A 144,179-nucleotide genomic window follows, 5' to 3' on the forward strand; every position below is an offset into this window, starting at 1 on the left:
AACCCAGATTATACGGCCAGATTACTCCCTCAAATAGGATCCACATTTCCAAGATCCTAATGCGTAATGACCGACTCAAATGACCCATGACTGAGCCGAGAGGAAACAAGCCTCCGGGGCCGACAAGGATCTACCGAGGAGGCCTTATAGCGCCAGGCATTCAATTATTTTCCACTTAGTATAGTGATGGGAAAGTGGAGGCAAAGTTTAAAGTGAGTCTTGCAACTTGGTGCAAAGTTGGCCATTATTGCGTTGGGCTTAAAGATAGCGAGGTGTTTGCGGAGGCGGGAGATGGTGCGATTGGGGCGGCGGCGGACGGGGGGAGAGGGAGGCGGCGCCGCATACAAACGGCGCGTGGGTCCCGGCCAGGTGTGACGGGGGAGCGTCGCAGCAGCTGGAGACGAGGGGGCCTGACTCCTCCCACCCCCCGGGAGCCCGCGGCTGATTGAAATGGAAATTCAGAGGGAGGAGGCGCTCTCGTTGCCCCTGTCAGTCACACTGCGTGTTCGTCCTGCGGCGCTTTATTACTGTCACTTCCTGCTCGCATTAGGCCGTAATCGTTCATGGCACATAATCACTTTCAGTATGTTCAGCCCCAAAACCCGTGTTTGAATCACAGGGCCGCACACCCCTATGATTTTTAAAATTTTTGCATAATCTCAAACTTTCATCAGTGCTTAAAGTGAGAAAACACAACAAACTGAGCCATAAGTTAATTATTGAACAATTTAGCTTAAGTTGAATAGGAATGGAGGTTGACAACCGCTCCACTCGTTCTTTATCCAGCCTCATAGAGCCCATAAATGTTTACAACACACTATTAAGCCATTTATTGAGGAACATAAACGCTGGGAAGTTAGACCTAACTCCTAATAAATAACCACTTAATGCCTCTATTCATCTATTAATTTAATTACATCTATACGTATTTATGGCTGTGTTATTTATTATAAGCAGCGCAGCAGCCAGTGTACCTCCCCATCCATCCCTGCTCCCCTCACATGCTCCGCTATTAAAAGGCAACGTATCAAAATCTTTAAATCGTTGATTTATTCAGCCCCAACACTTAAGAGAACAAAGCCGCCCTGTGCCGGCGAAAGGCTCGACGGCGCCGCCTCAATACAATATATTCAGCTTGTGTGTTTGAAAAGGTCATTAATGATGGGCACGGACCCCTCTGGTCAAAACGCCAATACCTCTTCATAGGCCAAACAGGCCTGAGCCGGTCCCCGCTGTGTTTTCCTGTCAAACCCTGGTGTGTGTCACTTTCCAAACAATGCCAAACCAAAAATCACGCATGTCATCTTTCATCCGCTGTGTTACACGGAACCAGAAGCCCCACGGCAGCGCAGCCCAGAAGAAAAGGGTAAATTATATGCAAAATGAATGGCGTAGAGGGCGGCGGATCCAGTACGCTGGAAAACCTTGTTTCCATAGTGAACAATACAGTTGAGAGTTTGAATGGAGGAAGTGGACAAAGGGAGCAGGTGAAGTGAGGAGAAGAGGCGGGAGTGGGCTGGAGGTGCAGGAGAGCGGCTCATTCTGCCACGGCAGCACCTCTGGGAGGACGAGGAGCGACACATCAGGATGCTCCACAAATGAAACACAATCATTATGTGGGGTCATGGATATCTCTGTTTTATATAATTGGTGATTATCTATTATTGTGCACGTCCAGTAGAGCTGCTGCATGCAGGCCCATGCAAAATGCTATAGAAATTCATTCTTCATTCACTTGTCTGAACTCTCTCATGAGCTGCGTTGTGCTTCTAGTTTTCTTCTAGTGAATATAGAGATATAGAGAGACTTGCTCTTTTTCTGTTTACTGAAGGAGCTGCTAGTTTGTTGTGAATCAACCAACTGAGCAGACAGCTGAGTAGGACAGCCTCATCTGGAAGCTTCATCTGGAAGCCATAGGTCGAGCGACCTGCTGGTGATGAACAGGTCATAGCATCAATACATTCAGTACATTCAAAGAGAAACGTGGGGGTAAAATTATTATTATTATAAATTATTTTGTCATGATATAATTCTTTCAAGCTTACTGTATATAGTGTTTATCAAACTTGTTCAAGTGCAAATTCCAAAACCTCTACAGTACTTGCTGAGTAAACACAGTAGAAGCAGTGGAAGAGAAAATAGCCACTGAAAAAATAAAGCAACACTGAAAAACAGAAAATCTTAAAAGAGCAAAGGTGAAATAATGGAAATTCCAGTGTGACGAGAGAAGAGTGTATTGGTTACAGCAGCTTTAAACACAACTCCACTGATCCTAATAGCGCTGCTGATAAGAACTTTCTCTCATGTGAGTGTTTCATGTTGGTTTAAAGTCCACGATGATGCTGCACTTACTGGATTAGGGCTTGAATCAATACTCTGTACTCCCCAGTGAATGAAAAGTGACCTTTCATTAGGAAGATGTCAACTGTTAACAACAGTCATCAGGTTCTTTCTGTTCCACTTAATGCTGCTGTAGAAGTGGCAGCTCTTTCTTATAGTTATTATTATTATTCATAATTAAGACCTTGAGAACTAGAACTAGAAATATTATTTAAACAATAGAAATATAATATAATAAGAGTATGTTGGAGTTTGAATATGATAGAGTGTGGTACACGATGTTTGCATTTTTCATGAATTTGTCCCTGATATTGATTAGCATAAACTAATAAACACTTCTAGAAGCTGCGAAGATCACTGAATGGAATGCGACAGCCCCAAAATAAATACTCACACAAGAGCGGTTTTCACAGGAGCTCGCAAAATGAAAGATGTGTTAGTGTATAACTGAATTAATTAGCAGCAAAGCAAAGCGGCAGGTGATATGTGAGCTCACCTAAAGTACAGAAGTGGAGGAGGTGGGTCAGGGCAGATATAGTGCTGAGAGGGGAATGAAACAATGCAGCGGCGAGGGCAGAGCTGAGGGATAGGAAAATCAGCATTTCAATTACATGAAAGCGATTGTTTTTTATCTTGAGTGCAAGTTAATGAAACTAATTAGTCTTTGCGGCATGAGCCCTCTGGCACGTCAGATAATCGCCAGGGGCTTAGATAGTGCCAGTCAATTTTTAGCTTAGTTGAGGAGAGGGAAAAAACAAACAAGGCCTTATCGCTCCAGCAGGCATTACACCTGGGGTTTACATCAACCTCAAGACATCTTTTCACCTTTACAGGTTACTTACTGGCAATTTACATGAGCTATCCACAACACAACACTGCTCTCAGATGCAGGCTGTATGGTCCTTACAACAGCCTAATTAGCATTTGATTGAAAACCGTGCCTAGATATTTGAATATCTATCTAAAATAGTATGTAATTTAAAGCCAAGGTCTCTATCTGCTACAAAGTGTATACATGAGAGTCATTGCTACAGCACGGAAGAGCTGCATATTGTTCACAAAAAGTACATTAGGGGTTTTACTGAAAGTCTGTGCTACCCAGAAGAAAAGACACTTGTAGTGGACTTGTTTTTGTGATAAACAGTGTCTCTGAAGACAGTGAATCACAATCAGGCAAGGCTGTAGTGCTGTAAATGGACACATGTTCCTGGACCGATTTACACATCATAGCAAAATGTTGTTGAGAGTTATATCTTAGAATGCTGACAAATATTTCACAAGGAAACTGCTGGTCGATTCATGTTGAAACAACCAAAGTGTAAGGTACTGTACAGTATTTTATACACAGAGAAGTGGTCATAATCAAACAGATGCAGCAAACGCACACAAGTGTTCAGGCTTATAGAAACGTGGTGATTAGAGATGCACAGAGAAGTGTTATTTCTTCTTCTTTTCTGACAGTATGAGCAGTAGCTACTGTGATGTTGAGCACAACAAAGTTCATATAGAGCTGTCCATGGTGCTGATAACCACACAGTTTATGTAGAGTTGTCCATGGTGCTGAATGCCACATGGTTTATGTAGCGCTGTCCATGGTGCTGGACTCCGTAAGGTTTATATAGAGCTGTCCATGGTGCAGACCTCAACTCAGTTTATCTAGAGCTGTCCATGGTACTGAATTCCATATGGTTTATGTAGAGCTGTCCATGGTGCTGAACTGTCATGCACAGAAGCCTTTATACTGGCAACTTCACAAGGCACATGAATTGATAACCCACTTCAGCAACATAGATCATGAACTTTACTTTATAGCATATTCATAAAACAGCCTTCAAACAGCTACATGAAAGATGTATGAATATTTAATCTCCATTGTCTTAACCTTAAGTTCATCGCGTTTGTTATCCATGCGTTTCAGTGTGAATGTTTAAGTAGGTTAAATATCCCCGTTGCAAATATTTTATGCATTCAGTTTTAATCTTGAAATTGATGCTTATAGAACTGGTTCAAAGCTCAAAACACAGACAAAAAAAGGCACCGAGCGATCTGAGGAGATTTAGAATTTAACTGAAAAGGTCAGAACGTTGGGTGAGCGATGGATTGCTCTCACATTGATCTGGCAAAGCATCACCTTGTGTTTCTTGTTTTAATACCAAGCATCGATTGACTGACCTTCATGTATATAAATGGACACTACCCTCAATGTGGGCAGCATGGATTATTTCCACTTATATCTGTTTGTCAAAGCTCTTAGAAACCCCGGCTTGTCAATCAATAGTGAGAACTGCATGGGGATTGTTCGATCCACATCAGAAAGTAATGAAAAACTGTACTAAGTGTGTATCAGACAGTCATATTGTGGATAGGATAAGGAACATAGCTCTGCGTTGCAGGACCATCGATCGAAAAAAACAACAACATTTTGATATGTAGGTGTTGTTTTTTATCAGGACAAGTATATCAATTTGACATTAAACACAACTATTAAGGAGATAATTTTTGATGAACTCCAGCATCTTAGAACGTAAAGTCTATGCAAGCCTTGCCATGAAACCGTTTAAAATGTCTTTCACCACAAGGAAATCTGAAACACAGCTTGTGAAAGCCTAGTCCTTGAAGAAAACTACATAAAAACTTGCGCAGTCAAGTTAGTGGAGCTATTGGGCTCTGCTACCCAGTTGCACGGGAACCCAGAATCTGGAGGGAGAACGAAGTGTGATAGCGAAGTACAGAAGCTCCAAGTAGGTCAGAACTATTCCTGGTCTCCCACCATATGCGAAAAAGGTGCTGCAGTAAACCAGCAGATCTGAGTGGAAGTGTATCAGTGGAGCTCCACATTCAATAGCGGATAAACAAACCTCTGGAGGTTTGCTGCTCGTGCAGTGTAGTCGGTGTCCAGCAGGTTGTCATCCACCCAGAAACGCATTCACGATAAACTAATAATCATCACAATCCTCCTCTCAAGCCAAATCTTCTCAAGCTCATCAGCTTAATGCACACATAGCTCTGCCCCACACAATAGAAGCACCGCCCTGATAAGACGCAGATGAGATGGAGCCTTTTCCATTGTGGGTTATCTGCCTGGGTCACCGGTGATGAAAGGTTACTGCCCTTTATTACCCCATAGCGCTCTTATTCCCGAGATATATACAGCAAAGCGCTTTAGAAGATAAGCACAACTAACCTCTGCTTCATCACTGGAATAACAATATTATCATTGTTAGGGATGTGTGTTTTGAAGACATTATCTATTTATTTTGTGTATAAATTACAAATCCTCTTTACATCTCTCTTCATAACTTTCTTTTTAACACTGCGGCCGCTGCATGTGTTTAAGCTGCAGTGATAACTCTTTCCAGCTTCTTGCCTCCGTACTCACACGGCTTCTCGTATACAGCCTGTGACAAACAATACACAACAGGCCGCATTTACATACGAGCAACAACCTGGAACACCATGAGGGACGCGACGCTGGCTTGTTATTCCTGCACACAGCTAGATGTGCGCCGTTCGCGTGATAGATGAACACGCCACCATCACAGGAGCTAAACACCCTCCGTCAGACCATTGTTTTTTCTCCGCTCTGTGTCTCCGAGATGCGTCCGGGATCTTCAACTGAGTCTGCGGTGTTGCGAGGGGATGTCCATATTACTCCTCTGACATTTCAGCTCCACTGATATGGAAACCAGAAGTGCACAAATGCCATTAAATGTGCGGGATGTGCGGCGGCAGAACACCGGGCGCCCACGGGACCCGTAGACGGCCGTTTCCTCGGCTTGTCAACCTCTCTGCGAGTAATGAAAACGGTTTGGCTGCAAATCGTAGATTAAAAAAAAAAAGAACAAATCATTGATTAATGTGACAACAAGGTTAAACAGTCTTGTTTTTTACTCCAGCATCTTTTATTACAATCATACAGTCTATGATTAGAGCGCGCACACAGCAGTTGCTTAATTAACTGGAGGTTTACTATTAAAAACCAACCTGTCCCATATTTACAGTCTTGTGTAAATTCATACAAGATTTGATTCAAAGCCGTTTGGCACCAGACTCTCACAAAGTGCAGCGCACCTGCCTGAACCCTCCATCATCGCCTTTTCCAGCTCAACTGCCTCATTAGAAAAGCGCTTTCCTCGCGGCTTTCATTAAAGAATAACGTCGGCTGATTTCGGCTCAATTTAGAAATCATTAGATCCTTGCTGGTAGGGTTTTAATATTTCCACCGGACAATCTTCCACAAGTACAGTTGTAAAATGCCTAAAATCCTATTGATTGGAAAAGGAAAAGTCTGATATATGGGGGTATAAAAAGCGATCCCACGTAGACCCGCTTAAGGTTTCTCAGAGGAGCCTGGTCTCTGTGTAAAGTGCCGACCAATAAATGAACCCTAACAGCAGCATCCTCAAACCAGAGAGCTGTCTCAGCCGAGCTGTCAGAGGAGCAGCCGGATCCTTTCTGAGCTCAGGCTCTTGAAGACAATGGAACAGTTTGTGTGCAACCTCACAGGAATGACGCTTGCAGGGGGACTTTCTGGTTATCTGCTTATGCCCTTGATATCGGCTTCAAAAAAACCGAAAGGGAAAAAGAGAAAGAATGGAGGAAAGATGGATAAATGTTCTTGTGCTGCAAAAGAAGTGAAGGCTAAAATATTCTTTTCGAACCCGTGAGTTGCAAAGCTACACTGAACCAAACAGCTCATGCTTCTTCTCAAAATGACGTCGAGGCCACGTCATCAGGTCATTATCAAGTGGAGAATGTCTTAATTTACATCAAGTAGAGAATGAAAGAAGGCTCCTTGAACGCTCATGATGCATCAGTCCGTGGATACAAACCTTTTTCATGCCTATCGCTCTTTCGTGTTCACAGACCACACGAAGGAGGTCAACAGAGGATGCCTCAAACTTTGGGAATCACACATCAGCCCTGTTTCTATATGAAAAAGCTGCGGTTAGGCTGAAAACTGTGCTGCCGCCTCAGCGTCCTAAATTTCACTCGGCCCTGACAGCTTGATGCCATATTTACTGTGTGAAATATAATGCAATGAGTGGTGGCTATTAGAACGGCTGTAGCTCTTTCTGATCACAGTCCTCCGCAGCGCAGAGCTGTCAGCGCCGCGCCGCGACTTCTTTATCGGCTCGGAGACGCACGGCACATCTGGGACCGCAGTGACAGATAGATGGATCCTGTGGGGTCCACGTGCGCGGCGGGCGCCGATGTTTATGCAGCGGCGCGTTGTTGAACAAGCCTTTACGGCGGCGGGCGGACTCTAAACTCCGTCGCCTCCTGTCAGGCGTTGGAGCTAACGGAGGCGGCGGCGGCGTTAGGCCAGCTAAAAAAAGGCCTCACGTCTGAGGCAGCGACGCAGATGCACAGCCAATCCAGTGCAGAAGCAGCTTTTCAAATTAGAGCTCAAGTACTGAGCGGCTGGTTTTTCAAAGCAAGTATCGTAGCAGTAAAAGAGTTTTTATCAGGCTCTACTTACGTGTAGAGTTCAGTAAAAGGCAAACGCAAATGAAAATGGCTGTCGGTCCTAAATGCTAATTCTTAGAGAACATGGCTTTTGGAACTAAAGCTTGGAATCTATTAGTCTCTTAGCTTCTTTCTTAGCTAGCTGTTAGCTGCTAATGTGGTCTTTGTATGTTATGTACTGTAAAAGCTGTAGATGTGTCTACCTCCAGAACATATAGAGACTCTTCAGGCTAAAGTGCAGCTATTTCTGGAGTTTGAGCTACTCTAATAATTTAAATGCTATCTAACAAGTCTAATTACTGTCTTTCCAAAATGACGGCTGTTAATAAAATCTCTGCACTCACCTAAATCACAAAGTGACAAAAAGGTCAAACAGCAGCAGATTAAATAAAAAGCAAACCAACGCGGGTGATTAAATGTCATAAAGAACCTTTTCAAAATAAGCATAGCGACGTACAACAGACGTTCGGTGTGTTTCTACGCTATGCTTTCTGCTCACAAAGCCATGCGACAACAGAGCAGCACCTTTTCTTGTGGGGACAGTAGCAGGAGAATGAGAAGCTGGGCCGGTTCCTGGGTCCGGATCCTGCTTCATTGTGCTGCTGACATTGACAGAAGCCCGGAGGCTTCCTATAAGAGGAGCTTCTAATATCTGGCGGCCTGCTGATGACTGTGCCCTTTCTTCCCCTTTTCCCCATTGTGTCCAATCCACAGATTCGATTTACAGGCCTTTTAAAAACGATTCAAACTTTTATTGCACTGCTCAGTGAACAGAACACAACTGAAATGAAATATGGGAGGAACACGGCAGACATATTTATTAGAAAGTTTTACTCACTTCTAATGTCACAGCTGGTTTTCGGCCCATGATCGCACTCAACTCAAAACTTTTTTTTTCCCGAACCCTTTTGTTTTGCACTCGGGCGGAAGCACGACGAGGCGACGGAGTTCGGAGCGAGGAGAGTCCTTTGATCATTCCTCCTCGTACCTGTCTCCTTTCTTCAGAATAATTAAATGAAAAAAAGCCGAGGCCGCAGCAGTCGGCTTCTCTCAGCGGGACATAAAATAAAGCTTCGTGCGCGTAGATTAATTTGAGACAAGACGTGCATCGCGGTGATGACTCATTCCGGTGAAAGCGAGGGGATCGGTTTTGAAAGTTGCCTTTGATGACACCACGCATTACGTATATGAAGATAATTATTTAGACCTTGTTATCCTAAGAGCGGCTGACACCATCCAGCCTCGCCCGGGGCACGGCTCTTCCGCAGGGCGGTTGAGTTAGCTAATGCATATATGTATAGGGAGCCGGAGGTGTGAGTTGCTTGGCAAAATGGCAGCGAGCAGCGACGGCGCTTTATCGGGTTGTGGCGAACGCCCCGATTCGTCGCTCGCACGCGGAGGCGGCGGATCACTCTTGGGAAATCATCTCTGACCCCAGATGTCACCAGTGGATTTGCGTGGGTGACAAGCGGCGTGGGGAGGGAACGCCGAGGCGGCGGGACGGCCTTGAGAGGATTGTGGGCGCGGATTTCCTGGATTAGCGTCGGCGGCTGGAGATGCGTTCGCGGCCACGGAAAGGTAATTAATTGAAAAGGCTTGTAATGCGCTGCTCCGTCTCATAATGGCTGCAGTGGGGGGGCGTTATCTGAGCGGAGCGTCACTACGAACTAATGTGGTTCGGCTGGAACAGTCAGGACGTCCGTACGGCACACGGCTCTTCCTCAACGCGCCGGCCTCCGTTTCTCAACAGCCTTCAACTTCCACCACTTACGATTCATCCCATTAAAGTCCAGGGCAGTCGATTTAGCAGCACGCTTTAATAGATGAGTCAGGAGGCAGGACGAAGCGGGAGATGGGAGCTGATTACACCCTTGTTCTGTTCATTTGCACAGACCCCAGTTAATTGACTCCTGAGCAGCGATCCATTAGACACACACTATCTGCCGCCAGTGTTTTCCTGACCTCACGCGCGGCGGGGGAACGGAAAGAGCAGCGCTTGTTTAAACAAACAGTTTTCGCGTGCAGCACGTGCGCCGGCGGTCGTCGCGAGCGCGTGAACCCGAAGCGGGCGGACGGGGAAGAGACGGAGGTATCGGTTCTGGGAATAATGAGCGGGAGGAGCGGGGGCTCCGAGGAGAATTTCACCATGGACCATGTAAAATGGTGCGATGGTGCTGGTTCTGGATATGATGAGTGGAACAAGCCTGGAGCGCAGGGCGTTTGAGTTCCATCACGGGAGAAACCTTCGCATTCCCACCTGTCAATCAAACGCATTCAACGCATCGACATGACATGTGCCCTGGACAGTCACTGTGCGTCTTCTTATTAGCTTTATTAGCTTTGAACCGAGGAGAGATCTGCTGTTCAGCGCCAGCGATTCCTCCACATGTTGTACTTTTCACCGAAGGGAAAACAAATCACGCAGCGCTGACAGCGGCGTGCGAGCTCCCGAGAGCCGCGGACGCCTCTCGCTCTCAATTCCGCCAGGGGTCAAAGGTGACGGATGAGCGTGTGACAGGTGAAGGAGGCGCTCGTCAGCTGCTGCGTCCCAAAAATAGACGTAGCCACGGCAACGCGGCGGGAAACATCTCTGCTGGCGGCGTCTGTGGACGCGGCGCCTTCCGCTCTGTCATCGCGTCGCGTCACGGCTAAACAACAGCACTGCTGCCGTCACCGTCCCGCGCAGCTAACATGAATCATACGTCTGGACCCAGCAGCAGTGCTTGGTTACTCACAATTTCAGAATCGGAGCATTGGATTTCACTCATAAATGTTTTAGAATCCAGTAATATTTATGATCATCCACTTTATGGCCAATCTATATTAGAACCATTAGGCCTGCATTAGTGAGTGAAGTACATTTGACCTAATCCTGGTGCTCACAGAGAAGTCAATAGCCTGCATTAAGCCTGCCTAAATAAAAACTATGGCCCCGCAATGTTTTTGCACAAGTCACTTGAGCACCACTTTGAAGACCCTCTTCCTCCACCTTCTGCTAATTGAGACATTCATAACTCGAACCTGATCCCTCTGTGACTATTTTAAACCAAGTTGCAGACAAAGAGAGGGAGAGAGGAAGACGAAGAGATGTAAAAGCACACGATCGCATTAGGGAACAGATGTATTCATCTAATTACCTCTCCTTCAAACGACCTGCATAGAGAAGACTTTATTTTTCATCTGGTCCTGGATTCTTAAAATGCTCTGAATGGGCTTATCAAATTTGTGTTTTGATAATTTCATCAAAGCGAGGAGCAAATGTATAAAAACTGGATTAGCGGCGCCGTGGCAGCTTCTGTGAACACAGCCTAATAGGCAATTTGGTGTCCGACTGAGTCCAACTTCAAAGATGCAGACCCAAAATGTGAATATAACTGTGTTCAAATCCCACAGTGTCCCTTTTTTCTGCTACTTACTTCTTAAATGCGGAACATAACAAAGGGTCCGGTCCAAGCGCTCACAAACAAAGGCCTGATTCTTCTCTACCAACTCGTGGTTTCCAGTCTGGAGAAGACAGAGGAGGCTGTCAGCGTGGCTCCAGCGTCTCCGCTTTGACAGCTGGCTGCTGCAAACTAAGCCTGCTGCAGAATGGTAGCTCTGGGCGTCTGTGCTGTGTTGGGGAGATAAATGGCAGCGCGTGGAGGACTCTTCACAACACTCCACCTTCTTTGTCATCTAGTCAAACTCTGGGGCTGCTCCTCGACCGTCCGGCCGAGGCGCGGGACACGGGGGGGCGGGACGGCGGTCGGGAAAAGTTCCCAGAAGCCCCTCAGCCGCCGCCTCTTATCGCGCCCTCGAGTGCGTTATGTCGTCCCGACTCCCATCGCGCCCGAGGATCTAGCGAGAAACGCAAGGAGAAACCTCCAGCTAAGCCCCTTCCCCAGTTCACCGCTTGCCCGTTCCCCAGTTACGGCAGCATTGGTGAAGGAGGCCAATGAGGGGAGGCGCGTTAAACTGCTCCAAATGCAAAAAGCGTTTGCATGTCCGCCACAGCCCTTTCCCCCCCCACTGCTTTTAAATAGCGTGAGCTTTTACATGTCTACAGTTTGCATCCAATTTATGGACATATCGACCCCATGAAAATCACATGCAAATGGAATCAGCCGCGGCCCGGTTAAGTGAGCGGGCCCCGGCAGCGGGGGAAGAACTTTTACGGCGCGCAAATAGCAAACGGATGGCTGGCCCAGACCGGGCCGGTCCCGCTTTCTCTCTGTCTCGCTCCTCTTCCTCAATGAGTCAGCCCCGGCATGAATATAAATGGAGCCCGGTGAGGAGCAGGGACCCGGTGCCGGTGAATGGCTTTCTGCTCGGCCTCCGACAGCAGCGCTCCCCTAATGGGTTCAGCCTGACTGGATTCAATCATGTCCCCTGATACCCTCTGAAGAGGATGCAAATTGTCAATCAGACTTCTCTCTCCACCCCCCTCCCCCTCCCATCTCTTGCCGCTGTCTCCGGCTTGTTCCCCGTGATCAGCCTGCCATCATTCACCTTGCTCTTACTGCCAATTTCCTCTTCCTACAGCCTTTTACATATTTGCCCCACCGCTGTCTCTCGATCGGCATCAGCGATATTGACATGAACTTCGTTTCGGCCGGGCAGAGGACATGCTGTACATTCATTAATTCAACACATGCATGAGATGAAATGATCAAAATAATTGGAAGGTAAGCACAATTTCCTTCTATTCGTCCCACTCAGGATCGAGGGGAAACACATCCACCTGCAGAATGAACCATGGTCTCCCTTGTAAAAATAAAAGACTATAATTATGCTTCTGTTCACTCCGAACCTTTTAGGTAAACAGCGGAAGCTACAAGGAAATGACATGTTTTGATTTGTAAAGGTTAATGTATTTATTGGATCACCTAATGCAATTAGCTTTATGTAAAAGCAATCAGTGTTGGGACAAATTCATCCACCTCATGGGTTGCAGGTGCACCCAGCATCCATCTGGATTCAAAGAACGTCTCCATTAGCATTACTGCTGTTTTCTGTGCTTCACAACACTCAACAATGAGCATGAATAAAATGGGTATTAAAATAAAATGCATTACAATCAATTCAGATCAATGAATCCAAGTGAGCAAAAACGTGCCTGTAATCAAATCAGCGCACGTTTCTTGCAGCTGAACAATGGCCACACTCCTCTGACCTGGAGCCACGGCGTAGCCTTAACTAGTCCTAAGTGATCAAACTGACCACATTGATTTGTCACCACGCTCAGCGCTGGCTCAGTGGGAGTGGGAGGCGAGCTGGAGTCAGCCCACGAAGACCCGGAGAGGAAATGCAGACTCTGCCGTGACCCTGGGGCCGGAACCCGACGTGCCCACCTCCACAGCAACACGCTGTTCTAAGTGAATAATAACTGTTAAAAAATCCACCGTCGAAGGCGTAAATAATGTAAAGACACCATTAACATCTACTAATGCTGCTAATTAGCAGACTTCCTCACAGCTAATGCATTTCACACTGTTCAGATGTAAATTTCTCCGCTCACATTCGCCCGGCGTCCAGGTCACGTGTTCCCTTTGCCATTAAAAAACAAAGGCGAGGGAGAGCAGCGCAGTGCTGACGTGACCCAGACGGGGGAGAGAGGGGGGGGTGACGCGGCGCAATTAGCCGTGATGAATAGTAAGACTCTTTGGATGCCCTGTAAATAATTGATTTGAAAAAAGAAACATCAGGTGTAGCCGTTCCAAAACTACACACATCAGTGTCAGCGGGTGATGTATGGAAACCCGGTTAAAAGCCCATTTCCCTCCCACTCCGCTGGGAGAGGCCGCAGTAAATAAGCAGTGCATCGCCAGAAGGGCGAACGGAGCGAGTGGAGAGGAGAAAGTCGCCGCGCTCGCGCTGACTCGCCTCCTCTCGGCGTCGCGCCCCGCGCTCCCGCGTGCATTCGCTTTCGCCGCGCACCTCAATCTCCTTCTTCTTGCCCTCTCAATCCCGCTTCCCACCTGGCAGACGATTGCAGAAAGGAAGGGGGGGAGGAGGGGGGGGGGGGGGGGGGTAGGGGGGGATTGGATGCCTCCCCTCCCACCGCTTCCCTTTGAGACTCGCAGGAGATTTTGTTTTCGCTGGCGTGACTCGCTCGCCGTCATCCGCCACATCAATTGTCCGTCACGTTCGGTTCCGGGCCCTTAAGAGCACAAGGTGTCCGGGACAACAAACAGGCGTCCGCGGCACCGCTCACAACGGGCCTCTGATGTAAACACGCGCCGACTCCACGGCGATACATACCGTTGAACTTTTTGGATGCATTTCATTTCCCGTTTTCGCTTGAGGGGATGAGAAAGCACGTTTCTGCTGGAGCCGTGCTCAGGTCCCGGATTGAAATGCAGTTGTTATTATCCAGATTTGGTGAGTCACTCTCACAGATGTGCCCTCTATAATGCTGCTTTCAAGTACGGCTGAGTCATCCCCCGGCTCTGCTCAGTAACGTCTCAGTCCGAATCCAGCGCGCGGCGTCCCGGCGATCCGCCGTGGGTGGAACTCTGGGTGTTTGACAATCAGCACCTGAGTTTTCCCTTCAGGGCTTTTGACAGATCATCACTTTCAGCAGAGGGGAAACGTTGAACACTCTGCTCGCGCCGTGGACTGCTTTGCATTTGCCTGCCCTGCCGAGCCACTCGTTGGAAGCGCCTCACCTCCGATGGCTGAAAGCCGCCCCCGCTTCCTCCCATGCACGGCGACACCGGGTTTAATCCCCTCCCACAGGTTGAAACCATCTCCCCTCTTATCCCCCTCTCCTTTCAGCTCCTCTTTGAATGATGGACAGGCTGCTGGAGCCATTATGGAAGACAGCCAGACAGGTCAAAGGTGGCCAAGCGGAATAATCCCTTTATGAAACCCTCCTTCCCCGCTGAAGTAAAGCTGGCGCAAGGAAGGTCAGCGTGTAGGCTCTGTCCCTTCTCAGCATCAGCCACAGATTGTACTGCTCTATTCACTCTCTTACCTTGAAAAGCACACAGCTGGCTTATCGCCCTGGAATTGGCTGTGCGGCATGAATGCAAGGGAAGAGAGAAGCCAGATGAATGTTTGAATGGGGCTCCGGTGTGAATGCCTGACGCGCTTCACCCAATCCGCCGCCAGTTTTCTCTCCTCTATCTCTTGTTTCCCTTTCTCTTACTTTTATCACGGACTTCGATGCGTTCGCCGGCCCTACGTGGCGGGAATCGAATGTGGCTCCTGTCAGTGTTTCTTTAAGATGATCTCAGCCTAGAGTGGGGCTTGATGAACGGGATCGTACCCTTTTGTTCGGGTCAGGGTGAGATTAAACCTGGTCTGAGGCAACATTTTGTCCAATCACGTCTGGCGGAAGACAGTAAACTACTTACCGAGAGCCTGTTCTCCTTTGTGACCATGCGTGGAGTTTAAAGAGCAGCTTGTAGCGACTAACCCCTGGAGAATCATTACACTTTCTTTGCTTTCTTTCTTTTTGCATTGTTTTGGTTCACTTGCTGTTCTCATCAGCACCGGTTTGCTGTTATCAGTGAACGTCTCTGATAAAAAAGCGAGGAACATTTGTTTGTGTTTGTTTACGCTGAGCATGAGCGTACGATCCAAAGATCAGCTTTTATTTGATGGTATTCACAGTCAGACATAAATATAGAAATAAAACCATAGATAAACAAACAGAAGACATCAGATGTCAGATTACCTTTTTATACATTGAGGCATGTGATGAAGGCATGTTTTCTATTACTCAAGGTTGTCTTATGTGATGAACTCTAAAGACTCCAGCAAATATTTTATGTCTTATGTGAGAAGACTTCATTTTGAGACTGAAAGAGATTTGAGGAAACTAATTGATGAATGGATGAGAAGCCTCAAACCTGACTGTGAGGATCTTAATCTCGCAGCAGGACAGGTTTGAGACAAGGTCACGAGCTTAATGCAGCCACCGCAAACAAAGGCTTAGTGGAGAAATATCAACTTTTAGTTAGTTTAGGGCTTTCAGCTCGTAGCGCTAGATATGTTTTTGGACCCATCAGAGTGACAGACAGGTGGTTTCAGCCGAAAAGCTACCATAAACCCGCCGCACGCCGTCTGCCCAATACCAAGCATCACACAGGCAAATTCAGCTCCTCGCCGGTGAACACAGAGCAGCGTTTAGCAGCTAAACAGCCGGATATTTCCTCCAGGAGTTGCTGCGGAATAAAGCGCGGCTGAAGCCTTCAAAGGAATGGTAATGCGGCGCCGTGTGCGCTGGATGTGGAAGCGGGCGAGTGTTTGCTCACGCATTCGCTATATCACATTCTGGAGGTTTCGGTATGTCAGCGTCTTGTTTACAGCGCCTTGTAATTTCCCCCAGGTGGCTAAAAAATCAATTAATGAGCTTTGGAAAATCAGCACTCGTTGGGTGTGAAAATGACGCGTTTGATAGCGAGGTAACGTCTCTTTTGGGTGTTAACAACGTGCAGACCTCACTAAGAACAAACAGTATATCTATCTATTTATATACACTGTATACTGTATACACATTATATATATATATATATACATACACACACATGACACCTAATGAGGATTTATTCACTACAGGGTCATAACAAGTACAACGGTGTAACTTTTCTGACATCACTGTCTATCTGAGCGATCCTCGAGCAATTACTCGTCAGCCATGTTTCCAATTTGTAAAGTCAAAAGCGACGGCGGCCTTGCTTTTTTCGTTGTTCTCATCAGTATCAATCTTTTTATCACGCTTTCTTTCACTTTGTCCCCCGTCTCATCAGTTTAATAGTGGCGCATGGAGCAAAGCATTTCCACAGGTCGTCTCCTCGGGCCAGAACCCTACCCCACCGTCCCCGGTCCAATTACAGCAAGAAGGAGAGGACATTTTTATTGGTCTATGAGGGGACATTTCCATGACTGCCATCGTCTCCAGCAGTAGAGTCGTCTCGCGCTCAATTACTCCGCCAACCTGAACCGGCGAGGGAAAGGAAATGTCCCCCGCCGAGACTTGGCGGGTCCCTGTGCATTACCAGCACAGATTTTCTGACCTACTTCAAACACAAAAACCCCACAACTTATTTCCACTGCTACCTACAGTATATGATTGAGTGTGTGGCCAGTCGTATTCCCTTGGAGCTGGGGCCGACGGGCGCCGGTCGGAGCGCAAAGATGCCACGAAGTTCATTTTCTCAAATGTGCCAACGCAAAATTCACAATAACAATGTGATTCACGCAGCATAAACAAGGAATGAACCAAACCCCGATGCCACGCAGACTATGTTGTGCTCCGCTTCTTTCTGAGAATATGGACTGAATTCAATTTCCATGTTGGTCAAAAAAAGAATGATTTTGCTTTACTTCTGCAAAACAGCCACAAGTTCTGGAGCATGTGTTGATTAAGATCCATTCATTATAATTCTGCAGATTTGTTTGCGTGATGAGGGCTATGATGATCTTCACGGTCATTAATCAAAAAATTTAATTTATAATGTTGGTTGTAGCTCACATTGTACAACAGTGGGCTGTAGTGGAGAAATAATGTAAAACAGTTTCAGGGCTTGATATGTGGACAAACAGAGAACCATCAGCGCCTCCAAGTAAAAATGGATCCAAATGACTGATTCCTGGCTTTGCGCTACTGGAACACAAGTTGAGACTCGAGCATTTGCTCCATTTCTTGGTAAGAACTGCAATTTCCGCGCGGTCGCCAACGTGAAGACGCGCGGTTGCGGAGGTAAACAAATTAAGCGCCACAGGTCTTAACGAGCGAAACGCAACGGCGACGTACGGGAGAGCGACAGCTGGGCGACTGCAGCGCGTGAGCCCCCCCCCCCCCCACCCCCGCCGTGGTGGGATGATGAGGCGCAGCTGCACGACTGGGGCAGGCGCCGGCCAGGGGTGGGGGGCGTCACGCAAGCGGTGCAATTTACTGCAGAGCCCCAACACCCCCCGCCCCCGTGAAGCGGCATCACGTCACGCTGCTCGCAACTCAGACTCTGAACATGAAAAAAAAAACAGGAAAATGGAAAACGCTCCGATTACAGGGCAGTAAATCGCGTCAGTGACTGAGCAGCTCCAATTTGCCTCTTGATGAGAATGAGAACGTAATTAGGGATGCGATGGCAAAATGTTTTTTTTTTTTTTTACGGAAACAATTTGTATTTGTGGGAGTGTGGAACGTCACAGGATCTGCCTGAGGGGGTTCCGGGTGAAGGCCTGCAGATCCAGTGGCCTCGACGAACACCTGGGAGCCCACGCCGGAAGAAGGGGGGGGCGCTCTGATAAATGTGAAATAAATTATTAGCGAAGATCAGCCACCTTGGTTTCCATTAATCGTCTTCCCCCCTTCACCATCCACCAGCGAGCAGTTGCTGCTGTGTACTTCATCCAAATGAATCTCCCCCGCTTGCCTTAATCTTTCCCTCTTTCTTGCTATCTTTTTTTGAAATCCTTTCCTTCTCTTTGTCGTTGCACCCTCCTCTCTGATATAATGTTTCATGGAGCGAGTGTCTGCAGAGAGTCGGTTTACTAACACAGACACTCTCCTCATCAGATGGAGAAACGCTTGGCTTGCTCCAGTGAGACATGAAAAGTATGCAGGAATAATAACGGACAAGTAGGAGCTGCCGCTGGGGTTGTGTGTGTGTGTGTGTGTGTGTGTGTGTGTGTGTGTGTGGGGGGGGGGGGGGGGGTCCTTAAGGTAGTATTCCGGTATTGCTTATGGGTGCAAATGGAAGCTTGCTGGCGACACAGGGAGGACAAATTTTATTTTCCAGCGGGAAATGCAAAAAAGAAAGGGAATGAAAGACGGAGCGAGCGAGCGAGGGAAGGATACTGGCAAACGCTGCTGTTCAACAAGGCTGCCCAGATCCAAACACAGACTTGGCCACCGATTGGTCGGTGGTGGTTGGGTCTTGGCTCGGGCTGCGGCGACAGCTGTTTGGAAGCGATGGAAGCCCCAGAGAAGGGAGACGGGGGAAGTGTGGGGCCGCGACAACAAGACCAGAATTACTGTGAAATTCTGTTGTCCCGGTCCGTCGTCCCCACGCGGGCTCCGACCGGCGCCGAATGAAAAAATAAGCAACCGCGACAAATCAACAACAGGGAGAAAGAAGAAAAATTAAGACACAACTGGGAGGCGCGTGCTGGTAGCACACATTGCTGAGAGGAACGCGGAGTAATTGGATGCCTTCAATCTTAAGTTCTCCTCCGAGGCTTGTTGTGGGCATGTTTCATTTCACGCCTTCATCTCAGTCCAGTGGGACAGACATTAAGCGCCGGAGACAAAATGACATTCAATCGCGCATGCTATTAACGCGTCCCACAAAAGCAACTGTAAACTAATGCGCGCAAATACAAATAAGCCGATTTATTGTTAATTGACTTATTTTGCACAAATACACTTTGACAGCGCGGAAACACTAACGAATGTGTTAATTACTGTGCAGGTCCTGCTCAACGCGAGCGGAGGCTTTGGCCGTCAGTCGCATCAGATCAGAGCGGCGCATGAGCGACGACTGCACCTCCAAGGAGGGAGCGCGTGAACAGGTACTCGGATCACACGTTGATTAATCCTACAGAGGGAATAATGCACTCATAATAAAACGCCTCGTCCTCCATTTTGGCCGTGGTACACTGTGTTTCTCCCCATTCCGTCCGTCCTCTCCCCTGCAGATTGGGACTCCGCGGTGCTGTCAAATCGCACTATGGCGTGTAAAGAACAAGCAGAGGTGATGGCGGCGGCAGAGATGGCCGAGGACGCCCCGGGGCACGGCGCGGTGACCGCCAATCTGAAGGGCTTGTTAACCATCTCGGAAACGCCTCCTACCAGGTAAGTGGACGGCAAACAGCCAATCAGGAGCCCGCCGCCGTCTCGGCGCTTCTGGGCAGCGGCGGCGGCCGCGCGCGGTCCCCGTCAGAAAATGTCGCACGGGCGAAGTTTATCTGGATTTTTTGTTAATCGTCAACGTTATCCGGCTGCACTCGCCCGCGGCACCGACAGCATCCGGCCCGTCTGCCAGCTTGTTTAGCTCCTCAGCGGCGCATTGTTGTGAGAAGCGTCGGGTTCACTTTCCGTGAAATGTCAGCCTGCGAGTGAGTGAGTCAGCCGTGGCAGGTGCGTGTGCCCGGCGCACACTGTAAATCTGGGCTTAGTTAAAGGGGAGCTGCTCCGGAACACGGGCCCGCGTGCGCCACACGTGTGCGAACGATCGCGCAAAAGCACCCGGATTCCAGATTGTTTCAGGAGTTTGGAAACGTCGGCGTGAGGCCGCCGTTCCAATAAATCCCCATTCATCGCCGGCGAAACAGGTGGAAGGAGCGGAGCCAGCTCGTAATGGATGATACGGTGATTGTAGAGCCGCGATGAGGCTCTCTGCCTTCTATTAATGGAGCGCATTTCACTCTTGGCCCTCAGAGGCTGAAGGGCGATGACTGAAAGAGGCGCGTTCAGTCATCCTCCCTTCACATCACGCGCCGGCACGTGCTCGCGGGTGGAGGAGGAGGAGGAGGGGGGGGGCGGTCAGACACATTCAAAGTGGGCTGAAGGCTACATCCTCGCGTGTGTCCCGATGCTGTGGCTGGGAGTTGGGGATGCAAAGTGGGGTGGGTTAATAAAGCGCGCTTGATTTGCTGATGAAGTCCTGATGCAGAAGTGGGCAGTCCTGCTTTAAGACATGTGATCCGACTCTCTCTCTCTCTCTCTCTCTCTCTCTCCAGCTGGGCTACATTGTAATGAACACACACTGGAACACGCGCGCACGCACACACACACACACACACACCTCTCTGACACAGACTCCCTACTTAGTGCGCTGGAGGGAGCACTGAGGCTCGCACTATCAGCGCAGCTTCTCAATGGGGGGACGCGGCCAAGAGCAGACAGAGCAGCCTTTCCACGGGAGCCTTCCGCCGCACGCGTGAGAAGGAGGCGACAAGTGGAGGAGGAGGAGGAGGAGGAGGGGGTAAATTAGCTCCCTGTCACCACAGCGGAGGACTTCCACTGACGGAGACGCGGCGAGGGCTGGAGGAAGCAGCGGGCAGAGAGGAGATCGGTGCGCGTGAATGTGGCTGACGCGGCCGCGATACGATCGGCTCCTGGTCTCGGCGCGCGAGCAGTCGGTGACACGGACCCCCGGGTGCGCTGCCTTCGCTGAGTGTCCGCGCCGCTGAGGATTTCCAAGGGAGGAGGGATTATTGGGGGAGAGGACCGAATCTGATCCCCTCCTTTGACGCGACTACGGGAATTTTGGACTTCAAAGTATGGATGGATTTAAAACAGAGAAGTGAGTCTTTGTGACTGGGCTCCTTTTACTACTGAACACACTGCTCAGGTAAGGGTGTGGGACTTTCAAGGACGGGGCGGGTGGGGAAGGGTGGGGTTTGTTTTACTGGCAAACGTGGAGGTGATAGTAAAAACGTGAGTTTGGTGGAATGTTGTGTGGAAGTAGAGCCATCTACAACTACCCTGCACATCACATGTTATTATGATATGTTATTTCTAACCATAGTTTATTTTAACGTGACATGTGACAACGTTAGAAGGCGTCAGTAAAGGCTGGTTGCGTTAACACGCACCGATCTTCTCGAGATGTTCCGCCTTGTTGCGTGACAACCGGACGCGGACGCGGCGCGCGAGGAGTCAGACGACTGCCGTTTTGTTAAGTGACTGCCGCGCGCAGGTGCACCCGCGCGTTCTGTTTGGCGCCTGCAGGTGCGTCTGCTCGTGTCTGCCCGTCTACTGCGCTCCGCTCGTGCTTGGCACGCTTACGCACACACACACGCACGCACGCACACACATTTACGCGACACCGCAAGAGCGGGAGCACAAAAACCAACACGGACACGTACGAGGAGCGTGTTTGCGCAAAGAGAACGAGGCTGCAACAGTAAGAACTCGACTCTGTTTTCTTTTAGCGCTCTTCTTCTTTGGTTTGTTCCCGCCGAAGTTGCCGCCACCACCGCGTCCGCGCTCGTTCGTCGCGTTGAACGTCTGCCACGCGGCTTTCGCCTCGGGTGAAACGCTGCCGGTTCAGACCCACGTACCGTTTTCGGCAGCGATGCCTTTCGGTAACCGGAGGCAGCTCGCAGTGCGCGGCGGTCGCGAGCGCCACGATTCAGCGTGGCGAACAAACACGCGGTTAAAAAAAGGCAGAGGGAAACATACCCACGGGAGCCGTTCACATTTCCACAAAACCGCGGATTATGTTGGATTTGGAGCAGGCGCGGGGATTTCCGGTGTGCTGGTGATAGAAGTATGCCTAATTTCTGCTCAGCGTGAAGCCGCCTCGGTGACACCGGGGCCACAGGAACCACGGGCAACTTTAAAAGCCAAACGACTCGAATCAGGTGCACATCAAAACACGAAGTGGCCTAGTTTGAGGGAAAAGCAGCCGGGATCTCATTGGCTCAGACTTGCTCTCACCGTAGGTTCCTCCAGACACCTGAAGCCTCGGTGCCTGTACACATTCTTTATTTAAAGGAGAATTCGAAGTTCATAGTGAACAGACTCTTAAGCACATAAGCCGCTTTGAGAATCAAACATTAAAGAAGCGTTAGATTCGTACTCAGAAATTCAGACTTTCGGTGAAAGCGATTAAAGCAAATCAAATGCAGCCACTGTGTCCCATCAAATCCTAAAAGCACTGGGTTGTATTAAAATTTCAAACAATCTCTGAAAAGTGTCTAAGACATTGGAGGCAGGGAGTCTGAACAAACCTCTGGTTTACGTGACGTTGGCTGACGCTTCTTTCCCACCGTGGGGCCTGAGAGTGGAGAGAAGCTCTGATGACACCTGGAAGAGCCTCATCCTGTCTATGAGCCGGCCCCCACGAGCTGTTGGACTGAACACATCTCCATAATGATCCTCATCAAACTGTCAGATGATGGAGGGGCTCAGATGGTCCACCATAAGAGCAGTCACACAAGATATTTGACTCATCCCTTTGTGATACGAGTTCCTTTAAACTGCGGAGGGTTTGGTAACGACCGTTTGTTTGGGTATTTTGTCTGCAGGGCTTTCACCTTGAAGCTTCCGTCTCTCTGTCTTTTTGCTTCTGGCGCTGTTAGAAAAACCCTTTAAATAAGTCTCACCAGCCGACGTGCTGGTGTAAATATTTCTATTGAATATTGCATTGTATTAAATGACATAAATAGACGTTTTCTTACTGTTGGGCCTAATATAAAGTATTTATACTGTAATAACATGCTGTAACCCATTCACCCCCCACTGTGTGCCGTCCCGCAGACCCGGCCCTGCCATGTCCTGGTTGTTGGCCTTGTGGATTAGCCTCGGCTTCCTGCTGCTGTGCCAGGCCACGCTCTACCAGACCATCCAGCAGCACCACGTGGCCCGGCCCGGGCGCACCGACATCCTCACGCTGGGTACGTGCACGTCCTCTGTCAGCCTTCAGCTCGCTGGGCGCGGCCCGCGGACCGCTGCAGTGTCAGGATGATTAGCTCCAGCGCGGCGACGCTGTGATTCACCCCGCTCACAGCCACGCAACACGCGCAGTGGGCGGAACCGCTAATTCGCCTCTAATTGCGCTTCAGCACAAAACGTTGGCCTATTTGTGGAAGATGCATATTTGCGTCGCTTCACGCATCCGTTCAAACGTGAAGCGCCGAGGCCTCGTTAGACACGATGTTTGAAGATCGTCTTCAAACGCTTGGGACCGAGCTGGTAGGAAGACGATGCTTCTGCGTGTGGCGAGGAATTCTCCGCTGCTGAAAGTAGAACTGTGGACTGTGAAGCCGTAGACTAAAATTCCCTTTTGCTGTGCTGGTGGCCAAGAGCGCGTTTGATCACCGGGGCTCGGATGGAAATGACAACTATGTGTGCGCTGGAATCGTTTGGCAATTAAGCGCAAGGCGTTCGGCACCGTAGCAGCGAAATGGGCCGAGCCAGGGCTGATTCTGAGCCTACGAGTGGCCTCCCAGTGCACACGGGCCAGTATGAAAGGGCCACAGGAGCAGGAACCCTAACGCAGAGCGGGCCTTTTTCTCGAAGCTGTTCAGTGTTGACGTTGTCGTACGCGCCGTCCCTTTTGTGCGCGTTGCGTTGCCAAGCAAAATGGCAGTAATTGAGGCGCTGTAGGAAGAGGAAAAAGAATCCGGTCCTGGCTTCTTCATGCTTGTGTTGCGACTTTAAGCGGCGTGTCAGGGAGAAGTGGCTTATACTTCTGCCGTGGAACAGCTGACACATGAAAATCCCCAGCTATGATAGATAGAAAGTTCTCAAAGTGTTCCAGTCTCGTTAATTGGAACGAGAGGGTAAGGGATGAGCGACGGAGAGCTCCCGATGAATTTTTAAAATCTGGCTTCTAGTTTTTTTGTGTTTTTTTTTTTTTTTTTTTTAAATTCCTTTTTTACTGGTTGGCAAGTGGAGCTTGCTGCCAAAGATGTACAAGGGAGTGCAAGGCTCAGTAAGTGTCTTTTGAATAATGCAGTGGTCCCAGAGGGGAACAGACCCCCCCCACCCCCCCAGATCTGCTGGTAGGCGTAGATCTGGAAGACTCATCTGGGGAAGTGATGGTTACGGCTGAGAGTCCTCTTGGACATTTCCCGTCAGACGGATCAACTCGCACGCTTCCCGCCTACGACGCTAAGGAGGCGGTGGACGTGTACCTGTCTGCGCTCGCACGCTACGTCTCCTCACCAGGACCATTACCGTGATGCCTTTTCACGGGTCCTCCGGGGAGACTGAGCTGCGTTTCAGGACACGCCGGGTCTGGCAGGATGCGTGCTTAAACATCTGGAGCTTGAAAGTGTCTGATTTCATGTTTTTGTACATGACACCAAGGGATAATGAAAACAGAGATGGGCCTTCAGCTCATCAGCGCCTGTGACCAGTGGTTTTTTTAAAACATGCACTTTCCAGGGAACTTTTAAACTCAAACGATCTAAGATGTGTGACAGCCACAAATGGTCCTGTCAATCATAATCTGAGGCTATGTTATGATGTGTCACTATGCTAATCTGCGGGCTTGCCAGGGATAATGGTCCATCACCACTGGGCGCTGGGAGTGAAAGCTTTTCTGTTTTGTGTTTTTTTTTTCCTCCGGATGCTCTGCAACTGTACAATTTACTGTATGTCGTGTATTTTTTAAGAGGATTAAGATGACATCAATCTTACTCAGCTGTGGAGTGGCGCTAACCGATCTAACCAGAACGGCTCTCTCCGAATTGAAATGCTATGATGAATATTTGAATTAGAATTGATTTTATAATTTGAGGAGCTCTCTGGTTTCATTGAGGCCAGAGCCCTCAGATATAAATAGATATGCCTACACTATGTAGGACGTGGCAAAGAGGAGATGTCTTCACGCTTTGCTCTTTTACTTCACGTATGTTCTAACTAGATTTTCTGGTGTGCAGTAAAACAAGTTGTTGAGTAATTTCATTAAAAAAGGAGGTGATGGGAATAAAGTAAAAGTGTTTTATTTGAAGCTTTCCATTTGCCAGGCTTGATCGATGACAGCTCTTTGAATCTTAACCTGCAGTGCTGTGTTGTCTAGACCAGGCTCAGGCTACAGTTTAAAGTAAAACAGCGAGTTGATATTTGTCTAAAACATGTCCTGAAATAAAACTTTGTGGATCCTGGCACGCAGCCCCACGAACGTCTGAGACAGCGAGACATCAAACGCTCCCAGACGAAAGGCGGTGGGGGGTGGGGGGTGTTAGGGGAACAGAGGGGAAGTGAAGGTCGCGTCGGGCGAGGCGCGTGCGGATGTAATCCTCCAGCCTGTTGAAGCATCTAACTGTGTGAGAAATCAGCCCACAGCGCGACGGCACTGGGACGTGACTGCGGACATAAAGTTTCAAGATTGCATTTATTTGTCATTTTCCACCGTTTTTTTTTTTTCTCGGACTAATCGGCGCCGAGGTGGAGATTGAGTAACGACTTGCTCGACTGCCTCGCCGCTTCGTCACCTGCTCGGAGAACGGGCCGCTCACTTTCCCATGAGCCTCTGCTTCAGCCCCACCACCGCTACCACACACCCCACCCCTCGCATCCTGCCCGCGCGGCTGAAGATTGATGGCGGCCTGATTCTGGGCAGCCAATTCCGGTCTCTCAAGAAATAATCCACTACATTGACAGATGAGCTGAATGTGACATGACACACACACACACACACACACACACACACACACACACACATACACGCGGGTTTGGCTCCGCGCTCTCCCCACCTGCCAGCGCAGCGAGCAGGAGCGCTCGCTGCCAAGAACGCTGCCGCACAAACCAGGCCACTCTTGACAACTAATCGCACCGGCCCCCCTCACAAATCAGCGAAAGTGTAACCAATTCGCATCGTCAGTGCGCGCCGTTGTTTTATTGTCGCGAATGAAAGTGTCCCCTCATGCGCCGCCTCCTCTTTATAATACAGTATCATCACTAAGTGGGCAGAGTATTTGTTTACCCCTGTTCCGCTGAAGTTATTACACAGTAGCCCTCTTCATAATGCATTAATACCCAGAGGGCCGGTGTGAATATAACGACGCTTCAGCCGCGGCTTTGTTTTACTGTGACACTGACAGGGCCGTTTAAGAGGGGCTCAGATCTAATAGAGCAGCATGAATCCTGAACCAGGAGCAGCTGTAAAACCGACTCCACCGGCCTGTTAGGCTTTGATAGCAGCGTCCTGCTGACATTAAATTCCAACTCCTGCCTTAGCCGCCGTTGATGAAACGCAGTAGAGCACCTACATGCAGCATTAAATCAGCGTGCGGCTCATCCGCGCACGTGAAATGTGATTAACCCGAGGTGATATAATATGAGCAATATTACACGTGCGCGATAAAAAAGGTTTGGGTGTTTTAATGGCAGCGCTGCGATGTTGTCACCCGTTGATTTATAATGGCTTGTGAAGTGTAATCAGAGTCGACTGGAAACGTTTTAATGAACATTTTAAAGCGTAATTACTTCATTAAGCCGAGATGCATCATGCGGTCAAACAGGACCAGCGGCAGCTACTGTAGAAGTTACAAATTACGCTGATCACCTTAAGCTGCTTCACAGTAGCTCGACTGCTTGTTGTTTAAACGGGGACAGTCAGAAAGTGCAAATCTACTACTGAGAGGATGTCGGCCTCAGACCAGTGACGCTGGAAGAAGACTGTTCTCAACTTCCAACCACCTCTCGGGCTTCTCATTACAGCAGCTCACAGTTCACAGAAGACGCCCAGATGTGAACGTGCTGCTTTCTTATTTTTTACAAAACACAAACATCTTCAAAGAGCCAATCTCGCCGCTTGCTCTTCTTCTGCGGAGGTGTTCGGGTTTTATCGGCGTGAACCTCAAATCTGTCCTCGGCAGCAGCTCTGCGTCTTTGTTGTGCTGTTAAATCGGCCTTATTTACATCCCCAATAAACCGTGGGGACTAATTAGTGTGAGAATTGGTGGTAAGAGGAAATTAAATCAAACTGCGGACACTTGAATGACACACCTCGTATTTTTGTCAGTAGATGAAAGGGAAACGTTGCATCTGCGTGGTCAGATTCACCCAATGCACAAAAATACAAGTATGTACACATTTATACTGATGCACCCGCATCCACATTAGACCAAGGTTGTGGAATAGCTTCTTAGGAGGCCGTGTTCTTGTCCATGATGGTTTGCTTGATTAAATGTTCAAAAGTGTGTGTGTGTGTATTTGTATGTGTTGGAAAAATACTGCATTTAATCATTGAAACATTGTTGGAATTTATTTTGCTGATCTGCCGTGACCTCGTTAGCTCTGCTGTGGCTTTGACATTTTCTCCCTTCTGCTCTGCAAGAAATAGGGAGTACTGGTCTGTAGCGTCTTTATCTGATGTGCCCAATGCTTGCTTTGTACAGAAAATATTTCCCACGTACTGTGTGACTATGCACCTCCCAGAATGCAATACATATTATGAGCTGAATTCCTGTCTTGTCTTCAGTGAGAGGAAGTTGGCTTTACTGTAAACTGCTCACTCCTTGCAAGTAAAATCCTGAAGAAGGTCTCTGATTGTGTCTGCTTTATTTAAGAATTACTGTGTGTGTGTGTGTGTGTGTGTGTGTGTGTGTGTGTGTGTGTGTGTGTGTGTGTGTGTGTGTGTGTGTGTGTGTGTGTGTGTGTGTGTGTGTGTGTGTGTGTGTGTGTGTGTGTGTGTGTGTGTGTGTGTGTGTGTGTGTGTGTGTGTGTGGTAAACCCAGGTCTTTTAATAAACCATAGTTGATATAAATCAGAGATCCTAGTCTGTAGTGACATATATTTAATTGGAAGCATTCATTTTGTGAGCATGACGTTTACAAATCCTGCCTTTTTGTTAACCTGGAACCTCAAATTCCATAATCTTCCTCCATATGGGATTATAATTGCTCTGAAAACCGTGGGCTTAGGTGGGGAGCTCCTGACACCCCCCGCCTCCCTCCATGTCACGCTCTGCGCCCTTCGAGGTAATGAAAGCAACCTTTTTTAAAAAATTAGGCAATAACTGTCCGATCACTCAGGTCCCGAGCAGCATTATTTCTGTGGTTTGGCCTCGATCCCCAGCCCTCCATCCTTCCACCCTCCCTCCACCACACACCTCCCTCGCTCCATCTCCTTGTCTCTATTGGCCCCACAGACGATTTGTCATGGATCAGATGAGACAATTTGTCATGGATTAGTGCACTTAAATGTCTGTGTGATAGTGGAAGCAGTCAGTGGAAAAGCTTAGGAATCCTATTACACTGCGTTTTATGGCCGGCGAGAGGGGAGGGAGGAGTGGAGGTTGAATTGGCAGTTTCTATAGCCTGTGTACCATTTCTTGACTTTCTCCCTTCACACATAATCAGATATTCACTTAGGGGTGAGCTCCATTGATGCGTCCGCACAGAAAGCAGAAGCCAAAGTTCTATATTCCCGCTCCATTCCACCCCTCGCCACGTACGTTGCCATTTAAGTGACCGCCAATTGATTGCACTAATCTCTGCCATTTTAGTGATCAGTGTAGCAGCCCGCTCTCTGCAGCCACATGCGCTAACGGTGACAAATGTGCCGTTTGAAATTCACCAGGACGCTGTTTAATGTCCGCCTGACACTCTTGGACTGTATACGCTGAAATATATCTGCTGCTGATTTAATGAGTTGGAGCCGGCAAAGGCTGATCCTGACACTGGAGTCAGTTTTACCAAAAAGATGCTTTTGCTTCCTGGTTACACAGAGACAACAGATGCCTTTTTCATCGTTGTCTAGTACCTTTACTACCACTTAATAGCAACAAGTCACTTTCCACAGTAAATGAGAGGTTTACTCTCTCTCGCAAATTGCTTCTGATTCACCTGTTGCCGCGTCGTCCCCATCGCAGGTCTTTAGGTACAGTAAGTATCTCCTCGAGCAGACGGCGACAGATTAGATCCTGTTCTCGCCTGATGTCGTAATTGTGCGAGAGGGACGCGGTCGGGTCATCCTCCCAGCTTTTCAATAAACGGAGGTGTATTTGAATAGACAAACCAGTCACACGGTGCAAAGTGTGTTCAAACAGCCCCGTCTGTCTAGCGCTTCCTTCAGGTACGTGTGTCACAGTCGGCCTATTTTAAGTAGTCGTCAGCGTGACAGATATTTCCCACTGCTTCGCGTCTATTTTACTAACCCTGAATAGAGCAGCAGAGGGCTACTATATGATATACCATTAGCAAAATCGCATCATACCTCATGCAGCTCCTCCATCACCTCCAAAGCCCCTTAAGCCCTTCTGCAGCGTCTCACTGAAGTAAAATAGCTTGCTTATGTTAATGGAGCGGCGAGACTCGCTGCCAGATAATTGTGATGCAGCAGAGCAACCTCGTGGCATCATTTAAAACCACTGCAGGGGACAGACGTTACTCATCAAGTCTTCGGTTTGCAGAGGACTCACTTTGCCACAGCAGCTCGTTTACCCAGTGGCAGTCAAATTGGCTTGTCCTCAGAGTCCTACTAATCTAATTTCTAAATTGTTCCATTGCCTCTTTCTCTCTCTCTCTCTTTTTAAATCACAAATTGCCGCACTTTATTTGTTTATATGAACCGTATTTTAAACTTAATAGTTATTACAAGCATTTTATTTGTTTGTAAAGCATAAATGAGGTTTCATCAACCTGCACGGTGGTTTTCTGTGGGGTAGCTGGTTCTCCTTGCAGGGAGCCGGGAGCAAATTAATATTTCACTCCTGCTCCCCACTCCTCCGTCCTCACTGCTGACGTGTCCAAATAGACACAGATAGAATCACGATCCTTAGTCTCACTGTTCGCCTCTGGTCTGAACTGATCAATTCCCTGTTCACTGGCATTTTAGCCTCTAAAATATTTATAGTTAAAAGTCTGGATTTCTACATTAAAGCGGCTATAATAAATATTTAAATATGCACAGTGGATCACATGTAGACGTGAAGAGGTTGCAGTCAAACGGGACCTGACTGGGTTTTCTCAGCAACTTCCTGCTCTCAAAACTGCTCATTTTGGTGCAGGACTGAAAAAGAAAACAGCCATCTAAATACGTTCACAAATCTCGTTCTTTTGTTCTGTCACAATAGATTTCACACATCTAATAATATGAAATTCCATGTGACACGCACAGATACACCCAAGGTGACTTGCGTTCTGAGTCCGGCCCAGTGAATCACTCATTCGAGCCCTGACAGGGGACGGGAATGGATTATGGGTTTTGAAATTATGGAAACAGAGATCTTTTCGCTTGAATATGTCCCACTTGTCAAACATATGATTGAAAGTCTGTCTAAATTTTCCACCCGGGGTGCTCTGTCAGCATTAGCTGAGATCTATTTGTCTTGTCTGATGTGTCTGAATGCATCCATGCTGCTGCCGTGCCGAGGCTCCGCCACATTGTCTTATCCCAGCTTTATGTGACAGCAGATGGTCTAATAATGAAAGTTAGGTTGAGATGTCACAGCTAACTGTTATCACCGCTCTACAGAATGTGACACGTTCGACGGGCACCGGCAGACGCTGGGGTAAATAGACGGAGCATCTTATTTTAATCTGCACCAGCCACGGCGTGGCGGAATCCGGTGCTGCCGCGCGCTTGGCCCGAAACGGGGCGGTCGCCGGTCCAGTGAGCGGCCGAAGCGCTGGGGGACAATTAGCACCCGCCGGTGCTGCCATGTGTCTTCATTTGCAGCAGGAGCTGCAGCACGTGTCGGGTTCACCGAACATGGCCCGGTGCCCTTATACCTCCCCGCTCGGTGTCCGTTGGCCGGGAAAGTGAGGGAATGACGGATGAGGTGACACCTGCATGTGTCTGTCTGTAGCCTAATGACCCAGAGGAGCCCCCCCTCACCCCCCCTCCCTCGCTCTCTGTGTTCGTCTGTATTAGCTGCACAGCTCATCTGCCTTTGGCCTAATCCCCGGCCCGTTTTCTGCTTCCTATCGCTTCCTCCGTGTCGGTGTCCTTTGCCGCGCTGCTAACCAACACTTTGTTTCTCCAGGGAAACGTCAGCATTGACTATATTTACAAGGAAATAATATTTTTAGATCTTCGGGCATCCACGCAGACTACGAAGGATTTCCTTTTCCTCATCTCACATCCTGGAGGTTTTAGCCGCGTGAGCTACCAGGTTTCCCCAACAAAGAGACCTTTTGACCTGCGCCTGTAAGTCTTCGCGGGTTTAGGATTATTGCCTGCTCTAAACAAAATTGTTCAACCCCTTTCCCAAAGGCGCCATCTCAAATACGGTGGCGGCGTGCGCAAAATAAGAACGCTTTTGGAGCCGAGCTGATGGAAAGGAATACCTTTCCACATGGCGGCTTTGATCACAACATCTTTTTCCCATCCTGGTGGATTTGAGTCATCTCTGAGGCATAAACTGCGAGGCGCACACGCATGCTAAAAAAAGGCTGCAGCAACTGTACCGGTGCATAACTGGATCCCTCACCTCATCTTTTATGGTATTTTTTCCGTCCTTGTGGGGCCAAATCTGCATCAAGGACTGTGAGCTTACGTTCTTTCATGAAGTACAAATAAAAGCATCCACTCTCATACCGTGGCAACTGAGCTCTCAGACACTCGCAGGTTAAGTCGGGCTGCAGATGGTTTCATGTCTCTCTCTACAAAGTGCAATTTAAAACGTGCTTCCTAATTAACAGGCGGGTTATAAAATGTGTCACCGCTCCAGACTCACTGAAGACGCTTTCAAAGCCAGAGCTGTGGCTCGTGGTCAGCATTTACCATGCTCTCATATTGGCTTCAGGCTCCAGCTGTGACGCACCCTAGAAAAGCAAGCGTAGGAAAATCCAGCTTCTGAACATCGATGCTTCTCTACCAGATGCTGTCCAAGATGTTGTGTTTCATGGTGTAATTTAAGTTTCTGTAGTGTTTTTTTTATTTCTTTGGCTTCTTACGTTAGACCTGGGTGCAGATCTACTTACCAGTATGTACCAGTACGTACCAGTGTCCTCGTTTTATGCGTGTAATGAAAAGTCTACCCAGAGCGGAGCCTGTGTGCGCTGCTCTTGTCAGGATCAAGGGCTTTAGTTTTTCTCTCAGCAGACTCGAATCAAAACTAAAAAAACAGGCCCAGCAAAAACCTCTGGCTTTCCTACTGAACAGTGTATTAGCTCCCACCTTTTCCCCTGCCTGGCTCAGCGGCACGCCTCGCGCCGTGCTGCGCCCGCGCCTCGACTCCGGTCCCCTGTCTGTTCTCAGGTGCAATCAAAGCACGTCTCTTTGATTTTGTGGTGAAGTAAAGCTCATAAATGCTTTGTGACGCAACAGAGCGAACGGCACCTCTCACTCTGCCGGGTGCTGCACTTTCTCAGAATGAAGATGAGGCGGGCAGAGGTGGCAGAGGGGGATGCAGCTGCTTATGCATCCACATTTAGTCCCATTCAGTCACCACGTGTTGCTGATTCACTATCCTCACTCGTCCACGGCCTTATCTGCCTATTTATATCTGATAGTAGGATGAATTTGCTCACATCCCGTTAGCCTGTTATTCATTGCTTATCCATAACAGAATCCCAGCCCAACAGGACACACGGCTTCAGCAGGAGTTGTTGTTTCATCATACAGTAGGCTGCTGCTGTGTGGAGGAGCTTTAGGCCCGCCGCTTGCAGCCAGATATACACCGCTGTTGTGAAACTATTGCACTTTGGGGGGATTTACATAAGAGGCCAGACACGCTACACTGTCACAGTGTTTTCTTTCCAGCTCTTCAGCAAATGAGGAATGTCACCCACAGCCTGAGCTGGGGCAAGCTTGAGGGGGTGCGTATTCAGAGAGCTACGACTGTGTGTTTCACGGGTGAAATGTAATTGGCGGCTGAACCGGAGGACGGGGACCAGACTGTACGAAGGGTGCTGGTGAAGAAGCCCTTAAAATGAGGCTTGACTTAAGCTTGATTGTCCTGATGTGGAGAGTATGTGTTTCTGGCGCTGCGACACCCACCTTTCCAGCGTTTCAGTGTGTGTGTGTGTGTGTGTATATGTGTGCGCACGCGCTTGCAGCTGTTACATTGTGACTTGGGCTGAGATGTGCAAATAGGAGAGGTGTCATTTTCACTCAGGCATCCACTAAGGTGCAACAGTCACATCTTCGTCACGTATGTGTCAGAGAGCTCTCAGTTCCACAACATGCGCTCAGACATTCTTCTCTTGACTTCTCCTGCAGCAGAATAAAAGGGTTATTTTGAGTAAACGCCCCACCGACTTAAACACACGCCACAGTCTTAGTTTTAGTCTATTTCCATTTTCCTAAATTCCACTTGCACCAAGTGTGTCTTTAATGCAGGATCGAGTCAAATGTCTGCAGAAGTAACGGAATATAGCAATTACGACTGTGGAAGTCAAGAGTGTTAGACTGTAAACATCACCAGTGACTGTCGTCCGCCTGTGGCACCATCTGTCTGTGTGGTCACTTTTTTGTTCAGCTTCTTCTTTTTTTTAGCTTTCTGCTTTTCAGTTTTTATCTCCAAAGGCTGCTTACTTTATAATTTAAGCATTTTTAATTATGTAGAGTAACAACAAGCGTGGGAACAACTAACATTAGTCGCTGTCATACACTATGTTGACATTTTTGCACACATCACCATAGTTGGAGGTAAAGTCATAACAACAACATGTCTGTCCATCCATCATCTGACCTCCTCATCCTCATCAGGGTCATGAGGGGCTGCAGACGTATCACAGCTGTCATTGGGTGAGAAGCAGGATAACACCTGGACAGGTGGACAGTCCATCACACCGAGAGACAGACAACCAATTAACCTGACTGCATGTCTTAGGGGTGTAGGAGGAAGCTGGAGAGAAGCAGTCACATGAGGGAGAACAAGCAAACAGGAAATATTCAGTCAAACTGCAAACTATTGTATAAAATGCAAGGAATCAAACCAACTCCCAATATCCAGGCACACGCCAGGCTCAGCTTCTGAGAAACACATATTAAGATCAGCTGCTCGTGTGGAAAAGCTTGACCCGCCGCCCGGGTTTAACCTGAGCACCACTCCGGAGCCGAATCAATGAGGGGAGATTTTCTGGAGCCTGGAAAGATGAAAGCAGTGCGAGTTGCGCCTAACAGATGTCATCCGACACCGCCGCTGGAGAGGAGGAGACCTCTTTCACACTCTCCAGCTCGAGGTGTGGCGGGCTAATGGTGGCGCTGCTCATATCGGGAGGCAAAGGCATCGCCTCGTGAGTCCTCGAGGGGCTCCCGTGAACACGCCGTTTCATCCTGTGTCGCGGGGAGGAGGCTGCGAGTCCCGTTCCAGGAGCCGTGGTGCCGTAGCCGTCTCGCACACGGAAGCGAAGCGGGAAAAACAGCCTCGTCTTCTTATTCGTGAGCAAAAGGGGATTAAAGTAAGACTTAAAGCAATAATGTGGCTTGTAGTTGCGTGCATATGGAGGATACAAATCCCAGGTAAACATCCAGGAAGCGTAAGGCCGCTAATCGCTGTAATCGCTTAATGCTAGCATAGCGGAATGCCTTAGCCGCGGCCCGTGGCTCAATGCACGTCTGCGTCCTGTTCAAACCTCGCTGCCAGTTGGAGGAGGCGGTAACGCGTTTGAAAAGCGATGAAATTTGGCCGATCAATCTCTCGCCCCCTGTCCAACGCCGGGACGACCATCGATCATCGTTTACTGGTTACATCTCATTCCCAGCAAGATGCTAGCTGCCATTTCATAAGGTTTTTTTTTTTTTTTTTGCTCGTTCCCAATGTTCATGTCTGTCTGACTGGACACCTGCGCCTTTGATTAGGGGAAGCGAGGGATGTGTGTGTGTGTGTGTGTGGGGGGGGGGGTTCGGCTTATGTGTATGCAAGGGCACAGGATGGGACGCGCCGGTCCGACGAAGCCAACCAGCTCGCTGCGATGCTGTTGCTGAAGCTGGGCCAGACAGATGGCGCGCGTTGGACCGGGGAGGTGCTGTAAGTCTGGGCCAGGAGCCGCTTAGACTCTGTTATTGGGTCTTCATCAGCGGACCTCGCTCCCAGCCGGCTAGGCACCCAGAACTTTAACCTCTTTAAAAGCTCACTGCTGATGTGTTGGCTCATGTGTTGGCCACATCCTCTCACGAGCGCCTCAGTGCTCACATATTGTGTATCATCGTCGCTGCAGCCTCTCTGCTGCTGTCTCGTTGAAATAAGGATTTCCAGCACTTCATGCGTTCAAAGACGTGGCTTTGTCCTTACAGTACAAGTCATGTCGTGTTGTTCGGGCCGGGCGTGTGTTTCAGCCAGACACACGGGTGGTGAAGAATCATCTCATTACGATGGCACCTGTCAGGACGCGGCCTATTAGGCAGCAGGTGAGCGGTCACCTCCTGAAGCCGATGTGACGGGGAGCGGGAGACGCAGACAAGTACGAGGATCTGAGGGTTGGAATCGATCGTGGCGCCGTGGGAGGAGGCGTCCGGGTCTGATGAGGTACAGTTCCTTCATGTCACATGGAGGAGAGACGAACAAACAGGTGATGGTTGGAGTCTGTGGTTTTCCAGCCTCTCCTAGAAATAGTCCCGTTAAAGTCCTACAAACATGATTGGTTTCCTAAAATGCATTGTTATGTCAAAGTCAAATTTTGAAGTAAGTTTATTTCTAGTCCTTTGGTAACCATGTTACATGTATTTGTTATTTACTGCTTGAGCGTTGTTTCTGTGCCTTCATAGCGGCTAGTGTGGCTAGCGTGGCTAGCGTGGCTAGCGTGGCTAGCGCGGCTAGCGCGGCTAGTAGCCAGTAGTGGCTAGTGGGTGGTGATGAATGCTCATGGCACGGAGCCACAAGCTAAAACAGCCTCTGGCCATATAGACAATACTTCTTAGTGGACGACTTTAATAGGGTTTATTGATAATAACAAAGAGACAGCGTAATCTAAAAAGAGCCCTGAACTTATAATAATGTAATCCACTGCTGCAAATTGTGCAATATGACTCATGCTCTATAACCTACTGCTGTAAATTATGATGATAAAGGACTGGTTTTTGCAGCTTTGCAGCTCTTCCACTTACACAGATGGTCTTTGAAATGTGTTAGATTTTAATGTGAATGTCTTGTTATGTCTCGTCTACCTTGATAAAATACTGGATCAATAAATAACAGTATGCCACAGTAAGTACACAAGGTTAATCATTCCCACACAAACATTTCATATCAAACGATACTTAATGTCCTAAATGTTTGATTCACCATGAACGCCGCGCTCGCTCCCTTCGCTCGCCGTTTCCCGTCACGGGCCGGGGAGATTTTCAGGATCGCACTCAGCCCTTATCTCGTCGCACTTGCAAATCCGTTTTTTAAAGGTTAGACATTAACGGCGAGAATCCCTCCGTTTCCTCCTCCTCCACTTCTCAGATATGAGATTACACGTTTCACCCTGAGCAGCAGACGTGGACTAATCCGCGGTCCGTGCGAGGCTCCTCGGGGCCCGGTTTCCAACCAGACCGTTTACCGGTCCGCTGTCAAAAGAATGCAGCAGCACTGAGACAAACGCTTGCTTTTGCACCTTGGACGTGTTGGCGGTAAGAACTGACCACACGCGCACCCCCAAGCAGATGCTGCAGTGTGGTTTTGAGTGTAGCAAGCGTTAAATAGCAGGATAAACACGGGGGCCTGCCGTGGTAAGTGTGATAAGCATCCCATTAAGTGCCCTATGGCTTCCACTTTTCTCTCTGAATCAGTGGCTTCTAAGTGGAGAAATTAATATTTAATGCCTCAGCTAGAGTGCTGCAGACACTTCCAAGGTAATTGCATTAAACTTGCAGTGGGCTTGACACCCTCCAACCAGCATTTTGACTTGAACTGTATTTAAAACCCCAAACTCCCACAGAGCTGGGGCCTCTCCTTGATTCTTCAGCTGGTTTGTTTTCGGCGTAAACACGCGACTGCACACATTTAATTGCAGTGATATCTTCCCACGCGCGCGCTCCTCCCCCGTCCGCATGGGAAACGCGGAGCTTTCACTCCGGTGACATGGCGCCGGCGTCTAATGGCCCCGCAATCAGCCGCATTCACAGACAGTTGGAGATGTAATGGCAAAAAGACGAGTCGTGCTGATGGGAAATATTAGGAAGGAACCCAAGTGAAAATCTTTAGTAAAATAGAATTAAGTTGTAATTATTTGCAACGTTTTCATCATACTTTGTAGAAAAACGCATGAACTTTTCAAATTCTTCCACTAACAGCTTTACATTATGCATTTAATAATGGCAGCAGCATCAAATGCACACATTAAATATGATTAACTGTTAGTTTAGATGAAAGACAGACCGGACTGCAGTTGCATGAGCCAAGAGGGAATTTACTTCAGATTCATTGTGTGTCTAATTCATTAGTATCTAGCGCTTTCGTAATTTTTCATAATTAAATTTTGGATCAGAATTTTAACAACATGAAACCTTATTAATAAATTACCACCATCGTGATTCAGATTAGTTTGAACCGCTCTATTCGTGGCATGAATAATAAATATATTAACCATGAGGCTTTCAATATTGCACATCTTTCACCAAACAGAACATTATTTATTAATTTCTATATGTTGATGAGCCGTGTTTCTTCAAGTCAAAACTTTGAACGTTTCTCTGCATCTTTGCCTGTGACTTCATCGTTCCCAGCGTCCTGCGCGTTGCACAGCACGCGTATCAGCTGATGCTCAAAGCGGACGGGGGGCGGTGGTTGTCAGCTCGCGTGCTTGGAGCTCCTATTCACACCGATGCGCTGGTCTAAATCCAATTCATCAGGCCCTAATGGACTGCACAGATTGTCTCTCCAGGATTTTAACTCAAGGAGTGGACAGGATGAGTGGGGATGTGCTGTGTGGCACCTACAAAAGGCAACGACTGCTCATTTGCTCATTACATGAAAAACTATTTTATGCCTGTGATTTACCAAAAAGCTATGGGCCCAACAATAATTGTCAATTAGTTTCCCAAACGAACCACGCGACATTATGAAAAGCACCGTGAAGCACAGTCCCTCCGATTCCCACGGCGCCGCTTGCAATCAAAGCCCGAGCGAGCGGCGGCGGCGCTGAATGTCACCGCACACGTTTTCCGGTGAACGTGCGCCGGCGACAGAAATTACAGGTGGCGCGTTCTCACCGCCGATCGCAGAGCGATGCTCGGTGACCAGCGGCTTGGGGCCGCGAGCGCCGCCGCACACTTCTGAGGGTTTCCGTCCTGTCTCCCAGAATCCATTTGCTCCCTCAATTTCCCTGCATTTGAGCATGATCACACAGCTCATAGAGCTCAACAGCAGCATCGCCAACAATTGCTCTGGTGAAATGATTATTTACTCAGGGCCCTGGACAGTTACCGGCACTCTGTTCAGTCCCATTAGGTCTTTGATGGCTTTTGTGAACGGCGCGTGGGTATGTTTGCTGTACATGTGTGGACGGCGCTCAGAAAATGAATGAAGGCTCCTCCTGAAAGGCTGCGGAGCTGTTAAACCTGTCACACCGGCCTTGCAAACGCACCCCTTGCACCGTGTCTGCTGTGTTTCCTCGCCTCGGTTCCGCCGCGCTCTCTCCAGCTGTTAACTCAGACTCACTGGCGGCGCTGGAGTTTGGGAGGAAGGAGAGTCACGCGGGGGGCGTCTCCTTTTGTTTCCCCCGCCGTGTTTAACGGAGTGGGAGGAAATGAACCCATCCGCTCCGCAATGACTCATCAGTCCTTTGCCAAGGTTGATACCCCCCCCCTCCCCCTCCCAACAACCAGGGAGCTCAGATGGTGCCGCCGCCGCCACGGCTGCACCATAACCTGCTCTAAACAGCTTGCAGCCACGTCCAGTAACACTGAGCTCTGTCACAATGTCGAAGGTTAAATTAAACAATGGCCCAATTTATTTCATAAGTCCCTTAGTGCTCTTATCTAGAATAGCGCGTTAATAACTATTATTATTTACATTTTCAAGCTCACCTCCACTCTTCTGACCTCACTCATGCTTCACTTGGCCTCGCTCCATCCTTCTCCGCGCCCTCACACCCTCGCTTCCTTCGCTCCATCCCTGACACAACTTAGGGAATCGACTCTTCATTACTTTTTAATATCTCTCACGTCTCGGGACTCTGAGGTGCAGAGTGTTTAGCGTGATCAATGTTTTCCCAGACTTTACATTTCATCTTCATCCGGCTCGTCTCTGCTTCCCGCCTCCTCCCCCGTCACCTTTATCTCACCCGTTTCCCTTCACCTTCTCTTCCCCTGAGGTGTGACTGTGTTGCTCTGGCGCTTAGGGAGTGAGAATGGTGAGGGACAGCTTTACCTTTGAGGTCAGCTGATAACCGGGCGGAGGATGGAGTGGAAGGTCAGCTCTGAGCTGAGCCAGTGTTCTTCTGTGGGCGCAGACATAAATCCTCCAAATCACAGCATCAGCTTTATTAAATGCAGTGAGTCTTCTCGTTGGATTACCCGCCTTGATAAGAGGCATGTGCTGTGAGGTGCTGAGGAAAAAAAAGGCCCTCTGTACTGTACGTGTGATTTTATGTTCACACCAGGGTGCTGGAACACCTTCCAAAGAGGTGCAAGGTTGTCATGGTGCATTACCTCCGCACCGGCAGCGCAGAGGCACCGAAAACAAACAAAGCCCCGTTCGAGGTGGCGTCGACTTCCCTTTTGTTACTGAATGAGACTCTTCAGTTTTCGTGGTTTGACTTTGAGGTAAATATTGTCATTTCCCGAGATCAGAGAGGCGAATCATGTACAGTAGAGTCTATCAGAGGCTTTTTTGTCTCTCAAGGGCTCTTAGCACCCGGGCGTGTGTTGGATCAAAAGCGCTCATCAGATCAGAAGGATCGCAGCGCAGGCCTGAACTCCAGCTGCAAAGGTCGCGCCTCGCTACATTATTCATCAGGATCCCGTGCGAAAGCGGAGCGGTGTTAAGGAAGAAAGGGGAAGTGGAGGAGAAAGAAAAGACGGATTTGGAGATGCCTGCTTTCTGTACCTGTCCTCCCACAGAGACAGCTGCCAACAGTCGTGCTTTGGCTGCTCCAAAGGGCCCGGTTCTCCTGTGGACGGGGAACAAAAGCAGGAGGCAAAATGAATGAGGGCACGGCAGGAAAAGAGAATAGGGAGAGCGCTCTCCTCATGTGTGGCCTGACCCACTCCCTCAAAGACCCCGTCTATTGATTTAGCCGTCCCCCCTGTCCCACAGCAGAAAGCTGCCCTTTATCTCCCCACACATGATACACGCGGTGCCACCTCCACGCCTGCAGCTTCCAGCAGCACTCCGCTCCAAGACCCCTCGACTGCTGGCGAAAATGAGAAGACGTGCCAAGAAACCGAGAGGATCCACCTCTGGCAGGTCCCCCCCCCCGAAACGCTGGAGCGTTCGCCCCATTACCGGCGGCAGCAGCAGCTGCTCTGCACCCGACAATCACTGTGTCATGTCACCCCTTTCAAGAAAATGCATACCTGTTATTCGGCGTAAAGTAGAGAAAAGAGCTGAAAACACAAAGGTGGAGATGGGGTGAAAAAAAAAAAACACGTCTTCACTTGTGAAATCTAAATATGACTGGGGCCCTTGTTGTACACTCTGTTCAGCTGTTGTATTCCCCTCAGAGCAGATATGCTGTAGTTATTCCGGCTTGTTTTATTTTATTCTTATATGTCAGGATGTGAGCGTTGTATTGGCTGTAATTGGAGCTCTCTCCAAACAATGACCTGCATCATCCAGCCTCGCTACAAATCCTGATGTCCTCACATCCCAGGGGATCAAGAGATGGGATCTGTAACTAAACACATATCGCTTTCCGTTTCCCAACCGCTGCTGCTGTCTCCGCTACACAGACGCGCGCGCGCACACACACACCACCTCTGCAGAACAATGAGAGGCTCCTGTGATCCCCCGTTGTGCAAAAAAAAAAGAGCCTCGCTCCCCCCTCTCCATGTTTTTTTTAATAGCAGCATACAGTATCAGCAGAATTACTGCAGCTCGGCTCCGACGCTGCAGCAGCTAGAGTGTGTCAAGCTCAGAGGGGTTTATGGCTTTGATCTGACGCACAATGCCCTGTGTGTGTGTGTGTGTGTGTGTGTGTGTGTGTGTGTGTGTGTGTGTGTGTGTGTGTGTGTGTGTGTGTGTGTGTGTGTGTGTGTGTGTGTGTGTGTGTGTGTGCGTGCGTGCGTGCGTGGAGGTGTACTCTATGTGTGTGCTGCTGAGTCACACACACAGGCACGCACGCACGAACACACACACACACACACACACACACACACACACACACACACACACACACACACACACACACACACACACACACACACACCCTTTGATATAGTTCCAGGCTTTTAGAGGGTGATTAGGAGAGGCGACCCAGCTAAGGGCTGGAGTGATAGGAGGAAGCAGGAGCCTGCTGCTCTTTAGTTAGAGGAAACCAATACTCTGTCTGTAGATAGAGGAGTAATTATGCTCAAGGGTTGAGCAGAGAGAGGGGAGCCAGCATTTTAGAGTAGGAGCCACAAGAGGAGGGCGAGGAAGACTGTGTTGGGGATGTGATTTCAGAATCCCCACCGCGTCGACCCCACAGACGGCAATTCCAATTCCCCCAGAAGCACCTCTGTGTTTACGGCCTTTCTGTGCGTTGGTGTTTAAGGTCAAGCGTACTGTACGTGCGGCGAGGGGTGCGGTCGCGCGGGAGCCCATCCATTCCATTCTGCTGCGGCTGTTTACCCAACCCAGTCCTGCACTTGTTGGTGGTCCAAGGGCTATGAAATATTAATGTCCCCTTTCTCTTAATGATTCATAAATTGTATTCCAATACTCACCACTCTGCCTCCACTCGCTACTTTCCACTCCCTATAATTGGACCGTTGGCTTGGTTAAAAAAAAAAAGAAAGAAAGAAAGAAAGGAGCCAGAGACAAGTGTGGGCTGTGCACACGCTTTCCTTCCACCTCACATTTCAGAAAGCCACATGTGCGAGGGATCATAGTGTCAGTGAATAATATCCACAAACGCTCCTAGGAGGGACTTTTTAACATTCTCACCATAACTAAACATTCTGCAGGATGCGCAGCGAGCAGCTAACAGGGAACAGCACGCAGATTTACAGTATTAGTTTATTTATTGCTTCACTGTAATAATCCCCAGCTTCTCCCTCTCTCTCTGTCTCTGCTGACATGATGGTGTCGCTCTAATATGTGCTAATCTAAAAGAAAGAAAAACACCTCATGTTTGTTTTATTTATTTAATACTCGAATCGATCGGAGCCGCGAAATCACCACTAGGGAGCGAATGAAAGGGAAACGAGCGTCACCGTCGCTGGCTTATTTATTTGCCGCTTGGCTCAGTCCTCCAGCCTTCACCTCGCTCTCATTTTCATTCAGCGACACCTTTTATGTCGCTAATGTTACGAGCGAAGTCAATCCACAGTGAAAAGGCCTTAGTTGCTGCCTGTCTGTCTGTCGCCGCTCCCCCTCGCTCACACGCAGACAGGGGCCCAACCGGCTCATCTGCAGGACCAGCTGGGCGCCCGCTTCGGTAATAGGTGAAGTAATAAAGCGTAGAGCTCTACTTATTTGCTTGTCTCAGTTGTAACGCGCCGCTGATTGGCGTCGCGGCGGCGGCGCGAGCAGCGGGAGGAAGCGTTCGCGCCGCAATCTCCCTCATTACTCGCGCGCACGCGCAATGAGGGATGAGCTACGGGCTGCAGATGCAGGTGGGCTGCCACTCCCTCCCGCGCACGTGGGAGAGGAGAAGGAGTGGAAAACGCCGGACGCTCAGGGAGCCGCCGCCGACTCGTCTGCGCGGCCGGAATGGCTCCCATGAATAGGGAATGCACGGGGTATTAGTGATCATCAATCATTTACGCGCTAGAATGCTGCTGGGGCTGATCCTGCATATCTTTACTAGCCCCAGTAAAAAACAGAGCAAATCAGCCGAACGATTTAAGAAGAACTACTGTACTTAATAAACCGGGGCTAAGTGACTCCTCAATCAACCCCTCCCGTCCCACGTCCCCCTGAATCCAGCAAAGGTCACTCCCTTTGAGGATCTATTGAAGCAACCGCTCCCAGATATCTTCGCAAGTGACAGGAGCCTCTGTCCGATTCCATTCCCAACCAGTGACTAATGAAATTGGATCCAGTAAATTATGGGCCGGAGCCGCTGCTGTTGGAGAAACAGAGGGAGAATGGGAGGATGGTGTGGAACCGTGCTGTCTTATCAGCTGTGGGTGATGTAACGCTGCCATGATGATAACACAACAAAAATGGACGGACGTATTGACACGGTTTGGCATCGGCGCCGTAACGAGCGCATCAGCGGGCTGTCGTCACACTACACATGTCAGCGCCTCCCACTCTGTGTTTTCGCGATAATGACACCCACACGCGAGCGCGAACGAAACAACCGCGGCGCCAGCGACGCACAATTAGCCTCTCTGTGCGTTTAACGCGCGGCTGAAAAGGGGATCGTACGGCGAGCGTCTCTTCGGGGCTGCGGACGCGCACGGGGGCGGACGCACAAAGCCACTGCCTCCGTTTACTGCGCGCTGCTTTGTCTGTTTGATGTAATTCATTAGAATTACTTTTAATGAGAGCGACGAGAACCTGTCACGGTGGGAAAATATAGTAGACGGCTGCAGTTTTCTCACTGGCCTCCAGGATGATGCAACGTGGTGACATCATACACAGCCCATGAATGAAAACAGTAGGTCGTACTGTGTGCATTGTTATTACTTTAGAGGTAACTCACTGGTGAACTGCTGCTTTCTCAGGGGATAGAACCGAACTGTAGCACAGACGCCATTAACTGCCCCCACGTTTTTCCAAAAAAAAACGCAAAAAGTGCTCCGAGGCGCGCGACAACCTCCCCTTTTCCCCCATCTAAGTGATGCATTCAAGCCAGCAGCGACTGCCCCCCCTCATTCATCTCTCCACCCACTCCGGGGGGGATGTTGTGATGGGTGAAGACGTGTGCTCGCGGCCCCCGGCGCCGCCACATCTGGAACCCGATGATGAACCTTGGACTTCACAACAGAACGGGCGCTACATGTAGCCGCTGTTATGCGACCGCTCTCAGATCTTTGCATCTGCACCGTTGCTGCTCCGCCACCGACTGAGCATCGCCCGTCTCTCTCCGCCCGCCTCAGGCTCTTCCCCACCCGCGTCACCGTGTCGCGTCCCTCGAACGCCTCGCGCACTGGCAAGTGTTAACTTTTGATTAGGTTGATGCAGAGGAGCAGAGTGGAGTGAAAACCTAATGGTGAGGGATGGTTGTGCGCCGCAGCGCCGCGGTGGGAGACAACCCTCCATCTCACTTATCTCCTGTTTGCTCAATTTCCTCTGTGTATGGCAGTGCACCTGGGGTCTGGCTGCAGCCTCCCAGCGCTTCCTCGGCGGCAACCCCCGCGCGATAATAGCCAATCCCGCTTTCCCCACTCTCGAATCAGACAGGGCCAAAAGACCTTGTGTTTTGTTTAAGATTTCCAATGAACAAACCCGTGTCCCTGTGGTGGCAATCCATTACAAAGCCAGACAGACTTATATCAGACGCTTTTTTTTCTCCAACTAATAGCTCAAAGAGAAGAAAGCTCTTTGGCCTCAGACGGAGGTCGTGTCAAAGAAAAGGAGCCATTCGGCCGTTGAATGGTGATTATTCCATGAATGATAATTAAAAAAAAGTACTCCGCTGTGATTACCCCGCAGCCCATAATAATCCACCGTCACCTCCAATCAGAGCGCTCCTCGCGGTGTGATTGGCTCCTAATGGCTGTGGAGCAGGAGACGTGACACTCGGATAGCGCGGCGATAGCTTAGCGGCTGTCGCTAACGCTTTGATGCCCCCCACCACCACCACCACCATTATCCGCCCACTCCACGCGCTTCCTTCATTGTGTTTGTTGAAGGAGTCAGACGCAATTACCAGACAGCTCATGCAGACGTGTCAATCACTCCCTCGTCTCCGCGACGCACAACTCCCCTTCCAGTTGAGACATAATATCTGTCATTATTAAAACACAACAAATGCTTTTTCTTTTTTCATGGAAGGCCCGCACACTTCTCGGTTTGAGCCACTTTAAACAAGGCGGTTGCTGAAGACCTCTTTGTTTGTTAAGGACTTATAGTCTGTGTTTGGATATCGCATACAGTTTCTTTATACCTTAAATTGGCATTATTGGCGCCGACGCACAAATTGTCAAACACTTGTCTTTGTAGACATTCCATCGCACTCGATATGTCCGTGCAACACAGCCTATATCCGGTCATTGCTGAATCCCATTCCCACGCCCACTCTGCCCACTGGCCTTCCTGTAGGGCGACGCTCTGAATAGACAGGCTTGTACCACAGAGGAGCTTCTCAGCCGAGATGGACAGACCGATATAGCACTCGGCGGCGTCCCAGGGGCGCGCTCTTTCTGGTCAAAGAGGAAAAGGACCGCAGGTGAATCGTTAGGAAACCCAAACCCTTTAAAAACCCAAGCCCAAATCAATGAGCGGAGCTGCCTGCGAGGAGCGCGAGGCCAAACAGGCTTCGACTTCCTGTTGCGGCGCTATCGGCGTATCGCGGTGATGCGACGGCATCGGCGGGACGACGGGGACGCCGCTCGGTCCCCGTCCATCACGGGACACATGAGCCGCACAGCTATGAAAACAACGTGCAACGACCGCTCGCCTGAACCGTGAGCGGAAGAACTTCCAGCCATCGGAGCTCTCGAGCTTCAAATCCAGAACAACAGGATATTCAGCAACACCTTCATTCACAGCTCCTCTTTCAATCCTCTCCTGTACTTCCACATTTTCTTCCCCCGGTCCTCAGTTGTCGACAATAAGCCTTCCTCAAAAGGAATCCAATCTTAATATGTAGCATAATAGTGAGGGCTTTTAATGTCTCCTGTTTCCGCGCTCTGAAATGCCAAATCATTGCTAACCTACTTAACCCACCTCCACCGGAAGAGGTGAGATTCCAGCAGACTTGAATCCCTCCAGTAAGAACCGCGCTCGTCAGGGAGAGGATCAGGATGTTTCTCTCCTTTTTTTCCTTAATAGGCCCGTTTCTAACTAACGTTCTTAAACGATGAATTACACAAGGAGGCAGCAGCGGGGGGGGGGGGGCAGCGAGGAGATCCAGGACACTGGGAGCAGACAGACTGTGGGGGGGGGGGGGGCGAGGAGTAGGAGGAGGTGCAGTGTTGGACATATTTCTGCTGCTTCCTGGTCATGAGACGCTCACGAGCCTCTGACATGGTCAGAACGAAGCCAATGAGCAAGTGTTGAATTGATGCAGATACGATCTGCTTCTCTGTATTTTCTGATCGTTTCTGCATGTATGTGTAAAGTGAGACTTCGGCCTCAGAGCTGCCGTTAAACAGCGTGTAAAAGGAGATATACTGTAAGTCAGGCGGAACCAACCCAGGGATCATAAAGAGGCAGATGGTGCTGGGCCGCCTGTTTACTACTGGTCTTAGCTGTGGGAACATTAAACACGCCCACACTGTTCGACTGGCATCAGCCCGACTCGGACGAGAGCGACTCGGCTCAATGTCAGGAGAAAGTCACAAAAGCTCGTTAGTGTTAATGGAACGCGTGGAAGTGCCGCGCGTCATCCAAGTTTAGACTTTTTTTCATTTTGGAGACGCTGCTCGTTCCTCCTGACGACGCCCAGGAGGTGTGAGCCTATTGAAAAAGGGACTGAACATCAGTGCACACACACGATGCATATTCATATGCGGCCCTGCAGGTTTTTTGCATATTGATGCATCGATCCTTTGATAATGGCGGCGTTTCAGCGTCGGAACCTTTCCCGCTGACCTCTGAAAGCTTGTTCTGACTCAGTGCCATCCTCTGTACGTCTGTGCCTCCCAGCTCATTAACGCTCCCTCACAAGTGCTATTATCTGGGAGACGGGCAAACAAATAATGACTCACCCCCATGTGATCGTATCAGATGATTATCACATCACTGCCGCTGCATTGGATCATAAAGAGCCTGCTTTTACTTCTAGAATGCATGTGATGTCACAGGGCATTGCATACAATTAGTAATGTATGTCTATATTTATATATATATATATATAAATATATAATATATATATTTTTTATAAAGGTCTCACGAGCAGCATGACGATCTTGCTCTAAGATGCGCATCTTTTCCAACGCTGGCCACTGAGCCTGAATGCCACCATTCATTAGTCAGTCTAGCAGTCACACTGACAGCCCACCCACTCAAAAACGCACAAATATCTGCTGATTATCTAGAGAGGCCACTACGATTCTCTGTTTTTGATTACGTTACTCTCCTCGTGGAAACAAAGAAGCTCTTGTTTCATTTTTTTTTTTTCGCCAGCAGAAACTGTAAGTGCAGAAGAACACTGGATCTCGGGGTGAAGCAGAAAAATTGCAGCAGGAAAGAGCGAGGGCAAAGCCGGAGGACTCAGGGCGTGCAGAGACGAGAGCAGGGCATCTGTAAAAGTTTCAAAACAGCGGATTTTGATATTGATCAAATGTTTCCTCGCGTGTACAGTAAGATTAAAGTCAGTACTGGCTAAAGGTTTACCGATAAATCAGCCGCTTGTCTGATCTCCTCCGTGCTTACTGTAGCACTACACCACTATACGTTATCTCATATACTGGGACAAGATATAAGAGCAGTTTAGACGTTTTGCTCTGCGTGTGGAGTCACACGCTCCGTTAAGACAAATAATTTGGCCAACAGAATCGCTATTAATCCCTTTTATTGTTTTCAAGAGGACGTCTGTGCCTCAGAGGGCAGACTGCAGCTTTAGTGATAGTGTAAAAACACAATCAGTCAGACAGCCAGGCCTTGGATGTGTAATTAGGCAGCTACCTGGCAAAACTCCGTCTGATGCCAAAGTTTTCAAAGCTCACGCTGCATCAAAGCAAAGGACGCCTGAAGAAAGAAACAATTAATTCATTATTTATTCCCCGCTTACACCAGGATAAACAAAGATCTTTTTTTAGGCGCCTAATGCAGCCTCCTCAGTAGCTCGGATCCTCTGAGAGCCAAAGAATGGCTGCACCCCGTCTCTCTAACATATTGAACACATGGATCACAGAGCAACACTGACTGCTGCCTGAGATTATGGCTCCTTAGACAGGAAGGAGACTTCATTTCCAGTGTAGCAGATGCTGCTGCTGGTGGAGACGAGCTGATGCTCATGAGTGACACGGCAGGACGAGGTCTAATGGAAGCTAACGGGTTGATTCTCTCACGTGTAGAAAGCAGTAACCTTGTTTAGCAGCATGCATCAGCCGGAGCAGGGCGCCGTCATCTTAGTGTGACAGGCGTTGGGGCACATTATGAATAAGTATTAAATTCATATTTTCAAACCTATTTGGGCGAAGATACTGTACAGTCTCACTGTTTAAATAATGAGGGAACTTAATGTGATTATTGCAATGTCAACATGATGAATGTGTTTTTATATTAGATGTTCCACTTGCTACTCTACCTTGAATGCCATTGGTGTTAGAAATTAATACAATGCAACACAACAAAAAAGCAACACAGGAACTTCCCAATGAAAGCAAAGCCCTGAGCTCTGCGCTTCCAACGGCGGAGTAAACTTTTGCCTCGTGACTTTGCAATAAGTCGAGTCAAAGGGAGTCGTTTTAACTCGATCAGGCCTCTCCCGGCACAGACAGCGCAGTCTGTTTGAACGCTGGAATCAATTAAGTCATGAGCAACAAGCAGCGAGCCAGTGTGTGTGAGATTAGGAGCACACGCGCACACACACACACACACACACACACACACGCACACACACACACACATGCTCAGCACTCAGATGCCGCTGATCACTTTGCATTCAGACAAGATGAGGGTGCACATGAGACTTGCACATACAGTACGACTGTTCGCGTCTGCGGGGAGCGCCTTTCATTTCACACTATAATTTAATGATTCAGTGCACAGTGAAGCAGCACGAAGGGCTACAGAGAGTATCAACATGCCTCCACAAATGTGTGTTCTGAAGCCAGCAGGATTCGACGTGATTGCCACCAGCGCTCGCTGCACAGGAGCTGCGGCAGCGCGCGGCGAAGGGGAAATGGCTGCGTGTAGATGCTTCGCAGATGATAGATTAAGCATTCAGCTTCTCGGAGAGAGTGCTGTTATTGTAAATAATGACCCCCATCAACCCTCCGCGTTACGTAGAAAACCTGTTCCTCCAACATTAGAGCAAGACGGATGCTGTTATCCGACATCCGTCGTGCTGTCACGCTGCTTTAGCAGAAATAAAGTCAGAGCCCCTGTTGACTAACAGTTAATTAGCTTGAATTTTTTAGTCCGCCATTTGATTTTAGCAGCGATTCAGCAAATTCTTTTCAGAGGAGCGTCTCCGGGCCGGAGCTCACACCCCGGGAGATCTTCACCTGACGGATTCCTGAGGTAAAAGGTTCAGTAACACACACCATGACTATGAATGTGTGTAAAGAACTGTTTACTTGACCCTGGACATCAATCAAATTCTCATGCTTCCATCGCTGGAGCCGTCCAAATGCTATGCAGCACTGCAGATGCAATGCACAAGGGTTAAGCGTTGCCATGGAGACGAGTATCTGGACTGTCTAAGTTATGATTTATCAAAACACCCGCAGGTACAGTGCGCAGCCTAGATACTGGAGGCTCTCGGTGGAAGAGGCTCCTCAGCGGAAGCCCAGAGTGAAGTCGGACTTAGTGTTGTTCCTTGCGACAGGAAATTAAAATGACGACCTGGCTGTCTGGACATATACGTACTGTGTATGACATGTTAAACTGTGCCTTCTGGTAACATGGTGCAGTTATGGCAACAGTCAGAGCGAAATCCGTCGCGACTTCCAGAGTTGGAGTCAGCTCCACTGCTACAACCTGCGTGAACCCAAATCATTACGACCTCTTGGACCCCGGCTTTGCAGAAATAAAGCTCGGCGCTCGGAGCTGAGGAAAAGGAGGTCAGGGGCCAAATGGTGGCTGGGGAACGGGTCAGTGATTACAGTAAGAGGCCCAGCCGCTCATCGATCCTCCCCTCTGGCTCGGACCGCAGCTCTCACAGACACTTCAAGACAAAAATGGAGCTGATGCAAGGAAACAGGAAGAGATGGGGCCAAGGAGAGGCCAGGGACACGGAGAGGCAGAGGCATGGGCTGTGAAGTCGTTCCAAATGAGAGTAGGAAGGGCCGTGTCAGGCAGTGTTGTGTGGAGGCAACACAAAATGTGTGAAGTGAACCTGAACTGAACACCCCTGGAGGAATGCTCTGTTCTTGCTCTAGTGGTAAACTAAAAAAATAACTTTCACCAGATCCAGTTTGCTTCTCGGAGCGTTTGTGCGCAGACGCGTGCCTCACGCATACAGTACATCACCCGCGTTGACATGCGCCTCAAACTTTAATTGCTTTGCGTCGTGGCTGCGGTTATGTCGCTCGCCAGCATTGCTCACGTGAAACCGCCGGCTAACGTCGCCCAGTCGCCGCAGCGAGCGGGGGTCATTGTGTAGCTAATCGCCTGGTAGGTTTAACTTGTCGCCTCGGAGCCTCCGGGCGCGGATATGGAGCTGAAGGAAAGAAATAATGCGATGTTTGCTAACTTCAGAGAGAGACTGTCAAGTTGTAATGGAAAATGCTAACAACAGGTTTCGTAGCATCTACACAGGCTATAGCCCCCCCCCACACGCACACACATATATACACCCAAAGTGGGCAATCTCATCAAATTGTCCACCCACTCCCACAGACAGCCCTTCTTCTTCTCCGCACTATTATTTTCCTTTTCGGGCCTTCTTTGTCCCAGTCCCCATGCAACACTCAGTCATTTTACCCTCGCTGTGTTAATCAGTGGTACGGCTACAACAGTATGCCTGTGGAGTATATACTCTATAATCTGTCTAAACGGACACACACACACACACACACACTTCCTGCACCTGTATAGGTTATAATCAGGCTGCTCGGCTCCTCCCCCGGCGTGAGTGGAAAAGCGAGCGGGTCCGGGCTGCAGTAATCGCTACCCGATGGTACTGTACTGAAGGGGCCCACTCAGGGTTCTGCTCCCGGCCCCTCACACCCCTGTGGCACACGTATTACAACCCCCCCCATGTGCGTCCAACACGGAATGGAAAATTGATGCGTTTCGTGCCTCGTGCACCTCCGTCTTCGATTCCGTACCCTGAGATGCCGCCGCCGCTTTATCCGCCGTCGCTTAAGGACAAGACCACGATTCCTGAAATTGTAGCTCGCCGTGGCTGTCGAACGGCGGTGGTTAAAAACAGCCACTACCAATGTTTCATCCCAGTGCTCACAGAGAGCCACCCCCGAACTGAATGCTCATGGGGATCCTAAATATAGAAACCCTTTTCCATATTTCTTTTCATCAACAGCGGGGACGTTGCCCAGCATACCATTTCCTCATCATGCAAATTGGCAGAAACTTGTACCATTTACATTGTTCATCTATTTGGCAGAGACAGCCTGTTCCATTGATGAGACAGCTTCACAAAGCTGCGTGGAGGTTCCTGCTTGTTTAGCACACTTCAGTGTAGAGGCACGAAAAAGGGAAAGACACGAGGCTGAACTAAGCTCGAATGTGTGTTTTGATTAGACGATGCATATTTATGGCCTCAGTGGTTGATGGTATGTGAAGAGTGGAGAAGTCAACTTGAGCCCCGAATTAAAATGGTAATAATATGTCCTGCTGGGTGGAAACTGTCTCTGTGATGAGAATCTGAACGAAACTGCGCAACATCCGACTTGAACGATTATTCTAAGCCACATGAATCTGCTATTCCTCATTGTTTCTGGGTGGGAGATGCTCTAACCTATGAATGTGTAAATAATTCATGTGTCAGCTTCAACAGCAACATTGGAAAAATACTTATATATTCATTTTAGGTAAGGAAGACAAACTCCAGCCAAACTGCCAGAGGCTGTGAAAAATGTTTGTATAGTCTAGAAGCTGTTGGAGGGGTAGAAAATACAAATAAAGAAGTGGCTGGTGAAAACAGTGTGACAGGAATGAGAAGCCAACCGGAAGAAGAGCGTCTGGGCTTTTTTGCTGGATTTCGGCGTGGCTGGTTTTCTTAATGGATCAGATGTGCTGCCATTAACAACACCTGCGGGGTCTCCGTGACTTGTCTTTAAACCAGGAAGTGTGAAGCAGCGATGGTCGGCTCGTGGGAAGGACTCCACTCTAGGAGTCCACATTACCTGTAAAACACAGGTGCACTACTTGGGAGAGAGAAAGAGATTGTAATTGGTCTTTTTATGGTCCGTCCTCGTCAGCAGCAGAGCGTAAACACTGGTTTAGTCGTTTGGGTCACGTTGTGATTATGAAAACCCTTGTGAAACTTTGCTCCATCGCTTCTTACCCCCGTTATGTTTTGATTACACTTGCTGGTGTTGACCGTACTCCATACAATAATGGGAGCGCATTCGCTAAACGCCAGCGCCTGCGAACTGCTCTACGAGTGCAAACAGCAATATTCGTCATGTAGCTGTGCAAAACGGAACCATTCAGTGCGTTGCATTCATTATAAATGCATTACCGGACTGTGTAAGTAATTTAAGGAAGCTAATTAATATAAAACCTATTAGGTGAATAAAGTGAGTTACAGTAAAGACCTTCATTCTTCCTCTTTAAGCATTTTTATTATATTCAAAGCAATCAGCGGCTGTTTATGATCACTTTCATATCAGATGCTGCTCCTTGTTTCCCATGTGTCTGTTGAACCAGATGCTAATTTTCTGATACAATGAAAAATACCAAGAGCTGCATTGTCCCATGGTTATGTATGTCTTTGATGCTGTGCTGGAACGGGAGCATTGGATGCAAATGAATGAATACACTGAAGTTGTGTTTATGTGACTTTGACAGTAGACGTGGATACAGTGCAACGTGTCTGTATGAGTCCTGTCCATCAGGATCTTCTAAAGCTGATTGGTCAGCATTTATGAAAATTTATGAAAATACCACTTTTTAACCAAAATCAACTAACTATTTCAAAATAATTCTGTTTTTTTTAATATATATCGTACATACATTTATATGTACTGTAGTATGTGATGTAAAGAATGTATAAATGCATGTATAAACACATTGACCAGGACCAGGATTTTATTCTGACTCATACCTCCCCACTGAATTTTCCAAATGCCAGAGCCTCACAAAATCTTGGATCAAAATCTTAAGTGAGTTTTTTTTTTCTTTTTTTTCAAAGGCAAGATTTTTTTTTTGACACTGGCAAAGTTGCAACAAACAGCCAGACTTTCAGCACTAGAAATACCAACAGAGGAATGAACTCGTCTGTGCTCAAGTGGAAGGAAAAAGATTTTCCAGCCATATTTTGCGAGGTGAAAATGATGCCCGAGGGAAACGAGTAGAAACGCACAGCGAGTACAAACAGACACTTAAATTCAACCGGTGCTGTATTGTTCTTCCTGTTGTGTGTCCTGGGTGCTTGTCTAACACTTAATCCACAGTGATGTGTGCGTCTTTGAACGCCTTTCCACCACTGCCTGCTCCTCTGATCTCATCCCGCTAAGACACCGCGCAACCATAAAGGAGCGCTTCCGTCTCCACGTCGTCCCTTTTAATTACTCCTGATGATCGCGCTCACTTTCAAGAGCACATATCCACCGCTCGGCAAAGACGACGGCCGAGATGATGCCTCTAACGCAGGGATAGAGCGGATGGACGAGGGGGCGTGTGTGTGTGTGTGTGTGTGTGTGTGTGTGTGTGTGTGTGTGTGTGTGTGTGTGTGCATATGCGGTGCGTCAAGTCAAATTGTTCTTACATTTCATCTCGCTGGCTCCTTACGCATTCAGCTGTTTATCTCTGCCGGGGTACGTTGGGGCTTCAACTGCCAAAGTGAGGAGGCAGGCATCTCGCTGCGTCAGGGGCTGCAGGGGTAACGCTCAAACCCCGGTCAGCGGGGGATTGTGTGTGAAATACAGATGTTAGAATCGGCTCGACTGCTCGCCTATTGTTATCACTGCTCCTCGGCTAAGAGAAGAACAGTCTGGGGTTTTGACTTGACAAGGGAGAAACAGAATGATAAATTGTCCCACCAGCTTTCATCCAACCCGCCGCCTCTACGCAGCCCCCCCCCCCCCACCCTTGTTCAGCCACACTGCTGTAGATAGTGTAAAAAAAAGAGAGTAGCAACAGATTACAAAGTAAAACACAAACAGCTACACAATGAGCGGTGGAGATGCGCGTCCCCACCCCCTTGTCTCACAAGCTGCTACTCTTGAAAACAGGGCATGAATTAATAAGGCAATATGGTTACAACTGTTCTTAATAAGTGATTTCGGGGAGTTGAATGGAAGAAAGCGGAGACTGACAGAGACAAAGACACTGAGGCACAGTTTTGTGCAAATAACAAATCTGCATGAAACGAAGACACAAATGTGGAGGATGTGACCCATGATCATGTGTTCTGAGATTTAGTTTTTTTTAACACTTTTACACACTTGTTTGTTACTATATATATGTATATACACATATTTATATACACTAATTAAGGGTGAGCTACTGTATGAAGACAAGCCTCTGATCTCTGAATGCTGACTATGGGCTACAGCAGTAATTAAGCCTAGCAGATTAACTGCTCAGCAAAGTAAGTTGTAAGATGCGTTTCTTTCCTAAGTCAGAGGAGAAAAAACAACAACACGCATTAAGGTTACTGACACAAAGCAAACAATAAAAGAGAAAAAAAAAACGGCCTAATGTGTTTGTGTGGCCTCCACGCAGGCTGACACAGCATAATAGAGGAGACGGCAAACAAAAAGAAATTGGCTGTAAAAATAGCGTGGAACAAACAGTGTGATGGCTAATTAAAGACCTGGCACGGAATGAGAACAAAGTTAGGTGTAAGTTTGAAGGTGGGGATGTCTGCACTAATTAATCTGTGGGGACTGTGGACTGGCTGGGCGTGCTGTATGTGAAGCCATGCATTCGCAGGCAGCTTTAAATAATCATATTGAAAATGTTGTTCGTGAGCTGTATAGTCACATTGCGCAAGCATTTTGCGCCTCTCTGCCGCCCACTGGAGTTGCACCGGCGACCGTCCCGCACGGCGCCGCGCGAGGCACGCGGCCGCCGTCCGCCTCCCCAGAGGAGCAGAGAACATCTGAACCCCCCCACGCTGGGCCGCAGGAGCACTCAGGCTGATGTGTAACGTTAATTTCTCATGATGTCAGTCAGCCTGCATCAGCGTTAAACTTTAGCGTGCCCACGAGACGCCGGTCCGAGACGGGCGTGGGAAGGCACCGCGGGGGGGCTATGTGAGAAGACGGCCGTCCCACTCTGAACTGGTGTCGCGATGAAAGAAAAAATGAATAGGTGAAACTTATACATTTTAATATGTGTCGCCTGGATGCCTTCTGGATGTTTCCCAGAATGCCTTCACTGGCTTTGCAATTACAGCAGAGAGTAGAGCAGGAGATGGGGACAAAAGTGTGCAATGGAAACACACACACACACACACACACACACACACACACACACTGGTGTGGGTGTGTTACTGGGCTGCGTGGTTGCTGCTATATCTGGTCTCTGCTGCAGTATTAAGACATAATATTATATAAAGAAGTGATATAAAGTGTTATGTAAATAGTTTATTATATCTCATAACCCGATCGGTAAGAAGGTTATGAGAAAAAGGCGAATTTCGTCTCTTTCTATTGGGTTTTACAACGAGGACAATGAGGCTTTCAACAACGCGGCTTTTCACTCTGACAAGACAGTGGGAGAAAAAAATACACGTCTGAATATTCAGCCGACATTCAGCGAGTGCGATGAAGCATAGGAGCTGGCGACGCACTTCTCAGTTCACTCATAATAGGTTTTTATTCATGTGCAGATTAAAGAGTTGAGGCAACACTGATATAAAAAAAAAAAAGTGACCTTGTACCGGAGGAAAGCGATACAGCTCCTCACAGGGCGAATAATTGTTAACCAATAGCACTTTGGTAGATGGAATTGGAGATGCTGTCTCCCGGGGCTTGTGGCCCCTTCCCCACGCTATATGGTCAGGATGACATTTCCACAGCCAGGTCAGCTACTTTTACACCATCTCCTGTATTAAAGTTGTTTTTCTTCTTCTGCTGTCCAACTTGTTTGTATTTCTGTATTTCTATAAGGAGAAGAAAAATGATCTGCCTGATGAGAAAGAATATCCCCTGTCCGCTCTTCTAGTAATATCAGCCCAGTACATATTTTTAAAACGCATGCAGTACTTTGAATTCTGACATTAAAAATAAAAATTTAATGATGGATTTAGTGATTTAGAGCTGAAGCCACCAGCATTTGTTTCCGACTGTGGCAACGAACAAGAACAGTGTCAACTCACACCGACGCAATGAAAGACTCACATGGTTTAATATTCAGTCAGCGTGGACTCCCCAAAGGAATCTATGTGGACTATCAATATGATGGATTAGTCTTTGCCTACTAGAGAAAAAATAATAATTATTCAAAGCAATAATTACGCCGGCCCCACGCTGAATTGCACAACACTCAGCCCGGTGATAAGACTTCATTGTCAAAGTGCTGAAGTGAATAAAATGCAAGTTGAAGGGCAGGCGGAGAACTTTCCAGGTCATCTGTGAATCTTAGCCCTTTTAATTTTTAAACACACAACGTGACAGTTTAATGGGGCCTAAAGGGTGCAGGTTAACGTGCACATCTCACCCGGCGCCGTCCTAAACACGGATGTCAGCTCTGCACGAAGGGAAACACAAAGCGGAGGCCGCTCGGTGGAAACCCTCAGCCTCTGGTTGCGCCCCCGTAGGAGTCGATCGCTCTCCTGATTAAGCAGCACCAAAGCCCAAATTATCCAACCTTTAATTAGAGCTGGATCTTGTACTGACTTGTCAGCCGGCGGTTATGAAAACCGGGTAATTGAGTAAAAATGCTATTGATTCCTGAATGCCCTGCCGCATCATTACAACCTTACAGTGCTGCTGTGGACCGCTGTGCATATTAATGGTCACCTCGCTTGGGCGACACACACACACACACACACACACACACACACACACACACACACACACACACACACACACACACACACACACACACACACACAGATGTCATGATGTGTTTATTAAACCGCTAAGGTCGACAACAACAGCAGATTCAGCAGGTTAATAAGGAGCGAGAAAGATTTGATTATGGCTCCCCAGCGGGGGGTCACGGCGCCGCGGCTGCCTGGGCGTTAGCATGCATGCTACGCTATCATATATAGCGACGGTAAGCTTCTAACTGTGGTGCAGAGACTAGCGCGGCTGGAGTAATTAATTTATCACTGAGTGACAGTGAAGCTGTGGGGCAGAAGCTCAGCCTGTCATTGATAAACAGATAGGAGTGGATTTATGTAGTGTACGCGCGAGTGTGTCTGTCTGCGCGCTTGTGTTTATACACAACACAGTAACCGCAGTCGCCGCCGCTAGCTATGCTTTTATTTATATTCTCGGGGTCTTTGGAGTCTTCCTGAAGTTTATTTCGTGGTGAAAAGATCCATCACGCTGGTGGAGGGAAAAACAACAGAAGAGCAGAGGTCAATTGAGAGCTCAGTGCACAGCAGAAGGAACAATGGTCGCTGAATTATTGAGCCCTTCCTGTCAGATCAGCCATTTGTCCCAAGCCTAATGGGTTTCTTCTCTAAAAGGTGCTTTAGAAAGAAGGGAAGGAATTTACTTTGCCATTTTTTGTGGTTAAAACACAACAAAAGTCTCCACTCTTTCTTTTTTAAACTCAAGAATCCTGTCTCTTCTTTGGACAAAATTACCTATTCCTGAGTTTTTAATACACACCACTCTCCGACTCTGACTACACACAATCAGCTTTCAGGCCTTTCTAGAGCCTATGTGTACCTGATGGGTGGACCACCACCCGGCCTCGCGTTGTCTATGTTACCTGGCAGTCAGAACTCTCTTCCACAAAAGCAGAGTGGGAATCTAACAAACAGGCACAGCAGGGGGGACCCTGGGGGTCACATCGATAGCCAAAGCGCCTCCGTTCTAATCACATTGAAAAAGGTCTGCTTTGTGCTCGTGCACACCTCAGCGCCGGCGCCGCCCAAACAACCCGCCGCGGGCCGCAAGTGTCTTTTTGGGAAAACGCAGCATCAGTCCGTTCGCTCGCCCCCCAAAAACTACAGCTGTTTCTCTTCCAGTGTCTGTTTGGGCGTGACTGCTGTCAGGTCATTCAAATCAACGTGTCGTTCCTCTGCCTCGTTTTCCCTCAGCATTAGCTGTTCATCTAATTCACTGAACCGGCAATGTTTTCATCTGGTCGCATGCGATGTTCTCGAGTATAAAAAGAAAATCGTTGCGAATTGTGCCTTTCTGTCATAACTGGAAACGAGTGTCAGCGATGCAAACAAATGCATTTTTTAATAGCGAGGCTTTTCAGCACAGTGGGTGGAAATAGAAAATGAGAATTAGGAAAGCGACAGCGATCTCTGCGTGGTCTATTTTTATACAACACTGGATTGTTTGATGGGGCTGCTACAGCATATTAAACCTATGCTCAACCTAATAGCCAGGATACAACACATTACAGTTGGCCTCATCCTGAGGTTGCTGCTGAGCCGTGGGACTCTTATTAAGCTTATTTTCTTTCCCCAGCAGCTTTTAATTCTCCGGCTTCTGTTGTTGTTACTAGCGCGGCTGGAAAAGGCACCGTCCTGTCTGTTTCTGTTGAAGAACTGCACACGCGTGCGCTCGTGCGGACTTCAAACAGACTGCCAGCGCCGCCCGGCTCCGCTCTGGAAGACGTTAGGATGGAGAAGGCTGCGGCACAAAGCGGCCCGGGCGCTGGAGCGCGGCGGAGCCTTATTGCTGTTGATTGGTGTTTCGTCAGCCTCGGCAGCTTGAGCAATCAGGAGTCGGCCTCCGCCTGGAGCGCCATTCCCGTCAGACCATCGCTCCGACCCAAACACATGGTATTCATAGCGCGTGTGCCGCCTCGCCTCGTAAGAGCTTTGACCGATTGCGGTGCCCCGCTAATATCGTTACGGCACCGGAATAAAAGCGGGGCCCAGCTCAGCCATAGATGACAATGACGAAACGATGTGTGAATCGTTCGTGTGCAGGTCAAACTTGGACAGGGTTCACGGACGTTTCATAACTTACATCAAAACTCAGGATTTGTCCTAAATGTCTTTTTATGACACACTTTGTGTCGATACCGGTAAATACAAGGCCTGGTAACGCTTTGTGTTTCCCCCACATGAGAGCGGACGGGCCAACGCTTGCCTCTGCACCGAGCTAATGGACCCGGGCCTGGCGCTGAAATAATGTGCAATAAATCCACCAGATGAATAACATAAATAAATAATGCGGTCCAATCTATTTCAATGATACAAGTGCCCGTTAATTTAAAATGCGATTGTGATTCCACTCATTTTCTGCTTTTGACTGGAACAGATTTGTGTCAAACGTCAGACTTTCATTCTAGCATTAATGCAGCAGGACACTCTTCATCACGGAGGCAGGATCTATCACCTGATCTAGACACATTTGAAGGTGGTACACAATGAATAGGATGAGATCACGTCATCTTTCATACATTTTAATGCGTTTCTTTACACTGTTCACATCCCATTAGCTTCGACCTGTGGTAAACCTGCTGTCAGTTGCCTTTTGTGACATGATGAATTCTTTCTAAAATTAATCGTAACGTCTACTTTTCAGCCTCAGCGTCCACATAATGAACTTCCTCATCACCAGGGTTGTCATAATTCATTAATTGTTTACAGTGCTCTTAAAGAACAGCTCTGTTTTTACAGTCAAATCGACTTTTAACCGGCGAAGATGAATCATTGACAGCGCCGTTCGTCTTATTCTGCGTCTGCCACTGTAACGCTTCCCTGATTAAATTTTCAGCGTCAGCTCCTCCATTTAATATCGGAACGGCTTGTTAAAAACCGCCAGCTTTGCACATAACATCACGGAACGCGGTGCTTTCTAAATTTAATGTTAGGCAGAATATATATTTTATGTTTAATATACAGTATTTATGGATGAGAGAATGTTTTGTGACTATGAGCCTAGACCTTCCTCGTTTCTTCCTCCTCCTAGATCAGAGAAGGCGAAGAAACGGGGAACTACCCCCGTGTGAGATCTGTTTTACACATCATTTAACTGAGAAATTGTGTTTCTTTTTTAACATATCTCAGCAGCCATTATGGAGCGCTTGCTCGCTCAGAGTTTCCCTGCACCAGCATTACAGCCACATGGCTAACTGCTGTTACCCACCAGAGCCCGAACAATTACAAGGGGCCCGTGTTCTTATGAATATGTGTCACATTAAATTTGCTCTGACAGGAAGGAAGGAGGGAAGTGAGGGGAGGAATGCTGTAGGGATTAATGTTGAGCTCGGGAGCCCATTTCTTCGAGACATTAGCTGCTTGCTGGAGCGCCGAGGGCCTGACAGGGAACTGTGACACGGCGCCTTCATCCGTTTGGGAGCGCCGCAGCTAAACACGCACGTTCTCTCAGAGGGTGTGCGCGTTTTGCTCGCACACCTACATAACACTCACCTCAAGAGAACAAATGGCTCTGAGTTGCTCGGCTTGTCCACGCGAGCACCTCACATCTGCAAGTCTGTCCAAAGGTTCCAAATATTGGAAATAAATCAATTATCGCAGGCAAAGTATGAAGTTTGAATAAAAGGAGGAGACGTATTGTCAACAGGACCCCAGGCCAGCAAACATGGAGGGAAAATAGAGGTTGATAAACGATGCAAAAATGCATATCTGCCCACACCCGCTGTATGTAAATAAGTTTGGCCTAAAGGTTTGATCTATTTGAAGGGATGGAGCTCTAAAACAGGCCACAGGATTTCAGATCGGTGTTTTAACGCCGTGACCTTTGAGTGAGTTGAATACATGCAGACAGCCTGATGAATAGCTCGGGTCTTTTCCCAGCTGGGAGAGCAGATGCTGAGAGGAGAAACAGGAACATGTTTCTTCTATCCTCCCGCTCTCTGTTTTTCTTCCCGCATCTAATCTTGTATTAGAGACGTGGGGAGGAGTGGGTGGTTGGTTGGTTGGTTGGTTGGTTGAGGGAGGGGGGGGGCTCAGGAGATGACACACTATTAACTCTCCTGGCGTTAATCTTAATGCCTAATGCTAGAGGACTATACACAATCCATTTTAATGCAATTAGCTCTTGCCAGGAAGGATGAGTTATTCAATGGGAGCATAATTGCATCCTCAAGTTTTTACACTGGTTCATTCCAGGGATGTAATTACTTTCATACATGGTTTAACACATGGCACCGCCGACGCAAACACCACGCACGCCCACGTCAACACACTTGCGCAGACGCGCGCGGCACGCGGTCACATAGCATTAGCGCGGCACTCGATACGTCGCGCAATTTTACCTGATTATTCAAAGTGGAAAAGCGGACTTGGCCACTGCAGCATCGGGTTTCATCAGCGCCGGCGCTCTCAGAATTCCCAAGCAGCGGACCCAGACGCAGCGGGCCGGGAGATTGATGGGCTGGCTGCGGACGCGTCAGCCTGAGGGGGGGGGGCTTTGTCTTCCTGTTGTCCTACAAAGCCATCAAGCTGCTTTGTATTAAAATCAGGATGACATAAACCTCCAAACATAACCCTTTGATATTTCAGAGGAAGATAAAGTGCAACCCGTATTTCTCTCTCTCTCTCTGACATAATCACACTATTTTCCTTTAGTGATTTCAAGAAACCTGGCAACACAATATCCCTGTACCCCGAGAGTTTTCTGTATATTGTCCTGTTTTTATAGGTACTTAATTAGGTTTTGTTTATATCTATATAGTATATGAGGTATGAAAACTATGAAATGAAACTGTAGCATGATTAGTTCAGGTTTAAAGCTGCTTTCTCCAACTTTGAGTTCTCGCTCCCTAAAGGATAATGGGCATGGGTGAATTGCAAGATGAGGACATTTAGTTAAGAGCTATTGCAAAGACACACAAAGAGTAGCTTCTCAAAACTTGATAAAGTCTCTTGCCGCTCGCTGCGCAAAGCTTGCGGCGCCGTCCCTGCGAGGCCGGCGCTTAACCAGAGATGTCCGTGTAAATAAAGGTTGGGTGTAATGCGGAGGGAGTGGAGACATAAGCCCGATGAGCTGCCGCGAGGGAGACCGTTCCTCTGCTCCGGGTCTATAAATAATGGAGATGAAAAGGGAACTGGGGCTAGAAATGATGTGAAGAGCCCTGGGCGGCCCACGGGCCCCTGTCAGAGCCAGGGGAGAAGCAGGCCCCGTGTCCACCCACAACTCCAGTCCCGAGTCCACAGTTAAATATGGCAAGACAGCAACACTCAGTCGTTTACAATGAGGGGGCTGATCAATTGTTATGCAACGGCTTCACTTTTACCGCTTTATTGGGCTAATACACAGAAGTGGAAAAAGAGAATAAACACACTGTTCTGTCAAAAAGCCTAAAGCTCCATGACTCGATGCTGATGAGTCACATTTTAATGCAGGCTGAACAATAGCGCTATATGCAATTAGGTTAAATTATGCTGGAGCTTCAGAAACACATGTTGATGCAGATAGCCAGACGTTTCTCCCAGGCCTTCAGGAAAACGCCTGCACTCAAATGTCTGTTTCTCGACATGATGTTGAAGGTCAGGTCCTTTGTGCTTCTCCGATGAACCGTGCGGCTCCACTCCCTCTCGTACCCGACGACAATAAGCCAGACGCACTGACCCTTCCCCGCCAGCATGACGCTGACAAACACCTTTTTCAGGGCGAACTCGACATTATTTGCCATCGTCGTCCAAGACCTTTAGATGCTCGAGCGATCCCGACCTTGGCTGCTAATGGCGGCATGTGAGGTGGAGCATGACTGACGCTGGCGCCGCGTCCTCTTCAGGTAGCTGATGTAGCTCCTTTACTGTCGTGCAAGTACGAGGATGTCACGAGTGTGAGCTGCAGACGCTGCAGACGCTGCAGACGCTGCAGACGCTGCAGACGCTGCAGACGCTGCAGACGCTGCAGTCTCTGCAGACGCTGCAGTCTCTGCAGACGCTGCAGTCTGCAGACGCCTAGCGACGGCTCACACATACACACAAAGACACGGAGTTCAGCCTCTATAATCTCAAAGTGCCTCATTGCCTTAATCCGAGCCACGTGAGCCGCTGAAGTGACGGTATTGACCCGGTCTTTCAGCCGCGTCCCACTTCCCGCCGCCCCTCTTCCACAGAAACCGCTGGGATTGCTCCGATAGGGCCGGCTTCCAGCCTAAACGGCCGCTTGTGCCAAAGCCGTGAGAGTGGGAGCATAAACACATGCCTGCCGTTACATGCTCTATAATTATCACCCTCTCTGTTATGCTCCTTAGTGGAGAAACTGTCCAGACGGAGCCGGCGATGACGACGGCGGAGCTCTGGAGCGATGCAGACATCCAGCCGTCTCATTTATAAATGATCTGAGAGTATGATACAGCCCCCGGAAAAAAATAGAAAAACATGTATCTGTCCAAGCGAATTTCACTGACACGGTGTTTTATATAGAGCAGAGTGGACTTCACAGTGGAGGGAATGAGAGAGCGAACGCTGTTTGGTGTTGAACTCCTCTGTTGTACCTCGGGCTAGAGTCATGGACACACAAGTCCCACTGTGACAGCCATTTCACCGACTTAGTGCTACAATATTTACCATTCTATTCCAGAGCACCGTGTAAAATGCACCTTTTCCAGCCTTGTCTCCTCCCACGCCAGGCCGGTGGCGTGCAGAGCGCTTCCCGAGCATCTATAGGTCGTCGGGCTTGACTTTTCGCCAGACGAGTCGCTCGCGCTGGCGCAGTAGCAGTGTTAATTTGCGGCAGCACATGAATAATGATAAAGCACCAGGCATCTCCGGAGACGCTGTGTGGAAGTGGAACACTTTTTTCCTCTGATGTGTCCCAGGAAGGCGACAGGGCCCCTCGCATGTAAAACAGAGAGCTGATGGCGCCGTCTTCGGCAACTTTATTAATAAACAAGCTGGTACACACATTAACGCATCGACAGAAGCCGAATGGAACAAAATGGCAAAACAATGAACTTGGAAGTGGGAGAAAGGAATCTCTGTGTTCCATTATGCCCTTTCCGTTCCCATCCCATGTATTCCCAGTGAATGACTCAGCATCCTCCTGTTACAATAGCCCGTAACTGGTTCTGCTCCTCTCTCCTGCAGACAACCCAAGGCTTCATGTCACAGTGTAACACGGAGTGACAGCTGACTATGACCTGGATCTGTGGACCAGTGCTTCCAGTTCAGTGTGCGCTCACAGGCATGCAGCCCTTACTGGCAAACAGAGATACAGCTGATTTAGTTTTGACACTCGCAGCACCTCGAGGGAAAGGTGTTTGTTTTGGATTTTCTGTCTTCATGTGTATGTGCATTTGAAATGAATGACTACTTCGCACAGCCTAGTATTCTATTTTTACTGTCCCCTTTTATGTAGCTACATCTGCTGCAAACAATCTAAGAGATGGAAATGTCTGAAAACGCGTGGAAGTGACAGCGGTGGTAGTATTTGTATAGTGGGGTACAGCAGTGCAGTATGTCAGTGCATACACAAAAACTATTAAGTTACTAGTACAACCCTGTGACTCTGTGCTCTAGTTGTTCGTATGTCAATCAGCGTTCAACCTCTGTCCAGATGATGACTCCCTCTCTGTAAAACTCACCCCGGCTGTTTGTGCAGTACTAAAAGTACGACAAGCCCCGTCGCGAGGGCGAAGCGCTCAGCTCAAGTTGCTTATGTAATTGAAAGACAGTTTACATTAATAATCTGCTCGCATATCTGTTTGTTGTCAATCAGCTGCATTCATCGTTAGGAAAAGCGCAAGGAGAAGTAGAAACGTTAAAGCTGAGATGACGAAGAAAAAAAAAACATTTTATTTACATCTGTTTTTTATTCTCGTGGTTTTTGCACTTGCTATTGTTAAATGTTAAATGTTTGTTTTTAAAAAAATGTTTGTTTTTATTATTTACAAATACTGTAGTTCAAACCTACAAATATTATCTTATAGAACAACATCCTGAACTGAAGGTAACTAAAGACCAAACCAAGACTAGAACTGATCTAAAGCTAATTTATTAAAAGTTGGCTGAAACAAATGACGTTTTAAGGGAATATTTAAGATAATACGATTATACAAAGATTGAAATTGGTTAAAATTATAGTGAAAATGAATGTCTTTCTTATTTAAGGTTTCCATTATGCATGTGCCCAATTACACGTCTCAGTCAAAAGCAGTCATGTTGAGTAGTAGTTGTAGTTCTTAGGCAGAAAGTGAAACGTGTGCCGATGGCTTTAATGTTACTGGAGTGATGAGGTGCGATTTGAGTGGAGTGGGTGAAGTCTGAGCCTAAGCTCCGTTGCCTACAGACGTGACTTTACTGTTAGTGGGGAAAATGGAAAAGAAAGCGAACGGTCCAAATATAGTCTTAAGCCACTATTTCAGCGTATTAGTCCTGTTGGATGGTGCTGGAGGTCAGCTGAGTGAGCACATGCCCTGGCACCAAAACACACTGCAGCCATTTAGAATGCTAAGCTAAAAACACTTAGCGAGCACAGCGGAGGTTAGTGAGGCCAAGCTAAATTTGCAAACCTTCCCACCACCAGCTCGCTCTGCGTTTCCATTAAGCCAGGAGCTGTAGCCCAGGGAAAGGCCAGACACATTAACCTTGCCCGTCCTCCTGGAGCATGTGCAGCGAGCGACGCCCTTCCACCAGAGGCGCGCCAGGTCCCTTGTCAAATATTGGCCTCACATCCACTGTACTCTGCACTGATGGATGGGCGTGAGCCCCAGCGCTCAGGTGGAAATACATCGAGGCCCTCTCTGCCACCATAGCGCTAGCTGCAGCCGACACTTACCTGGCCCCGGCACTAAGCTGGATTAGTCAGGGGGACGCTGCCAGCGTCTCTCTGCACAAGGGCCACGAGCCGTAGGAACGCTATCCAGTCAGAGGGAAATCAATCCGTCTGCAGCGTTCACCAGCAGCGTAGGCAGCGAGAGAGAGACGGTGCTTTAAATATCCAAGGTGACTCCCGGGTCCCAGGTGCCGTACATCATTGTCCGCTGATTTTTTTGCAAACCTGAGCTGGATCAACAGTGCAGAGCGGTTAGAATGAGCGCGGGGTCAGAGGGCAGCGGCCCCCAGGAGCGGCAGCAGCAGCATCTTTAGCTGTTTTGTCTGTGTTGCTGTGTCTCGTGCTTTCATTTTGCCGAATAACTACAGTATATGATGTGGTAATTGCATGGAGCCACAGATAATAACAGTTGCGGAGGCCGTTTGAGGAGAAAAAACACATTCCCTTTGTTTTGTTTGACAGCTTTCCGTCGCCTTCTTTTTTTTGGCACCATTTTGTGTCTTCCCCCTGTTGTTTTCACACTTTTATTGTATGTGTGTCTCTCAGGAGTCTGTGTTCAGAGGCACTCAAAGATTGCCTCTAAACGGACTGCTGCTCTCTCTTGGTAGGAGATAGAGTACCCATTATTCAGGCCCTGGCCTCCGCCCAGTTTCCCTGGTCACTCATCCCCAGCTGAGTGACAATGAGCCTGGGCAGCGGAGGAGGCTCAGGGAGGCGAGTATGACAGGGGGCGAGCGGCCGTGAATACGGATGGAGGTGCTGCTGTGGGGAGACGTACAGTGGGTGGTGCTTTGTGGAGGAGGCGGGGAGGCCTGGAACTAGGCACCATCGCTCGCCTGTCAGCGAGGTGGCAGAGCGGACCGGCCGCCTCCGTGCTGAGCTCTCCACGCTCAGGAGCCCAGTAACGCTTTACCACCGCAGAACATCCAAAATGTTACTGCTCAGCGACTGGATTATACATGTGAGACCGGCCTCGGGCTGGAGGCTCAGCAGAGCCAAGTGTAACTAATAGGAGAGATAATAAATAAATGTGACCACCAACTATGGGGAAACTGTTGAAATACAAATTTAAATTCCAAAAATCCTTCCTTTACATAGAGTTACCGCATGAAAAAATCGCTGACTTGCAGCTTTATACACTGACTTAGATCCTGTCGCGCTGATGAAAAGGTTCGAGGCTGATGATGTTAGTTTTAGCGCTGACAATGAGCGGTACAGCGCATTCTGCGCCTGACACTGGATTTGCTGTGGATGTGTGTATGAAAAGAGGCTTATTCCTCGCTGAAAAAGTGAAGAATATCCTGTATCTGTGATCTGCTGCGGATCTGAAATCCCGGGCGTTTCGCTGGTAGTTATTACCATAAGCGATGCGCAGAGGATGGGACTTTGTCTGGAGTCCCTCCTTGGAGGGAGGAGGCTGTGACTGATCCTAATTCGCAGGGAGCTGATGCCGTCTGTGGTGCGTTCGAGGGCAACCTCAGGTATTTTTCTTTTCTCTTTAAAAGGTTAATTGAATCCGTTGACCCCAGAATTACTTCTTTTCTCAATCAGAAAAACACACGAGTCGCACTCACCACAGATAGTCAAATGCAGAGCAACACGGTGCTCGGCCAAAGTTAGCGCTCCGGATATATTATACTTTTTGTCACCACACTGCAACACACACACACACACACACACACACACACACACACACACACACACACACACACACACACACACACACACACACACACACACACACACACACACTACGTTGTAGGTACATCTGTATGGGAACACTGGGTTTCCCTGAATAACGCTCCTCGCATCCCTGCCATCGATCAGCACCTCTGTGCGACAGCAGGAAATCACATCATATTACTAGCCCTTCGCTAATGTTGTTAGCGGATATTGTTCTGCGGCGAAGTGTGGCCTCGCCCAATGTGATTAGAACCTATGATGAATTTGCCCTGTTGTTTGGAGACCGTTAACTGACTGGAATGATTGACCTGAACCAAGAGCCTTCTGGGCATTTATTGATGTTCCCCAAGTCTTATTCCTTTAATGAGTGCGCTCCGATCAGCGCCGACTTCATGGCTCGAAGGAAGCCGAGGTGAATTAGCCAAGTTGGACTAAACGGAGCGTCAGACGTGGAGCGGGGGTTCCTGTGCACACGTGGCACGACGGCGTTCGCCCCAGATAGAGCGTTTATGCCCAGCACCGCTGTTGTAATGGGGGGTTGTGGCGTCCGCGAGGGCTTTGAGGTGGGGAAGGAGAAGCCGAATGCCTGAAGGGCTCGTTGATTGTACATCTGACTATGTTGGCTCTCTCCTGCGGTGAGGCCTGGCACTCTTAGCTAAGACAGAGGGGGCACGGATGCACTGGGAGTCCTCCAGGTTTATTTTTAGCAACCTCGAGAGGTACAAGACGGCTGAGACTCACCCAGAGTTTCAGGGGGTTGAAAAGGAAATGTTGATGATGATGTTTCACCAGTACAGTACACGGACCAGTTATGTTGTGTTTGTACATAAAGGTGCATAAGTCAGGTCGAGGTCAGTGGGTGGGTCGTCAGTAGGAGTCAGACCGTCCCTGTTTGATTGACTCGCTTCAGGCATGTTGGCAGCGACCGAGGAACGGAAATAAACACACAACAGAAGCAGAACAGCATTTCTGAAGATGCGATGGGAAGAGAGTGAATCTCCCACTCACCTGCTCGTCTAAGGCTGCGAGGCCTGGGCCGACTTGACGACAGCTGTGATGCGTGGAATAAGATATGATAAAACAGGACAGGCTGGTTTTCATTCATGCTTTTCAACAAACGAGGCATGTTGCAGGAATGTAGCTGTACCATTACTACGTCTCCTTGCAGCCAGGACGCTCAAAGGAACTCAACACACTGGGACGACAACTGTACTGTTCTGTCAGACTTTATATGTGAATGTGCATCTTGTTGCTGCTGATGATTTCACCTGTTTGCACTGTGCACTGACTATTGCAGCTCACTGGAAATTAAGAGCCTGCACGAAACTCAAGTCCAAGTTCCGCTCTACAGTAATTATTTCAATTCATCCCCGCTTGCACAACAGAATCGTATTAACAGTTAAACGCTCATTTCTCCCTTGAAAATCTTCTGATGACTCAGAGCTTAAATTATCATCCATAATCTATTTTTATGTTAAGATACAACACGGTTTTATTGTGTCTGAGTCCTGACATTTATAGCAGTGGTGCTAGACTCATTCTTTCTTTTTTAAATCGATGCTGGATGTTTAGCAATAGCACTTCACACTTTTTCCATTTTCCCTTTTCTTGCTCTAGAACAGACCTTTTTTTTGTTTCTCCTTTCTCAAAGACACGTTGCAGCATAATACGTGTGTACTGTGTGGCTAAAATCCTTTTCTGACGTTCCTGTGACTGGGAGACAGGAAAGTGCTAAAGTCTTTGTGCACAGGTAATTGGAGAATAAATGGATATTATTAGCCCTTTGAGTGTGGGATGTATCGTAATTTACGGGAGAAGGAGGTAAAGCAGTCCTTTCATTCGTTTCTACTCTAATCTTTGTTGTATAATAATCTTTTCAGATGACATATACAGTTTGATCTACAATTGTAATGCTTAGCAGCCAGGCAGCAGTGACTACAGACTTTGCAGTTTATGATGCTAGACCAGGGGTGGCCGACCCTCGAGAGCCACAGTCCTGCTGGTTTTCCAACTCTCTCTACTGATTGCCTCGATCAGGTGTGTCAGCTGGCTGCTGATTGGCTGAACACACCTGGTCAAGGTGATCAGTATTAGCTGGGACACGGAGAGTTGGAAAAGCAGCAGCACTGTGGATGTGGCTGGCAGGATCCCTGGGCTGGCCCCGCCTCCCTCAAGCCACGCCCCAGCTCTGGACCACACCCACTTCCTCTCTTTTCCACAGTGAACCCACCCACACCTGTGCCTTCCCTTCACCTTCCTTTCATGTTCCCACCCAGCCTGTCAGCCTGTGCTGGGTTGTGTTATGCCTCTGGACTTGTTGACCCATGACTTTCAATTCATGTCCTCCATGTCATGTTAAGGCATGTTTAGGTTTTGTAGTAACCTTAAGCCGTGGCCTCCTTTCTTCTTTTTTCTCTATTGTTATTTCCTGCATTATTGTATTGAGTGTTTTTCGTGCTGACCTGTTTTTGTTTGCATTTAGCAGGAGTGGTTCTCATTTCTCTCTTTAGTTCTTCTGTCTAGTTATGGTCATGAACTTTTTTACTTTCAAGACCTCTTCCCGGCCCCATAGTACAGCCATAGACTATCACTGACTTGTTCTCCATCTTTCATGGCAGATCATAACATTAGAGTCAGAATCAGTTTTATTCGCCAGCTTTGCACAAGACAAACAAGGAATTGCAAATTGCCTGACTCTTTTTTTTCGTACCATCTGACGGAATGGAACATTAATAATTTACATATTAATTACAGTTACTGACATAAATTATTTACATAAAAAATAACTATAAAAATTGCAACACACATACTAAATACTAAATGTTCCCCTCAACATATACTAAATGCAAAAAGTAAACTTTAATGTGTATTAGTTTCATTTGAACAAACAGTTGATTCAGTTTTCATGCATCAAGATTATTAATCATAATTCAGTTTACATTTCTCTCTAGGCTATTTCAGACACACAATGAACAGCGTGTGATACTGTAGATGAGACACACTCACAGATGTGACTCTCGCACAACGCCTCCTCTCAGTGCGCCCTCATTCCTGTGAGAGCTGCCCATCGTGTGCAGCACATGTGGCTGTGGTGACCCCAGGTTCCCACGTCCACGCATGCACGCGGCTACAACCACTACAGGCGGTCCCAGATGTTGGGCCGAGCGAGCTGCGTATCGATTTGAATATGGCCACTGCCCACACAGGAAGGCGAGAGGCTGCCTACATGCAGGGCCGACTCGCATTTAAAGGGAACAAGTTGCTGCTGCATGTGAGGATGAAAGGGAGGAAGAGCAATGTACATGTAGTACTGCGTGAGACCGACTTAAACATCAAGTGCACGGTGACCCATGGTGACAGTAGCAGCACGAGGGAAAGTCATTAAAATCCTAAAGCATAATATTATTTATTTTTGTATTCGCTGGGTTTAAATGTGCATTTGCTGACAATGTCCAACTCAATACGCAGACCATTGTTGCAAAACCCACCGAATGTGACATTTGAGATATAGTCATGAATATATTACACAAATGATGAATGCATCTGTGCCCTAATGATACTATTCAATTACAGCGTATCACGAATCCTGTCATTTCTCTCATGTCGCAACAAATACGAAAGTTACGCGCAGTGTGTTTTTTGCATTGGGGCCTGTCGCTTTCAGTACTTGCACACGCAGCAGGACGATTATGGCTAGTTTAACAATGCAGGGATTGGAGAATCCATGAATACTTAATAAGTGTCTGGTGAAAGTGATGTAATGGTGATGTAAGTCTCTGAAAGCCATTAGGCAGAACAACTAAACCTGAAGCTTTTCTGCGATGCCCCACTTCACCTTTCCGCCGGTGTCCTCATTCGCTTCGCTCGTCCTTCGCGACGGACCAGGACCAGGGCGGTGACAGCTGCTGGAACGATCCTGAGTTCTGCCGCACGTTTGCATACGGTGCACAGACCTGAGCGGAGCCGACGGTGTCGCTGCAAGACTCGTCGTACGCACAGTGGATCCTTTGATCCCCATCATGTTGAGTGTTGGGTGGGAGACACACACGTACTAAGGGAGGCATTTGGCCCCACCACAGGGGACACTGATGCACTCAATAGAGCCAATTAGAGCAGGAAGCATTTAGTGATTCATGCAACATTTGACACATCCCAGTGGATCTCCTCTTCACATCCTTTCCTCCTTTCTCTCACCGCTCTTTCAATCAGTCTCCCCGCGTCTCTCGCTGCCAGATGAGAATGAGACTCCTCCATCCTGTTCGACTCCATTAAGCAGCTAGTGTGCCTCAGTTCACCACAAATCATAATCTGCTCATGGTGAGAGGAACTTGTGGGGCCCGGGCGCGACTCGGCGCCGAGGAGTCACGTCGAGACGAAACGAGGAGGTGCGTGCGTGTGCGGAGGTTGAGGTGCGTTACTGTACGCGTGCGTCATCATCTCGCGGCGCACGGACGGCTGCTTTTCCCATCTCTGCTCCTACGGCAGCGGGCGCTCCCCGCGAGGGCGGGCGCTGCTGAGGTGAGTTATTGATTCTGCGATTTTATTCGGGCCAGGCCAAACCCACCCTCAGCTGTTGGGGCCTCACAGCGGGGGGCCGGCGGGACGTGTTAGATGCAACTGCAGCTGCAAAGGCTGCGTGCTGCAAGAAGCGGGAGCGTTAGACAGCTGGACGGATGCGCAGAGAACAGCTAGAATGCAAGAAAACACTGAGCTGATTGATAGTCACTGCCTATTTCCCCCTTTCCTTACATCCAGTGCCCTTTTTCTCCTCCAGCCTCTCTAAGACCATTATTAGCATGCACGAGCATCCCTTCCTCGGGGCTCTTGGGGCTCTCACTCAGCCAGTTCATATTTAGACGACTGAATGAAACATTCATAACTCAGGTATGTGGTCTTAAAAACAATGAGTGCTGCTGCTTCAGAAAGGGGCCTGCATCAATCACAAGTCTGGTGAAGCCGAGCATGAGATAAAAACACGCGCCCTTGTCAAGGCAATTTGGGCCTCGCCTCCGGGACGACGTGGGGGTCGGGACTCAGAGGGATCCACGGGGGGATCCGCAGGAACTAACAGCATCATTAGCATTTTCAGAGACCACCAATGCTTCAGCGGAATTATTATTTTTCAGCTGCTTTATCTCCTTAATGCACTGTAGTACAGCCGCACACGCTCACGTTAGTTCTGCCCGGTTTATTTTCAGACTTTCGGTTTCCCCCTTGCTTGTGTAACCTACAGTACTGTACCTCAGCCCTCGCCGTTCCTCTAAATGCATTAGGGCTGAATTATGGCGATGCATCATGTAATTATTGAAGAAATGCCCACGGAAAAGGCTTCCCCCGAGAGACAAAACCCAATGTTATTGTTGTCATTATTATCATCATTAGTCCTATCAGCTTGTCGGCAGAATAAATATTCCCGCTCTCATTTGTGGAACAATCGCTGATTAATTCTGTATAAACAAGGGCTCGCAATTTGTACCTCAAGAACAAACACGGGCCTCCTCGGCGCACGGCGCCCCGTGTCCGACGCCGCCTCAGCCATCCTTGTCCGCTGTGATGCTATGGATGGTAATTAAACTACCCAAAGCTGGGAAGCGGAGCATTCTGGGCCGGTCATCGCCTTCTCCGTTAGCGTCGCCTCTCCTCTCCGTTTCATTTGGGCTCCGGCTGTTTGCTTTGATAAGGCTAAATTGTGCGCTTAATGTGGAGGTCCAGTAGAGACACTGTGAGAACACTCCATCTTTTTTTTTATTTTTATTTCATCTCCCTGCAGATTTTCTCACATCAGGGAGAAGAAGTCAAAGGAGAAAAACACGGTTTTAATGTCCAGCGTACAATTAAACCACAGTGAGTGAGTGCTGATGCTCAGACGCTCTCAGTACGTGACAAACAACCCGCTTCCCGCTTCACTCCCTCGCTTTCACTTTTTGAAACATCACAGACAGCTGCCACATATTTTAGCATGCAATCCAGGTGCTGTTTGGATGTCTAAAGGCTCCCCAGCGACGGAGGGAAGGCTGAGCATCAAGGTCTCCTCTGCCAATAAAGAGACGGGAACAGGTGAAAACAGAAACAGGAAATTAGTAACAGTCTGCTCAGTCACGCACACGCATTCGTAATTGCCGTGTCCCAAAAGAACGCCCATATTCTCCAACAGCCTGGCTTAAAAAACACAATTTCCAACAAAGTGAAGCAAAACAGGGGTTATATTGTATGTACTTGGAAGTGTTTGGTGGAGCGCCAGCTGGTGTGTGCAGCTCATCTTCTAATGCAAATGTGTTCCAAATGAGAGCCGGTGCACAGCTTCAATCAGAGCCGGCGGTTAGAACTGTGTAGAAACAGCGCCGGAACACTTGGCAGAGGTTCACTTCCAGTCTGAGCCGCTCCAGGTCTCGCGTGCCGCGTACGGCGCGGATCATGTGCCGACGAGGTCGCCGTGATCTGCCGTCTCCTCCAAAGTGGCCGCGCGCTGATCCCCTCACAGCGGCCAAAGTCCAAACTTGTTTTTCTCCCAGGCAGCGTTTCCTTGAAACACCCGGCAATAATCCTGCAAACAGATACCGCGCAGCAGCAAAGCCGCATATTTGCTGAACAGACACTGTGGGTTTTGTCCTTTATTTATTACCACCAGAGCCGCACTTGTACGGACACAGAGGTCGTGTACTCGGCTTTATTGTTCTGCACATTCGTTTTGTGTTGAACAAGTTTTGACCACTTTTGGGGAAGTGGAAGCAATGAATAAATGCGAGGAAACAAACTACAAACTAAGTTATGTTTAGGGAGATATTTTGGCAGACAATTGTTTGATGGATGCATGATTTATATGATTAAAAAATACATTTAACATACATACTGTATGATGACAGCTTTGAGACTGTGATGAATAAAATAGAACCTGTCTTGTCTTATTTTTGCCTCTAAAAATCATTAACATGGACATTTGAGTGTATAAATACACCCACCCTGTGTTGAATGTTGTTTTCAGGCGCCTGAATACACAAAATCTTAGTCAGCACCGGTGACCACTCCCGCCTTCCTGTTTCCGTGCAGGTTGCATTCGTGATGCAGACAGATGTCACCTCAGCGGGCGTGGGCGTCCAAGTGTAGGTGTTACTGAGAGAGGAGAGAGAGAGACAAGCAGACTGGGTCCAGTTGTGACAAAAGTGAGTCAGCCACTGGAGACGGCGCCGGTTTCTGCCTTCCTCCCTCTGCCGCTGCCTCCTCCTCCTCTGTAACTCTGGGGGGATTTAGTTATTGTGTATTTTTCCTCCTGTTTGGCAGGTAGTTGCGCCTGATAAATGAGCAGCAATTGAAATGAACAAACAGAACAGAAGATGTTGCGTTTCACATTAGGGACGAACTTTTCCTCGTCCTCCTCGAATTCCGGCCTTTTTTCCTGCCTTTGTAACATCCGAGTAGAGCAGGTGACAGTGTTTGGTGGTGGTGTGTGTGTGGGGGGGGGGGGGGGCATCTTTACGTCTAGTAAAGTGGAAATGATGAGAGCCGGCGCCAGCGCACTGTACCTGCTCTCAGCAGAAGAAAGACGTAAGAGCCGCATCCCCGCCGATGCCAGAAACAGGCTCATTTTCTCGCCGCAATGAAGAAGAAAGACGCGTCTTTCAACCTGCATCCGCTCTGCCACGCTGAGAACAAGGGAAGCTTTCAGTTCGAGTGAAGCATTCAGGAGAAAGAGCGCGAGGGAGGGAGAAGACAGCCGGGTTCAGAAGCCGTTTCATCACTCATTGTCCCGGCGCTCGGGCTCAGCAATGCCAACTGCTCGGAGGAAGGCGTCCTGCTGGGCGCTGTCTATTGGCTGCCACTCTCACAGGATTTGAGGCAACATAAAATGGGCAATTTTGCATAATGCTAACCTCATTTCTGGTGGAGAAATGTTCTGAACTTTTCAAGTCGAACCCCGGAGAAAAACTGACACTTTGAGTCACTTGGACAATAACGTCGCCGCTAAAGCGGCTCAGCACCTCTGGACTGAGCCCGGGGTAAAAGTGCGCTGTCAAATGTGCCACTCAACAGTGTTTCAGGTTTTTTTTACTTCAGTTCAGGAACAGGGCATTATTATTCAATACCACACTAACCAGAGCTGGTGACCTCCTATAGTGAATACCTGATTTGGAATAATAATTCCTTCTAAAAAGATTTTTTTTTTTTTAATTCAAATAATTTTTTCTTTTGTTCACACTTAAAGTGACTAAAGGGAGATACTGGGTCACAAGTGTTTTTTGATGGTTGTGAGAAGTCAAAAACAGGGTTCTACAAACCACTGGTCACAAACAAAGGTCGTCACTGAGCAACAGCTCCATGCAAATCAACCACGCTGACAAACTTTATCGCTCCACAGGAAACTTAGCAAAGGTTAGCGAGGGCCCCGTCTGCCCGTCTGCGAGTCGTCCTTTCGCAAGGTGAGGTCTCCAGAGCTGTTATAATTGAAAATTAAGTATTTGCCGGCGTATAATTAAATGATGACCTTTGAACCCCGGTGAGAACTCAGGCGCATATTAACAGATTGGAAATGTATTCACACGTACACACACATGATGATGGGGTAACAAATGGCGGCGGCTTCGTAATTATCGCCTTGGCTGAGTCGTTAAAGCACATTCCTTAGCATCACCTTTTGGTTTCTACAGCCCATAAGTTCTAAGAATATCACCTTTATTTTTAATTAATTCTCCAATAGGCCCATAAAAGCAGTGGCAATGAAGTAAAAGATACTTGAGGGGTGTTTCAGCTCCTTCCCCGAAGTTTTTAGGACTTTTTGAAGAATGTTTTCCTCTCATGAAATAGACTTTAATCTTTTTGTTAGGTTGCAGGAGCAGACGTGAACATAAAGTGATGCATTTACAGGTTAGGACTATGTAATGAAAGCTGTTCATGATTTATTTACTCACCACTTACTGTACTACCTAATGTCTATTAAAGGCTCTTGTGTGTATATATGTATAGATGTGCGTTCCAATAAAAATAAATTGAACTAGTGGTGTAAACCAGAGCAACGGTGATATAAATATGATTAAAGACTTTGCATTTACATTTTCTATGCATCACCTTTTTTCAAGAAATCTTTTTTCTTTTTCTTTATTTCCATCAGTCATGTTGTGATTTACAGTATGAATGCAGTCATACAACTCATTCACTCTCTCACTCACTCACTATCGCTGCAGTCTATCCTATCAATCAGGCAAGAGACGGGGACACGAGGTGAACGTGGAAACGCTCCACACACAAAGGCACCTAGGAATTGAACCCAGCACCTTTTTGTTGCGAGGCAACAATGCTCAACCAACAGCTGTGAGTTCAAATGTGGTAATCTCACATTTTAATGTTAGTTAACTTAGATCATTTCTTTTATGCAAACTCTGAGGTGACTGTTAAGTGAAGCATCTACTGCTTAGTCGGTGTCTGCATAGCATTAAAACAAATTGACAACAAATCCCAACCAAACAGCCTCAGAATGTAGTTGCTACCTCCTTTTCTCTGGTTGTGCACAGGGCTGAGAAAACGCAGGCCTTGAAACGAATCAGCGCCTGATTCAAGCAGCGCGCTTCAGTACAGCAGAGGCTGGAGTGAGCGTCCCGGTCGGCTGCTTCCGCCACAGAGACCGAGTGAAGTCATGTGCTATCAACTGGCTTTTGGACATAAGTGTTTTTTCCCTGCAGCTCAACCTTATTCACCGACTGCATAGAAAATATTTCAATGACATATTACACTTCATTTTGTATCTCTCGCCTCTGTCCACTGCTGTATATAGCCGCCTGCGCGCCGGGGATAAATCACTTCCCGGCCAGCTTATTACATGAAATGAAGGAATTCATCATGCTGACAGTCGCCATTGCGAGGCGCTCACTGTGATTTATATGGGAGAAATTGATTGATTCATTAACACAGAGTGAACAGTCCTTTGCTGCCGGGGAACTGCAGCGCACCTTTACTAATGCGGCGGCGCGTGTTCAGAGAACACGGCTCCCGTATGAGGTCTTTAGCGGGCATCCCCTGTAGCGGCAGGCCGGGGCCGCTCCGTTGCCACGGGAACTCGGGCCTGGAGCTGGGATTGAGTGAAGAACAGTGCGTTCCTAATGAGTTCCATACGACCGCCCCCCCCCCCCCCCGAATGGACCTGAATGTGACTGGTAGAATAAAGTGCACACACTGAGTGGAGCTGGTGCCCCCTCGGTTTAACACAAGGCCTTCACAGTGCATGGCCGGATCAATAGCTCCGGCGCCATGTTGGAGCGGGTTGACAGATCGCATGGTGGTTAGCGCTCCACTGTGCGTGCGTTGAAAGTTTACCGTTTGCTGTGTGTGCTCACTTTCCTGAGCACGGGTTTAGACAGGAAGGGTGCGTTTAACGGTGTTTAAGGGAGGGTCTGACAGGTCGATTCACCGCAGCTAATGCGCTTAACTTTATGTCAACAGTGTGGGAAGCCTCTGTTAAAAAGAAAAAAACCTCTCACTGCTTCTGTTTAATTGCGTGAGTAATAAAAATCTAATGGCCTCGAGTCTTGATAAGAGATAATGATTGTGACATGAGGGATTCGCTCCTCGCAGCATTGCTTCGTGATTGAAAATCTCCGGGTTTTGCAGAAGAGCTGAGCTCCTGTACAGTATGTTCACTGCCCCGTTTACCTGAGGAGCACATATGTAGATGCAGGACAGCGTCCTGAGAGGAAAGTTTTAGTTGAAACTGTGACAAGGTCAGCGAGACGCGGCGTCCTGATGAAGGGAGGCAAACGCGAGTTATACGAGGAGACACAACAGTATGGTGCGTTCGCTGGCTGGCAACCTGTTCCATCTGTCTTTTCATCGCCCGCCTGCTCCTCCGTCTCTTTTCATCCTTCTCATCTGACGCTGTCACAAAGCGCCAACTTTTGCCGCACCAATTACTTTCGCTGTCAATTAAACCATCGACTTTAAATCGGGAGTTATGAGTTTATTGCTGTCTGCAGTTTTGGATTTATTTACTTTTTATTTTGTACAGTACGTGTTGCAGAGCCTGCTGTTATTAATATCATATATTACAGTATAATACATATCGACATGACAGAGAACCTTCAGGCCTGACGTAAACTGGTGACAGTGACACACGTTTGTCTTATCAAAGTCCTGCAGGTGATGCCGACAGACGTGTGCGGGCCAGAAAGGCCTTGTATTTCCACAGCTGACATCCACACGCAGCTGGACTATTCTTAGAAGGCTACATGCCAAATCTGAAGGTGATTAATTAAATTCCAACGAGGGCAGGCGGGTCCGAAGACATTTCCCGTTTCAAAGCAGGCGGGCGTCCGCCTCGGCCCCAGCAACTCTGAGGGGGAGGGATACAGTAGGAGACCTTTTACAGGCGTTCAAGCAGGCTGCGAACGAGGCCGTCGGCGTTAAACACACGGCGCCGTACCGTTATCAAATGCTATTGCTTGTGGAAACGGGTCAATCACAGGATTCTTTCAGGAGGTAAACACGGGAGCGTTGCGCGGCGGCGACGGCTGGGGGTCGACTCTCCTCTTGTTGTGATCAACCATCTGTTGCTTTGAGCCTTGAGAGCTGCACTCTAATTTGATTTGTGTGAGAGAAACAGCTGCCAAATATCATTATTGTAATTTCGACCATTTAGAGTGCATAGGTGTTGACAGAGCAGAGCAATAATGTAAAAATGATTGTACAAATTACCCCAGATGATATTAATCAAACGCACACTCCTTCGCGACAGCGTCAAACAAAGGAAAGCCATTACAGCCGCATCATTTGCCATTTAGGAACATTTGCATGTTTCATACCTGGTAATTGTAATAATTATCCACACGTATGAATCAGTGTGTGTGTGACTGTAACACACATGTATGATTTGTGCCTTCTCTCCCTCTTGTGCATGTTCTCCATTCATCCAAACGTCCATTTTTACTGCCACGGCTTCCAACCGGTGGCTCCACTGGGGCCTCGTTCACCTCCGCTAGGAAAACTGGACTAATGCAAGGCCGTGTAGGGTTTAATCTACCCTCCTCTTTCCAGTGCAGTTATACCCTCCTCGCACCTCCCGCTGCCAGATGTGTCTTTAACAAGAAGGAGACCTGAGACGGGGGGAACAGAAGGCAGATGTTAAAAGACAAGTGGGACGTGCGTGCTCGCACGTCTCTCACACACCGGAGTTGATGAGTGTCTAACAAGCGGCTTCATCAGAGTGAGGAATGAACTGCCAGGAGGGATCTTTCTTTTGACCTACCTTGGAGAGCGACGGATGGATGGATGGATGGACAGACGGGAGGATGGATGAGCGGGGGGGAGAGCGATGGGGAGCGCGCCGAGCCGACGCCCCCTCCGCCGCTGCCTGTCATGGCCGCTCGTCTGTCTGCCAGGAGGCCATCACTTATCCACTCGCCCTGATCCCGCAGTCGTGGCTTGTAGCAGCACCAGCGCGCAGCCAACGACTAGGGAAATGATGTAGTGGGTTTGATGGATAAAGGGGACTCACGCCCACAAGGTGACGCTATCCCAGTCGCATCTGAACAGTAGATACTTACCCAGCATAGTGAAGTAGCTAAGGTGAACCTTTATGTACCTGAAAATTGTGTTTAACCTCATTTTTCTCCCTGGATAAAATATTCAGTAAATGTCAACATAATTCAGTTTTTCCAATATATTTATTTTTCTTTGAAGGGAGATTTTCTCTGGTTACATGTTTGCTCTCTCTCTCTCTGTCTCTCTCTCCCTCGCTCGCCCGCTCCGTCTCGGAGCTCAGTGTTTGCGTTGCCGTGGCATTAGTATGCACACTGGGTTCAGTCACACTTTGATGTGCAGCCACATGATTTCACAGTCCACCCTGGTGGCACAGATCAAATTTACGAGTATGTAGAGGCAAGACTGATGAGGAGATTCAGGTTTTCATTTCTTCTCTACTTAAGGGCTTCACAGTTATGAGACAATATAACGTCCGAGGCGCCGAGCGCCGCAGCTATTGTACGCTGTTTAAAGACTCGAAAAACCAGTAGAAAATTATTTTTAAACATTCCATTTGTTCTGTCTCTCTGCTTCTTGCCATTAGGAGGTCTTGCAATAGAGAATGACCTTGAGAATCTCTGTGGGCCACGGTTCAAACCCAAGTCAGGATTCTAATCTTTATAATTAATGGATACAAGAAACGGTGTCATTCATTACTGCTAATATTTAATCTCGTAGATGGGGGATAGTTTCTGTGACTGGATCATATTTCAATTCATGATTGATTCCCCTCTGCAGAGCATTGCTATGGAAGATGAAGTAATCACCCTCAGTCACAAAAGAAGAAAGTGAAAATTAGGGGCCTTTTTCTTTCCACGCAGCTCAGCAGCGAGCGAACGCGGCGTCTTCCCAGTGCTGCCGCGTCTGGAAAGCAGCCACGGGAAACTTAAAAAAAAAAAAAACATTTTATGTGATGAAAGCTCCCTTAATCAATATTTCCAGAATAAAAACAAAGAGATGTCAAGCGTGGGGGCAGTTCGCTGCCGCCGTCCTCTCGGCGGGAATGAGACGCGGCTGCTCGTTAATGATAAACTCCTCAGTCATTTCTGTAATGAATCATCGCACTCGGCGCTTTGGCGCGCGGTTCATTTTCCTCCGCCGTGGCAGGGACCCCTCTCCCACTTGTGTTTCCACATCAAGATGTTATCGCCAGCTTAAAAGCTTATCAAGTAATGATACTGAGGGACCGAATTGTGTGTTTTGATGGATTTCGCTGCAAGTAATCTGATGCCATATTGTGTTCCACTCCTCATATTGTTCCGATTTTAGAGACTGCAAATAACGACGCTCGCCCTTCTTCTCAACCCCCCCCCCCCCCCCCCCCCCCCCAGCCCCCAAACACCCCCCCAACCATCTCACGCCTCGATCATAGTCATTTTTCAAGGCTTTGATTCTGTCCCACAGGTAGACAAATAGGTTGAAAATCCATTTAAGGGCCCTGTGACACAAAAATAGATTATCATTGTGCAATGTCTGTTTGGCTCGTAGTTAATCTGTTGTGCATTGTGTACTGCTGTATTTCAATAGTCTCTGATAGGACTGAGAATCTATCGATGTGATGTTTTTTTATTATTTATTTGCACAATATGAACCTTTATCTTGTTTGAGAATCATCAGTGGAGATTTCAGCGATTGCATTGTTGAATCGTTTACATACTCTGCTGTTAAATCAAGGGCCGTTCAGTATTTCGAGGCCTCTTTCCTTTATTTGCGTCCCTCGCTGGAAACTTAGGTTTCACTGGAAAATAATTTGTTTGTACGTTGTCGCATCCAACTAAGTCAAAGCGCGAAAGCTGTTCGGGATGAAGGTTGGGAAGGCCTCTGCTGCGAGGCATTCATGGTTTACAGGAAATGTGACGGCTGAAGTAAAGGAGGAAATAAAAGCTTGGGAGATGAGATGAGCTCACTGTAGAATCCAGTCAAAATGTTGACCTCATATAAACCACTTTAGTTTAAAAGCAAATACCAGCTACACATTTCTTGCCCGTGTGATTTATTAGCCATCGGTTTGAATTAAAATAGCATCAGTGTCAGACCCCAGCTCTCTGACAGCGTCACGTCCGCGTCCTCTTCACCGACGCGCCCCCGTCTTTGCCGCTGCTGAGAAGAAGGTCAGCTGCTAAATACCACATCCGATGCTGTTACTCTGCATCGTCAAGCAGGATCCAAGGAGCAGGAACTGCTGTCGAGCGATCGTGACCCGGACGTCGATCTTCCAGAAAGTGACCTGTGATGCGGAGTGAGATTATCCTCTCAAAATCACAAACATGACACTCACAATCTGCGGACAGCTGTTCTCACGTGCAGAACGGACAGACCCTGGTCCTGTAGCATAAACACCGGCGTCAGGGAATCATGGACGATCATGAATCATCGCAGTCGAGAGCTTTTGTTATTGGGTCTGGAGTCGTTTGTTTGTATAACACTCTGCCGGTGCATTTTTGCATTCGTAAAGTGAATGAATTAATTAGGAGGGAACATTATCAGACAGACTGAGCTCTGGCCAACTGCCCTAATGCTTAAAGGGAACATTAGCACATGCAAACATGGCAGTGAGAGGAATATGAGCTGATTAACATTTATTGCATTTTGGGCCCCGTTATACAAACTCATTTGACTCTGGCTGTATAGAAAATGGGCAGATTATTTGCACAGCAAAGTGGCCCTTCTCTCCATGCACCACTCTGGGAGGAGTTTTTTTTTTTCTTCTTTGCATGCATCCATAATTTGATGTTAAGTGCCTGCTGATGCATTATGCATATTAGATAATGCATTGTGTGCAATCCAGTCAGACTTTGCCTGAACCTAAAGTGACATGTCATTTCCAGACCCCACACACAGAGGCCCTGCTACGGCATGATAGCCGCATGAGATAGCCATCGTGCATCACACCTCCTCCTCCTCCTCCTCCTCCGCGTGATTCACTCGAAGCGGCCGAGAAAAGTCTTTGCCTTCAGCGCGTTTCAGAACTTTTTACTTTCCCTCTGCTTTTCCTTCACCTTCTTCAGAAGAGGTGAGCGGAGACTTATGAGCTATAGTCGGGCCATTCTCCGGGGCTCAAAGCATCCAATTGTTTTCTCCCAGGGAATGTCACTTTTCGAAGGCCGCTCCACGGCGCCGCTCAAAAAGGCAGTTTTGTGATTTTGAATGGACAATTTAGTTGCTCATTTCGCCATCCAACTCTCATTTAGAGTGAGCAGTGACCTGTGTCATACAGACATTGGAGGGAGGTCAGGCGCCGCCAACTGTACTGCTGGGTGCAGTAAAACACACCTGCAGGATGCTCGGACTGAGAGGACGTGTTGGTTCGTAATGACACAGGAGACGGGAAGCACGCACCAAAGTCAGGCGTGCACGTTGGCAAACCTCACCCACTGTAACCGGCCTGATGATGAAATAGCAGCTGTGCAGTCTGCTGTTTGTTCACATTCACCGTGCAACGTCCTTCTCCGTGCAAACATATAAACGGGCTGCTTTTAAATAGTATCAAACAAAGATATGCTTACACCTGAAAGACTGAGAAAGTAGGTTAGTTCCTGCATATATTACCAAGAATCACTCCTTCCATTCATCTGCATCTTAATTCAACTTTTAATGTGTTTTCCTCCAGAGCGGTCTGTTTGTGCTGTTGTTGTTTACCTATTAGGTTTTCAAATCTTCAGAGCGGCTACGTGAGAAATGAGAAGCTGGAGATGACATATAGGCTCTAATGAGACCCCCCCCCCCTCCTCCTCCTCCTCCTCGTCGCCAGGCGTGAGCTTGGCAGCGGCCTCGTCCTGCAGCATCGGGCCCAGTTCATGACACGGAGAGTTACACATGCCAGGGCATTACGGGGCCCCTCTTAATCCGGTTTGTCACGCCGCTCTCTCTGGACTGGGGTAATTTCATGGTGCTGAACTGGTATTGATAGAGCCCTGGTAAATGAGGCACGCAACAATCGTTAACTTTAATAACCATAAAGATATGAGCACTGGAGTCATACAGCCCCATGAGAGGAAACCTATACAGGTGATTAAGAATCGACCAGAGCCGTGGCGAGCTGAGCCTCGCATCCCTCATTCATACTAATGGAATTACCTGTTAAAGATGTCACGAATATTACCACCAGTGGTGTAATTGCTGCTGCTATTCGGTCAACTGGAGCCCATTTGCCTGCCTTTTTACATGAAGAATATCTGTTAAATCCCAGTTGCGTGCTGAGTTTGTTTTTTTTTTGTATTGTTTTTTTTCGTGGTCTCGTCGTGATTTATCAACCCATTCACAGTAGGTTTTCATGAGGTGGACCTGCTCTAGCCGGGCGGTGCTCAGTATTCTGAGCGGGTGCAGCCAGATTCCGAGGTAAGCCACACCAGCACCGGATAAAAAAACAACACTGATTCATATGACTCTCCTATAGCTGGGTCAGGGGTTTCTGTCAGTCAGCTTGAGCTCTGGAGTTTCTCTCTCTCCATCCATCCCTCTCCTTCCTCCCTCCCTCCGACCCCCCCCCCCAGGTTTGCGGTAGCTCCAGGCACTACTGTAGCCGCTATGTCCACTTGTTTGTCTACTCCCATTACTGCGGGTGATGCTGCCTCAGGAGGAAAGTGAAATCCAGGCCGCAGAGGAGTCAGTGAGAAAGCAGCCTGAAGCCTTGGCTGTGGCTGAGGTCAGAGGAACCATATGGATCGTTGCAACGCGGCGCTGGTGGGCTCCAGGTTTCTAGATTAAATAAAGAACGGGTAAAAGAAATGGAGGGGTAATTAGTTTGTTCTGCTCTGCTTTGTGACAGTCTGTGCTATAAAACACCCCAAACCTGGGATTCCTTCCACACGTTGAGCTGTTTGGTGAAAGCTCCTCCAGTAGCCTTGCTCCTCGAGGCTACCGTTCCTTTATTCATTGGCAGAACTTAGCTCTCCGCGAAAGGGCTTCGGCCAGCGAACGAGGGGCTGAGACTTGAGCCTGAGCGCACGATTTACTCCGGAACGCCAGGAGAACGTTGGCAGCACAAATGCCCGTTTTCGAACAACAAAGGCAGTTTTTTTTAGGATTTCACCACTGCTGTCTCATTAAAAAAGCACTGTCATCATCACCATCTCCTCCATACAGTGCATCATGAGGTGAGACTGGTGATACAGATGTGTCCACGGCAGTCAGAGCGGGCCCAGTTGTGCTCATCCCAGAGATTTCACCCTTTCAACCAGTTCCATACAGAAGCGGGGGATTGTGTAATGAGGGTTGTGTAATTTCTGATAAAATATATAAAGCATATCAGTTGCCAAGAGGAAGGACATGAAAAGTTGTTCCCTGGCAGGGCTCTAAAGCTTCCATTTGGAATCCACTCAGCGGTGCTTTGTAGCGTGTTTAAACATTATTCTAAGTAATCATGAAGTTCCAGCTTGATGTTTAAGTAATGGGAAGCAAAATTCCGATGAGCATCATTAAACGTATATGCAAAGGGACAGCTGGCCAACAGCCACTTTGAAGCCTTTTGAAACAGACCGTCAGCGTCCTCCTCTTTCCTCCCTGAAATCTAAAACACATAAAACTTATTGCGATAAACAGAATAGAGCTTTTTTTATATGTTAGACATATCTGACAACCTTTCAGTCAGATGCATTGCATCCTGTTTTAAACTGTGGGCTGTGAAGGGGGTCGCTTTCCTTTATGCATGAATATTTTAGTAAACAAAAACAAAAGTTGATGAAACAAAAGCAACTCAACAAACAATCTGTCACTTGATAAAACTTTATGGAGGTTTGAATTGACTTGTCTGGCAGCTCAGTACAAAGCCACTTTGTTGGCTCGTAAAGAAGCGCTTAGTGCCCGAATTTATATTCTAAACGTGCACCATTTTTAGAAATAACTTAAAATGCAAGTCCCTCCAGTACGAAAGTGTCCAATTTACATGCCTTTGCTCCACACATTCTACCGATAGGAGCCATAATTCCTGCTGACACCTGAGAGGTAAATTGAGTATTAGAAGCACTAAGACAGTGGGAAAAGAACACACAGTTAAACACACAGAAACAAAGCAGGCGCTTCGGCGTGGGAACGGACGAGGCTCAGATTCACCTGAGCGTTCGCTGATTAAGTTGTTATGACGAGTACTTGAGAGGCTTAAGTTTTCCCGGCCGCTCTGTTTCATCCCTTGGACGCGTCCTTACCAAATAACTTGAGAGAAGTGTGTGTGTGTGTGTGTGTGTGTGTGTGTGTGTGTGTGTGTGTGTGTGTGTGTGTGTGTGTGTGTGTGTGTGTGTGTGTGTGTGTGTGTGTGTGTGTGTGTGTGAGATAGTCAGCCAGTGATTACTGCTCCTGGCCGCTCTGCATGGATCACAGTTGTTGATGCTGAAGCTGGAGCCAAGACGCAGAAGGAAGAGTTTGTTTTTGTGGTGACATTGTCACAAGCACCTGCATTTATCTCCGTGTCAAAAAAAGAAGAAAAAAAAGGCGCCAGGCGCTTTGAGATCAGAAGGCAATCAGTTGCCAGCAGAGTGTGTTCTTTGTCACTCGGAGGATGAAAGGAAACTGTCACCTTCATCCCCGTGGCTCCGCGGCGAATAAACCGTCACGGGTTCGTTCGCTTGCGACCTTGGGTTTATTCACAGAAATAATGCAACTCGTCGCAGGTTGTGTGTTTGTGACTCACCTGTCTGCACAGAGTCGCCAGCTTGGCCTGAAAACAATGATGAAACCTGAAGTAATCCCAGTACAGTGTGAGTTTAGTGGTGACACTCGCCCGTGTCAGGCTCGAGGAGTGGTCTCATCGTCTGTGACAGTAATTCTGATCAGCTCGTCCATTTCATAGCGATCTAGCATCATTGGAGTCATTACAAAATGATCTCATCCCCGGCTGCAAAGTGCACAATTTGAGATTTCAGGAGCTGCTAGCGGCTAATCTGGGCTAACATAGCTTCACTTACTGTGTCAGGGCCACAAACACGTCTGTGCAGCTTCCCCTCAATTCCCATAAACTCGCTCCACCTTTTACACCTGAACTTCTCGGCAGAAAACACTAATAAAGTGCGTTTTTTTTCTTCTGACCTTCTTTTGTGTTTTCTCTCCCTCCATCGCCGCATTTTACAACCTTCCCTCATTAACCGGCCGCTGGGTCGAGCTTAAAACAATGGCGCATTGATTTCCTTAAACATAATCACCTCATCCGGGCGTTTAATGACTGCTGTCACTGTCGGGCGCCCGGAGAAAAATGACCAGTCGATGGCCCCATCGATGCCCTTCACCTCCCCTCACCGCCGGCGAGAGAGCGCGGCCGCCCACTCCGTCTTGGCGGCTCTGCTTAACCCCCTTCGCCGCCTGACAGGCTTTAAGCACGACATCCATCACCGCGTGCGGCCGGGTTGTTCTGATCTCGTTTTCCAGCAGGATGCGCCGACTCTTAACACAAGCGCCCTTTGGAAAACACTGCAAAATACCTTATGCGTAATTACACAACCCACACGGAGTCAGGCACTGATAATGGCTGGTTCCTCACCTCTCGCTCCCACCTACAGTGCCCGACTAAGAGTGTGGGGTCTGTCTGCGGCCCTGTCATTAAGGTGGCACCCGTGATTGGCCGCGTAGAGGAGCTGTGAAGAGACTCTGATCCAGATGGTCCATAGTGATCTGCTCTAATCTCCAGCTGGCTGATGCCTGGACCTGAACTCAAACACTGTGTCACAAACGGGTGTCGCCCAAAAAGTTGTGTTTTGTTTGACAATTGCATGTTTCTGTGCCTTTAATTTTATTTCTCACTGCTATAATAAACAGTCAAGTCAAATTATGAAAAAATAAAGAAACGGGCAAAGATCAGGACAAATCGTGTTGAACTTGTTTGCTATTTATGTATCTCTGTAGTGCTAAGCTGCAAATCAGGAAGTGAAGCTTGGAGGACTCGCTGCTAAAAAGTGCTCCGTGATGCAAAGCAAAGTCGTAACCTATTCACAGATCGAGACAGACTTGAAAGCGGGTCTGCAGGTCCGGAAGCTGACGGTAAAATATTCAACACGCCAACACGTTGTGGGGGTTTAGGGTTTTAGCACACTCAGGGGAGTTCTCACTTTTACAGGCGTGTTTCGCCTCCTCCTGCTCAGAAATATCCAACAACAGCGTTGGTAGAGTGACATTAATACCGCATGACAGCGCAGTCCAGCAGGACGGCAAATGTTTGCCTTTTAATCCGGGCCTCACCGGCCTTTGGTCCGGCCACGGCGGACGTTGATGGGAATCGGAGGAGAACACTGTTGCCAAAACTTGTCCCGGCTGCCGGGAGCTCAGTTCCCTAATTCATGGCTGCAGCCATTTCAAACATTTGCGCAGCCGGCACCGGCGCCGAGGAGCGGCGGCGCTTGTTGTCGTGCCAACGGAAGCACCGCGGCAGGATGATGCTCTTTAAAGCCCGGAAAAGATGAGGGAAAGACGGCCCGAACGAGATGCGACTTGGCATTTGGTTGCCTCCTCTCCTCCTCTCCTCTCCTCTCCTCTCCTCTCCTCTCCTCTCCTCTCCTCTCCTCTCCTCTCCTCTCCTCTCCTCTCCTCTCCTCTCCTCTCCTCTCCTCTCCTCCTTTGTCCCGGGATGAGCTCCAGTTTAATTGTTGGATGCCAGTGTCTGTTGCGGCGGCTGTCAAGGGAAGATAAAGAGTTTTTCCCGGGGCATGAGGAGAGGGGAGCGCGGTGATGGAGGGCCTTTCTCCTGCAGCTCCACTGGCTGCATTAGCCCCACGCTTTATAATTGTGTGACGGGGGCACTTCCAGTGCCTCCCTCATTACTCAGCCGCATGGCCAGTCCCTGGCAGCCAGATACACCTTGTCCTCTAGCTCTCTTTCTCTGCCTGTCTTACTCATTTCAGAATGTCCCTCCGTGCCCCTCCCCCCTCCCCCCCTCAGGCAATCCTCCCCATTGTTATTCTGACCCTGTATCGCCACCGGCGCATATCACCTTATCTTTTCACGGAATCTTTTTTGACACGCGCCTTTGTCAGACGGGGACCTATTGTGCGGCGCGCGCCCCGACCGGTGTCATCTTTGCTTTGGAGTTAATGCTCTGCCGCGGCACAGCTTCCGTCTGATCGGGAGACTCAGCGGCGTCAGCGGCTGCCGGGGCCGCGTGCGATGGTATCTTCTTCTTCATGGGCTGCTTGGTATGGAGCGAGGACAGCGCTGAGTGAGAGGCAATTAGATGACATAATTGAGATTCCTCAAGGGCCAATTTGTTACACATACTTATAGTGTAAGTGCCCAATGATTGCACTGCAGCGTGCCTGACATGATATTATGTGAGGCAGCTGAGCTCCTAATATTTCCTTTGCTTTACTCTTTGCCAGGCGTCAACCCCATTAACAGGAATGTGCTCTTATTCTTTCTTCTGACTGTGTCTTTCTGCAGAGGGAGGCACATGTGAGGTGATCGCCGCCCATCGATGCTGTAACAAGAACCGCATCGAGGAGCGTTCCCAGACAGTCAAGTGCTCCTGTTTACCAGGAAAAGTGGCTGGGACGACTCGCAACAAGCCCTCCTGCGTGGACGGTGAGATCCTCTCCTCTCTAACTTAAACATACTGAGTCTAAATGATTCTGTGCTAAAATCTGGGAGCACTCAACTATTAGCATTTTATAGTGTAGCATTTTACAAAGCTACCTTGCTTTTCTCTGCACCGACGTGCTACAAGGAGAAATAGGCTACAGACGTTTTTCCTGCTTGGGAAATAAATGACTCAACACAGAACTTTTGAGTGAACAGCTGAGGCGCCAGTGGCCGTGGCATTCGGCTCAGGAAAAAGGCAAACTTCTGCCGCGTTGCTCGCAGACGTCTCCTGAATGAAACATTTACAGAGCGCTGACCTTGAGATGCGGGTTTTTAGCAGACTGCGTTGTCCTTGCACACGGAGGCAGGCGAACAGACTCGTCTCCTCCGCGGCGCCTAACAGACAGGTGACTGCTTTCATATTCGCCCGCATTGTGTCTTTTTCAGCAAACGCGGCCTCCACAGACTCAATAAAATACATCAAACTGACTTTCACTTGTCCAGACCCAAACCTCACATATCAGCCCCTAAGATAAATAAAGTGCATTAGAAAACTTCTTACCTTCACCTTAAGGTATAAAAACCCAAGAAAAGGCAGAGTGGGCACTGAATGAAGAAACTCCAATCAGGAACTAAATTACGTGCTTCCGTAATTGGTTGTTAAGACTCCGTGGCTCTACTTGCTGTTAGCGTATTGATCGGCAGCGATGATAAAAATGGAAATGACAAGTCACTAAGCAGGAAGCTTCAATATCGAGCACCTTTGCACCACACTGACTGGGCTAACGCCTCGGCCCTGTAATTACTGCATTTACTTTGGTCGGAGCGTTTCGAGCCGCTATTGGATCATTTCCACCTGCTTGAGTGCAAATCAGACTGTTTTTGTTTATTGAACGTCTGAAACCGTGAGACGAGGGCGGAAGCCCGGGCGAAATAATAACGCAATTATTCACAAGAGCTCATTTTGCAGTGGAGCTGCGGAAATAAAGGGACATTCAGTTCTGATTGTGATTCTCCGGGACGTGCTGAACCCAGATGTGGAGCGAATTCTTCACCTGACCCCCAGGAACTGCCCTTGCTCCATGTGAGCGATTGCAGGGCTGTGGAGTCGGTGGGCCGTCCCCTCGGCCGTGCCCCCGTCTGGCCCAGATGTAGCTCGGCCGCTTCGTCTCCGGGTCCAACGTTATTAATGTTCCGTCCAGATGAGGAACGATGCTGGGGCCCGGCTCATCCCATCCACCCCTGGGTCACACCTGCCACCGCCGCCCCGCACGCAGGTGATGCTCCCCCGGATACGTCTAAAAAAAAAAAACACAAACGAGCGATCAGTCGCATGGAACAAAATGATATGTCCCCCGGTCATTTGGTCATTTTAGAACCTGAAGAAGTCTCCGTCACGCACTCCATTATGCGTCATTAGCCTCAAAGCCCACATCAAAGCGCCCAGTGAAGTGTCTGCAACCTTGTGAACGCAGGCCGCGTGGGGCTGCGCTGGTAGCTCCTCTGGTCCTCACTAATTCATGGGGGTGTGACGACAGCTGGCGTCGGGAGACGTCGCCCACGGTGGGGGGGGCGGCTGTCACATTATCCCTGTAGTGGGAATCGATTATTAGCTCTGACAAGGAGAACTATGTCCCAGTTACGTCAGGGCCGACGAGGCTCTTAGTGAAGAACATCCCTTTTAACAATTCAAACGCTCGTGCGTCTCCGGTGTTGCCGGGCCAATCACGCGCCCCCAGATTAGGGACTCATCACCGCACCGCTGCCTTCATCCCAGCGTATGAGACGCGTAAGCCTGGAGTAACCGTACGGACACGCACACACATGTGCCCTCATACGCTACCACTGCGTTGTGGTGGAGCTGCTGTAGCTGTAAACCCCGCGCACAGATGCCCGCTCGCTGCTGATCACTGATGGGGAATGAACCCTTCTGTTTGGCTGCAGGCGCATATAGCCGAGCATGACAGGTTGTCATGGTACATTTGAGATACATCCAGGGGGAGACGCACATGGACGCTACTCGAGGGGAGGGAGGAAGTAGTGCGCTCCTTCTGCGTGTGTTACTGGTCGCATTAGAATATAATAAGCATACTGTCTTCTTTAAGCCCTGCTCAATCAAACAGCGCAGCTCACAGGAGTTTGTTTGGTCCCTGCTCGTGTGAAAACCACAGTCCCGCACTGGAGGACGCGGTGTGGCTTTCATTTTGCCGTGTCGCACCCCTGCGACGGCCTCTTCTTGGCGCCCGCGTGCTGCAGATGCCGCCGCAGGGAACGGACAAAAGAGGCACATTATCACGTGCAATGAAAAACAATAACTCCTTCGCTCTCGCTGCCAAACACTCACACAGAAGCAGACACGAGGCACAAGCTGAGACTAACAAGCGGCAGGAGTCCTCCCGGGCGCGATAACACGCGCGTGCGTCTTTGGAGGAGTTAAGATAATGGCGGCGGAGGCGGTTTTCTCCTCCGCGTCTGTCACATCCTGCTGATGAAGTGACTGTGACTCCCAACCTTCAACCTGCCGGAAGCAGGTCTGACCCTCAGCTGGAGTTGAAAAGGTCGTCTTAGTTTCCTCACTCTCACTTTTTCACTTATTTTTTTTTCTTTACACAACAATATACAGTATTACTTTGCCACTTTATAAACAATACATTTCACTTTTTTGAAGTAGAAAAGTTGGATCTCTCTCTCTCCATACATCGCTTATAGTTTTTCCTCTACTTTAGAGTATTTTTATGTTTGTATTCAGTACCTACAGTATATAATAATATCAGATACCTTCAGTAGCATTTGTCACTTTTATAAATTGACAACAACCGCACTGAAGATAATCCAGTAATGCACAGGATTTTGTCTTCGAGTCCACGGGGGGCAGCGTGTCCATTACTAAATGCAGCAATTCATAAAAGCTACAGTGCCTGATTAGGAAGCCAAACTGTATTTTCTGAATAGCTAATCAATCCCCGGCTCTCTTTTCTTAGAGGAGCAAAGATTAATGCGGAATAATGACTCTCTGAAGCTGACCTGCAGGTCCAGGGGTCTGTGTCTCAGCCTCCCTGTAATTATACACTCGCTTCATTTGATTTGTGCTGCCTTAACCCTTCCAGTGCCACACACTGTCTCATTAAGGTGGAACTTCTATTTAATCAAGCACTTCAGTGTAAAATGAGAAGGGGCCTCTGTTGATTAATGGACTGTCTGCTTACTTGCACGTCTATGCGGATGAATGACTGTTTGATTGGCTGTTTGTTTGCTTAATAATAGTAATGAGGGCACTTGAAGAGCACCGACGTAAAGTGATCGAGAAAAAAATGAGGTGGGAAACAAACAGATGATCTGAAAAGTATCGGGGGAGAAGAAGAAGAGGCGCTAAATGTTCGATCTGCCGTCAGAGGCATTGATTCTGATTGTGGATCTGAATCCAACAGGATCGCAGGAGAATTTTAAAATGTAATTGGTTCCACATTTAGCTCGGCGCGATTACGTCCAGCGCTGTTCGACGACGGCTCCACGTTGGGAAATATTACCTATTCATGGAGCCAACAGACATGTATTCACACTTTGACACAGACAGAAATCAATTGTCTTCCCCATCCGTCAAGGTGTTCAAACATTCTGGTACCTGGCAGGGACGTGTCAGCGGGTTCAATCCATCACGGAGCCTGCACACGCGTGATTTGACAGATGCACTTGTAAAAGGTCCATCGCTTCATGTTTTTCAATCAATTCAAGTCCCACTCTCAGGTTGTTTGTCCATCAAAGCTAAAGACTTCAGCCCGCTAACATCTTGAAACAAAAAACCCTTCAGTCCTTGTTTGCTGATTATCCCGAGCCCATCTGTCATCTTTGACAGCGTACAGCGGCTACTTCATGGCAACATGTGAGGACTATTGGCATTTAGCACCTAAACAGATAGATCAGAAAATGATCCGTCGACCTGACGCGGGATTAAGGACAACAAACTACCTGACTCCCCCAAGGCAGAAGTAACATTTGCTGATGCTGAACAAAGGTCATACCCTCTACGCCGACGACCGCTCAGAGACCAGTTAAAGTAAAGCGATGGCTGGAGGTCGGTGGTCACTGGAGAGTGAAGCGTGGATCCCGGCCCAGAGATGGCTCCTCTCCAGTGGTCAAGGTCAGAGCCAGATGTCCCGGCCCTGCGCGTGAAGCGCACGTGTTCGCATTAGAGCCGACCGCCCGCTTTTCATCCTCGCCGCCGCCGCCGTGGAAGCAGACATCATTAATAACGTGTTTGTCAGGTTTTCTGAGATGAGCCCGGCGTCGTGAAACGGATCTTTAAGGCAAAGATCAAGCATGAATATTGATAAGAAGCGCGAGGCATTCCCCTTTTTTAAAAGTTTCGCTCTTTTCATTTCAAGATCTTTCAGAGTATAAAACTAAGTTGCTTAAAAATGTGTTTTTACAGGATGCTGCATTATCCATAGCATGCGGTCTGTGCTCTGCTTTAAATGCTGTTATCCTGCTCTAGTTTGCAATGTTTGATTTGATTCTCCGTGGATTTTATCTTCAAGTCAGAAAACCACATTCATTCTCCACATTCATGGAGTTGCTGACGTCACAACTCAAGTTGATACATTTAGCCATTTTGCTGTGTACATTTCTCACACTTGCTTCACCTGCTTCAGTGAAAGTGTCAAGTGCACATAACGAGCTTTCAGACTTGTTTACATTAAAATGATGCATCTGCAAAAAAGGCCTTTCACTTTAAAAAAAATCAAACATTCTGATAGCGAGAGAAGGTCTATTTACAAAAACAAAGTTCATCTTGATCTCACGACAGCCAACTTCTAGCACTAACTGCCGAGCAGCCGCGCTGACTGGCGAGCGCTGGGCTTAAATCAAATGGGTGGGCGTTAAAACAGAGCTAACGCCTTGGAAAACACACTCCGATTGCGCCAAAACACACAACCTTAAGAGCACGCAATTAAAAAAAAAACGTATGATCCACATTCCGGGCGGCGGCGACGAACGACCAGCTGGCGTTCCTCGCTCGTCCTAATTCAAAAACACTGAATGGGAACGTAATAGAAATAAATAATGGATGAGAGCACAAAATAACAGTATGGGGCTAGTGAGACGATTACTTCACAGGCTCATATAATACAGCCATTTTCTCGACTCCTCTTGTATAAATTATCTATGCTTGGTGCGCGCACGGAGGGTGAGGTGAATTCGGTTCTGTGAAGTACAGTAAATATGATTCAACTTTCATGCAAAGCCGCTCCCGTTTCTTCAGCGGCCTGTGTGAGGCAGCATTTTAATCTTCTGCCTCGCTTTTGCTTCCCTGCTTTCTTTCAGGCTCCATTTGAAGGAATCGATTTTTGTTTTTTTTTTTGTTGTCTTTTTGTTTTTTGTTTTTTGCCAGCATTACTTCACTGTTTTCAATTTCAAGTGGATTCCACATTTACAGTGTTGAGTGTAAATCCCGCTCGGTTGGTGGTATAATGAAAAACAACTTCTGGCTTCCTCCCCTCGCTCTCCCTCGCGGGGAGGGAGAGAGCGAGCAGAGCGGCGGCGTCACGGCGCATCATCGTCACTCGATGGAGCTGATTTCACACATCTCCCGCAGGCTCGTTATAATTCGCCACCTAATGAGGACTTCCTGCATAGTTATGGCGTGGCACCTATAATGTGAACACGATGAAGGCCCATTCATCACGACGCCCGAGAGTGCAGCGAGAGAGGGAGCAGGAGCTGGTAGGAGCTCGCTGGATGATGGACCAACATGTGGTAATTAGTGGGTAATGTAAACAGCCAAGGGGGAGGCCATAGGGCGGCTTCACAGCTGCTTAGTGGATGCTCTCATTCTAGCTGGACGTGTCCTCGGGGCTCAAGGAAGGAAAAGTGAAGGGGGTGAATGTGGAAATGCAGCAAGTTCTGCGTCCGGCCTTTTTTTCTGCTCTCCCAGAACCATCCTTCGCCATCAGTGGGAAACGGCACGTTGCTCTTACTCACCATTGATTGGTGGTTGGCCTGTAACCTTGGTAACACCGGCTGGAGGGGAAAAAACAATTTTTTCAAAAGGTTAAAAAAAATGGATTTTGAAAACGAAATGATACCGGTTGAATGCAATCGCATTCAGCCGATCGTTTGACCTTCGCATGCTCGCGGTGTCAGCGCGATGAAAGGGAAGGAGGCTCTTCGGAGATTTAAGCAGTGAACGTTTAAGGAAATACACAGTGCGTTGAATGAGCGTCTGTTGCGCAGAAAAGAGGACCTGGTGTATCTTCTGAGGAAATTGCTTTGAACTATTTGAACCGCTGTCAAACAATGAAAGAGGAGCGTGAGATGCGGGAAGTTTTCAGACATCATGGTTAATAAATGAATTAGACGAGGACTTTGAAAGAATAGTTTGGAAGATTTGATCCAGTTTAAAGACAGGTCTCCACCGTCAGACTGCAGATAACAAATAAATAACCCAGCTGCTCAAACACAGCATGTGGAGAAAAATGAGAAGAATGAGAAGTTAATTAGAAGAACATACTGTACTAAAGATATACAAACTTACACTTACAGTATTCATGCCCAGAGACATAAATGTGTGTGTGGGGGGGGGGGTATTGATGGGAAGATGAGAACATATTTGTTTCTGTCAGATAGCTGCAGGAAGAATTGAGTAGATGTTAATGAGCGGCAATTACTTTTGATTAAAAATGAGATGGCTCCCCTACACGCAATGCAGCGATATCAAAACAAAATAATGATTCATTTCTGTCGGTGGAAGACGTTATTGTCAACGGCGCGAGGAGCGCTACAGCCGCCGTGAGGCTGAGGCGGAGGAAATCATTCGTTTAGAGGCGCAGAGGAGGGCCGCTCGTAATGTGCTGTGCGGGGCTCCCGTGCTCCTGCGCATGCGCGGGGAGCGAACGGGAAATTTCTCGGGAGACTTCTTCCGCAGCCTTTGGTGATGATTCCACTCCCGTTTAAAACTCTGCTTTACTCGACGCACTGTTGGCTGAATTGTAAACTTTTCTATTTCCCTTCTCCCGCGGCGGCAGCGTGGTACTGCGGCTACGGCACGTGGGCGCGCGTGCGCGTGCGCCTGCATGATGAACTAACCCGCTCCGTTATGTGTCTGTGTTCACCTTCTGCAGCGTCTATTGTAATTGGAAAATGGTGGTGCGAGATGGAACCGTGTCTGGAGGGAGAAGAGTGTAAGACTCTGCCTGACAACTCTGGATGGATGTGCTCCTCTGGGAACAAAATCAAGACCACAAGAGTGAGTCCACTGCACATGCTCACATCCAGATCCGCAGTATATTGGATATATACAAACACGCTGTACAGTCAGTGTGCATTCATACATAGCAGCACTTTATTTTAGCAGTATATGCCTCAAGTTTCATATTCAATATTACGATACTACTATTATTATTAAATATAATTACAATTATATTTGAATACTTTAATTATATGTTTTAACAAAGCCTCTCTGTCAACAACAGCACCTGCTTCATTTTAAATCTATCTTCTCCCACTTGAACAATCAACCACCGTATTAAAGCCGTGGGTAAAAAAAGAAAAGAAAAGGGTGAGCGCGAATCTCGCTGCGCAGAGAACGCTTCGCACAAGAAAGCCTTTGTGTAACAAAGCGACTCCGGTTGGACGCACGCGAGCGATGGCGGCGGCCACGCGGCGGCATAAACAAACAGGTGGGCTCCGCCTCGGGCCGCGCTCACGCTCCCAGATAAAGTTACGCGCGCTCTGAATGCAGCGCGCGGCGGCGACGGGGAGCGTTGACTCCTCCGGGGCCCGCGGTCCGGAGCCCGTCGGCCCCCGGTCCGGGTTAATTACAGACCCAGCTCGCGATCAGCAGCTCCCCCTCCCGCTGCGCGGCCGCAGCGACGCTACGCAGGCGGAGGCGAGTGGGATGCTGGGGAATAGACAGCGAAGGTTAGCGCGCTCGGGGTTTCCCAAGGTCGGCCTGCACATTTACATGCCAGCAGATAGACATAAAGTTCCCCCCGGGGGCCTCGACCACCACGGGCCTAAAATTTTCAAAAGAAGTTGATGGAATGGGGTCTCGGCAGCCCGTCAAGGTAAGGCAGCACTTGGTTCACTGTAAAGAATGCATCTCCAATTCTCACTTCAGCCCTTTGCATCATTTAAAATAAAGTTAACTTCATCATAATGGTCGCTTTTATGTTACAAACATGAATGAAGACTGTAACTCTTCACGCTCAGCTGGAGACAGAGCATTGACAGACAGGTTCTGGGTAAAATGGCTTTATGGTCCGATCCGACCAGAACTGTAAGACAAGGGGAGCAAAGGTCAGGCCTGGAGCTGCTTTTCTACCCAATACACACGTGTCCTTTTTTCTTGACCCTCTCTTTGCAGAACACCCAGCCATACTCCCCTTTTTAGCTTCCGGAAGCAAAATGCAGAGGATGCGTCAACAGAAATTGAGCTGCATTCTTGCTTCTGTAAAGGTTAGTCTTCTTCTGAAGCTGTTGTTTGTTTTTTTGTTTTGCCCGTCTCTCTCTCTGTCTCTGTCTCTCTCTCTCTCTCTCTCGCTCTCTCGCCCGCCCCCTCTCACTCACGCCACTCTATTCACATCCAGCGTTGCGGCGGTAGGAGTGGGCCCGGCTCGTGTTCGGTGACTTCTCATTAACCCAAATGCTAGCGCGAAAAATAATCAAGTGTGTGTTTACATGCTGTGCATGAGCAGTCAGGCGTGACGTAAATACTGAGAGCACTGTAAATATTTAGCACCCGGCGCAGGCGCTGCACTCATAAATTAAAAGTAAGTTACAGCACCTTTTTTTCATATACACTGACACGTGTATCGCTAATGCTCAGACCGCCGAGCACACACACGCAGCGACACACACACACACACACACACACACACGGCTCCTAGTGATCAGCGTGTAAAGGCAGCGAAGGCCCCGCTCCCTTTCACGTCTCCCTTTGTTCCGTGTCCTGTTTTCGCTATCAGCTGCTGTGTGGGTTTGATTGCGGTGCCTTGCACCGGCCTGCCAATCCCATTAGGCAGTAAACTGTGACGCGCTCCTCGCTCCTCTCCGTGTGTGTGCTCCCACTTCTGTGTACGCGCACACGTGTGACGTGTTTGATGTGTCCGTGTTTGTGCGTGTATGCTCACGTGTGCCCCCCCCCCCCAGGCCTCCTTTGTGCGGCTTCTTATCAGCGGCCACTTGATATCCTGATCCCCCTCCGAGGGTCTTGTTGAAGCAGCTACAGCCCATAGGCTTCATGAAAAGGCCTTTCATCCTGCTCTCTGCACTCTTTTTTTTTAATCAACATTCCTCTTTCACCTGCCTCTCGGGCCAAATTGCCTCATTTGTATTTGTTCTGTCTCAGGCCAACAAGCCCTGCGACGCAACGTTGTTTTTCTTCTCTATATAGACGCTTCCGCAGCCATTCCCCTTCACCTGCGGGTTTTCATTTTGCTCTGAAAAAGTGTTGGCGGCGAGCGGCGAGAGCGGACGCGCGCCCGTGTCCGTCCGCGCGCGGACCTCATTACCATCGATCATGAAAAGAAAAAAAAAAAAAAAGAAATTGGCATGAGCAGTAAAGAGCCAAGCAGAGACCTGACGCCCCTGTTTCTTCTTTTTGTCCTTTATGTCTTTCAGAGAGGGAGCTCTTCATTGCCTGCTCTGTAGCAGCAGACAAGGCAGGCCCTTTTGTTTGTGGGAGTCACAGTGAGAGCGAGGCTGGGGAGCACCTTCCAAAACACTCGCCTGCCATAGATCTGCATTACCTGCTCCACTGGCTAAATAGACCCATTCATTTCCTCTTGCTCCAAACAATTATGCAGCCTTAAGAGGGACGGCCGCTCGGCCTCCGCTGCTTCTGCATAGAACTATGCTCATTTGATGATTTCGCTGTTTTAGTGTGAATATGAAAAACCTCGCTCTTCATTAAAAGTATTTCTTTTAACTATAAAAGGACACAGCGGTTCCAGTGCAGAGCGCGTTCAATTGCTCCGATCACTCAGCCAAGGACTGCACTGGACTAAATTGGTTGTTTTGCTCCTCCATATTTCACACGCAACAGCGTGTCCCCCTTCAACTAGTCCGGCGCGATTTGCTCGCCGTCCGGAGGTGCACTCGTCCCTCAGCGACGGAGCGGAGGACGCGTTTCGGCGCCAGGCAAACACAGTGTGACAGGATGTAGCCCATCTGTGAGACGCTTTCAGAGCAAAGTGACCTGCCAGCAGATGCATCCCCATCTCATTTGTCAAATTGGGAGGCCGCGCTTTACGGCAGATCAGAAAGAACTGGGCGCCGCAGTTCCACGTCGGGGGGGGGGGGGAGTCAACCATTCCACCTCTGCGCGTGACAGCATCTCTCCTCCTCCCTCACGCCTGCCGAACCCGCGGCCATTCCAGTGTTTTCTGGAACACATGCTAAAGGCTAACAGATGACGCCAACACTGCACGTGTGGTCCATCATTATGACATTCTCGCGCAGGTTTCGGAGTGGAGGAGTTCATGCCAAGCGCTCCTGATTAATTTACTCTCGTCGTCTTTGCTTTTCTCATTGTCAATGTCAAATTAAATGGATCTTGATGTATTTTGTTGTCTGGAGTCGTCTGTTTCTTTAGTGAGGAGGTTTCTCAGCTGGCATGATTGATTTGTTCAGCACTAAAACAGCGAGGGGGGAAAAGGGTAGACTGTGTTTGTGTCTAAATTCTTTTACTGAGGCAATTGTCCTTGGGCCCTTTTACTAACTGAAGTCTGAGTAAATTGCAATTTAACGCGGCCACCGAATTAGGATGCAGACTGTTTGGTCGCCGGCAGGAACGGGACAGGCGGAGTAAACCCTTGAGCGAGCCGCCGCTACCTGCTGCACCGTTCATTTGACGAGAAGGAGCGGAGGACATTTTTAGTCACACACACACTCACGCATCCAGGTGGAAATGACAGCATTTGCATACAACCCCCTACTTCTCCCGCTAACAAACCTCTGGTGGATTGCGCCGGGGACGGGGAGTGAGCCGTAACGCGCGACCTGTTAGCGCTCTTGTTCTAGCAGAGGTCACTCTCCGCCGCCAACATTCGCAAATGTCGCCGCGCAGTAGATGATACAGATGCAAATGTTGGACAGATGAGCCCAGAGGATTACTGCGCTTACGGGGGTGGGGGGTACAAATCTGTGCGCTGTGAGACCTGGAGAGCAGCATCAGGCTTGAATGCGAGACTCTGTGAGGTATTTAGAGCAGCAGCGGCGCAGACACCTGAATAGGCCTGATGTCGTCATCAAGGTAGATGTCACCATGTCAGGTTTACTTCTCGATGGGGCTCTGAGACAGTTTATTCCACATCTGTCATCTGTTAGAACAGGTTATTGGTTCAGCTCCCCGAACAAGACGTATCTGGATCAGTGTCCCTGCGAAATTATAGATATAGAAGTTTTATAGATATACAGTATGTACAGTATCTGGACCAACTGTGCTGTTGTTGAGAATTTCAACATTTAGTGTTTGTCTAACAACCTGTCACTAGTGAAGAAATTGTATAATCATTATAAAAAGACAATATTTATCTCCTTATAACAAAAGGAAAAATACTGGCGTGTAAAAGTATTATCCAAATTCTACTGTAATACTTCTAAAAAATGAGAACTAAACAAAGATTTCATTTTCGAGCGGACATCATTTTGTGATTTTTAGAATAAAACACGCCACCGAACTTGTGCACAGGTGAAAGTAACTATACCGGCAGAAAATGGTGCGTTCATTGATTCGGTTCTCCTAGCGGCACAGCTGAGGCTGTGAGGCTGCAGCCCACAGAGTACTGTACCACGCAGTACTTTCCACAATCAAATCCACACACCTGGCCACCACCTGCCAAGCTTGTCGGAAATGTCATGACTGCATTTCTGGGACAACCAGGATTACTGGGCTGCTAATTGGCACCACCACGTGCGGGACTCGAGCCCGTCCTCGCTGCCAAACCTTAAAGCGTTGGTGGAGTCGATTGAAAACCTAAAAAAAAACACATTTACAGTTCGTTACAGGTCGTGATGAAGGACCAGAGGGTAAACTTTATTGTTGTACATATCAGACACGCATTCATTTTACTGAGCTCCAGAATGCTAAAAAGCGGGGGATTCAATAGCAGTCTCAAGGTTGCATAATGCACCATTGAAATGTGTCCAGGTCTGCAAGTGAGGCTGAATAAGAGCCCCTGAACCGGAGTCACGGAGAGACGGCTCAGGCGCCACAGCGGGACGTCTGAACCCATTTAGCAAAGCCAAAGTCATTTTATCGGGGAGTCGGAGAAAGCATCTTGGTTTTGATCGGCCGTGGGCTCTGGAGGTGCAGGTGAAGGTGGGCGGAGGACGTTGCTATGGTCAGATGCAGCGCTGCAGCGTCCGACGCTAGACGTACACAGCATGGAAACACGGCCGTTCCGTTATTCTCAGGCCACAGGGCGTAGACGCTGCTCGACGCTCCCCGAAATGCCCGTGAATGCCGAACGCAAGCGTGGAAAACGGAGGGCACGGCGGCACCAGGTGAACGGATTTTGCACAGCTCAAAAGGCTCCCCTTGTTTATGAAACGCGCGAACGGAGCCGCTCCTCGGGGTCTAATCCTCGCACACTTGTATTCCTTTGTTCCATCTAAGCGTACGTGTGTTTTCTCTCCTCTTCCTCTTCCTCCTCTGTGTTGCAGATTCATCCCAGGACCTAACAGAGAGCTGCCATTGCAGGGCTGCATGCCAGGCCCCCCCCCCCCCCCCCCTCATCCACCCCTTCTCCTCCCGCCGAACGGACTAAAAACTATTACATCCACGGCTACTGACTGGATTACCTGGGACCACAGGAAGGATATCCACCCAGATAAAACAGCTTTGCTTGTGTGGTGCCAAGGATTTGAAACCAGACTAATCCCCTGTTTGATCAATGAGCCTCATGTTGGTGACTCTCCTCTTCCACGCAGCTGTGGCCAGTTTCTGACCTGCTCTCTCTCTCCCCTCTGTTTCCTGCGGTCTGTCTCCCCCTCAGAAACTGAAACAGCCAAGGGGGGGGGGGGTATTTATAGGTTTTAAGACAATGTTGTTATTTGAAGACATTCGCAGCACATGCCACAAGGTAAATGAACTGAGGCGCTTGCAGAAGCCTGAACGGTGGATCTGGACAAAGCTTTTCCTCCTGTGTGGACGGACATGAGCAGAAAGCGACTGGACGGAGACGATGCATCTGAAAAACACAGGATTGTCAGTAACCACAGCAACGAGCGTCCGATGAGGAGTCCCCCTCCTCCTCCATGATGGACATCTGGATTTTATTTGTGGGCATGCCCAGTGTACATTCGAAACCACTCCCTTTTTCTTTCTTTGTAAGATAATTTGTGTATATATACATATATAAATACATTACGTATAAGATGACAGATCCAAGAAGCTGTAAAATATATTTAAGTCTCTATCAGGAGCTCGAGCCTCATGTCGGGATGATGATCAATAGGACTGCGTTGCAGTGTCTGCTTGCAGAAGTTACAGTGGAGTCATAAGAGTACTGGTCACTTTGTCATTCAACAATGTTGTTGCCTAAGCCAGAAAATGCTTGTAGTTTCTGTGATGATGAGGAAAACACTGTATAGAACTGCCTCACAAACGAAAGCAGCGCTAACGACGAGCCCGAGCCTCCCACTCCCATACAGTAGGGATTTAGCGCCGCAGCGGGGACGCGGGGCCGCGGGGCCGCAATCGGACAGTTAGTCTATTACCGCTGCGGAGGACGCCATGCAGATCTGCCCCTCGCGCCGCCGAGAGAGAGAGGGAGGGAGGCCATTCATCCCAAATGACAGTGAGAAAGTTTTAGTCACAAAGGAGAAACATACAGCTATTCCCCAGTAGATGTAAGTACATTACAAGACAGCCTTATGAGAAATAAAAATGGTTTTCTATACGGATACGCTGTCTCCCATTCTTTCACAAGGTAAGTGAGATTTTGAAAAATGCTCCCCTTATGATGATTTGATATGTTGTAATGTGTGGGTGGAGGATCTTGTCAGGAGTTTCATTTATATGATATGTTAACATAGTGAACGGAGTTTTTGCTTGAGTAAACAAGCAATCAACAACAGCACCAGGCGAGTATGAAAATGACTTACGGGCAGCAACACACACACACACACACACACACACACACACACACACACACACACACACACACACACACACACACACACACACACACACACACACACAGCAGTAAACACACAGGCAAATCTGTGATGCTTCATTTATACTATTCCCCTGGTGGCGCAGTGGATTTATCAGAACAGCACATTCAATTCATTCACGCAATTAGAATAAAGATTTCCAATATTGTGCCAGGCGAAATTCCAGATGATTTTCAATATCGGCCCCCCTCTCACAGCCCATATAAGATTCGCTTCGTTTTCCCGGCGGACGCACTAGTGTGCATTCATCGTTCAGGAATTTGGCCCGGCGTCGTGGAGCCCGGTGCCGCGCTGAGCAGTCGCAGAAGGTGCGGCGCAGACAGACACATCAATCTCCCAGCGGCCCCGCCAGAATCACAGAGGAATATGCAAAGGGAGACGGCGCAGGAGGCGCCCCCTTCTTCGTCCCCGTCTTTGCTTTCTCACATCTAATAGAAGCCGCTGTCCTGCAGTCCTGTCGGGCAGATGGGAAACGAGAGCGCGCGCGCACGCGTGTGTGTGCGAGAGTGTCTCTGGATGCCGCTGTGTTGCTGGAAATGAGCACGTGCGAGCGTACGAGTGCATTTGTTTAACCCTGCCTCCGTGTGTATTTTTAGACAGGGTGCCCAGTGTTTCTGAGACAGGCGTCGCACCGCGGCACCGCCGAGATTATCCTCAAATTCAGTGCTTGTGTAGGAAATCAAGGGATTTCTCCCTCCCTACTTATGCAACTTGTAAGTGGATTTTTACTTAAAAGGTGCTTAGGGATCAAAAATAGAAGAGGTGGGGTTTTTTTTATTCTCTTTCATGCGCTCCTTGGCTTTATCCAGAAACGACGGCGCCGTGCTGAGGAGGGAGGTCCTGCTCCACTTTGGGCAAAGCAGAGAGGAAGCACAGCGTGAATAGATAACAGGGGCCCGCTCCTCCTCACGCCGTCGCCGCGGCGCCGAGAAGAGAGACACCCGTCAAGCTTCGCCGACCCCCCGCTGAGACGCGGGCGCCGGACATCTAATCAGCGCCTGACAGCAAGGACGGCGCGCTGCTTGGAGAGCCCGCGTATGGAACTTCCAAGGGTATCTCAAGTCAACGGCAAACTTTGGCCCCGCGCGCTGGAGCTGAATGCTCGCTTGCTATTAGCAGGAGACCGCGCCACTCCTTGATAGCACCTCCTGTCTCTGCACTTTATCACGTTCATATTCTTGAATCATTCCGCACGGCAACCTATAATTTGCAGAAAGGGCACACTCCTTACCTGTGGGGGCTTCGCGGCCCGTAATTACAGTTATTATGGGCATGAGTCACCGCGAATGTCGACTTCACAATGAACATCCGCTGGAGCCGGACAACTAAGAGCGCCTCAAAATCATTAACGACACTAAGACTTGCCTTCAGTAATAGCTGCGGAGCGACTTCGGGCACTATTAGCGGAGGCTCGTTTAGCATCAAGAGTGATGATATCAAACAGGCTCGTGGTGGAGTACAGTCTCAATCATTTTAATTACTTGACGTGCAAAATATAAAGACTGTGCATCATTATACTCAGGATGAGAGCTGCGTGACCCTTATGAAGGCCCCAGGTCAGATGCAGTAGTTGATGGGATGTAGCTGTGGAGCTAAACCAGGCTGGAGAACCAGACGACCCCCAACAACAAACAACAAACCAACTCACGTTCTGATGGGCCCACGATGCATCACTGTCCCGGTCCCCTGAGGCTGCACCATGCCCGCCCCGCCAACCACCAGTCCACCTGTCAGCCAAATGGCCCGCCACGGAATGACTGTCACCATGATGCTAATTTATTTTGCTTGTTCCTCTCACCTCATCCCTCCTCTCGTTGTAACCCAAAACGTACGCTTTGGTCCCATCTCGAGCACCGCTGTGGGAGATTTCAAACGTCACGCTCTCCTACAAGAGGAGGGAGGTGAACAAGCTTTAAAGGCCTTCATCCATTTTCAGATAAACATTCCTCATGTACAGTAAAAACAGAAATGCGTAATATGCGTCCAGTGCTTGTTCTCATGTATCATGTTCTACGATTGTTCTTCCCTAAGAGGATGAAAGGTTTAAGTAGCATTCACTCAATTTTCACTTTCATGTTACAATCAGGACGTTCATGTGTTGTTTGCCCACATGCTCTGTTTACTGAATGACCAGATAACAAAAACCTTATGAAACCCAGCATTGCACTGCATTACATCATCTGTTTGTTCTCTGACATTTCTGGACACAGAGTTTAGTTTATGGCTTTGTTTGTCTCTCTCTCTCTCTCTCTCTCTCTCTCTCTCTCCCTCTCTCGCTCGCTCTCTCTCCAACCATCCGTCCATGCGTCAATCCATCGATCCACCCGTTTGTTGCATCACGCGTGTTCATTTTCATGTAAAAGAAGAAAAGCAACGCTCTGACCGGGAACCAGCTGCACTTTTTGCCAGTGAAGGTCAGATGAAATTTCACGTTGTCAGTCCAAGTTTGTATGGAGAGTTCACCACAGCAGCTTGGCCTTCAGGCTGCCTGCCAGAGACAAAGCACGGCGCCGTCAGTCCAGAGCTGCCCACACACTTTGCTGCTGTGAACCTAGCTGAAGTTTGGGCGATGGAGAGGAAAAGTCTTGCCTACACACTGACCAAAAAGTTTCGCTGTGTCACTGGGTTTGTACAGAGTTTCGCCACAGTTTTCTCTGGGGAGCTACATTACCTGTGTTTCTTAATTGATTGTGTCAATTCAAGAAAGTACAGTAGAAGAGTTATTAGAAACTGATGTTTAGAAAGCAGAAATTAAGTGTAAATGAAGACCTTGGACCCTTCTTCTATAGAGACAGATCCTGTCATTTCTACTGGGAAAAATTTGCAAATTAGCAAATATTAAAGAATATTATTATCAACCATATCTGTGTTAATTCTTTATAAAAGTGTTACTATATAACAGAACTATAGTACAGTTTACTAATTATAGTAACACACATTGAAATGAACTAAACCTTCACCTTTGACACAAAACTTGTTCAGATTAATAGCTTTTAAATCTGTCTGCTGAACATTATATGATCCTCAACCTCTCGTGTAAAGTTCCTTTTCACTGAAGGACGTTGAAGCAGAATTTCTCTCTCTGTGAAGCATAAAAACACAAACACAACACGGCGGCATGCTGCATGTGATGTAAAAGGAACCAACGGGATGATTAATACGTGTAAAAACTGTGACGATGACAAATAAACATGGTGGCAACGTAAATAAATCTATTTTAGTCGCGGTGCTGTGACATTTGGCAAATTAATTTGAACCAAGTGTAACGTTTTTCTCCTCCAGTAGATGCCAAACTCAATTTAAAGGGGTTTAGTAACATCAACGCTGATAATTTATGATGGCAAAGTAATTAGATGTTGGTTAAAGAACTCCATGCAACAAAATGAATGTGTGGATCTGGAGCTATAGTCATAGACTAACTGTGTATGTCTTGTTTCTCTTATTTATCTAATCTATGTATAAATTCATTAACGGTGTCATAATGAGAAACCGCTCTCAGCGGAGTCTTCAAGCTCGGTTAATGGTAAAGGAGATTGGCTAATTGGCGCAGGGTGGATTTACGGCTCCCGATTCCGCTCTCAGCCAATGGGACGCCTTGTTCTCCGCGATGCAAATGAGCGGCACAAGGGCAAGCGGGGACTGCGAAGGACACCGTCTTTAGACCGGGAGGAGACAGACTCCCCCCCAGAGATGCAGGCATGCCTCATTTAGATTCAACACTATCATTTCACTTAGGCAGGTGAAATCCAAGCACCACACTTAGAGTCCATACAGTGCCAAGAACCCAGGCGGCTCCTCTCTTGCGTGAGCTACACAGACGATCGCGTGTGACCTGTAGTCATTTTCGCGAGTCTTGTTGAGGCTATCAAACATGATTTTAGAGGACATTACCATAATGCGCCAGCCGGGCTCCTAATGCATAGAATTCACAGCGGCCTACGCTGTTTAGCAAATCATCTTAACCTACAGCAGCGACCAGAGCGCACACACACACACACACACACACACACACACACACACACACACACACACATGCAGGTACTGAACGGCTTCCTTCATCTAAGTGGCCACTATAGCAAAGCCAGCCTCTGAAATAGAATGTTAACATGGGCATGGTGCAGAAATCAATTTGGATGTTATTCCCGTGACAGTGCTTCACTATGACTGTCCAGAGTATTTCTATTTGGCATTGCCTTCCTCACCTTGTTTTTCCCCGAGCTATCATCCCAAACAGAATGGTGTCTGTGTCTCAAGGCGACAGCCATTGATCCACATTGGGAGGAGGATACCACTGCCAGAGCCTTCAGCCCCGGACTTTTATATGAGAGCGACACACGTGTGCAACTATTGACTGCAAAGTGTCTCCTAGAACAGGCCTTTACAGTCATAGTTTTAGGATCACGCATGATGACTGACTCCTGAGAAGGCCCTGATGATTAGGAATCTGCTCAGACGATTCAGGATGCTTTACACTGTGCACCCTCATGACTCTCTCGCCCCCGAGGATCTATTAGGAAGAAAAATCGAGGCTGTAGACAAGGGTCTCTCATTATTATCATTTGCAGTGTTGTTTTCTATCATACTCAGTGGGACAGCATCAATTATACACCATTATACACCTGCCCACAACAGTTTGTGGAGATTGAAAAGCGTCTCTGGCAACTGAGCACTACTGTAAGTGATTTTCTGTGTTAGCTTTTCCTTTAGCTGTCACTATCCATATTTCCCTCCATGGCAAACATTACGTACAGGACACGAAGGCTCGGTGTATGCACAGTATCTGTAGGTGACAGGAAGCTGCCAAGACGCAAACTGGCAGCTTGAAGGTCTCCTATTAGGCAAAATCCACTTTTTATTCTGCACTGTACGTCCTGTTATCGTGTGTCAAGGTCTGTTTGCTCCATGTGTGTCATTGTTTTGTGTATGTTACTGTACATGTTTACCTTTTGGTCTACATTAGCAGTCTCTCACCTGGGTTTTCATTAAATCATATTGCAGTAGTTCACACTTTATTGTTGGTGGTGGTTGCATTTGGGCCGTCCCTCTAGGTTTGTGGGCCTCTCTCCCTCAGCTCATAGTGAGAGAGGCCTACTTGTTTGCCTTGTGCCTAACACAAACTCTATAGGTGGAATATTTCACACCTGCAATAAAGTATTTTGAATTAAAAACAGGTATGTTTTTGCACCGTATTCTTGCTTTCAAAGCAGTTTTTTAATGTAAAACATGAAACATGAGATATGTTCCCCAGATGCAGTAATGAGAAGCCACCGTTCGCATTACATTGAAACACTGGCAAACTATTTACACTCTTTCCATATGAGCAAGTTAGTAAATATAATTCCTGGACTGAGCCATCGATTAAACAGCCCCCTCTGATTCGTGGGCAGCCTGTGTGCACTCAGCCACGTAATTTCTCGTTTTCCAGAATTGCCTTCTAAACACAAATAACGACGGCGGCAGCGAACCCATCCACAAGCTCATATGAAACCTTTGGGTCGTTTGGCTGATTCGTAATTCCTCGCAACCCAGAAGCACAGGCAGGTTTGTTTTTGTCGCCTGCTAAATAGCAACACATCATTAAGGCCCCACAGTATGAGAGATAATTAAACTGCACCCCCTTAAAACTGTGTTGCACAATTAGGAACATATGTTATCATTGAGAGGACACTTTGAGAAGACTAATATAGACCCAACCGGCACAGCAGCCAAAGTCTATGTGAAACAGGCAAGAGTTTGGAACAAAACCATTGTGACTGGCTCCTTTCACCTACAGAACGTTACTAAAATGGGCCATGACAGATGCAGCGACATTAATTCACCCTTTGTGTCACGCAGACTGGATTATTGTAATGCTCTGGCTCCAGGCCTGCCGCGCGTTACTGCTAAAAGCCCTTAAATGGCCCAGATAGCTGCCGCAAGAATTTTAACTACACCCAGAGCATTCAGCCAGCTTCCCCTCAGACTGTAAGGTGCTCCTGACGACACGCGAAGTTTAATATGGAAGTGTTCCTTCATACCTGTCTGATCTCCTTAGAACGTACACAGCCTCTCAGGCTGGCTGCTGTCAGAACACTGGTCTCCAGTGGGGGGGGCCTTAAACTCATTTATACTCTGTAACTTTTAAGCAGTGGTGCGTTCCACTATGTATTACTGCAGTACCCGTTACCACTGAATAGCCGCTAACCAGGTTATCAAACCCATGTAGTTTGACCCATGCAGTCAGAGGCTGTATTATAGATGATAGTTTTCTGAAGATACTGCATCTCTCCAACCTCCTTTTTTCCCTAAAATACATGGGCATCCAGGCTGTGTGCTGTTTCCAACCAACATGTACAGTTTGTCCTGTTTCTGGGTCTCCATGTTGGATGGGAGGTCATGTGGAGCAGGTCCTATACTATTTGTCGCCAGTGGCTCTCATCTATTTGGTTCTTGTTGCTCTTTTTTTTTTGCTTTTGTCCACTTTTTCCTTGCTTAGTGGGTCAAGGAAGGTGTCCACCCACCTTGAAGCCACTTGTGTCAGAAGTCTCATTTAGTTTCCTCCAGGGTCGGAGCATGTTGGGTTTCTGCTCTGTGAGGACATTACTGCTGTACTGAGCAAACTGTACTGAGATGAGGTTTGTTGTGACCTTGTGTTGAATAAATAGAAACAAATTAAAATATTTCTACACATTAACGCTGTAACAGTCTACTCAACCACTAGAGCATTTTTAGCATTTTTGTATTCGTTTTCTTTACTTTAACCCCATGAACTAAAACTTGAAGATACAAGGCCACAGTTATAAGTAATTCTGCTGATACTAACTCAGACAATAGCACGGCAATAATGTGTGTAACGCAACTTTCAAGCCTATTGCTGCTTGTCTGTTGTGTAACAGCTGAAAGGAAACCTTCCACCTGAACCTCTCGCTGTCTTTCTTGCATTAATCACAGCCACCTACATTAAATGAAATCCATTTAAATACCCATGGTTGCACAAATAATTTGTGTAGCCAGGTTGAAAGAGTCGGGAGTCAAAGGGGACATAATTAGATGGGATGATTCTGAAACCTAATACAAGATGTAATTAAGGAAATTAATAAGGTGTCAGCCCCCTTTCACTGGGTGCTCCGCCTGATGATTAATCACAGCCTGGGCTAATTTGATTTGTGACAAGGAAAGGGATGACTTGGTAAGTCAGTTAGGAGAGCCAAACTCAACAGCATATGACATTAATAAAACATGAATAGTAGGTCGCTCAGAGAGAAACGAAAATCCACTTGTGATCCACATAAAGCGATCAGATTAAAGGAGTCTTTGGATAGATAGCTTTGTGACAAAGTCACTGACAGGAGGAGTGACTGGAATTTAATCACTGCCTCTGATGTTACTGTATGCCACTGTTATCACTTAATAATTGGAATTTCCACAGTTACAAAGCGGCACGTCTTGACCAAAACACTCTGTTGTAGAGAAGCATTAAAAGCAAACTACAGAAGCACAAGCATGTGACAGATCGAAGCAGTGAAAGGGGAAAAGACGAGGGCGGACTGTTAATCGCAGCGGCGCCGGACCGGAGGACGGGAGGTGCCTCCAGGACCCGCGTGTCCTCTCTCAGGGACACGAGGATCCTGCCCCAATGGCTGAAGAGGTCACGAATCATAGAGCATTCACAAGAGTTGAGTTTAAGATTTTATAAAGGAGGCCCGGGCCGGGTCCATTGCTATGCTGTCATCGTAATGTGACACAGTTCACCTTCTGCTCTCTGCAGGGGGTGCAGAACGAAAGTTCAGCGGAAGCAAGCAAACAGTATGTAAGTCACTGCTCAGATGAATCGTCAGTGAGGCAGCAGCTACAGCACGTGTAGGTAGGTCATAGAAACATGTGCATCATTATTCTTTACATTAGCATGCAGTATGGTTTTCAATTTGAGGCCTGAACTCCGTTTCTCCGTATCATGAGGCTTTGATGTGTCAATCATGTTGGGAATGACATCATTCTGGACGGGTAGGTAGAGAACCCTGTTTATGTCTGTCACCTGCACGTCCGGGGGCAACTGCAGGTGCACGAATGCACGTAAATATCACACAGAACGCAGGCGATAGCCTCTGTGCGCACGCATGGGCTCGACTGCAGCCGAAGCACTCCTGTGTCTGCAGATAAATGCACATGCACACGGACACATTAATTCACTCCCTCCCGGGGGCCTCCGCTGCACTCCCATTGTTTCCAAACAACTAGTCCTCCTCTCTGTTTAATCCCCCAGGTGGGCAGGCTTGACAGGGTCACGGCCTGACCCGGGAGTGTGCACATGGCGACGCAAGCCTCCGAGGACCGAAGCCAGAGCAGCCGCGGAATGAGAAGTAGCCGGCGGCCCTCAGAAACGAGCCCCAGCAGAACCCGGCGACTTGACACTCAGTGCTCCAAACGAGCTCCGGCGCCGCTAATTATCATGTCATAAGCAGGGAGCGTTGTGCACAGCAGGCCCAGCTCCTCAGCCAGATCATATACTCTGCTTTTATTGTATAGTCCACTTTATGTGCTGAGACACGCTAGTGTGTTGCAATTGCATATTGATAGGAGTTTATAGAAAGAACGGCTCTGAAGGTTGAACCAAAGCCTTCTGTGAATCGGAGCCTCCATCAAAGTTATATTTACAAGCAAAGAAAAAGATTCTATAGGCACTGAGAGATGGATTGTTCATACTCCATCGCCTTTAGCCTTAATATAGCTTTTCATCAGCTTTAACTTCACGATAGAACATTAAGTGTCTGATTTTACAATAGTTGCGTTCACTGACTGTAGACGGAAAACAGCATAACGTCAATAAAACATATGCAAGTTTCTTTCAATGAAAGAAAAAAAGTGCATATAACTATTTTATTACAGTTATTCCCATCAGTCTGCTCTAAGTTATTGTGGGAACACAACGACGCGACACGCAGCCGAGCGCCCGGGCGTGCGATGCTTTGCTGTAATTTATCGTTGCCTCGTCCACTCGGTCGTAAAACTGTGTCTACAAGTGTCTTTGCATATTTTGGCACTTAAGCCGCTAAGAAAAATGTTATTGCACGCTTCGGTGCCGTAGCCTCACAAAGCCAGAGCTTCTCGCGGCTTCGCCTTTCCCCTGGAAAACCCAGCACTGGAGCGGCAAGGTTCTGCTGGTGACTTGCGTCTGACTCCCTCTCGGTGCCAGCTGCTGAATGGTCCATAAACGCGTGGCCGCCCCAGACGACGCGGGCCGGTTTTGACAAATTAGAAATGATGTCACCAGCTGTGAAAAGTAAGAGCGAGGCTGTAAAAATAATTATGGGCCCCATTAACTGCATTGACGAGACATGATAATATACACTACGAGTCGGTACGCGGCGTCTCCCCAAGAAACGGGTGCGGCGGGCCACGCTGTCGAAGATGCAGCAGGCAGCGGTGAGCAGGTGTAAATAGTCGGGCTGTCTGGCTGAGTCGTGTCGTGCCCTGCCAGTTGTAATAGAGATGTGAATGCCCCTCTAACAGCCGGTAGCTGCCCGGCCAGCGTTGCTCCTGAGAGGAATATTTACTTTGGTCTGAGGGAGATCCACGGCATCAGTCAAGCATAGTCATAGCTCCTAACATTTACCCTCAGCAAACTGTGAGATATGTCCTGTGAGTGAAAGTCAATACACCTGTCTGCCAGACGGACGGTCGGAGGGAGGGAGGGACGGACGGACTGGCAGGCGCACGGTCCAATCTGAGTAATGCTCCGAGGCGCTGGATCTACAGGCAGACGCTGAGGCGTCAACAGAAATAACGGCTGTCTGCTCGCCTTATTGCAGCCAGGAGCTCGGAAACCTAACACAGGCCTGGGAGGGGCCAACATGGAGTTTGCATTGGCCTGTATTTGCTTATTTCCTGCCTCCTCGGGCATTAGAGACGCCGTAACTCACAGGGAAAGCACCGGTGTGAACTCTTTTGACGATAAGCGTCTTATTGATGGACTGTCTGCAGTGTGTGGAGGCTTTGAGCATGACTGCCTGTCCTGGCTCCCAGGTGTTGGACACCAGGGCTGATTCTTGGCTGTGGGCGCAGGTGAAGCTCCTTTTGTACAGATACAGAAGTTCTGTCTGCTGCCAGGTTGGGGATGGCAGTACCTGGTGATGCTGCTCAGGAGGATGTCGTGCTGTTATCCTGTTTGTGCTCGTCTGATCTAACACACAGCCTGTTACAGATCCTCTCTCTTATACTTCCCTTGTGTTGCTTTGTTGTGCTCTTCCACAGTCCGTGTTTTTGGGCTTGTAGTGGAGTCCTATTCCGCTGTCAGACCCGTGGTGTTTTCAGCCTTTCTCTTGTGCCTGTGAAGCGGCAGTCATTTTTTTTTTTTCCTCGTGCCCAGTGACAGTCTGTGATAAGAACATACATAACACAATAACTCTGATTGAAATAAACTTGACAAGTGTTCTTGTTTGAAGAAGTGTGTAGCAGGCAGATCAAAGGACAGGGAAGACGTTCCAGAGGCCCCTCGCAGCAGATTCATCAAGGCCATCTTATCCTCCTCTCAGCATCTATATTTAGTTATCTTTCTTCAGCTTCAGATGATATGGTTTATGGTATTTGCACCCTTTTCCTTCCTATAATCCTTCCAACACTGTTGTGGTGGAGTGGAGTTTTTTTATTTTTTATACTTTCTGAAGACACCACTTAGTTGTGGTGTTTGTGAAAGGAATGTTCACAATTATATCAGGATTCCTATGGTGAGACATATAAATCCTGAACGGACTCTATTTCCTGCAGATTACATCATATACTGTACATGCTGCATCCCCTGAACCCACTGGAGGTTTACCCAAGGACAGTCGTTCACACGCTGACATCTGTCAGCGAAGCTGAGGACAGGGGCCGACAGTCTGATCTCTCGGGACCCGGCGCCTCCACGCAGCTGTGGACTGCACCACCTCGCAGAAGCAAAGGTGTGTAGCAGCAATAATGAGGAGATGGTTTATGACTTTCCCTGTGGACATCTGGTGCTATTACACTATCTAATGAGCAGTTATAGCTCCCTTGATCATGGCCCAGAGTTTCCTGCACACTATGTGCCAACTATAAAACAATCAATTAAAAGGACCCTCCTCTCACGGGTATAAATTATAGAAAAATTGAAATTATGCAGTGCTGTGGTATGAATCATACAATATGGTCATATTAGAAATAGTGCATGAAGGATTCTTTTGTTCTGCGAGAGGCTCCAAGCCATAAAATGTGACCTAACACTGAACAGTTTCCGTCTAAATGTCACTGGGTAAAAGAAAGTATTACAAAAATGAAATAGATATATTTATGTCCAGGAGGAGAGAAAGTAAATAATTAATGGGAAAAAAAAAACTTGTTGCTCATGAGAGTTGTTAACTTTTAAATGTGTGTGATAAATATACTGTGTTATTGTGGAAAATGTATTATAACCTAGAGTGGTGAGTTTATTAATATTATTTTAATCTCCGCATAAAGATAAATAAAATAGCATGTATATAGAGTTATATATATAAATGAGGTCTAATGAGGTCGGATCTGTAGGTGTAATGTAATGGTTCGCATTATTGGGCCAGAGCTCTCTACCTATTTAGTTTCTCATTACACAAATGCAGATTGAATCAGCTCAGTAATAAGCTATTAACTAATGATTGTACAAGTAACATTGTTTTTGTTTGGATAAGTGTATAAATTATTACAGATATAATTATCAGCCCATTGTTCCTCTGTAATTAGGCTGTCACCGATGGATTTTATGAGGCTCACCACATCCAAACCTAATTGATTCTGTTGATTCTCACTAACCCTTTCAACTGTAGCCTTTGCCTCTGTTGACTCAAACACCCTCCGTTCTCTCAGCTTCCACTGTGCTTTGGGCTCAGCTGCCGGCGTGCGCGGGCCGTCCCGCGGTTCTGGCCAGGTATCCGGGCTTTGTTTGGGTCGGCCTTGCGGCTCGCTGACGCTGTGACAGAGGTTAATGAAGGCGGTTCGGACCCGCTGGAAACACACGTCATCCTCCGTGTCAGGAACGTCGGCCCCAAAAGTTAATCTGCTGTCATCGCACGATTCTCCTCCGAGATCCTGAGTCAGATTGTGCGACTTCTCAACTGGAGATGACGCCACGCGCTCCTCATCCGTGACTGTGAGCGTGCATGTTTCCATGAGGACACTAGCTTTGATGGAGCCTCTCTGGATGACTATAGTTCTTGTTAATGAGTCTGGCTATGGCCAGTTAGGGAAATGAAGCAGATGCTTAACTTTCTCTTTCTCCTCTCCTCTGTGGATTGGCTGACTTTGGGATATTACACCCAAATTAGTGCTGTGAAGTGACGCTTTTTTCTCTCTCTCATTAGCACAGTGTCAAGTGAGAATGAAAGCTTTTTTACAAAACCCTCTCTCGGTTTTACCCACACATGCGCAGCCTCCTTGAGTCCTGCAGTCGTGTGGCCGACAGAGGTGTGATCCAGGAGCCCCTGCGTGAACATTTCTGCAACAAAGTGAACCTGTTTGTGCGGCGCCAGCAGTCGTGCGGGGCCGTGGCTCAGGTACAGTATCCTTGTCATGTAACACGTAAAGACAGTCAAAGGTCGCACAGCGGAGCAGCAGAAGGGCCACAGATGGGGCGGAACCAACCGGCCCAACTCTGCCCCAGTGCTGTCATATGGCCACATACAAAGCCCTGCCCGTCCCACCGCCTGCTCCCGAGGGGCCCGGGTCACACACACACACACACACACGCACACACAAGGACACACTACGCATGTACTCCTAGCTCCATATATGTAAATGCATACGTTGACGCACACGCGACGAGTGGCTTGATAAGACAAAACACGCATTTCAAGATTTCCGTCCGTGAGCTGCTACGAGGAGGACGTCATTGTGGACATCTGCTACAGTAAGTGGTTCCACGATGACCCTGAAGAAGGGAGAGCAGGTGGACAGGTCTGTCGATAGCATAGCACGGCTTTCTCTATTATATAGAAGCCCCTGGCTTAGTGCCAGCCTTAAATGGAGGCTCTATTGCTACACCTGCACTGGGACAATTGTGCGCGACAAAGGGACACACAATTTCTACAACAACAACTTAAAGAGCTTTGGCAACGGAACCACAGTGCGACTGACTGGAGAGAACTAATTCAGCTTAACAAAAGGACCTTGGAAGATAATAGTAATTATATTCATTTACACATTAAATTATCATGAGTTTTATGTTTTGCGGCCTTATTACACAATGTTTTCATAAGAATATTTTTCTATAGCCATCATAGCTGAATGAAACAGCTGCGAAACACATCTGCTACAACTGTGTCGTTTAGAAAACGTTTCCTCGCTCAATTGGAGGTTTTGTGCTGTTTGCATAATTTCCGTGCAATTAGCGCCGCTGTCAAAGCGGAGGTCGGTCTGAAGCGTCTCTGAGGACACGGGTCCCGGCTCGCGAAAGTCCAGCGTGTGACTGGATGATACATTACCGCCGGACCCGTAACTGACACGGCGCTCGTTCCACTCTCGCGTAAGTGCAGTGCACTGTACACACGTCAAGTGTGTTTATCGTTTGCCCAGGGCTCGAGCTGTACACGGGCCACGTCATTACCAAGTCTAATTACATTTGGGTCGAGACACACACACACACACACACACACACACACACACACACACACACACACACACACACACACACACAGTGGTAAAAAAAGACAAAAAACCTTCATTGAACTACAAAAGTGTTGTTGCATTTGTTATGTACTGTGGCCCATCAGACTTCCTGTCCTCTTTGGTTAAGAGGAAATATGCACATCAGGCTGGAGACCGGTGTGAGGCAGTGTGAAGTGAGTCAGAGTAACTGCCGAACACGTCAGCCTGACGCGCTCACGTCCCGGAGGCAACGCCGCCGGTCCTGTCCTGGACTCCGCTGTTTCAGCAGGTGCCGCGTTTGACGGGACCTGCTGTATCACACCTCGGACCTCGTCAAGGTGAGGAGCGGAGGTAGCGGCCTGATGCGCGGCGATCAGCGGTGCCGCGTCCTGATTAAAAGTGACAGCCGGAGCTGAGTGTTGTGACAGCGGGCGGCGCGCTGATGGAGTGCGTGAAAGGAAAAAAGGCCGGCGGTAGAAGCGCAGAGATGGAGTCTGCGGCGAGTGGCCTCCGCCCGAATCTGACGGGGAAACGGCTTAATCAATGAGGGGAGCGCTGTAAGAGGACGGGTGCTTGATAGAGACGTTTATATGGTAAACACAAATGTCCATTACAGCAGAACACATAATCAATAAGGCCTTTTAACAAGCTAGCCAGCAAACAGTAAGACACCCCCCCAGTGCTTCATAATGCCACCAAATTATTTCCCCCTTCATCGCCTTTCCCTCTCCGTAACTCATACACCCTCACTGCGACAATATGTCATGCAATGGATATAATTGCAATAATGCAATTTGGTTTGGAGGCAGATTGAGAGAATAATTGGACCCAACCCCATCGAAGTGACAGGCTAATGATTTAGCCTGGCCACTGGCTATTGTGAGAAGCGGGCGCTTTCAACAGTGCTGAGCTAATTTCCTCTGATGATGGTCTTAGCGCATTGTCTTTGTGTCAGCGGAGAGGAGCGCATGGCCGTGAGGCGGACAGCTATGCGGATGATGTAACCCACCCACCCAGTGCCAAACCAACACATGTCTCCTGTCTGGGAGAAGCCACCCACTGTTCTCGGCTACTTCCTGCACAAGAAAGGGGCTTCGTCTGAGGCAAAGATAAAGAAAATCCTGGAGAAAGACAAAGTATCTTCTATTGGATTCATGACACATGAGCTCTTTAAGGAACCAAAGGGACTTGGCAAAATGAGGAAAACCCTCCGCTTTTCCATGACGGCGAAGCGCAAAGTGTTTCAGGAAGGTGGGACGAGGAGTTCAGCTCAGCCAGCGACTGCATTCTGTTGTGTGTGTGCGTGTAGAATGTGAATGTGTGCGACTTTGATGTAGAAATTGTCCTGTTGTCGTATTGTAAAACACTCCAGTACAACATTTGATGGTTCTGATAAAAACAGGAAGCGTGTAGTCAAAGTACCTAATGATACGGCTGCACAAGATTTTTCAAAGGGAAATTTGCATCTGAATCAAGCAAGTGCCCATCACTACGACAACAACAATGCAGCAGCACTTTCAGTGGCCGGCGCTGAGAAATGTCACATCGATGCCTCATCTCGTCCGTTTGATGACGAGAATAATACTTCAATGCTTTTTCTCCTTCGTCTGCGAAGCGCAGCTCAAGTGAAACAACCGCAGATAAGCGTGTTTCTTCGTCTGCGGACATGACGCGAATGTGAAGTGTTCAAGTCAAAGGAGGCTGGAAACAGTGTGTGCTCTCAGTGTGTGTGTGTGTGTGTGTGTGTGTGTGTGTGTGTGTGTGTGTGTGTGTGTGTGTGTGTGCTGTCTAAGACTAAGAGCAGAGCTCAAAACCAGGCTGGTGAATTTATTCATATCAGCTGACTTTATGAGCCCCACAGCTGGTGGGATGAAAGGGTTACCACAATATTGATGGTGTGTGTGTGTGTGTGTGTGTGTGTGTGTGTGTGTGTGTGACAGAGAGGATTATTAATGATTTTCGTTCAGGTAAGATGGGAAATCACACACACACATTTATATTTAGTTGTTCTCTGACATTTTGTGCCAGAGGCATGATGTTTTCTTCCTTCATGTCTGTTTCACTTCCTTCCTTCCGTACTTCCTTCCTTCTTTCCTTTCTTCTGTCCTTCATTTCTTCTTTTCTTCCTCCCTTTTTTCTAATTCCTTCCTTCCTTCCTTCCTTCCTTCCTTCCTTCCTTCCTTCCTTCCTTCCTTCTTCCTTCCTTCCTTCCTTCCTTCCTTCCTTCCTTCCTTCCTTTCCCTTTTCCTTCCATCCTTCTTTCCTTCCATTGTTGTTTCTACTTTCCTTTGTTCCTTCCTTTGTTCCTTCCTTCCTTCTTATCTTTTTTCCTTCCTTCCCTTGTTTCCTTTTTCCTTCTTTGCCCCTTTTCCTTCCTTCCTTCCTTCCTTCCTTCCTTCCTTCCTTCCTTCCTTCCTTCCTTCCTTCCTTCCTTCCTTCCTTCCTTCCTTCCTTCCTTCTACAGCCACCTGCTTTTCCCATTCTCTGCCTGTGCTGCTCTCATCTTTTGGAATGATGGCTTACCCTTCATTTCACACAGAGAATCATTACAAAAGAGGAACAAAAAGAGAAACTGTAATGGAGCGCAGGCAGAGAGGAAATGCTACACATACTGTAGAAGCACCAGGCCTGGGTGATGGAAAGGCTAAAGGAAAGAGAAAAACATTCATAAAGGTGAGCGCGTAGGAAAGCCTTTCTCCCCTTGTTCACTTCCTCTCAGCACGAATCAATGCTCCAAAATCCCCCAAAGCCAGATCCTCTTACATGCTATCAATTATTCAACCTGCCTCTTTTGTATAACCACTCCTGTTTACAAGGACTAGCTGGCCAATTGTAAATGTTTGCGTGCCCGCTGAGCCCCCATCACCTTCCAAGCGCACGCGGTGATTACACAGTGATTTAGCACGGTGCTGCCGCTCCTCGCCGCCCCCGCGCCGCTCACATCTGAGCTGACGGGGCATCTGTCAGGCCGTGCTCGGGGGGCGAACGGGGCAGAGCGCGGGGCGAGGTAGATGCCAGCGACCGCCTGTGGAGCGTGTCGTCTGGGCTGAGGTCTGGCCGAGGGTTCGGCATCTGGCTGCCAGTCCCAGCAGATGTGCAGCCACGCTCGCGAATGTGTGTCTGAACATGGGGCCTCCAGCGCCGCGAGAAGAGCTGACACGCGGGAAACACGAGTGCAGCTTCTCACCACATTATGTGTAACGCACCACTATCTGCACTTAATTCAATTCCATCATATCTCGAGGACTTCAAAGATAAATGTCTTTGCTTTCAGATCTACTTGTGGGTTTCTTAACAGGAGACTTTAACTATCAAGCACTTTTCCTGTGGAAGTGTCAGTTTGACTCACTGTACCGTAGATTTGTGAAACAGAAGCCAGGAGTTTCATCAAAAACGCTTTTCAGCTCATTTGAATTGGCTTTGCTTTGGGGTTAGGTTAAGTTAGGGATAAACACATAGCAACTCCACAACAGAAAAACTGAGATGGCAAAGGCAGAGAAGTTGGAAAACCCACTTTCACAGGTTTTATGATCTGAAAACAAGGCACTCGAGTTTCACTGCAGTAGTAAATTGTCATTTCCACTGGGCCGGCCCTAAAACGCTTTAATGTGGAGTCAGGCAGACTGGGGAAAAAAGACCTACCGTCAGTTGGCACATTTGCAAATGAACACAATTTGTGTGAAATTCAAGAGCCAGGTTTAAATAGAAATGTAAAACATTACGGTTAGAAGTATCAACTGTGCCACTTTATGGTTCTAATGTGAAATAAAAACAATAAACGACAACCATTTAGCATGTGCAGGGATTATCTGCCTTGTTCAGCGTCTACAAAATGGTAATGTGAAAGAATTTTGCTTTTTAGACAAGCGCTTTGCAAACGCATGGGGCAGGGATTTGACTGATAATTATTCTACAACACCACAACATGGTGGAACTTGCAAGGGTCACTGGGGGTCTTACAGCTCCTGTTGAGCTTTTGAGCTACAGCAGTCGAACTAATGGTTTCTGTGTGTTCGATCCTCCCTTATTCTGTCCCTTCACTCTCACCGTACCTCACCTGTCAGGAAAATTTATGAGGATGCGGCTACTCCTCCCAACGTAGCAGACAGGAGCCATTTCCTGGGGAAACAAACCATTAATTTGGTAACTAAGGAACAAGGAGCGCATTTAGATGATTAATTATGAGTAATGCATACAGTACATACTGTCTGTCGTTGTCATTGGTGTAAACACACATCCCTGAATGCCTGGATCAGGCGGTTAGAGTCAGAGGAGCGTGGCTCCAAGACTGGGTTTGAGAAGCCGTCCTTTACTCTGCATGTCAGTCAGCTTCCTACATCATGGACAATAATATGTTGCGACAGTGACATAAATGCAATGGAATCTAATTAAGAGCGAGCTTTAAATAGCTCTGTTTCCGTATAGTGTATTCGCCAGCTGGGTGCCACAGGCCCAGCAGCACACCGGGGGTCTCTGTGCATGTGATTATATGTACAGCAGTGACACTTCTGTACTGCAAGTGTGTGTGTGTGTGTGTGGGGGGGGGGGGGGGGGGGGGGGGGGAATCTTCATCTGACGCTGAAATGAAATCCGTCAGTTCGACTGCATGTGTGGCACGGCGTGTCACATAATACAATGATTACATTGTGTATTGAAATGTGCACTGCAGGAGGACGATAGCTCCGCTGTATGTTATCTGAGGTGCTGTGCACTGACTTCTTGCATTTTCTGCGTGTCATAGCATAAAGGCAGACGAAATTAAATTTGCACACAGATATGAATTGCTTACATTGGCTGTTTAGACACGCACACACGCATAAAGTAACACAGGCATGAACCAAAAGCACATTTTACAGTAGGTGCTGTGTACCAGGTAGTGACCGGTTTATGTGCATGAGTACTAAACAATGGCTCTCACACACACACACACACACACACACACACACACATGCACAGCTCTTTATCAGCGTGGCTCACATTGGCACCGTCACGTGCCTCGCCAAGTCTGCCAGGCTGCAGCCATGCTAATGTAACCCAATAGTCTAACAAAGGCTCAGGTCAGTGGAGCCTCCAGTGGCTAATTGCTTCAGAGAGATAAGTGAGTTTGACGACGCAGCAAGGAACAGCTCAGCAAGAGGAAGCGGCGAGGGGGAAGGCGTTAATGAATCCCCCCGCTCGCCGCACTGTCAATATCGGTCGTCACAGGCCTGCCACAATATGAATATTGAATACACTTTCGCATGATTTGGCCCTTTTTTCATAGCTTGGTTTCACTGAATTTTAAAGACGGCAGTGAGGTGGTTTTGTCACATATTCTACGCTGGGTAAGAAAGTGGAGCTAATGCCGTAAATCCCATTAGCATCACCTGACGGCAACCCAGCCTTTAAAACCATGCGACCATGTTGCGCTATTCTAACACGCTGCACCAAAATGTTGAATGAAGGCCACAGGCTGTTTTATGCTCCTGAGTGAGTTGAGTGATGATAAAAGGCCTAATTACAATTACTCCGGTTTGAAAATTTCATCTTTGAGAGGCTTCCATTCGAGTAGGTACCGGCCACAGATATTAGTGTAAGGTCTTGTTCTTTTGAAGGAACCGTTTTGGTTTAAGTTGATTTGTTCGTTAGTGACCAGTCCACCATGACTTCTATTTATGGACAGCAGGAGTTGGATCCTGTTTTTGAATGAAACAGCGAAGCTCCATTTCCAGAGCTTACTGAAGTTGTCGCATATCTCTCTACCTCTGACAGCCTCACTTCATCAGAAGATTACCATTCTCACTGAACATGAATCCTGAACCCACATTTCCCGGATATGGCTGGGGGCTAATACAAATTGGACTTGACAAAAGATGATGCATAAGCCAAGACAACAGTGTTTCATCCCTTTATTTCCCGCTCGCTAGGTACTGATTGTGTGAATTGCCCACAAGTGCAGCGATGGACTATTGAAGGCGTTTGGCTTGACGATGCAAGTGGCCTCTCGGGAGCCACCCAGGCTGAGCACATAAGCGGAGACATTCTTAAAATACCCTCCGCAAGCTCCCCCTCTCTCTCACACACGCTATAGATGTACATCTTTAGTGCCTCTTTTTCTTTTAGGCAACTCATGGCTACACTGCCTTCCCTCGGCCCTCAAACCGTGAGCCCCCTCTCATTAGAACGTTCCACTGCATTCATTTCCTCCACGCTGTTTATTTGCTATGGGCCGTGGCCTCTGCGCATCACCAGTTGCTAACCCATGGAGATGAAAGCAGCCGGTCTCTGTGGGACGTTCTGAAGGTTAGACCCCCACCGACACACTTTATACACATCACATTCCACTTATAACAAGATTACTGTGTTTTTAAAGCGCAATTGAGGCTGTGAGTAGGTTTCCTTTATAATGTTAAATAAATTTGGTGATGAGGATCATTGTCTGTTTTTAACCATGAAAACAGACAACGTATGAAACCATAAATAGGTGCAGGTGCTTTCTAAATTTGCATTCTATGTAACATCTCATTAGAGGCCAATATGGTAATGCAAAATCCCTCCAAGATACCTTAAGGCTGAGTTCAGTCTTTTTCCTTCTCATAAATTGGCAAAGTCAAAGGTGTGCGTGGCCACTTTTTTGCAGACTGGCCACATGTAAATGTACCTATGCGCCTTGCCGCTTTTTTTTCCGCCGACTAGCAACGACCTAAGACGAACTGTGACTCTGTTCCCGGCAGTTGTAAGTAAGGCTGGAAGTGGAGGTGGAGCTGCAGCATCAAACCCCAGCCACCAGGGAGCAGGGCAGCGCAAATTGTCCTCAAATATTGATTCTGCTGCAGAGACCCGTGTAGGACAGAGGGAGCAAGGCGCCAGGCTCATTTACAGAGCACTAACCCCTGGAAGAGGGAGGGGAGGGAGGGGAGGTACAAAGGCAAATACATCCCTCCTATGGTTAGTTGCTGCACAGCTCCAGAGATGTTCCTTTTGGCTGTAATGAAGGCTCATGATTCTAGTGCTGTCAAATCAGCGCCTACATGTAGGCGTGGTCGGGCAGAAGTTGTTCAAAGTTTGCCACGCGATGACAGAAAAGGTGTTTTGGGCTCCTCTGCAAACGCAGCTGCAGAACGCCATTATATCCCCACTGCACGGTAAGTGGAACATCGGGGCTGAGACGCTGCTCGAGGAAAGAGGGCATCGTGGTGTGACTGGCCTAACTGCAGTGCTGCACCACAGGCCTAAAAATATTCCATGTCAGTGGTCCCGCGAGAAGCCCAGTGTTATCCAGGCCTCTCAGTAATGAGAGAATGGAGCCGCCTGCCACCGGTAGCCCGGCTGTCCCCCAGCTCCCTCTGGCTCGGAGCTCAGCGCTGGTGCTGGAGAGGCAGCAGCTCAGCTCCTGCAGATTTATCATAGCTCACAAAGCAGCGTGTCTGAAAGCAGAGGCTCTCGTTCGCAAGAGGAGCGGCCCCCTGCGGGCTAACCCCTGGGCACACTGACCCAACACATTCACATATCAGAGAGGCAGACAGGCACAGCTTGAGAAAGACTTGCACTTGGATGTGTGTCGACGAGAGGGGGAAAAAAAAAATGGATTTGGAAATCGCGAGAGCGAAAGAGCGCGGGAAAACTGCTTTAACCGCGCCATCTTTTTGATGCCATGTGACGGAGGAGGAGAAGGAGACAGAGGGACAGGGAGATTCAAAGGAAACGGGAGCGAGGGAGCGAGAGTGGACAGAAATAATTGAGAGATTTAAGACGGTTGTTTGTGGAGCTCCACTATTGTACTCAGCGCAGTAATGACTGAGCCCTGTAGGGAAAAACATGTTGAACTGCCATTATCTGCGGCAATTATTTCAGTAAGCCTCACTGAAGCATTGATGTTGGGGGGGTGGAGTTCTGGAGGCAATCAATGAGTGAGTATGCATATGAAAAAGCCAGTGTTCCTCCAAACACAGGTAGTTAAAATGTCCTCCGCTTGCATTTGCACTGGTTTTCTCAGAAGCTGAACACAAATCACCACAAAAAGAACAAAACCTTGAAGTGACAACTCATTGTGCTTGTTTGAACGTTTTATGGGCTTCCTTTAAACAGTTAAACAGAAGATGAGATGTCACCCACTGAATATAATAGATCAAAGGTGTTGAAGGCCGAGCGTAGAAATGTGTGGTCGCCAAATGGGACAGATGAATCACACTTTTGCTACTGTAGCTAAGCTGCACGTAAGCGCTGCGCCGTCATCAGAGCCATCTTTAACCAATAGCTACCTAGAAATATTAAAACTATATACTGGATACTTCAAGGGTCAGACGTTTTACAAAACCTCACCTCGGGCCTCGTGTGACTTCCACAGCAAAAAAACATGGGCGATACCTAGGGAAACGAAACATTCTCCAATGGTTCTGACTAGTGCAAATATCTTACATTAATTTTTAATATGTCTTTGCGATCACACTGCCGAATGACTGCAGCACGACAGTCGCCGCGGTTGTGACTGGTCCCACGAGAGCAACCGGATGCTAATTTGCTACTTGCTAGTTACGAGCCGCTAGCGCCTCCATCGCTGATCCGGGGATCCAGCCCAGCTCACGCTCATCTGTAAATGCTTTGCTGAAATATATACTTTGAAATGCTTAATGGATGGTTAAGGTCGACTATTTCTGATCGAGCCACTTTTTGTCCGCTTCTGGAAAACAGGAGTCCCCGTGTGTCCACGTGCTTCCTCCGTGTCCACGGCTATAGTCCATTGGCCCTAACAACCAGCGTGCTGCGTTCGCTGTGTGTATGGCCCCATGTAGCCAAGTGTACATGGTTTGTGATGAGTACATTTTATCCCATTGTTTGGTGATGGATAGCCTGACAGCGGTCCTGTCCTTGATATTTTTTCTCTGTCGTACAGTAAATATGTGTGAGTCATCCATCTTTTCCACATGGAGAGTTTCAGGTTTCCTCGTGGCTCTCTTGCTATCGTGTGACCTAAAAAAGAAACAATAGCACAGATAAGAGAATCAGTGTCACGGAGACATGTAATTACACGGAGCGACGCCACGTCTCGCCTCGCACTTGCTGAATGCAATGTTTTCGTTTGAGAGTCAATCAGGGTTGTAGAGGAGAATATTATAAATCGAACTATTTCTATGCTATTTCTGGGCGAATGTCCCTTTTCTGCTGGATTTAAGTGTTTTGTTTGCGGCTGAGCTCACTGCCCGACTGCAGGGACTAACGTCTCAGCGTCTCAACTGCTAAAGCTGGATTTCTGTCCAAGCAGCAGTGTTTTGTTTACTCTTGGACACTAAGTGGAAGGCATATAATTGGCAATGTAAAGAGTTGTTTTCCACCAACACAACCTGTCCCGTGTGACTTGCTAAAGAACATACGTGCTCATATGTGCTGCACAGAATCACTTCTTTTGCCAATCTGGCAACACACTAGAGAAGCTTTGCCATATGGACACGGTGCAGCATCTTTATTGTCCCTTGTTATAAAACTGTTGTGTTGCGACCTATGCATCCTTCCATAGCACACCTACACTCTACTGTGGGCGTAAAAAGTGATGGACAGCTACAGATTGTCACAGTGAAGTTGCTGAGACGGTGAAGGGAGGGTCAGGGTTAGCGAGACAGAGGCAGGATACAGACAAACACAGAGTGGGGCCATGTGAGCAGTTGCCAGGGAATGGATGCCTCGCCGCAACTATCTTTAGTGACATCTGCCACCAAGTCTCTAAGTAACTACTCCCTGTTCCCAAAACACCTTGCAAATGCACAATTAATGTCCACTGATGCAGTGAGCCACTGGTTCCCTCTCAGCTGATCAGCCAGTCAGATGAGTGGGAGAGATAAGATGGGGAGAAAGGGAGCAAACAAGAGGTGGTAGCGCGCAACAGAATGAGGATAATTGCACCTATCAGTCCCAGAGTTGGTGTTAGGCCCAGGGTCATTAATTCCACTCCTGTGTCTGAGGCCAGCGGCGCCTCAGCTCCTCAGTCTAACCCACTCACCGATTTAATTATGACTCTTAATTGTAAAGCCTCTGTGGAAGGCCCCGGCCATAATGCATCCTAATGAACGCGACAGATGTTGTACTGTTATGCCGTCTCCTGAGCAATTACTCTTATGGCGCCTGCACCGCGTCCCTCACAACTGTTTCTCTTTATATATTTCACCTGTAAATAAACTGCACCTGCTCCGTCCCATGACGCACACGCTGGCGCGTAGATGCGCGCAGCCTAGTTGTCAGTCCTGCAAATTAACTTTCACACTCCAGCAGCTTACAAAGGGCCATGAAGGGCCATCGTTGAAATCAATTTATCTCATCTGAATAGCATCGGTTTACATGGAGGTTGTGTGGAGTACACAGTGTACAGAGGCTTCGTCTCCATCGATTTTCATCCATTTTTTTTTGCCTGAGGGGATACAGTTACAACAGATTAACAATTAAGGCTCACTGGGGATCTTGACTGGTGATTTCCTCCAAATTTAGTTTCAGATTTTTACTCATGACTGAAATCAGTGCTTAAATTTGACAACATTGATTTGTGACTGACTTGAACATCATACAGTAACAACCTTCCTTCCTAAGCTTACCTTCGATTTGCTTAGTAAATACTCCAGAGTAGGTTGTTTACCTCATTTATACAGTATTTATAAATAATCATTTACAGGTTGAAGGACAGAAATGTTTATCTAGTTGACTTCAAAAGTTTGTTTGTGAGAAAATATGCTAATTGGAGAGATGTTTCAAAGTTATCAGTTATACACACATCTTAGTCAAGATGGACATAGTGTTTTACACTGAACAATCTACAGTAATGTGAGTTGTCTAAATCTCATTTTTTTTAAACTTCTAGCAAGGACTATAACACGAGTGTCCACAAAGACACAAAAGTCACAAGTACACAAGTACAGACACTTAGCTATTGTTCTCACCTTGGTGGTTTTGACTTTGTTGCCAGTGCTGCAGGACCAACCAGTCAGGTCAGGCAGGACCTTACACTCCTCTCCATCCATACACGGCTGCATCTGACACCACCATTTCTGAGCTACGATGGAGGCTGTGGGAACAAATAAAGACATGGGGAGAATGAAGACTGCAGGTTAACGAGTTCACACTGTACTTACTTCATTTGGTCAGAAAAAGAGTTTAGCAACAATTAACTATATAAACGATGCAAGCGCTGTCCATGGTGCTGATACTATTTACCTACAGGATCAGCAGCTGGGACGGCTTGTAATAAATATGGCAGTACTGTTCAAACTTACAGTTTTTCATCTGTAATGTGATTACCTTTCCATAGCAGTTTAAATGTATAGTTGTTACCATTTTTCATTTTAATCAGATTAAAGTAATCCCTCAACATGGGATCTTAAACCCGTGTGAGGAATGAGAAGTTCTAGCAGCTGCCAGGGAAAAAAAATAAATAGAAAGAACAGGGGAGGATACTGATACATAAGATTTCTTTATTGCATGCAGATGGCAACAACTAATAAAAGTGTTGGATTCAGCCAAGCGGACGTGGCCAAGCTTTAATGCTACTGAGTTTTGAAGCAAACACCACATTATTACTACTCCACAAACAAATGTGCCTACATTCTTACATCTGTGCAGGTGTTCGAGGCAATTAAGACGAAATCGCGGCATATCCTGTCTTTTTGTAATTTATTTCTGGTGTAATCAGACAAGCACAAGTCACAGCTACTGTAGGGACTGTGGTGGGCCAGTGAGTATTCTTCCTGTTCTTTGATACAAAGAGCACAAACAGGATTGTGTTGATAAATTGCTCCCAATTAAGACAATCTGTGCTTGTGTATCTGAGACAAGAGACGTTAATGTTTACGATCTATTTTATAATTTGTGCCAAAATTAAATGCCTTTTTCACTCAAAGCAACTAAATATGAAAAAGGGCCCTGGTAGGAGAAAGGATTTTGCAAATGACTTAATACATTTGTCTAATTGTCCCTTAATGTTAACAAATATGCATCTATGTAAAATGAAATGCAAAGATTAGACCAAGCCAGATATTGATCTTTGTCTTACCAGCTGACACTCAAATTTCCAGCTCAGCTGATCCACAGTCTAGACAGAGGGCTGCTAAACAGCTGAAAATAACCCAATTCCCTTTCCTCAGACTCATCCATCCATCTTTCTGTCTCACATGTGGATGCAGAGCAGGATAAAAGAGTGTGCACATTTCTCCAACTTCATTAAATTCCCCCGATTGATGGTGTTTGGAGGGAAATCTTGATCTCTGGTGACTATTGTCGCCAACAAAGAAAGGAGATGGGGTGGCATTGGCAGGGAAATGGACTTTCAACTGCATAATGCAAAAGAACATGGACAAATCCTCTCAAGCATCATGTAAGAAGAAAACAACTGAGACTGAGGAGGAGGAGGGAGGGAGGGAGACCTGGCTAAATAATAGGCGTTCACTGAGAAAACATCTTTGTAGTGAGGAAAGGAGCAGCAAGGGGAATTGAGAGAGGCAGAGGAAGAAGGGTGTGGGAAGGAAAGAGGCCATTTGAGGCTGACTATCACCGAGTCCGACGGAGAAAAGAGCAGATTAAACAAAGAGAACACAGAGGGAAGTAGAGTAACGAACTGAAGCCGGGTGGAAAATAGGCGGCACAAATGGAACAACAGGGACGGAGAAGATGTATACGGAGAAGCAAGTTAATGCCAAGTTGCTAAGTCACCACAAAAAACTCTGGCAGCCCAGACGGGGCGTTATGTTGAACACACTGTTATGATGCATGAGCTCAGTGGCAGAAAGCGCTTCTAAAAACCAATGGCTGTGTAATGCTCGTTAATGTGGCCATTATGGTGTCGGCGACGGTGCTTTGCACTGCGAGAGTGTTATTTAGAGCTAATGGGCACGGCCTGCGAGTGCTATTACGGAGCCAGCGTTCCCTGCAGCTTATCTCACGCTGCACGCGAAGGGTGGGGACGCACGGGCCCAGTGTCAGGTCAGGAAATGAACAGGAGTCAGTACATGACCTGCGATGCAGAGTGTTTGATCGCATGAGATAAGGAAGGTCATGGATGACAACGAGACAAGTGTGTGTGAAGCAGCTGATGGTGAGAACATCACCTCTGAGAACATCTCTATCCACAGCTTCTCTGTAAGTGGCATTTAAATGTGTTCCTGTTGTTGTTGCTGCGCAACAATAAAAGTACAGTTCTGAATTTCACGCTTCCTCGTGGAGGAATAGTTTAACATCTCGGGAAAATGTGCTGATGTGACTCTTTTGCCCGAAGTTAGATGGAAAAATGAATATCACCTCAGAGATTATGATGCTGTGAATACAAAGTTGCCACCAACCAGCCAGCTCGCCTTGATCCAAAGCACAACAGGCAGCGCTGGAGCGCAGCAATTAGCCCGGCACAGTTTGTCGCCTCATCTCGGTTTAATCTGTGCCAAAACCAAAACAGAAGCGGACAATGATCGGGGATCAGTGTGCGACAGGCTGCTTCCTGACCATTCACTGTAACAGCTACACTGTAGCCGCTTCCAGTCATTATCCTAGACCAGGAACGAGCGTAGCTGCTGGCTCCATCTTTGTATTCACTGTACAGACTGACGTTTAACAGCTTACAATAATGAGCACTTTGATTATTATCACAGGCCAAGATTCGATGAGCAGAAAATACTTATTAGCTTAGTGGATTCTGAGAGCGGCAGCTTTATGAATTCTCTCCTCTCTTTAGATTAAACAAGCAGATGTGTTGCTACGTTTCTGAAACGGGCGAGATTTAAAGTCCGAGGAGTAGCTCTGAGCTTACCTACAGTGGTCTAATTGCTAATCGGAAGTCTTCATTTAAAGTCGTTCAAGGTGCATATGCTAATTAAAAAGGTCTACTGCACACGAACACTGTGAGCTCATTACAACAGAATCCAAGCTCCGATCGGGTCCCTTTCAACTTCTCACCCAAACTTTCGGCACGAGATCGGCTGAGGGCAGCGTCTAGACGGCGCTTTGCTCAGGGTGCAGGTGATTAGGCAACAAGAGGGACTGAGGCGATGTTGTTCCCCAGGTTCTCGTCTGGTCCCTGGGGTTCTCTAAATAAGGTCTGCAGAGGTTCCACGCCACGAGGCTGCTCACAGGTCTGTCTGTGCTCCCGCTGATCAAAACACGTCAATCTGAGTGTGTGTGTGTGTGTGTGTGTGTGTGTGTGTGTGTGTGTGTGTGTGTGTGTGTGTGTGTGTGTGTGTGTGTGTGTGTGTGTGTGTGTGTGTGTGTGTGTGTGTGTGTGTGTGTGTGTGTGTGTGTGTGTGTGTGCATAGATCCCTGCACAGCTTCTGCTCGTGTCAACCAACGTTGTCATTGTAATGTTTGTGACATCAAGTGGACAAAGCAGAAACTGCAGCTTCTCTCCTCCTCACGTTCACTCCTTCAGACTAAATAAGACCCCGCGTGTTCAGTTGCTCCACACATTCTTTCCTCGGACGCCTTTTCACTGCCCCATTAACACCTCGGCTCCAGTTCCACATCTGGTGGCATTTAACAAGCACAACCCTCGTGCAGACACTAAATGTAGCTCAGCGCATCCTCATCTGAAGGAATCAGACCTAAAATGAACACGAGGCAAATGTTCACTGTACAGTTCTTGTTTTAACGCACTGAGGCAGATCATATTTCATGTCATCAACCTGAAAACGTCACCAAGATCAAAGAGATTCCGTTCACCTCCAACTCTTTTATCTGAAGTCATTCTAGTCACATGATAAAGGATCATTGATGAGCCTTTGGTTCCCATTAAAATATTCAGTGTCCTGTTGTATCAGTCGTGGCCTGCTTGATGTGAAGCACAGCACACAAATGCAATATGTGCACTCAGGCGTTTGCTGTTAGAGTGTTTCCCCATTAATACTTTACAAAGGCACCACCTGAACCCACTCAGCTTCACGTGTGTGTGTGTGTGTGTGTGTGTGTGTGTGTGTGTGTGTGTGTGTGTGTGTGTGTGTGTGTGTGTGTGTGTGTGTGTGTGTGTGTGTGCATCCTAATCATGTGTGCATTTACATACGTGCAGTGTTTACAGTAGATGCGCTCTAGCACATGCACTGATTCTGAAGTCCTCACTATTTAAAGAGAATATAATGTCCTTCAAGGACACACACACACACACACACACACACACACACGCACGCGTGACAAGTTGGGCTGGACCCAAGGAGCACCGGCACCCTCAGGCATTGTAACTGTTCCGTTCAGTGATCCTGGAGTGCAGACGTCGCTGGAGAGAGGCATCCATCTCTTTCTGCAATGATTTACTAACACACTGTATCTGTGTTGCCCCGGCTCACGCGGCCATGGCCGCGCAGCGAGCTAAGCATGACGAGAGAACACAGGCGGAAGGCGCCGGGGAAAAACGATCCGAAAGATGATTACGTACGGTAAACACACGCACACATACACACACACACACACACGCACCATGAAAGAGAAAGACAAAAGCGTGACATTATCAAGCATATATTACAGTAAAACAGCAGGTTGCCGTGCGCTGAGACACTAAACTGGATTTCTTTTCCCAGTAATAAAACACAGTTTGTCTGTGACCGTGTCACACACCGAACTGAATCCACTCATCCACTGTTTTCATCAGATCTCGGAGCTCTCTGTTTTTCTCCGCGCTGCCAAACACTCTTTAATGACGGTGTCTGTGGGAAGATTTCAAGCTCTTGTTATCTGGAACCCAGAGCAAAACAAATACACACACATCCACAAAATACTATATATGAAGGTTTCTACTTTGTCGGTTTACTTCAGGACAAGCGTGTTTTCTGAATGTCCAATGTGTAGTTGCTGCGCAAAACACGTTGTTAAATGTTAAACCAATTCACCTGCTCATCCCTCGTAATGAGGACCTTCACTTACATCACACCTTTACAGTTTGATGCTAATGCTCACATATTATTAATGGAAAAACTGTGAAAACAGGTTTTTATACTGGAATGATAATGACATTAGTTTAAGTATGAGCATTTTTTTTACTTTCTGCATAAACAATAATCAATACAAGCATAAATTTGTTTTGGATTCAGGACGCACAAGCCCAGACTCCAGCCAACACATTTCTAACTAACCTGTGAGCTTAACTAACCTTGGCAGCAGCCCAAGTGAGATGTAAAAAAGACCAAAACACCTTATTAATACTGACTGTGGCTGCAGTGAAACAAAACAGCGGACACACAAGGAAGCTTGTATCCAAATGGGAAAATCTGTGCAGGTGCACGTGCAGCCGGAACGTTGCTCCCAAGAAAACACATTCGCCTCTTTAATATTTATTGTCTATTATCATTTCATTCCCATTCTAATTTAGACCCTCGCCGTGGTATTTACAGTATTAACAATGCAATCACACACACCTTAGAAAAACAAAACAATATGAAGTCGGCTTCACGGCTGCTGAAAAATGATCATGGAAGAAAATATGTGACAAGTATCATTGAGTTGAAAAAGCCGGTCTCACAGTAATGGGCCACGATGCTGGTAATGGGAGCTGCTACTCCTCTTACAGGCCGCATTAATAATGTAACTCCATTTACACTATGGCTTCTCTACGGCTGGCGACTGAGAGGGGTTTTGTCTCCTTCCATCAGTGCACACGACTAAGAAGGTGAGAGGAGCGCGCGTGCACGGCGCTGCGTGTAAGACATTGTTGGCTGAGATGAGATCTTTTGTAGCCGTGAACTCGGGGGTCAAGCGTGACTCATGAGATAAGAGCTGCTGAGCACTGGATCTGGAAGCGAGCGGCGCCGAGACCCGGGAGGTGAGATCTGAATAGGAAATTAGAGAACGTCGTAACGTCGTAACGTCGTAACGTCGTAACGTCGTAACGCCGTGCGATGGAGGTGCTGATTTGTGTGTGTGTGTGTGTGTGTGTGTGTGTGTGTGTGTGTGTGTGTGTGTGTGTGTGTGTGTGTGTGTGTGTGTGTGTGTGTGTGTGTGTGATTGTAAAGACAGGATAGATCATTAGAGGATTTGCGTATTCAGTAATTATTTGGAGTTTATTAGCCTCTCATCAGTTCCAATCGTTCCTCTTTCAAACTATATATAGGTTTAAAGATCTACAAACAAAAGCAACGTGTCAAAGCAGTGTTTTCGCGAACTTTCTCGATCCCTTATTCATCCTAACTTTCATTACAAAGCCAATCATCATCGCTATGGTTGCCCGGTTTTATCATTATCGAATGATTGTTCCCATCTAAAAACTCATCAGAAAGGTTAAACAACAAATCTGCTTTTTGTTGTTTGTGAAAATGGGTCTGAACTGAACCAGACGGTGTGTTTGTGACCGGCTGGGAGTCATTTGAATGGGAAAAGCACCGTCTACTGGTCACTTGCAGGAATAGCAGAGCGGTAACTGGATGAATGAGGAAGAGATGTGGTTCCTTTTAATGAAGTGACATAAATAATATAATGAATACTAGGCAAATGCAAAGCATGCAGATTATAAAGCAACTAAAAACACTAATTACAGCAAGCAATGCATCAAACACAGTAATCAAACATAATGATTGAGTCTCTCATTTCACATAGGTCAGGATAGGATAGTCACTGTGTGTTTATTACACAGCTCTGTGCTCCCAAAATCACAAGTTAAAGTGTGATCTCAAGTACAGAGTTTACACAGTTCCCGAATTCAGGATCTGAGAAGCCAGAGCAGTCAGAACAGGACTTACAGAGGCAGCTTTGTAGCATAATGTATGAAAACTACGTTTTAGGATGAACAACGTACGAGGTGAGTTCCTCTCTTTATCACTGTCTTCGCGAAGCACCAGTCACTCAGGCCCGCGTGAGCGCGGAGTCACTTCCCACCCGTCGCCTGACCTCGCGGTTTGAACGAGCCACGGGCTCCAGAGGTCCTCGTGTGAACCAGCCTTGTGTTTTCTCTGGTGGGGGGGCTAATGCGGCGTGATTGGACGGGGTCGACTGACGGGGAGCGTGCGTGAGGGATCTCAGGAGGCCGTCAGCCGATGATGGGGGTCAGTGACACCGCTTGTTCCGTGCTGGGAAGGAGCTCCGGCAGCGGACTAACAGGTGGAACAGAGGTCTATGAAAGCCCACTGCTTTCACCTGTTTATCATCCATACGCTCACACACACACACACACACACACACACACACACACACACACACACACACACACACACACACACACACAGCGTGGACTACCAGGGGCACAAACACTCCACACATTAAAGGAGAATACTTTCCTACACTCCACCTGTTACCTATGGGGCCTAAGTGGATATATAATAAAAAGCTCTCCCAAATTAAATGTGGTCATTAAAGCTGTAGCTTCCGTTTCCAGCCGTGACGTCTTCTTTTCTTTCATACGCGAGGGAAGAAGGAAGCGAAGAGACACAGCCTCCATTACCTGCAGCAGCAGCAGCAGCGATACCCTTTCATGTTACTGCAGCTCTCTGTCACGATCTGGGTTTTGTTTCTTGTTTCCTGTTTTATTTTGTAATACTTCCTGTTTAGTTGTCACGTCCTGGTTCTAGATCCGCTTTTATGTTGAAGGGACTTACTGCTACGTCACATCACAGCTGTTCCCTGTCAGTACCGGTCCGCATTATCCACACCTGCACTTCATCTGCTATTAGTTCACCTGGTATTTAAGCACCACCTCTAAGCCCAGCACCTTGCCAGATTGTTTGCTCATTCACCCGTGACAACTCTCCAGCGTTCAGCCTGTAAGTTTATCGTGTACCAGTTGCTGTCTGCCGTCTTGACCGTGTCTTTTGCCTTGCCCTCGTCTGTACCGTTGCTTGAGTTTCTGGATTGCCGTGTACCGACCTTTGCCTGTCTGACCACGAGAACCATTAAACCTTTTTGTCACCGAGCCTTGTCTCCGCTGTGCGTGTGGGTCCGCTACCTTGAGTCTGTGACAGTACAATCTGGCCACACTCGGACCCAGCCGGCGTCTTGCATCGGTTTAAAGGCTGCAAGGGATTTTGTTTTGTTTACTCGAACAACGCAGAGTCGCGATGGTGTTTACCTGCTCGAGGCTGCCGGAGGACCTCCGCTGGTGCTTCGGGGAGCTCGCGAGGAATTACGCGGAAGCCCCCAGTCTGAAGGCGCGGCTCCGCGTAATAAAACAGGCGATCGCTATCCTGGAGGAGGAATTTTGGTGGCTTGACTACCCGGGAGTGCAGACGCTTTTTGAGAAGCTCCAGGCAGTACGGAGGGATTTGGCACGCGCTCTGCGCGCGGCGCCCGCCAGCGTCTCATCAGCTGTTCCTGCTGCACCGGAAAGCGCTCCTGTCGCTGCTCCGTCGAGTCAAGCTCACGTTCCTGTCGCTGCTCAGTCGAGCCAAGCTCACGTTCCTGTCGCTGCTCAGTCGAGCCAAGCTCACGTTCCTGTCGCTGCTCAGTCGAGCCAAGCTCACGTTCCTGTCGCTGCTCAGTCGAGCCAAGCTCACGTTCCTGTCGCTGCTCAGTCGAGCCAAGCTCACGTTCCTGTCGCTGCTCAGTCGAGTCAAACTCACTCCCCCGTTGCCGCTCAGGCAGATCCAGCTCCCGTTCCAGACACCAGCTCACCGGTCCCAGTCCATGCCCACGTTACCGCCATAGTTCCCGAGTCCAATTCCGCCCGTACCGTGGCCCCAGCCCCTGCTTCAGCCCTGGCAGTGGAGAAGCCCACAGCTAGCCGTCGGAGGCCCAGACGGCGTCGACGACAGCCGGTTTCCCCTGTCCAGGCTCCAGAAGACTCGATCACGGAAATCAGACTGCCTCCTTCGCCAGCAGAGGGCACTCTCGCCCCAGCAGACGACATACCCACCTCCATCGCAGGCATCCCGGACAGCATTCTCCAACGGATCCGTGCCCAATGCACCCCTCCAGTCCTGTTCCTGTTTGCACACTGGCTGAACTCCGCTGAGGCAGAGACCGACCCGGTAAGCAAGGAGCGTCACTTCCGTGAAGCCGCCCTGCTCATCGCCCGGAAGCCTGCGCTGCGAGAGGCCCTGGGTTTCATTGAACCCCCATCAGAGCCTGCACCCGTTCCTGCATCAGAGCCTGCACCCGTTCCTGCATCAGAGCCTGCACCCGTTCCTGCATCAGAGCCTGCACCCGTTCCTGCATCAGAGCCTGCACCCGTTCCTGCATCAGAGCCTGCACCCGTTCCTGCATCAGAGCCGGCATCACTGGCCCCAGCGTCTAAGTCTGCACCACTGGCCCCAGCGTCTAAGTCTGCACCACTGGCCCCAGCGTCTAAGTCTGCACCACTGGCCCCAGCGTCTAAGTCTGCACCACTGGCCCCAGCGTCTAAGTCTGCACCACTGGCCCCAGCGTCTAAGTCTGCACCACTGGCCCCAGCGTCTAAGTCTGCACCACTGGCCCCAGCGTCTAAGTCTGCACCACTGGCCCCAGCGTCTAAGTCTGCACCACTGGCCCCAGCGTCTAAGTCTGCACCACTGGCCCCAGCGCCCCTGGCTGCACCACTGGCGGCAGCAACTCCCGCCCTAGCCTCACCTCAGCCATGCCACGCTCCAGCCCAGCCTGCAGCAGCTCGAGCCTCGGCTGCGTCACGTCAGGTTCAAGCCTCGGCTCCAGCTCAGTCACGTCAGGTTCAAGCCTCGGCTCCAGCTCAAGCTCAAGATCAAGCTCCATCTTTACGCCAGCTAGCGGACACTCCTGGCCAGTCACACCAGGCCCCAGCTCCTGTTCCTGTCGGCCATATTGAGGCCGCTCCAGTTCCTGTCGGCCATATTGAGGCCGCTCCCGTTCCTGTCGGCCATATTGAGGCCGCTCCAGTTCCTGTCGGCCATATTGAGGCCGCTCCCGTTCCTGTCGGCCATATTGAGGCCGTTCTAGTCCCAGTTCCTGTCGGCCATATTGAGGCCGTTCTAGTCCCAGTTCCTGTCGGCCAAGTAGAGGCCGTTCTAGTTCCTGTCGGCCAAGTAGAGGCCGTTCTAGTCCCAGTTCCTGTCGGCTCCTCAGAGGAGGACGCCGTTCTAGTTCCTGTCGGCCAAGTAGAGGCCGTTCTAGTCCCAGTTCCTGTCGGCTCCCCTGAGGAGGACGCCGTTCTAGTTCCTGCCACTGTCGGCCCCTCGGAGGCCGCAGCCCCCGACGATCCCCAGGAGGGGGTCGTCCCGGCCGCAGCGTCTGCCGCAGCGTCTGTTGCAGCTCCGGCCGACCTCCCGGAGGAGGTCGGTCCAGCTCCGTCTCCGGCCGACCTCCCGGAGGAGGTCGGTCCAGCTCCGTCTCCGGCCGACCTCCCGGAGGAGGTCGGTCCAGCTCCGTCTCCGGCCGACCTCCCGGAGGAGGTCGGTCCAGCTCCGTCTCCGGCCGACCTCCCGGAGGAGGTCGGTCCAGCTCCGTCTCCGGCCGACCTCCCGGAGGAGGTGGTCGGCCCGCTCCTGGTTCATGTGTTTTTTGAGCCAATGTGTGCAGGTGCAGCTCCTGGCGGTCCGGTCCCGGACACGCTCGCCTCTGCTCCTGGAGGTCCGGTCCCGGACACGTTCGCCTCTGCTCATGGTGGTCCGGTCCCGGACACGTTCGCCTCTGCTCATGGTGGTCCGGTCCCGGACACGTTCGCCTCTGCTCATGGTGGTCCGGTCCCGGACACGTTCGCCTCAGCTCCTGGTGGTCCGGTCCCGGACACGTTCGCCTCTGCTCATGGTGGTCCGGTCCCGGACACGTTCGCCTCTGCTCATGGTGGTCCGGTCCCGGACACGTTCGCCTCAGCTCCTGGTGGTCCGGTCCCGGACACGTTCGCCTCTGCTCATGGTGGTCCGGTCCCGGACACGTCTGTCTCTGCTCATGGTGGTCCGGTCCCGGACACGTCTGTCTCCAGTCCTGGAGGCCCGGTGCTGGCCGCGTCTGCATCGGTTCCTGGTGGCCTGGTTCCGGCCTCGTCTCCACGTCTATCTTCGCCTCTGGTTCCTGCCTCGTCTCCACGTCTGTCTTCGCCTCTGGTTCCTGCCTCGTCTCCACGTCTGTCTTCGCCTCTGGTTCCTGCCTCGTCTCCACGTCTGTCTTCGCCTCTGGTTCCTGCCTCGTCTCCACGTCTGTCTTCGCCTCTGGTTCCTGCCTCGTCTTTGTCTCGGCTGCCAGACTGGTGGCCTCGCCCTCGGCGCCCCCTGCTGCCTGGATGGCGCTGCCTCCTGCGGCGCCGTCCGCCTCGACCCCTCAGTCTTCAGGATCGGCGTCCGCCTGGAGGACATCGCCGTTCGGGGTGGTCCCCGTGGACGCTGGCCCAGCTCAAGGGCACTAGGCGTGCCACCCTGCCTCAGCGATGGCTGAGTAGGATCTCGCCGCGTCTCCACCCGCCGTGAGGGGATTCCTGGACTCTGAGTTTCCCTGGACGTGGACTTTGTTCTTGTCTCATGGACATTCATGTTTTCTTGATTATGGGACTCGGTCTTGTTTTGTTTTTCGGGGGGGTCCTCTGGTCTGTCGTGTTCGGGCGTGTGTTTTGTGTTGTTGGGGGTTTCCGTTTTTGCCCTCCCCCAGTCCGCCCTCCGCCCGCCCTGTCGGTGTTCCATGCGGGTTGTTTTTGGTTCTTGCCCTCCGCCGGTCCTCCCTCCGCCCGCCCTGCTTGGGTTTTGTTTTTTTTCTTTGGTCGTCTGGAATCCGCCCTTGGGAGGGGGGGTACTGTCACGATCTGGGTTTTGTTTCTTGTTTCCTGTTTTATTTTGTAATACTTCCTGTTTAGTTGTCACGTCCTGGTTCTAGATCCGCTTTTATGTTGAAGGGACTTACTGCTACGTCACATCACAGCTGTTCCCTGTCAGTACCGGTCCGCATTATCCACACCTGCACTTCATCTGCTATTAGTTCACCTGGTATTTAAGCACCACCTCTAAGCCCAGCACCTTGCCAGATTGTTTGCTCATTCACCCGTGACAACTCTCCAGCGTTCAGCCTGTAAGTTTATCGTGTACCAGTTGCTGTCTGCCGTCTTGACCGTGTCTTTTGCCTTGCCCTCGTCTGTACCGTTGCTTGAGTTTCTGGATTGCCGTGTACCGACCTTTGCCTGTCTGACCACGAGAACCATTAAACCTTTTTGTCACCGAGCCTTGTCTCCGCTGTGCGTGTGGGTCCGCTACCTTGAGTCTGTGACACTCTCCTCAGGTCACACACACAAGCTTTAACTGTCTGACTCCTTTTAGGGGGTTCCAGGTTATTTTAGTTTGATTTTATTGTTCATCTTCTCATGATCAGAATCTGATCATCGGGCTCAGCAGTGCGTTCATCACCTTAAAATGGTGTCGTGCAGCCTGAGTCGTGGTCGTTCATGTTAAACTTTATCTTGGATGCAACTCGCGGTAGCAAGGTTTCGCAAAAGATACCAAACAGCTCCAACTCCCACTGGTTTTAATGGTGTAACACTGAACAAACAGCGCGTTTTACCTTCCACACAGGAGGGTCTGGCTCTCGTGGTGCCAGCAACCTGCCCTGGGAAACAGGAACACTTGACGGTTTGAGAGCGCTCCTCAATCTTGTTCTTATTACAGCAGCGATGGACGGCCACCACCTCGCACGTCCCCTGCTTCACCTGGTACGAGACTGAGAGAGAGAGAGAGAGCGAGAGAGAGAGAGAGAGAGAGAGAGAGAGAGAGAGAGACAGAGAGAGAGAGAGAGAGAGAGAGAGAGAGAGATTGTTCATTGGGAATTCATGCGGCTTACAGTTATTTTATAACATACAAGCAATCTTCAATTCAAATCAATGCATCCTAGAAATAATCAAATACACACCGCAACAGCTTCTCTAAGGGATTTAACAATGAATTATTTACTTTTGTATAAACTCCTGAATTTATTCCAGACTCATATCCTTTGATTCACGAGTAAACACTCTTTAGTGATACTTTGCTTTTATTCTCAGCCGAGTGCCCTCATTAACTTCGTCACAGAAGCGGCTCTGTTGTTGTCATTGTGTGCAGGAGGAAAAAAAAAAAAAAAAACGAGATGAGAGCAGAAAAATAATCATTTATTCTGAGTCCTTTCAGAGGAAACAAACCACTTGATCTCAGTAAACAAATATTGCAAAGCATATTTTTCGGAGTCGTGTGGAGCTACGCGCAAATATGAAACGTGTCATTTAGTGTGTGTGTGTGTGTGTGTGTGTGTGTGTGTGTGTGTGTGTGTGTGTGTGTGTGTGTGTGTGTGTGTGTGTGTGGTGCCTGCAGATGGTTGCCCCTCTGTGAACCCCTACTCGCATATACTTTCCTGTCATGTTTTGCGTCAGTGCACGTGTATGTGTTGACTTGTCTGCATTTTGTTCCTGAAATTCATTATTTATTTGAGGATAATTGCTTTTTCACTTGACACCTCCAACACACAACCAGCGTCTAATCTCCCCTGATTATCTGCACGCTCCCCTGGGGACCTCGGTCTGGGTAATTATAATGTTGCCCTGAGAGGAGTGGACCTGAAGGACACACTATACTCTGAGTACATTTGAACCCACAGCTTGATGCCCTTGGTGAAAAACGTCTTTGTGTTTGTGATGTCACTAAAAGTGAAGTCAGAACTGCTTTATTACAGTCAAAACGCTGACAGACACAATCACATTTGGAACAGATGATATTTACATATCATTACATCAGTCATAGTTGATAACGTGAGTACAGTAAGTTAAAGCTTAGGAGTCTGCGCTGTCTTAGCTTGTATTACACATTAAACCTATGAGTCTCTGGGAAAGATGATTGTGACGATTCAGCCACAAATGTCTGCGTGCATGTTTAGTAAATCTAATCTTTGTGTCCAGCGTCCTTATCTTCACCCTCAGAGCTCGTTGTTCCCTCCTAAGAGTCTCTGGCAGCGTTTCCTGAGCACCGCAGACCCTGCTGGCGACATCGCTACCTATAAGCCTCTTTACAGCCTCGAGAAAACCTTGGTTATACTGTACCATAAGCCCAGATTTCATTTATGTACGTGACTTTACACTGACTCAGAAACTTTTCACGCTCAGCTGAATGAGCTTTGCAGGCACACACGCACACACACACACACACACACACACACCGGCAGTACGTGGCCGCTGAGAGCGCACACACACACACACACACACACACACACACACACACACACACACACACACACACACACACACACACACACACTGTAGAGGCTTCCATTTCTGCAGGCCATGGCCTCTCTCATCCTTTCTGATTTAAAGTTTGTTTGTTCTCTTCTCCAGAGAGCCCCATCAATGATCCCTGGCTCTCTGAGGGCGCCCCTCCGCTATCATCCCTCCACTTTCATTTCCCTCACTTCTCCGTCTCTGGCTCTCCTGAGGCTCTCACACACACACACACACACAATCGCACACACACACATGCACACACTCACACACAAACACACACGCACACACACCTATAACCTATATCTACTGAGAGAAATCGGAAATAGAATACAATAGAATTGAACTCTTAGTGTTGCTGTGATTAAGAATAGAAAGTGAGACTGCTTTTGCTTAATGTGTGTTCTCGATATAATTAGTCTACAGTCAGAATGACTGTCACTGGTGGCGACTGGTCATTGGGCTGCCCCTGTCGCAGAAACAGTGTGGTTTTTTATTGAGGAAGAGAGAGACGGGAAGCAAGGGAGGAGAAGTGGTGTCACAGGCAGCAGCGAGAACAAAGAGCCGCTCGCCTCCTCCTGGCATAATGAGGTCAGAGGGTTCACAGGTCTCCTCTCCTTATTGCCTACATCAGACCCAGGCAGAGGCTGGATTTTAAACTGTGAGGCTTCAAAGCTGCGTGTGTGTGTGTGTGTGTGTGTGTGTGTGTGTGTGTGTGTGTGTGTGTGTGTGTGTGTGTGTGTGTGTGTGTGTGTGTGTGTGTGTGTGTGTGTGTGTGTGTGTGTGTACAGTGTCTACAGTATGCGTCCTTACTGAGTGTGTACATTCTACTGGTGTACAAACAGACTAAATTCTGACATTATTATTATTATTATTATTATTACTATTAATATTATTATTGTTATTGTTGTTTGCGAAATGTTACTAAATGATAAATGATTCATGATATGACTCATGTAATGAAGGTAAATCACATTCATCTGATAAAGAGTATCATCATTTGAGTCACCAAAGCCACTGTATGATTTACACCCATGTCAGTCTTAAGTTAGGGAACGTCATGAAGTTCAAAGCAATAATTAATTTAACATAAAGAAAAGAATCCAAACATATTAAGAAGTTATAGAGGAGAGGTTTCTGATCATTGTGCCTGGTAATCATTATACTACAGTGCTGCTACCTTGTAAATAAATAACTAAAAGTATCTACAGAAGCCTCGGCCGCTCTAAAAAGCCAAAAAGTCCCAGTCAGCATAGTAGAAAACCAGGAGCAGTCTGAGATTCAGAGTGCAGAAGTGGTGCCCTTCCCTCCACTCGTCCCTGTTCAGAGCCCCGCTGTTTAAAATTCATGTGTTGCACAGCGAGCCTCCAGCTATATGCGCATAATGACAGTGTATCTAATGTCTCAATGTTGGCTTTAAACCATTCTGTTATGGCCATTTTAATGCAACGGAGCCCAGCACACGCTGCGAAAGTCTCCTCAAGCGTGGCTAAATGCTGCTATTCCCGTGGCGGGCGGACGGGAGGTGGCTGCCGGGGAGCGCCACCGGTTGCTGGGCAGCCAACAAGCCGGGCCGCCGCGAACTGACGGGTTAGCCAGGCGATTGATGTATTCTGACAGACATGGGCGAGCGGCGGCGCCGTGCAATTCATCAAAGGCCCGCGTCTTTGTCCCGTCAATACCTGACAAGCATGTCTGTGGCTGCGAAAGGCCAGATAG

At 48.3% G+C, this 144,179-nt stretch overlaps 2 protein-coding genes across 8 annotated transcripts in view; one reads left to right on the forward strand and one right to left on the reverse strand.

Moving 5' to 3' along the window:
- The first annotated feature begins 20,493 nt into the window (after positions 1-20,493).
- Positions 20,494-103,564, forward strand: LOC114855211 (chemokine-like protein TAFA-1). Of its 7 annotated transcripts, none has more exons than XR_008694763.1 (6): positions 20,501-21,047; positions 23,009-23,145; positions 89,522-89,662; positions 96,778-96,902; positions 98,022-98,113; positions 99,278-100,219. XR_008694763.1 is itself a non-coding variant. In XM_055509020.1 (5 exons), the coding sequence occupies exons 1-5, from the start codon at positions 21,025-21,027 to the stop codon at positions 102,338-102,340; spliced, it is 444 nt and encodes a 147-aa protein (XP_055364995.1). In that variant the 5' UTR covers positions 20,497-21,024; the 3' UTR covers positions 102,341-103,564. The 7 variants fall into 7 exon arrangements, 1 of the variants encoding a protein (XP_055364995.1); XR_008694762.1 differs by lacking the exon at positions 99,278-100,219 and adding an exon at positions 102,323-103,564 and having other exon boundaries at positions 20,502-21,047; XR_008694760.1 differs by lacking the exon at positions 99,278-100,219 and adding an exon at positions 102,323-103,564 and having other exon boundaries at positions 20,494-21,047; positions 96,778-98,113.
- A 19,758-nt stretch (positions 103,565-123,322) lies between these two features.
- The window catches only part of tafa4b (TAFA chemokine like family member 4b), a 33,358-nt gene continuing 12,501 nt past the window's right edge, over positions 123,323-144,179 (reverse strand). The window contains exons 4-6 of the mRNA XM_029151939.3: positions 140,786-140,941; positions 128,350-128,474; positions 123,323-126,397 (exon numbers count right to left, since the gene is read on the reverse strand). Of these exons, the coding sequence (XP_029007772.1) occupies positions 126,386-126,397; positions 128,350-128,474; positions 140,786-140,941 (293 nt within the window). The 3' untranslated portion in view covers positions 123,323-126,385. The remainder of the gene's footprint in view (positions 126,398-128,349; positions 128,475-140,785; positions 140,942-144,179) is intronic.

The sequence above is a fragment of the Betta splendens genome, chromosome 5 (assembly GCF_900634795.4).
Source record: "Betta splendens chromosome 5, fBetSpl5.4, whole genome shotgun sequence".
Lineage (NCBI taxonomy): Eukaryota > Metazoa > Chordata > Actinopteri > Anabantiformes > Osphronemidae > Betta > Betta splendens.

What these genes read in the sequence shown, in the direction of transcription:
- LOC114855211 (XM_055509020.1), top strand. Translation starts at nt 21,025, where the DNA reads ATGGATGGATTTAAAACAGAGAA. An exon ending in GATGGATTTAAAACAGAGAA is followed by an intron (nt 21,048 to 23,008) that starts GTGAGTCTTTGT and finishes GCCGTCCCGCAG; the next exon opens with ACCCGGCCCTGCCATGTCCT. An exon ending in CAAGCCCTCCTGCGTGGACG is followed by an intron (nt 89,663 to 96,777) that starts GTGAGATCCTCT and finishes CACCTTCTGCAG; the next exon opens with CGTCTATTGTAATTGGAAAA.